A 144179-nucleotide genomic window follows, 5' to 3' on the forward strand; every position below is an offset into this window, starting at 1 on the left:
GCCCCGAGAGTTTTGCACTGCCGGGCTAACTCATGTTCGGCCCCCAGCATTTTGTCCGAATTACCATTTAAGTGTTCCTGCAAGTGTACAGAGCCAGTGGCTTTGCTTCAGGGAGCGGGTTCTGGCTGCATCTCTCTGAAAGATCTCATTTCTCCAGGTTTCCAGGTCACAGATGTCTCTCAGATCTCTGATGGGTCAAAGAAAAGTAACAGATTCACACTTTATCTAGATTCTTGTGGTCAGACATGGGGATGATGAGTTCCAGGTCAGAGATGAAGTCTGAAGGTTAGAAGATGCAACCCCAAACCTAAAGCTGCGATCCATTAACTAGTCCTGCATGGGTATAGCTAACACCCGCCTTTTTTTGGACATAAAAGTACTTATCACCTATGTTCTCAGCTTTATGGCTTCAGCCAAAAATTCAAAACATCAAGACATCAGGAAAATGGCCCACTTAACGGCTTGTAACATATATTTGCATACCTAGTACATAATACTTTGCAAACATAAAGGATATATATTTTTAAAGTAGGCTCCACGACCAATGTGGGACTGGAACTCACAACCCTGAGATCAAGAGTCGCATCCTCTACCGACTGACCCAGCCAGGCACACCAAATATAAAGGACGTATTTTTGAAAGGAAGAAAGGAATAGAGAGAAAGACAGAGAGACAGAGACAGAGAAGCTAGAAAGGAGAAAATGAGGAGGAAAGGGAGAACAAAGAACCATAAGTAGAAAGAGAGTCAAAATCCAAAGTTTATCCAAAATTATATTGACATAAATGGTCTACATAGAGTACACTGACTAATAACATAAGTAGAAACTCAAAGTAGAACATTGTATTTTCTCTTTTTTGCTATACTCTCAAAGGCAGGCAAAGGCTTTTAGATTACAAAGAATTAAAAGAACATATATCCTATACTAATCCATAGTCCTGAATAATTCCACTTCTTACAATGAAATACTAAAATACCTTTCACACACAGGTTAAAAAATGCATTTTAAAAACATTTTAAAAATTATAGTAAATAATATGTACATTAAATGTATATCATGAATATATATTATTACATATATGTATGTATAATGTACATTATACATATATGTATAATGTACATCACACATTATCCATACATGTGTATAAACAGATATACATGTAATCTCTTACATGTAAGAGATGTAATATATGTACTTCTGTAATAAATGTAATTTAAAGAGATTTCAAGTAGTACCAGACACATTGCCACAAACTCGAAGTTCAAGGTCAGAGTTTAGTTAGGGGACCTAGTTTTGATGGGTGTTTATCGAGTATTTGCCAAACCCTACGTTAGGCATTTTATAACTGCCAACTCACTTAGTCCCTACAACAGTCAAATGAGCGAGTACAGTCTTTTGCAGAATTGGAAAAGGGCTTCAGAAAGTTCAAGTCACCAGACCTAAGGTGCATCGCTAAACTGATGGGAATCCTCAGCTGTGTCTTGGGAGAGACCTGTAGCCAAGACACCCAATGCCCATTTTTGCTCACTCTTACAAACTTGTGCAGTTATTAGAGGGAGTCACAGCTACTGTAGGAAAAGCTACAGTTTCCAGTCTCACTTGCATGTGACTCATAATGTTGGAAGAGAGTGTTGGGTGGCTGCTTCTAGAAATATTCTGAGAAGGCAAAGTGGTGCCTTTGTTTCTTTTGTCTTTATCCGTTCCTATGTCTGCTGCCTGGAAAGTGGCTATGGTGGCGGCCATCTTGCTGATAATAATGGCGGCCACATTCCCGGGATGGCAGGGTGAGGGCTGTCAGTGGCACAGGCCCCTGGCACTTCCTAGAGCAGAACCAACAAAGAGGACGTGGTTCGCCTACCTCCGGACTTCCACACAACAGAGAGCACACATTTATAGTTCTTAAATCACCGTTATTGAGGATCATTGTCATAGCTGACTCTCGTTTAAAAAAAATTATTAGTTAAAGGAGCATCGGTGGGGGGGGGGGACAGCAAAGGAGAGACTGTCTCCCTGAGTCTCATTTTTAAACTAATACAGAACTCAGTACCTGGCAGAGGAGTGCTGCGCACGGCAGACACAGAAATAATATACAGTATAACCAAGTTGAAGTTCTCAGGTCGGAAGGGGCAGGTGCTCAGAATCTTACACACTAGAAATCTGGCAATATCTGTTTGGCCGTGGAAACATTTGGTTTAAATGGCCTTATTTTTACCTTAAAAACGATATCGCCCACTGCATAAGATTGTAGCACGAGGGGAAAAGGTAAGACTAATTCAGAGTGCTGCTGTGCTGTTTTAAGCAGAGTCTCATGGATTTGAACTCAAGCTGGAGAGCGCCGTGTGCAGGCAGAGGTGTAAGGGGGTCCCCTCCACCTGCAAGCTTAATGAACTGAGAGGGCGGCAATCAGAGCCTTGGGTGTTTGGAACAGCCAACACCCTCTGTGGTAGGAAGCCCTTGGAAGTGTGGGTTCAATGGCTTTAGCAGAAGTAAGACTGTGGTCCCAAATCCTTTTCCAGCCCTTTCCATTAAGGGATGTCTGCCAGACATGGGATCCAGCACATCAGCAAATATCAAAGGATGGCCGCAGCCTATCTCCTAAAATTTTACTTCAGACGGCCCAGGAAAGTCTCCCCTAAATGGAGAAAGAGGAAAAGGCAGGCATGGGAAGAGCACGGATACCAGTAACAGAGCGTCCGACTTCAGCTCAGGTCATGATCTCGTGGTTCACGAGTTTGAGTCCCAGCCCTGCGTCGGGCTCTGTGCTGACCGCTCAGAGCCTGGAGCCTGCTTCGGATTCTGTCCCTCTCTCTCTGCCCCTCTCCCTCTTATGCTCTCTCTCTCTCTCTCTCTGTCAAAAATAAATAAACATTAAAGAAAAAAAAAAGCTTTACCCAAGCAAGATTTTTGGCAATGATTCAAATGCCCAACGAGTTGGACGAGATAAAGCCATCAGAAGCCCGCTGAGTCATTGGTTGAGTGAACAGTATCATCAAAGCAAACGGGGGCTGGGCTTGAAACACTTTGTAATTCTTCACACCTCTAGTCTGAGGCTGTCTAATCTATGCAGTCGCGAGGAAGGGTAGAGTCTTCAAAGCTTCCCTCCCATGTGGTCTTGGAAAAATAAACAACAAAGAGCACTCCGGGGCCCCGCAGGGCAAAGGCAAGAGCAAGGAAACACTTCAGCGAGCAGAACCAGGCAACCTCACCTGAGAAAGAGAGTCCTGGGGAGTCTGCTCAGCCGGAACCCACGGCCGTGGACCAGCACTGTGTTTCCTCTGGCCCCCACTGTTCTTGAAGGGGAGATTCTTTCCACCCCCCTCTTTTTTTGTCTTTCATTTTGTTTCTTTTCTCTTCCTCTCTTCCTAGTCGTGGTCATCCTGCTTCTCATGCATCACTGTGCATTGGGTGTGATGAGGGTAAATGGCTTGTCCTTTACTCTCTTGGTCATCAGGCCAAGCAGGGGCATCTGTGGATTTGATTGAGAGTGCTGCCCGGCACCAGAAATTCTAGACTTGGCGTGGCATGCAGTGACTGGGCAGGGCCTTGAGGTGGGCCTGGCCTGTGGGTTCTGTCTGATAAGAAGGGTACTCGTAGATATTTGAGGAAGTAGACTATGGCAGAAACTGTAAGTCGACACCCAACTTCTGCTCTTGTCTTTTTCGAAAATAACGGAACGCCTGACCTTTGGCTGGCTCACAGCCGTGCAAAATAGAGAGCACAGCCAGCATCCTTTGCAGGTCGGTCTAGTCATATGACTAATTCTGGGTAATACGATGTGGTGTTTGTGAGGTGCGCTGCGTCCGTGGATTGTTTTTTAAAAGAGGTATGGGTGCTCTCTGCTTTCTCTGGATTCCTGCAGCTTGGAACTTGGGCATAACGGCCGAGGTTTTAGCGGTCACTGTAGACTGTGCCCATGACCGACGTTCGGGCTGCAAGCCGTGCGGAGCAGATGCGCCCAGGAGTTTGGGTCCCTGATACACGGAGCACCGTACTAACCCGAACAGCTACCTTAAATATCGGAGAGAAACACACTGCCACCTTCTTTCAGTCCTCCTGACATTGGGTTTTCGTTTACCCCAGCTGAATGCGAACCTAACGGAGTGAGCAAACCTTGATGCAGGTGGAAGTGGAAAGAGCCTGAACTAAGGTGGTAGCACCGGGGACCCAGAGGGAAAAATGTCGGTGATGGTGGAGAGGCAGAGTAGATTTGATTCCTAAAGGATGGGGGAAGCGAGAGATGCAGTCCAACAGAAGTAGAGCATTGCACCGGGATTTCTAGTCTGGATGGTGTGGAGGGAGCCCTGCAGGGGGGTGGGGGGGGGGAGGGAGGAGGAGTAATGGGCGTGGTTAGAAGTCCCCAGGGCATCTACACCATGAGGAATCCAAGGGCAGAAACTTGAAGAAACTGATCATTTAAGGAGTGGGCAGTGGAAGAGGCCAGTAGGCCGATGATAGCAAGGCCAAGGGCAGAGAGATTAATAATATCATCATGAGAAGTAAAATAAGATGAGGAAGGAAATCCCCAGGGATCCCTGTTGGATGTGGAAGCTGGATGGCTTAGGAACCAACGTGAGGAGAGGAGATGGACAAATCCCTCTGGGCTCCATTTTAAATGATGCTGCTAAAGGAGAGCAGGGCGAGTTGCTGCCCCAGTGGGATGGAGATTTTTGTAAAGTTTATTTTTATTGTTTACAATTTTTTAAAATGTTTACTTTTAAGAGAGACAAACATTTTAAAATGTTTATTTATTTTTGAGAGAGCGCAAGCAGGGGAGGGGCAGAGAGAGATGGAAACACAGAATCCGAAGGAGGCTCCAGGTTGTGAGCACAGAGCCCGACGCAGGGCTCGAACTCACGAACCATGGGCTCATGTCCTGAGCCGAAGTCAGACGCTTAACCGACTGAGCCACCCAGGCACCCCTATTTTTATTATTTTGAAGTTTTGCATGGTGTTTAGTGTGCCTACAGGATGCGGGGAGCAACTCTTGGTGGAGAGGTTGAGGGTGTGCAAGAAGGTGCCTCCAAGAAAGCCCTGGAAGTCTTTGGGTGGAGGGCACAGGCCACAGGGTCAGCCCAAGCGGGTTCACTGCCTCCTTGGAGGCTGAGGACAAGAGGGGAAGTGGAGGCAGAAAGAAATGCCCCTGAAGATATTGGTTTGGGTCGCTGAGGGAGTTTGTAGTTGTCGGATTCAACTTTCTTGGTGAGGTAGGAGCGGTTACCCTTGGGGAACAGTGAGTGATGGGGGGGGTGGAGAGTGAGCTGGGGGTGCCTGGATCAACCCCAAACAGGTCACCATCCTGGAAATGAAGGTGCCTAGGCCGCCCCAAGATCTCTTCACAGAACCATTCCGCCTGGGGCGTCTTGCGTCGCCTCGGCTGTGGTCGGCTGGCCCCAATTCTTGGTCACGTTTCTCTCGAGGGCTGACTCTCAGAGCTTGGGATTGGTCTAGTTTTGCTTTGTGTTTCAGGTACCTCCAATTCACTCTACCTCCAAGATTCGAACTGCTTTCCTTTGACAAACCACGACCCCCTCAGCGGTAGGACGCGGTGGGAGCGTAGAGATCGCTCATGACCTGGAGTTCCTTTTCTATCTTGGCATCGGCATGGACTGTTTACATCTCTCCGAATTCATACAGGGAGGCCCCAAACCCGCAGTGTGGGGGTGCTTGGAGATGGAGATTTGGGGAGGCAATCAAGGACAGATCCGATCAGGCAGGGGGGCCCTTGTGAGGGGAGTAGTGGCCTTATAGGAAGAGGAACAGCTACAGGTCTCGCTCGGTGCCCGCACATGAAGAAGGGCTGTGTGAAGACACAGTGAGAAGAGGCCGTCTGCAAGCCAGGAAGAGAGCCCTCACCAGAAACAGTGTTCTCTGGCATCTCGATTTTGGACTTCCCAGCCTCTAACACTACGAGAGAATAAGTTTCTGTGGTCGAAGCCACCCAGTCTGTGGTATTTTGCATGGCAGCCTGAGCTGACTCCTACTGCATCACCAAATGAACAAGGAAAAGGACACAGTCACCTATTTTTATCCAGCCAAGCTCAGAATACCAAGAGTTCTTCTTGGTTCTTGAGCAGCGTGGGGACTACGGGACGCTAGATGACGTCATCCTGGAGGGCAGAGTGCCCGGTCCTGAGGTACAGCTCTCGTCCTTGAACCTTTCTCAAGGGTTGCTCCCGTGTTGGGCTCTTGATCATGGCTTCGTTAGGACTCCATTTCAAACGACGACCGGTACGAAACCCGGTTCAAGTGAGAACACTTGCTCCCCGTTGTATTAGGTCACCTTGGTGCACATTACCCTCTGGAACCCTCTCATTTACATGCGCTCTCTTCTCATATGAGCTCTTCAAGTAAATCTGAATTTGTTTAGACAATTTTATGGGTACTGTAAAACCACAATTGAATTTCAGGCCTTTGTAGAGGTCCCGCCAAGATGCACTCCAATTAGAAATAATTGCTGTTAATGCTGTTACGATGTGGTGGCTGCCCGCTATACCCCAGACCTTTGTTCTCCTAAATCCCTCGAGTCTCTTCTTTATTCTTCAGCTAAATAGACAGGCCCCTAGAATATACGCTTTTGGAATCGTAATATAGGAGCGATATTGTGCCTCTCTCTTAATTAACCTTGTTAAGCAAGGATTTGGAACATTAGCCGGTTAGGCTAAGAGGGCCTTTTGAGTCGCTCAGTACACATCTGCAGTTGAGTAGGATGTCCCTCTTGTGAAATAAAATGCCTTTTATTCTTTGGCATACCCCAAATACCTTTATTATTCTTTGAGAAATGGTGTGACAGGCTTGTTTAACGAAACAATGTGTGCAAAGCGCATAGCTTCGTGCCAGGCACAATGAAACCTTAGCTATTGCTTTTATTATTATAAAACAAGGTTCCCCCCCTCCCCCCTTTTTTTTAAGGCTTTCTGAATGAAACGGAAATACAGGGGCAGAGTCAGAATCATGCAGGCGGCTCGAGATAAATCAGTCCGCAGTGGATTCCACTGATTCCACACTGCCTGAGACCACTGCCTTTCTAAGAGCATCTTACCCCACGACGTTCATGACTTGTTTATTTTGACTCTCACAGGGTCTTCCAAAGCACTTCTCATCCTTTCCTGCTCCCCGTACAAAAGAAGGTAAGAGACAAAGGCTGCTGTTTTTCTCCCGAGGCAGGCGCCCCCTCCCAGGCTGCGAAGGAGTTCCAGGGATACGGTAAGGAACACAGTTTTTCTTAACCTTGCTTTTATAGTTAATATCCAAATCATGAGAGCAGTTGGCCAGGCCATTAAGCTGCAAGAATACAACAGATTTGAGATAAAGGCAGCATCGACGAACACCAACGCGTAGAATTGCCCGTTCTGTGGAAAAATACAACACGAACCCCAACCTGAAGTGCTGAATTAAACATTTGAAATTAACCACATGGATATGTTTTCTGGACTAACAGGTAGCAGTTAAACTAGCTCAGTAGAAATGTCATTTTCAGAGTCAGAAGCAACCATTCTTTGATCTCTTCTAGGGGAAAAAATGTGCTCCTGTGTAGACTTTGGGCTAGAGTCACTGTCTCCCAAGTTCATGCAGGGAATGTGCAGGAAGGCTTCCTGACACAGTGGCTCCTGATGTACCCTCAGCAGCACTGGCACTTAGTCTGTGAGCACACAGGGCATTAAGCAGTCAGCGTTGGTGTGACTGTGTTGGGAAGAAGGACACGGGAGGCTGGCCTGTCCTACACCTGGTGGCATAGGCTCAGAAAGGCCAAGGCTGAGAGCAGGGTGATAGAGAACCCAGAGCCCTGTGTCCTCTGTAAAGAGGGCATTCTAGCAATCTACAGTAAAACCTTGGTTTGCGAGCATAATTTGTTCCGGAAGCGTGCTTGTAATCGAAAGCACTTGTACCTGAAAGCGAATTTCAAGAACCATTGGCTAAGTCGTGATCACGTGACATTCGCTGTCACGTACTACGCGTATGGCAAGGCATCGTTCCTCTATCACGTCAAAACTTATTAGGAATGTTTGCTCATCTTGTGGAACACTTGCGGAACAGGTTACTTGCAGTGCAAGGTTTTACTGTACTCATTCATGCTCCTCACCTCTCACTCCGGTTCCCTGCTTCACTTGAGCCACCTCCCCCCCGTGACCAAAGTAAAGGGCAGTTCGTGAGAGAGAGGATTATTTTTCTCTCCCACCTGTTGCAAGCAGACTTGACAAAAACGGGCTATTTTTTTTTCATTAAAAAAAGAATAACCTAGCCAAAAAGCAGATAGCAACATTATTTGCAAAGGCATCAGTTGAAAATACGAGTCTAGATAACAGAAAAAGAAGGGTACTTGTAGTTTCCAGATACATCCTGTTGGACAAAAATGCCATTCTCCATCGAAATAAGCATTATGCACCACTGGGTATCGGATGGTGTCGGCCGTGGAGCTGGTCTTTAGTGTTTCTTGTTCTTGAAAACGAAGCCATCCATTATGTTAAAGATGCCCATAAAGTCACACAGAAGCAACGCTATCTTGACAGGCAAGATACTAAAGAGAACAAGAGAAGGTTCCTCGGTTATTACCATGAAAGCACCTTTGCCAGTTCAGTTGAAGTGCAGTGTCACTGACTTGTTGTAGCTGAAGTCATTGGCATAGGCACACATTAGTGTGCATGCTTCAGGGTCACCCAGGGTTTGTGTACTACGTGGGAGGACACTTGCCCGGAGTCTCTCTACCTCTCCTTGCTTTATTTGCATTCACTTGTCTCCCTCCTCATGTCAGTGTCCAAAGCTCCACTGCACTATGTAATGATTGCTGGGAAGCAGGGAAGTCTGGTGGATTTGGACGAGCCTGCCTTGAGTCCTAGCTCGGTCACTTATTTGCCAGCTCAGGCACATGACTTAGCCCTGGAGCCTGTTTCTACAGGTGTGAAACCAGTCATCGATCTTTCTTTTTTGGGACTCCTGTGAGGATTAGATGTAATAGGTCTCCAGACCTTTGGCAATATCCAGCCGAGGACTGCTCACCTTCTCCACCCCTGCTCACCTTTCCTAGCAGAGCACAGGCCCCGTCAACCCTGACATTCACACCACAGAGCTAGGGGAGGTACACTAAATAGCACAGGCACAGTACCACTCTTGTGCTAAGTGAAGCCTGGCCAGCAAAAGGATGTAGGAATGACATCGGTGTGTTGCACAAAGTAGAGACAACTAGCTGCAAAGAAAAAGGCACTTCCTTAGGCAAGAGGGACCATGGCTACCAGCCATGATATCTACGTTCATATAATGAACAACTGTTGCCCAGAGGACTGGAATTGCTCATCGTGCCAGATGGCCAAGCTAGACCCAGGGAACGTTAAAACAACACAGATTTCAACGCCACAGTGGGGGAGTGGTTCAGTAATGGAATGTGCTTCCTTGCAAAGCAGGAAGCACATTCCCTGGGGGCGGGGCTGGGGGGGAAGGGGGGAGTGTAATTGGATGACCTGTTACAGTCCAGAAAATGAATTGAGATAGTGGGGATCGGCAGTAGCTGCAGCAATATGGCATCACAATTCCTGTAACTGGGGTCCCGTGCCCACAAAGTGCCGCTGAAGGTCTCAGCACTGAAACCCAATGGGGAGTCTCAGCACTGAAACCCAATGGGGGGCAGAGAGAACAAGCAAGGATGCTCTCTTGTGCTTCCGAGAGGTCGTTATGTTCTCAGGTTCCCCCCCCTCCCATTTTTTTTTTTTTTAACCATCTTATACTCCAAATTTATCCTCCAACTGCCAGCTTTACCCATACCACAGATTCCTGAAATGTTTGGCTTATTGTCTGGCCTTAACTTTGGGGCTCTGTCCTCGAGGAAGCATGGACACATTATCTGTTCCAACATGATTATTCTATGATGCCCACAAGAAAAATCATCTCTCCTTAAAAAAAAAAAAAAATCACTTCAGTCTGTCCACAGATCATTCAGGAAATACACTTCTTTTTGACCATAATGCAATACTAAGAGGGCGGGAAGAATCCAATTCCATTCTCTAGACTCTCACGGGAAACACTGCAACTATGGGAATTTGAGATCATGTCAGCAAAGAGACACAATGAAGGGATCAAAGTTCAGTCCTTTAACAGACAGTTTTTCAGTGGCCCCTCCTGGTAGGGGATAAGTTATTGACTGGCTTATTAGAGAAGTCATAGGAAGGTGATATTCTTACCTTTTAAGAACCATTGAGAAGTATAAAAACCTTGGCACGTATAAGTACACTTTCTCTTTCAGGATAGCATCGACTATCTTTTCAGCCACGTATTCTGGTTCCAGAATCGGTAACAGAAAAGGACGGCTAGGGAGTGAAAAAAAGCAAAAACAAAAAAGCCCAAGTTAATAAATTAATAACAATAAATCTCACAAATCAGGGATAAGAAAGATTATAAGACATTATTGCTTGCTTCCTTCCCTGCCAATTTGACCTATTTCTAGATTTACTGCTTTATTATCAACACGATAATAACAACTTTAATTTGAAATGGCGCAAGAGGATTCTAACTCATACACTCAGGTCACAATATGCAGCTAGGTGAAACCATATTAAATAGCTGCCCGTCATCTCCATGAGATGCAGATTTGGGCATCTGTGTCCCTTCAGTGATTCTCAGTCTTTCCATGGAGACAGGGAAGGGGGCAGGACAGAGTTTGGTGGCAGACAGAGAGTGAGGCCAGGAATGCTGGGGGGGGGGTACGGGGGGCAGGTCCGGTTCCAGGGGTGGTAGGAGCTGGACCCAGCCTTGAGAAAGCATCCACAGTAAACTCAATATGTTCAACACAAAGACATCTGAAGAAAGAAAAAAATTCTGAAACCAATTATAGATCAGGCTGAATCTGAAGACCTTTTTAAAGAACATTAACAAATAGAATAAAATAAAATAGGTGGTCCATCATTTTTAAAAATGTAGTTTTATTTATTTATAAAAAATTTCAGGGGCGCCTGGGTGGCTCAGTCGGTTAAGCGTCCGACTTCAGCCAGGTCACGATCTCGCGGTCCTGGAGTTCGAGCCCCGCGTCAGGCTCTGGGCGGATGGCTCGGAGCCTGGAGCCTGTTTCCGATTCTGTGTCTCCCTCTCTCTCTGCCCCTCCCCCGTTCATGCTCTGTCTCTCTCTGTCCCAAAAATAAATAAACGTTGAAAAAAAAATTTTTTTCAGTGTTTATTTTTGAGAGAGAGAGAGAGAGCGCGCGCGCGCATGAGTGGGGGAGGGGCAGAGAGAGAGGGAGACACAGAATCCGAAGCAGGCTCCGGGCTCTGAGCTGTGAGCACAGAGCCCAATGTGGGGCTTGAACCCACAAACCGTGAGATCATGACCTGAGCCCAAGTCGGACACTCAACTGACTGAGCCACCCAGGTGCCCCCCTAAAATGTAGTTTTTCTTAAAATCAAAGGATGTACTTACACAGTAGAACAACCTTCAAACATTCCAGTGTTTATAAAAAATGGGCACACGATAGTGGTCTTGATCCCTGTTAGTTTCTGGACTATTGTTTCTGTAAATACAGATTCAGCAAATCCATAGGCTGCAAATTTACTTGCACAGTAATCTGAAAAAGGCAAACGACACTAATGTTTATACTGGAATTTTCAAACGGCATTACATCGAGGTTTCCTCGTAACACTAATACCGACAAAGGATGGGACAAGTTCAGAGTTAGTTTGTATGGCCTTGGTCTGTGCCCACTGGAGGAAGCGAGGGGCGAGTGGGAAGGAACACTGTCACTTCAAGGTTGGTTGACAAGGACCAAGGGCCCTCTCAGAGAAGCAGGGCCCCGGGGGTGCCTCCCACGGGTCACAATGCTAGACTTCACTTCCACTTTCACCTTGACGGGTCATCAGACCCTCTGCTAGCTGTTACGCAGGGCACAGCATGTGCAACTGGTCCCCGTCCCAAAGAATTTCAACACAATCAGGGTGGGGAGACACACACAAGAATAAATAAAATAATACAGGAGGTACAGTCCAGGCTGAAGAGATCAACGTGGGTCACAACCCTCAGATCAAGTTTTTTCCTAACTAGGACTCTTTCTTCCGACTCTTCTGGAGAACGTCAACCTCTACCTCTTATGCATCCTGCAAACGCAGGGTGAATGGAAAGTGGCCTTCACGTCCTTGGTGGGCTTTTGGTCTACAATTGCACTCACTCCAGAGGAATGGAATTACTCATCGTGCTAGATGGCCAAGCTAGACCCAGGGAACGTTAAAACAATATAGATTTTGAACTCAAGGCATGGAAACGTTTGGAGAAGAAAAGGCATTTCGGTAGACTTTGACTTTCCTTTTCCTCACACAATCAGAAGGGGCAAACCTGTTGTTCATCCTCGTTCTGGAGGGAAAGCAGCTACCGCAACCAGCAAGACTCGGGTCCCCAGATTGGCCACGGGTTAGCCGGTGGGGGGAGGGGAGGGGAGAGGGGGAGTCCCAAGCAGCTTCCAGGGTCCTCTGAGTCATTTGGTGTAAATGCGGTTCACTGAGCCCCTTGATCTCTGAGATTCAGTTGAGCCGATATGGCCCGGGACTCGGGCAGCCTGCATCGTAAATGGCACGCCTGGGGATTCTGCTGCCGGGGAACCAAGAGAACACCGTGGGGATTACAAAAAGCTCACACGTTCCTACGGTGAACAGGGCGCCGGACGGTCTTGCATCCTTGCCAGGAAAAGGATTCAGAGAAGCTGCAAATAGCCCCGTGCGAGTCCAAAGACCCGTGAGGTGATAACAAAATGCGGTGGATTCCAAGGAGGCTGGAGGAAAGGAGGTCCTGCGTTCAGGGAGGTGTGTGTAGACGGCTGGCATCTGGGGTGGCCAGTGGTTCTGAAAACCCGGTTCGCGGAACCGATTCGAACTGTGTTAAGACCACTGTGCGCCGTCTCGAGCCGCGAGTCTTCAACCAGCGGAAAAGCAGAGAGGTCGATTTTCGGTTTCTTGGGCTGGAGAAACTTTCTCCAGACCCACAGCCGAAGGGGACCACTCGATGGAAACTTCCGAAGGCCCAGTGCTTCTCCTCACCATCCTGATAACAGTACCAGGGGGGTTTGGGGGGGGGGGGGGACTATGCTAACCACTTGTATAAAAAAATTAGCAGTCAGGTGTCTCTCTCTCTTTCTTTCTCTCTTTTAAATATTTATTTTGAGAGAGAGAGAGAGGGGGCACAAGCAGGGGAGGGGCAGAGAGACAGGGAGAGAGAGAATCTCAAGCAGGCTCCACAGAGCACACAGCCTGAGGCAGGGCTCGATCTCGTGAACTGTGAGATCATGACCTGAGTTGAAATCAAGAGTCGGACGCTTAAGTGATGGAGCCACCCAGGCGCTCCTCTTTCTCTTTTTTTTCATTCCAGGGGATTGCATGGACCCAACGATCCCAAAGTGCAGAGTTCAAGTTTGTGTAAGCATATCTGATGGGCAGTTTTGAGGCACAATGTTCTCCACCACTTACCTTGTGGAATATATCTCTTGATTTATTCCCCTTTATCATTAGTACCTGAGGTCAATGTTGATTATTCAGAGCTGAGTAAGACAAGTTATAAAAGAGTTTGTGAGTGCAAAATATTACATTTCTCTTACCTGCCAGTTTATTTACTCCAACTAATCCAGCTGAACTTGAAATGCAAACCAAATGGCCATGATCATTAGCTATCATAGCAGGTAGAAAGCATTTATACGTCTAAGAAAGGCAAAGAAGACTGTTAACCTTTTGTACTTTTTTTCAGACGTTTCTGTATGATGAAGAAAGTCTTTTAAGTTCATAAAAATACCTGAAGGCACGGGGATATAAAAATTTAAACATCTGGAAAGTAAGCTTCTTAACTTGTTTAACCTTTAAATCAATATTTTTCTGATGGCAGTTCTAATATTATTAAAAATAATTTATTCAGACTTACATTTTGCTCACATTTGACTTTCAAAAACACACTATTCAGACAGTAATTGAAGCTGTACAGGACAGCCTGAACTATGGTGGGGACAATCCATAAACCAGTAAGAGAACTCGGAGACATGATTATTCAGATTAATATTGCCTTTCTCCCCCAACTTCGGTCATGTTTGAATTTCAAATTTTTCTGAATATTGTTCATCGGACACACCGCTGTTGGCTTTGGTTTAAAAATTCCACTTTCGGGGTGCCTGGGTGGTTTAGTTGGTTAAGTGATATTGGCTCAGGTCGTGATCTCACGGTTCACGGGATCGAGCCTCGAGTCGGGGTCTGCACTGACAGCATACAGCCTGCTTGGGATTTTCTCTCTCCCTCTGTCTGCCCCTCCCCTGCTCACACACGTGTGTGTGTGTGTGTGTGTGTGTGTGTGTGTGTGTGCAAGTGTGTGCTCGCTCTCTCTCTCTCAAAATAAATAAACTTAAAAAAACTAAATAAAAACATCACTTCGTCTTGAAATTCATCTCTACTTCTTTGAATAATGGTTTCTTATTTGTATGTCATGTCATTAAAGAGAATATGCTAGAAAAAGAGGACCTATGCTGTGTCTCAGTACTACAGAACACCTTCACTTTTGATTTGGGACCTGGAAAGAAAGAAGGTAAAGGAGAGAGAAATGAGCTTTGATAGAAGATATATTCTACAACAAAAAAGTAATTCATTAAACAGGAATAACTGCATACTTACATGAATTTATGTTTCATATTTACTTTCAAATGTGAGTAATACGAATAAATATGAGAAAAGGGATTTCTTATAAAAGTCAAAGAACGTTTGCATGCATCGAATGAGTTTCAGAAAGAAACTAACATGTAGGGAGAGGTGGAAGAACAAAATGAGCCAACAGTGCAGCATAATAAAAAGCCCCCTGAGTTCCGACAGTCTGAGGTGAGTCACTTCTTCCCGGGGACGCATCCCTTGGGAGCATGGTCACCATGAGCTCTCTGACCCTCTAGCAAGTAAGTGCCTGCTCCGTGCAGAGGCTCAAAGAATGTATGCAGACTTGCCCAGACAGAGTGTCAAGAGTGAGGCTAATGTGGGGCAGGGACACGCCAGCATTGTGGGGACAACTAAAGGAAGAGGGAGAGAGAAGGAAAAGGCCAAGGACAACAGAGAGGAGGAAAAAGAACCCAACATGAGATTATGGCTTTATCTTCATTCTGGCTGAATAATCTAATTTCATTCTAAAGAAGGAGAGGCACATTTGGGACAGGGTAACATAAATCACTTGCAGTGAAGTTCCTTCCTCCTGAAGGAACGTGGCGGCCGCTTAGTTCTGAATGTTTCCCTCTTTCTCCTGGAAACGATACAGAATGCCAAAAATACCACCACGCAAGGATGCTTTTGGTGAAACTAGGGGACAGAAACCTACGAAGTCCAAATAACATTTGAAGGCCACCACATGGGAGTTGGGTGGGGAGGTCAGGTGGGAAAGCGTGAGGAGAGGGGAGCTCAGGAGTCTCCAGCAAATACTCCCTCCCAGCAGAGAGGCTGCCCAGGGCAACAGGAACAGGGAGAGGCAAGCCGGGGCATATGAGTGGGTGCGGAGGCATGGCAAGACAGGCTTCGGCAAAGACCAGGAAAACACAACTTCTGCAAGGAAGACCATCACCTCTGGAGATCAGGAGCTGTGCCCCTTAACGTCCATGGTACCTGTGCTGTGCCCTTTAATGTCACCGAGGCTACAGGAAGAAACTTTCCTTTCCTTGATTGGATACTGGGCCAGGTGACGATACATCTTGGTTTGCCCAGAATAGACCTGATTAATGCCTGCTTATTAATAATGCCCTCTTCCACTTTATTTTATTTTATTTTCTGTTATTTCTAGATTTTTTACCTCCTCCACTTCCAAAAGAGTTCCAACTTAGGCAAATGATAAGGTCAGCCTGGTCATGTACGTGGTGTCATTTCTGTGGAGCCTCGAGCAAATCTTTTGACTCCTCTGATCCCTTATTTCATCGAGCTGTATCAAGGATTACGCAGGAGGTGCCTAGGATAGCACCCGAGATAGGCTGGCGATCGATAAATGATAGTAAAGACATGGGCAAAGTTGTGTCTTTGCAAGATTCCCGAGCAGGGGCTCAGGCAAGTGCAGGCTAAGTTGGATGAGGAGTCTAAAACTGAGAAGCCTGTGCTTTATTGACACGTGAATACAATTGTAAGAGAATAAGAGGAAGTACGTCTAAATTCTGAGTAACTGTACATTTGTTATGAGACGAGAAAATAATTACCCATAAATGTGCTTTGAAATTCACATCTAAAGACTTTTCCATCAGGTCATCTGGGCAGTTGAGGAAATCGCTGCCTGTCACAACTCCGGCATTGTTGATCAGGATGGAGACATCGCCAACTTCTTTTTTAACCTGAATTGAGTAACAAGAGCCACACCACCCACAGAGTAATTCCTTACGTGATCGAAGTTTAATTTTCCCATAGTTTTTAGACGCTTCTTATCCTTGTTAACACAGACGGGGTTTACGTCCTTTGCAAACAAAGCACGTTTCATTTCCCTTGCTGAGTTTGCAGAGCATCAGAGATCCAAGTCTGATGGTTTTCTTCTCATTTCTTCCCCCCTCCGTGCCCCCCTTCTTAGGACGGTTCCAACACTGCAGGGCCGTCGGCCTTAACAGAGCGGTTAGAGCTATCCTCATACTTAGCGATCAGTCGCTTTGTGGCAGGCTCTGTGTATGTAGCAGGTGATTTCAATCACTGCGACAGGACCTAAGGCATTATAGGCGTGACGTATAAATTAAGACCCAGCCCACACTGAGAGGGGGGTGGAGCAGGAGGGTGTGGAGAAAGCGCAAAATTCCTAAACACGTTTTACACTCGAGGCACAGCGCAGAACCCGTCTGTCCTGCTTGGGCTAGTGGGCTGGTTTTCTTCTCCCTGACACAGGCTTCTGGGTACTAAGATGTGTCAAGAGAGGATCTGAGTGGGCTCCCTTTGTCGGCTGGAGTAGGCACTCAGTAACTTTTATTTCAGAAATAAAATGTCGGGGTGTGACCCTGGGGCCTTCCGCTTACGGTGAATCTTTAGCTTGTCATCTTGGCTCTACTGGCAGAAGGGAGCACGGGATTTTCCAGGATTGGCCACGGGAGAGGGTGGTGCCCCTCTGCTCCCTTCTGTGTTCTGAATTTCATCACTGTGATCTGTATCACACAGCAGGGCCTCTGTCCCCAGGTCAGGGACAGCCACCGGCTGCAGGTGCCCCATGCTCAACAGGAAGCTCACGCAGTACTCTCGCATCTCTAGCTCTGTGTGTGTGTGTGTGTGTGTGTGTGTGTGTGTGTGCATGTGTACACCTGCGTATACGGTAGCAGTCGGCACAGAGGGGGACATATTACTGACACCACCTGAGGCTGTCTGTCATGTGAGGTTGTGGGTCCTAGCAACGAGGCTGATGTGTTGGGTATTTATTTGTTACCCAACTAGATGGGTGGCCTAGGGAAAAACCTTAGGACGAAATACAGACTAAGAAAAGCTCACACTTCATGGTAGAGTTTTCAGATAAAAGCAGTCAAAACAATCTAAATTAGAGTTTTATTTGGAGAGTAGCTAAAATACGTCGCCAAATTCAAGCTGAACGGCTGTCAAGGCTAGCCACAACCAGCCCTACCTGAGGCAGAATCAGGTACGGGCTTCCGGTTACGGAATAATGAGTAAACCACAGGAACAGAAGGCACAGCGCGAGGAATGTCGCCAATGGTACTGTGGTAGTGTTGCACGGTGACACCACACCTGTGGTGAGTGGGCTGTGACACATAACAGTGTTACCACATCACCATGTTGGACACCTGAAGCCAGGGTGCCATTGTGTGTCAACTACACTCAACTGAAAAAATAAAAGAAAGAAAAAAAGAAAAGCTGGTCCGGGCTGTGGACCGGAAGACAGTACTAGCATTAGAGGCTGACACGTTAGCTCAGAGTCAGGGGTGGCAAGGCTAGAAGTGACATCCAAGGGAAATAAACAGGGGCATGTATGTCCACTGTGGCCTCTCACATAGATCAAGCGTGTTCTCAAACACTTGACCAATGAACATCAGACTTTAATTTCAAAATGGCCTCCAGGGGCGCCTGGGTGGCTGCGTCTGTTGAGCCTCCGACTTCGGCTCAGGTCACGATCTCACAGTTCGTGGGTTCGAGCCCCATGTCGGGCTCTGTGCTGACAGCTCAGAGCCTGGAGCCTGCCTCGGATTCTGTGTCTCCCTCTCTCTCTGCATCCCCCTCCCCCACCGGTGACTTATGCTCTGTCTCTCTCTGTCTCTCAAAAATAAATAAATTAAATAAAAATTAAATAAATTAATTACATTAAAATTTTTTTAAATGGCATTTAGGCTTGTATCTTTGCAGTATATGAAAATTATATCTCTATAAATCATGCTTTAAATGTACGGGGCTAAGCATCCGTGATAAGATTTTTAATGTGAATAACCTTCCTTCCTATTATCTATTTAGCATACAGGTTGATTTTCATCTATTTTTTTTTTTTCTGTTAAAGGACTCTCTTGTTCCAAAGTCTGCTTTTTCCCTTTAAATTAAACTTGGAAAGACATCATGAGTATTCAGCCCCTGCCACACTAGAGCCAAAGGGACCAGGTTTAACTGTATGTGACTTACATATTTATTACTGGCCAATGACAGCCTAATAAAATGCTCACCCGTGGGATGAGAGTAAGCTTGTCAGTATCGTGTACAAGAGACAGAGGGTAGCATCTAAGGTAAAGGCCACCGACTCTAGTTTTTAACTAGTTTCCTTCTTCTGCGATCACTACGCTCCTCACTGTAAGAATATGGCCACAGACCCCGCCTGATAGGTCTAGTGACATTCCCACACAAGCTGTGCCCGCCTGTCAGTTAAGCACTGAACTTTGGCTCAGGTCACGATCTCACAGTTTGTGGGATCGCGGGTTCGCACCCCGTGTAGGGCTCTGTGCCGACAGCGCGGGGCCTGGCGCCTGCTTCGGATCCTGTCTCTGTCGCTCTCTCAAAAATAAGTAAACATGAGGAGTGCTGAGAGGAGTTGTTTGCAGTCGGCACGAGTGAGCGTGCCAGGCCATCGGTGCTTTAAGTGCACAGGGATGAAGCTGTGAGCTCAGCAATAGCAGAGACATACTTGTGCTTCGAGGGAGGCGCGCGCTTGTCAGGTTTGGGTCCCCGGACTGTACCGGGCTGCCTGTGACGGAAGCTGCAGTTACCGATGCGGAAAACTGAAACAAAACTTCAAAGCACACCCACCAGCCGGTGACCTGCCAGGAGACAGTGAGGTGGGAAGCAGCAAAGGGGATTCGACTCAGGGCCTAGAAATTGTGCCAGAACATTCCAACGTAGCGGGTTCCTTCCTTCTCACTAAACTGGGGAATTCTGGGTGTGGCCACAAGGGCGGCCCAGGACAGTGATGTGTGGAGTACTCATGAGGACGCGAGGGGAGAGAAATCCTCATGAGGGAGAAGAGGCAGCCATCGTGCGACTATGTGCCTCCACGCACTAAGGAAACCCTTACCGTTGCCTGCTGGAGTGGTGACGTCCTGCCAGCCTTCTTTACACGGGCAGCGGTATCATCGCCAAAGGAGCAACTGTGGTTAAGGGTCTTTGGGATGAATACGATATTCTGTTTTTCTCATGACTATTTAGGCGAAATATACATTCATGTGAAAGGCACTGTGGTGTGGTGGAAATAGCTGGGTTTAAACTCAGACAGGAAATGGGGTCGAGTCCTGGCTTAGTCACGGGCTAGCTCCGGGACCCTGAGCAGATTGTTCAAGATCTCTGGGCCCCCTTTTCCCTCCAAGAAACGGGTTGCCCCCTGCCTCTTCTACTGTAACAGGGGAAAGCACAGTCCGTGTTGCCTGGTATGTAGTGGGTGTATTTTGGAGTCAACAGACTCAAGGCCAAGCTCGGTCTTTGCCACTTGCTAGCTGTTTCTTGGGTGAGCTACTTACCTCCCTCAGCCTCGGTTTCCTTATTTGTGAAATGAAGATAATATTGGACCTCACTTTATAAGATTATGATACAATATAGATGGGCTGCTTAGTGCGGTATATTGTATACAGTGACCTCTCAAAAATCCTCATTCCCACTCCCCGATACTTTTTAAATTAAAGGGATGCTGGAGACAGGCAAATCTGCACCGAGCAAGGGGTTGAGACAAAGAGGAGGATGCACGTGAGCGAATCTGTAGAGAGAGCTCACCGCCCACAGGAGATGGCGAGACGCAACACCTACCTGCTCGGCCACTCTGTATATTTCTTCCTTTTGGCTGCAGTCGCAAGTGTAGGCATAGACTCTTGTGGCTCCGGCTTCCCGAGCCATCCTGCATGTTTCCTCGTTCCCCTCCTTGTTAATATCCCAGAGAACCAGCACCGATCCGAGGTGGGCAAATCTGAGGGCCAAGAGCCTTCCCAGTCCTCTCCCAGCACCGGTGATGAGCACGATTTCACCAGCAACGTTCTTCCGCGGTCTGGGGATGAAGGTGAAAATCATGGTCTCCAGAAGAGCAATCACTGATTTTCCTAAGAAGGTGATCAATTCCTTGGCGAACTTCAGGTTGGAAGCCATGCTGTGGCTGAGACCTACAGAGAAAGAGAGACCCACATAAAGACCTCGGTGACCATTCCCTCTGAGTGTGCCATCTACGTGGAGCGCAAGCTTTCTGAGATAGTGGAAGAAACTGGCTGTGTAAATGAAGCTTCTCTCTTGGTAGCAGATTCTGAACTTAGAAAGGGCAGGGGGCCCACAGGGACTGCGTCTTGGCCAACTTTCATTCGCAGCACCAAGCTGGGCACACATCTGAGTGTCGTACAGGACAGAAATGTTCACTCCCCAGGCACTGTAACCGTGTCAACATTTGACCCGAAGAAGAAGAAAATTATTTCTCGTAGTTAACCTTTCTTAATAGTAATCACAAAAGCCCTGTTGGTTGCATCATGTGCTTGACTGCAATGCTGGCCCACAGTATGTGCTTTGGGAACGTCATCATGTTACTCAGGTTCAGGGTGCTGCTCCCCAAGAAGTCACCCGATAGGTTTGTTGAATGAATAGAAGGCCTGCCCTGTCACTCGTACAGGGCCATAGCTTACAACCTGTTATCAGTTACTCACACGTTAGTGAGAGTGAGTTTACAAGATGCTTTACGAAAGGCCCGCTGGGAAAGAAGGGTAGGTCTTATTTCCTACAGTGTGAGAAGACATGTTTAGCAGGGGGGCTACTGTGCTGGGGGTGGGAAGCTTCCCTGAATGGGGTGCCCGATTGAGAGGCACAGAAGAGGTGAGGAGGTGTCCTTCATTAAAGAACAGCAGGTGGTCACTTGTTTTGCAGTTTGGCGGAGGACAGACTAGTCACGGCTCATGACGATGGGTGGAGAGGTTCATCGACAGCAGGGCTTGGGGCATGGTGGGACCCTTAGGAAATTGTTGGGAGCTCAATTGCTGTTTCTTGTCTCATTCTACGGATGGAGCTGGAGATCACCACGAATGGGGATGTGGTTCACCCAAGGCCTTGGCTGCCGTTTAGCGCAGGGCCTGCTGAGTTCATTTATTACGTCCGCCGAGCACCGATGCCGGGCAGGTCTGATGCTGGGCACTGGGGCTGAAGGGGTGGGTAGCCTCCCATGATCTCTGCCCTCACGAGCAAAGGGTCTGGTTGAAGAAACAGACATTGAGCAAAATAAATAAAGAATGACAGGGTGCTATGGAGAGTAGACGGGAGATCTGATTTAGACCGGGTGCTGGGGAAGAAGCAACAGGAGGGATTTGCTGGAAGGTGGCATTGGAGCAAGTAGTCAACTGATGAATGGCCAGCGGTAGAGAGAGCTGGGAGCAGCTTGACCGACAGAGGGGAGAAAGAGCCTGAGGCTCGAGGAAGATTTGGCCTGTGTGTCCAACACGGCCCAAAGAATTAGAGCGCTGGCGGTAGGGGGCATGGATGTTGCGGGGTGCTGGTTTCACCAGGCTTTGGATGAAATGGCCCTCAAAGTCTCCGCCGTCTTTGTTCACATTTATTTTCACACAGTCGCCTTTGGATGACTGACTGGGCTTCTCAGGCCCTGCGCGGTTTGGAAGGAAGGTGCTCTGAAGGGCAGACAGCGGTTTGCACGCTCTTATTTTAAGCTCACTCGCGGGACGTGTGGCTTGAGAGCTACAACAATGAGGGTCAGACTTCCCCCAGTAATAGGGCACCCCGGGTACCCTGCCCCGGCTGCAGCCTGGTCACTGCTAACACTTCTTCCGGGGAAAACCCACACCAGCTTATCAATGCCCCCTCCGGGAGTACCGCTGTATAAATCCACGCCCAAAGGCCAGAGGTCCACGCCTCTCCTCGCTGGACTCCAGCACCATCTGGGTGCTTAGAAGTCTCACCACTGACCTGGGGGGAGGTTCTTAATGCCACAGGCTCTACACTCCAGCACTCTACCATCTCCACATGGGCACGACCTAAGACCCGGGGCAAGGTCCTACCACTTACTGCTGTCTCGGCAGATGCTTACTAGGTTCTTAAGAGCCTGGCATCCTGAGGTCTGCTCATCTGGGGTTTAGGGTGTCTGCTGGGGATCTGCACAGGTGGTGAGGTGTAGAGATTAAAGTGTGCACTGGGGGGCGCCCGGGGGGGCTCAGTCGGTTGTGAGCGTCCGACTTCGGCTCAGGTCACGATCTCACCAGTTTGTGAGTTCGAGCCCCACGTCGGGCTCTGTACTGACAGCTCAGCGTCTGGAGCCTGTTTCAAATTCTATGTCTTCCTCTCTCTCTGCCCCTCCGCTACTCGCACTCTGTCTGTCTCTCGCAAAAGTAAATAAACATTAAAAAAACATGACAGCGTGCGTTGGAATGCTGGATCTGCCACTGACTTCTCGGCAACCTTGGTGAAAATGATTTTATCTCTTGTGCCTCAGTTTCTTCTTCTAAATAAGGGGATTCCACAGCAGGCACCAATGGGGGCAGCTGTGGAAGTGAAAAGACTTAATACAGGTAAAGTAATAGGGTGTGTAATATGGCCACGATGATCTCTTATGAAATTTCTGAGCCAATTGGAAAGAAAAAAAGGTCCTCGTTGCTCTGCACACGGCTCCCTCCAGGGTGCATGGGGTGGGGGTGGGGCAAGAGGGATTGGGCTGGATTTCAGCACCTGCCGGCAGGTTACTCATCATCTCCGGCTCTACTCATCATGTGGGGGCCTTGTTAGAACAAAGCCAGGCACATAACAGCAGCAAAATGCCTGTGCGTGAGCTAGAGCTCCGACTGACGTTCCTGCTGGCATGTGAATTATAATCCCTGTTCATAACAACAAAGGATGGTTACAGGAAGTATCCTTACCAACAAAAGTAAATGCGGGGTTCGGTTTCAGTGTCAAGACTGTGCCTTATGTAGTTACAGAGCATATTAAATGTAATCAGGTTATAGACACCTCTTTGGTGTCTCCATCCCATGGCCTCTCACTACTTGGTTCAAAAGCGGAACTAACTGGGGGAGCCTTTAGAGCCGGCAACCCTCGATCTCAGAGTCGTAGGTTCAAGCCCCACGTTGGGTATATACAGCTTATTTTATTTTTTTTTTTTAATTTTTTTTTTTTTATTTTTGGGACAGAAAGAGACAGAGCATGAATTGGGGAGAGGCAGAGAGAGAGGGAGACACAGAATCGGAAACAGGCTCCAGGCTCCGAGCCATCTGCCCAGAGCCTGACGCGGGGCTCGAACTCACGGACCGCGAGATCGTGACCTGGCTGAAGTCGGACGCTTAACCGACTGCGCCACCCAGGCGCCCCAGCTTATTTTATTTTATATACTGTTTTAAATTTCTTAAAAAGTTTATTTATTTTTGAGAGAGAGAGAGAGAGCAAGGGAGGGACAGAGAGAGAGAGGGAGACACAGAATCCGAAGCAGGCTCCGGGCTCTGAGCACAGAGCCTGACACGGGGCTCAAACTCACGAACCCGTGAGATCGTGACCTGAGCTGAAGTCGGACGGACGCCCAACCGACGGAGCCACCCAGGCGCCCCAGAGCTTATTTTCAAAAAGAAACAAACAAACAAACACAGTAAGCTTAACTATTTGGGGGCAATGCGAGCAGGTGCCTTTCTCTTCCCAGCCCAGGAGGCGGCAAAGTGCTCCGGTAAGAGGTATGGGATGAATGGGGGGGCGGCGGGGAGGGAGAGGCAGACGCACTGAGCAGCAGAGAGCTGGGGACCGAGGCAGCGTGGACGGAAGAGGATACCAGGGACGGATCCCGCCCTCTGCTCCGGGACCGGGCGGGGACGCTAGCAGCCCTTCCTTCTGGGTCTCGCGAGTCTGAATCTCGGGGACAAAGCGGCGCTCCCTCCGGCTCACCTGCCCGCGCCCTTCCCCCACCTGACCACCCTCTCCGCCCACCCCCCCCCCCGCCCCCGCCGCCACGGTGTCACAGGGTTCCCGCCCGCGGGTGCGGGCGCTGGCGCGGCGCGGAGCCCCGTCCCCGTGGAGGAGGTCTTGCCCGGCCCTGGCCCCGGATCAGGACTCGGGTAACTCACCCGGGACACGCTGCCCTCGCTGTCCGCGGAGAAGCAGTCCCTGCTACGCGCACCGCCTCACTGGCTCGTGGCGGGCGAGGCTCAGGGGTTTATTCCCGCAGCTGGCCCGAGGCCAAGGGTAGGTCAGCCGCGCCCGCGCAGTGGGTGGAGCCGCCCGGGGCTCCCGCAGGCCACGTAGGCCCGCGCTCCTTCTTTCCTGCCTTTCTTTTCCCCCTGGCGGCCAGATGTACAGGCCGGACATTTATTTGGTCGCCGTGGCCGGACGCGCGCGCCGGGATTTCGAAGAGTCATCCCTGGGTGTCGAAACATTCCGATATCCAGGCTGCCTCCTGGATTATGAAGTCAGAATTTCTGGGTTGGAAAGGGCCCAGGTATCAGCACGGAAAAAGTTCCCCAAGTGTTTCCAAAGAGCAGTCCCGAGGGTGGGAACCGTTGTGTTAGAGAACAAAAAGGAGGCAAGGTGCAGAGTCCTTGGATGGGGGCGGGGTGGGGGGGGGGGGCGACGCGGTTTGCCCGAAGGGAGCCAGGTCAGGTCTCTGCGCCTCGCAGAACGGGGCACAGATGCGGAGTTCTCCAGCAGAATCTGACTCTTGCAGTCGAGGTCAACAGCTTCTCTGGACCTGTGGCTGTAAGGAAGGTGGGTGTGGGAGAGACGCTTGGAAGGAGTGGGGTGCTGGGCAGGAGTGGGTGCGGCGCTGGCAGGAGGCCAAGAAGTAGGCGGGGGCGAAGTTTGTTCTAAGGAGATGAGGTTGATGGCTTCTCGGCCTTTTGGCTAAGATCAAGTGGAAGGAGATGAGGTTGAGAAAAAGTCAACAATGGACTCTGGCCCAACCATTGTTTATTGAACACCTGTGTGTACAAAGATCTAGAAGATAGAGCAATGCTGCAACCTTGGAGGAAAAAAGATGTTCAGTTAACATTAGATAATCCTCTACTACCGCACACATCACTGCTGAAAGGCTTTATTATATAGGGTGGAGTTTGCTGGGTGGCCTTAGAAGCTGAAATATCAGTGAGTTATGGGGTGTTGAAGGAAAACCGGGGAGTGAGGGTAAGACCGCATTTGGAATTCACCCAGGGACACACGTCAGTGTTGTGAAGGCTCAAAGGAGAGCAGGTTAGCCAGTTGGGTGTGGAAAGAACCGCACAGTTTTCCCTACGAAGGAACCCTAGGTTGTATGAGCCTGGAAAAGCAGGTGCAGGGAAGAGCCTTGAATGTCATTTCAGCACGCAGGAGGTTACGTACTTGTGTTCTGTAGGCTGCGGTGAGCTGGGGAAAGCATTTGCTTAGCTGTGCTGTCTGAAGGTGAATGGGGCAGGCCGGGGGTGCCCTGGTTTTAGCTCTGTAATCATCGCATGAGGGTATGTGCCGTGCAAGACTCTGTAGGGCTCCGGAGAACGGCAGAACTTTTCGGAGCGATGGGGAGACTCATTCCTGAACCGCACATGTATGGATGATAGTGTCGAAAGTTCAGAAATAACAGGCATAAAAGCAGCGAATCACCGAACCAGCAATTAGCCAAAGCTTATTGCGCACACACCAGAAAGTTTGCACGCTGGAAACACACACACAGACCAAAACGTGGAATGAGTCTCATACGAAAGCAGCTTGTACAGTGAGAACGCAGTGACTTTATTCTTCGCCGCGATTGGTTGTAATGTCGGAATCTTCTTAAATGATAGGAAACTGGGTCAGTGGTTACCACATACCAACCTTGGGAAACAGTTCGAGTTTTGTCAGAGGTATAGGCAAGAAAGAAGCCAGGTCAAGGGAGTCTTACAAAATAAGCTGAAATTCGGTTTTGCTTTCATAACGACACTGGTTTTGTCTGCTCGGGGAATTTTGAAGGCTGGTCTCTGATGGTTTTTTTATTCTAATGATAGGCATATGTGCCTTGTGCCTGGCATGTGGACAGTAGGGGCCATTCTGGATGAGGAGAGGTTCCAGGCTTCGGAGACAGAATGGGCCAACGTGTGGAGGTGAGTGACACCAGGGAGTGGCAGTGGACTCTGGCCTAGACGAATTGGTCATGGCCTTCAGATCACACCTCCTGCCTGTAAGAAATCAGATGGGCAGCCAGTGGAAAACACCAGCCTACGTACTCTCCGTGTTTTCTCTGGACAAAATTCTGGGCTGTTACTTTACTTTCTGGTGAGAAGTTCAGAGTAGACCTCGGGAAAGAAATCGCGAGCATTATTAGAAATCTCATTAAAACAAATATGAATAGAAAGCACTGGGCAGCCTCACTGATGGTATCTTCATTAAAGGAAGTGGAGACCTTCGTGTTTGGAGAAGACCCCAATCCAATTTTACTTGATGTGGGGGAAACTCAGTGCGTTGACTATAAGCCTGAGAGGTGAGAAAGTATTTTTAAAAGGTTCTTTGTGGCAAAGGCTAGGAAAAGCCCATTTAACGCTGAGCGATGTAGACTAGGCTAATGAATATATGAAAACATGCTCTAACTTCATCCTTAGCAAAATGAATATTAGAATGTTTCTTGCCTTCCAAAATAACAAATATTAGGGGCACCTGGGGGCTCAGTTGGTCAAACGTCTGATGCTCGATTTCAGCTCAGGTCATGCTCTCACAGTTCATGGGTTCGAGCCCTGCATTGGGCTCCTTGCTGACGGCATGGAGCCTGCTTGGGATTCTGTCTCTCCCTCTCTCTGCTCCTTCCCTTCTTTGCCTCTCTTTCTCTCTCTCAAAATAAATAAATAAATAAACTTAAAAAAAAACCCCAAACCCCCCAAAATAACAAATATTAGAAAAAAGAGCAAGCCTTCATAAAGGGGTGATGTGATTTATACATTGCTGGAGAACCAGTATGTCTCAAGAGCTGGAAAGGTAAATAGCTTCTCACCCAATTCTGCCAATGGGACTTTATCTTTACAAAATAATCAGGTATCATTTGTTAACTCCAGGAAGGGAGTCACGGGTTGGAAAGGAGACTTTTGACTGTACTGTATTACTCTTCTGGAAATAAGTGTGTCATTAAAAAAGCAAATTGACCATTAGTTTCTGGCAAATATGCGCAAATGGAGTACTCACAGCCATTTTTGAAAAAATAAAATCATGTTTTTTTAAGGGCATAGGAAAGTACACAATGTTAGCTTTCAAAGCATAGTATCATTTTTAAATAGCGAATTTTTTTCCTTTGTGTTTTTTTTGTATTTACCAAATTTTCCATTATGTACATATTTGTATTTCCCAATACAAATGTTGTTTAGAGCCTACATACACAGACATTTCCATTCAAGATGGCAGACTGAGAGATGCACTTATATCCTATTTTCTTCCAAGATTCCGTTGAAATGAAAAGGAAGATATAAAAATGTGAATAAAAACATAATAGTGCTTAAAGAAAGAAAGGGACTACCAGTGAGGACTCACTGGAACTTAGTAAGCAGATGGATTCCATTTCCAGAAACCACAGCAAAAGACACCTTAACCTAAGACACACCTGGGGAAGGCATTGCAGAAAGGGCCCTTCTTCTCAATGGAATTCCTGAGTAACTCCCATTCAGTAAACGAACACAGACAATGGAAATAGAACATGGGGCACCCGGATGGAATTAGAGTCTTGATGTAAAAACAAAACGACGACAGTCTTGGAATCAACTATAGGACAATCAATTTGTAATTTGGGGCTAGGCAAGGAAATCCCATCAGTCGTTCCTTTGACTCCATAAAAAATGTCAACTTCTGCACAGCAAAGAAATATCACGAACAAAGTAAAATGACACACAATAGAGTAGGAGAAAATATTTTCACATAAAGAATTGATAATTAGCCATACTTGATAGCATTTCTTGAAGCCAATTGGAGTAAGGCAGTCGGAAAAATGGGTAGAGGAATGCAGAGGCAGTATATACGATGGAATATTATTCAGCCAGAAAAAAGGATGAAATCTTGCCATTTGCAATGACACGGTTAGATCTACAGAGTATGGTGTTAAGTGAAATAAGGCTGTCAGAGAAAGACAAATACCATATGATTTCACTCAAAAGTGGAATTTAAGAAACAAAACAAATGAGCAAAGTGGTTAAAGAGAGAGGGAGAGACGAACCAAGAAACAGACTCTTAACTATAGAACAAACTGAGGGCTACCAGAGGGGAGGCGGGTGGGGGCATGGGTTAAGTACGGATTGGAATGAAGGAGGGCATTGGTCGTGATGAGCAGTGGGTGATGTATGGAATTGTTGAATCACTATATCGTACACCTGAAACTAATATAACACTGTGTGTCAACTAACTAGAATTAAGTTACAAACTTAAAAAGAAATGCGCAGGCAATTCATAGGCAAATAAATACAAATGACTGAAAACCTCTGAAAACGTGCTAAATTTTCCTGATATTCAGGAAAATGCAAATTGAATAGGAATAGTGTTTTTTATTCATTCATCGATCCTGTGATATTAAAAAGTTAGCTAAAACTCCAGGAATGGTGAGCATGTGAGAACACGGACATTCTCATGGGCCGGCACACCCTTTTATGGAAGGCAACTGGGCAGTGAGTGTTGTGCCTTGTAATGCTTCTCTTTCAAGTCTAAGAATCACCGAAGCTGATTTGCAATAGCAAAAAATTAGAAACTACTTCAATGCCCATCTATTCCCTGATTCATGGTATAGTCACCTAACAGAATTCTAGGAAGTGGACAAAAGCAATGAAGTTAGGACTATCTTTACCATGAGGAAAAGATCTCCAGGGTGTGTTAAGTGAACAAAAAGTACAGAATTACTCCATTGAGGTTACATGGTGTACATTGTATACAACCGAAGTACATTGTGAGCGTGTGACTCTGTGTGTGTGTGTGTGTGTGTGTGTGTGTGTGTGTGTGTGTGTGTATAAGTATAGACAGAACCATTCCCAGTGGTTACCACAGAGGGGAACAGAATTGAGTGAGAGGCATGTAGTGAGGCTTCACATGTTATGATAGATGTTTCCGTATTAGACTTTTTATAAATGCCATGCATTATTTTATAATATCAAAAACCAAAATAATGATTAACATGTACATACTTTCAGGAAGCCTGGGTAGCTCAGTCAGCTGAGCCTCTGAGTCTTGATTTCAGCTCAAGTCATGATCCCAGGGTCATGGGATCGAGCCCCACATTGGGGTGCACCGTGAGTGTGGAGCCTGTTTAAGATCTTTCTCTCTCTCCCTCTGCCCCTCTCCCCTCACCTGCGTGCTCTCTCTCTCTCAAAAACAAAAGTACATATTTTCTTAAAAAGGACTCATTTTAAGAACACATGGTCCTTGGGGATTTCTTTGCAAAATAGTGGAAGAAATCTAGTCACCTGATGACACATTCAGAATATAGTAGTTTTACCAGAATGTATTATTTGGGGAATGCTGTCTTGATTTTGGTGGAAGGAGATTATAGCATTTTCAGAACAGCACAGACCTAGCTTAAAGGTAGATTTGGTTTGTCCCATGACAAGACAGGAGCAGTGCAAGCTGGACCAGAAGCAGGAAACAGGTACATGCGACTCACGTGAAAGAGTAGAGGAACACCACCCAGGAATAAGGCAACCCCCCCAAAAAAAACCCAAAAAACAGGAAGAATAATTAATCCAAGCGTTGAAAGAGGCGGGGAGGGGGGTGTGGCATTTGTACTGCCACCTTCTTGGGGAAGTAATCATATTTCAAGGAAACTGAGAAGTTTCAGAAAGGTCCGACTCTGGAGAGACACGACTGGATATCACTGTGAATGACATTTCTCTGGAGGGTCCGGCTCAGAGCCAAAGCCTCCCCAGTCTGCCCCTCCTGGAAAAACACAAAGAGAAGCAGTGTTATATGTTTATTTTTGTTCCCCTATTTATTCCAAGGTCGTTATCACCTCTGAAGAGCTTTCAAAAGAACCCATCACCGAGCGATCATGAATTTATGGTAATGAGTTTATGCAGATTTCACCTGGTTTGTTGTGCCTCGGTTGCTTAAACATGTTGGAAGGCGACTCAAACACAGCCGATGTCTCATGGCACACATAAATTTTCTCCTCTTTTTATCTTGCCTTTCTCTTCTTGAATTTCTTTTTCCCTTCTTTTATTAAATTTTTTTAATGTTTATTTATTTTTGAGACAGAGACAGAGCGTGAGCATCTTGAATTTCTTTTTCCCTTTTTTTATTAAAATTTTTTTTTAATGTTTATGTATTTTTGAGACAGAGACAGAGCGTGAGCAGGGGAGGGGCAGAGAGAGAGGGAGACACAGAATCCGAAGCAGGCTCCAGGCTCCGGGCTGTCAGCACAGATCCCGACACGGGGCTCGAACCCACGAACTGTGAGATCATGACCTGAGCTGAAGTCGGATGCTTAACCGACAGAGCCACCCAGGCGCCCCTCTTTTCTTCCCTTTTGATTCTGCTTTTGATCAGTGTGAATACTAGTGGCGAAGGGCATCAACTTCCTGTATTGGTTCTAGAAAAAGTTGTTGATGGTGGAATCTGTGATCGGGATGAGGAGCTAGGCAGGTGGTCCGCCCCCTCCTCCAACCTCCACCCTCGAAAGTTTTACTGAGGTGCAATTTGCACGCTAGAAAGCTCACTTATTTTAAGTGTACAGTTTAATTTTGGTAAATTTATACAGTTTTGCATGACTGGGGTGCTTCCCATCACCCCAATATATTCTGTCAGGAGCATTTTAAACCCACTGTTTGGCTTAGATTTGTTGGGCAGTGGAGGTAACACAGATGATATAAATCCTGGCCCCAACGCACGGTGTCTAGGGTGCCACCCTCCCTCTCCAGGCAGGATACACTTTCTGGGATTCTGGGCTCGTGTGGATGGTTCCCAGCCAACCCTCTTGCCTTTTACAGGCTTTGTGTTTTTGTCTATCCTCCCCAGTATATGAGCACACAGGACAGGCAGATAGATCCTCTCCCCCACCTCCTGAGAAACACCAGCACAACATAGGCTTAACCCGCAGCAATGTTACTTTCTTATTTCCTAGCTCCTTTTCCAGACTGATTATTTTAAAGGAGTTAAAAAAGGGGCATCTGGGTGTCTCAGTCCGTTAAGCGTCCGACTTCGGCTCAGGTCATGATCTCACAGTTCGTGGGTTCGAGCCCCGCGTCGGGCTCTGTGCTGACAGCTCGGAGCCTGGAGCCTGCTTCGGATTCTGTGTCTCCCTCTCTCTCTGCCCCTCCGCCGCTCACGCTCTGTCTCTCTCTCTTTCAAAAATAAATAAACATTAAAAAAATTAACAAAGAAAGATAAAAGTTGTCTTAGGGGCTTTTCAAACTGGTTTTAAGACCACTGACATATACCAAGTTTTCTTTCTTTCATGTTTTTGTATTGCTTTTTTAATTGCCTTTACAATGACCCTTTTAGCATTTTAGTGATTTTAGTAATGGATTTTATAATTAATTTGTTACTAATTTGCAAAACTCTTAAAACCTGTTTCATCTAGCCAGAAACAATGGAAAGAAGCGAACAGAATATCCAGCTATCAAATACAAATTTCTACGGTTAGAAATTAGTTTCAAGTTGGAAGGGCCCTTAGTGACTTAGGTTAACCTCATTTTTTTTTTAAATATTTTTTTTCAATGTTTTTATTTATTTTTGGGACAGAGAGAGACAGAGCATGAACGGGGGAGGGGCAGAGAGAGAGGGAGACACAGAATCGGAAACAGGCTCCAGGCTCTGAGCCATCAGCCCAGAGCCTGATGCGGGGCTCGAACTCACGGACCGCGAGATCGTGACCTGGCTGAAGTCGGACGCTTAACCGACTGCGCCACCCAGGCGCCCCAGGTTAACCTCATTTTAATGACATACCTAGGTGCTCGTTCTAGCGTTATCTGTAATGGCGCGAATATCCAGGTAACATGTGGCAGGGTCATACAGCGGAATATTCTATGACAACAACAAGGAGTAAAGTATTGCTATATGCACAATTTGGGGAAGAACCTCACGAACATAATGTCGAGCAGAGAAATGACACACATACGTAGATCCTGCGTGGAACCACTTATCCAAAGTTCAAAACCAGTGATGTTTATCAGGCCAGTGGTTATGTAGGTGGAGTAATGACAGAGAGCTCAGGCGAGGCTTGGGTGGTGCCCTGTTCAACACCATGATCTGGACAAAGTTTGCACAGGTGTGTTCCCTGCGGAGAAACTATCAAGCTGGATATACACTTGGCACTTTCCTGAATATATGTTGTCTTTCGATCAGAAGTGTACTGAAAAAAATAAACAAACAAACAAACCACGTTGTGCTTGTTTTCAGCAGATTAAAATCTTGGCAACTATTTTAAGTAGTCTTTGTTTTACCAATATTTTATCGTCGCCCATAATGGTGATGCAATCGGGGGGGGTGCTATTTTGTCACTGAGAGTATCTTTCAGCCTTCGTCAGGCTGCAGCTTGGTTGTGCCACGCGGTGTGCTTTGCCCCTTCGACCTTGTTAGGTCTCCTGTCCTTCCTTCCGCAGCCCCTTTGGCTGATGCAGTCCCCACAGAGCAGGTGTAGTCCAGTCCTATGTGACCAGCTTTCGCTTGGGCTGGGTTTCTTGCAGCATCTCTCATTCTGGCAGGGCCAAAGTGGGATTTGTTTTTTCAAATGTTCATTTATTTTTTGAGAGGGAGAGAGAGCAAACGCAGGGGGGTGGCCGAGAGAGGGAAACAGAATCCGAAGCAGGCTCCAGGCTCCAAGCTGTCAGCACAGAGCCCGGTGCCGGGGCTCGGACTCAGGCTGCGAGATCCTGACCTGAGCCGAAGCCGGATGCTTAACCGACTGAGCCCCCCAAGGCGCCCCCAAAGTGGGATTTTGAAATGCCGGGTCCGCAGGAGGGTTGAATCACGAAGCCTTGAATTGAAGCCTTGAATGGCGAAGGCTCGTGCCTGCTGGGAACAGCGCGACCCTTCCAGATGCACCTGTGGGTGCAAAGGACAGAGGCGGCAGGCGAAGGTGCAGGGGGCTCCCCGACTGAGCACGTGGTGCCTTTTCCCTGCCCACGCCCCAGTGTGCACACGCCCACTCCCAGTCCTCCATCCTTACCCCCACGCGTCCTTCCACCCAGCGCCCCCAACCCACGGTGCTCCCCGTGAGCCCCGCATGTGCAGCAGGAGCCTCCAATCTCTTTGCTTTTAGACCCTCACTGATTCCTCCAACGTGGAGCAGTCGCTCATGCTCTTTAAGGGATTAATTCACCAAGAGCTTCCACATCATCAAATTCATAATTAAGGGTTTTGCACATACTACGCCACAATCTGACCTTCACAGTGTGAAGTGTGACGGTAGTAAAACCTTCCGGACAAGAGGTGCGCCTTGCGGGGGGCGGGACCAACACCTGCCCCCTGTGGGGGTCAGCAGGCACCGCCCCTGACCTCTCTCCCACTCTGTGGGGCCTTTGTCCCCTCTCCGCTCCCAGCCAGGGGCCCCTCCGGGTTGAGGCTGGAGCCCAGCCTGGCCCGTGGAGAAACAGGGCTGTGCCCGAGGAGAGCGGTTCCAGGGGCGGGTGGGGAAGCCTGATAAAAATTGCACCGGGCCCTGGCTCAGCAGGACCGGAGGAGGTGAGCGAACGGCTGGCTTGCAGTCAGGGTTGATCCCGCCCCGGGCGTCTGTCGGTTGATCCGCTCCGTCCGTCACGGGCATTTCAGGCACGTCTGCGTATACCGTGGACGCTGCAGGTGAGTGAAGTGCAACCGTGGAAAAGTCAAAAAGCGATGTAAATCCAATTCGGACTGGGGTTCATAGGATGTTAGGGCAGGAAGGGTTTTGGAAATCAGTTACGCCCAGAAGTTTTCTGCCGTGGTCTTGCCGGATAACCCGGGCCCGTGTGGGGACCCTCATTGCCCGGGCAGGTGCCTCGGTTCTGTGAATGGCTTGTGTTCTGGGGGAGAGCAAGTGTGTGAGTCCAGGCTCTGGGGCTGGATGTGGTGGCGTAGCCTGGGTTCGAGAGCTGGTTCCACGCCTGGAGGTCCGTGTGACGCTGGATAAGCTGCTACTTGACCTCTCGGAGCTTCGGTTTCTTATCCGCAACGGGAGCGGGGCCACACACGCCTGTTCTGGTTGTTAGGAGGAATCGACGATGGTAATGAAAACTACGAATGGCCGGAAACCGAGTACTTGCAACGTGCCTGGCACTTTTCTAAGCTCTCTGCCTGTAGTAATCACTGAGTTTTGTTAGAGAGGAGAAGCCCGAAACTCAGAGAGGTTGACTCGCCCAGAGTCACAGGGGGCCATCAGCGGCACCAGGGCTGGAATCTCACCGGGGCGACCATCTCGACCACGGTGCTCTCCTGCTTCTCATCATGGGCAGCGAAATATCAGTGACTATAATTTATTGAGCATTTACTCTATGGCAGGCACTGTGCTAAGAGCTTTACACGGATTATTGTAAAGCAGGCCGCCCACCCCCGTAACCCCATCCTATGTCGGTCCGTGGCCTCGTTTCTCTGAGTTGTGGCATGTTACTGCTTTCCTTTTACAGATTAGAAAACCAGGGCCCGGCAACCTTGGTGAAGGTCTGGTCGGTGGTAAGTTGGGAATTGAATTTGAACCAGCCGTCGCGCGATCTCTCTTGCAGGAGATCTGGCGCGGCGGGGGGGGGGGGGGGGGGGGGGGGGGGGGCCGCTTCGAGAACCTTCGACATGTAAGGCAGCTCAAAGCCCTGTGCTCAGGAGGCCCTTGTACTCGGTGTAGCGTCTGCCTTTGCTGCCTAAAAATTTCTTACCATTTACCTTCGAACTTGGCTTGTGGAAGTTGAGCTCCATAGCACAATGCAGCATGTGCGTGAGTAGGGACAGTAAGCTGGGGGGCGGCGTGCACATGGGGGGCGGCGTGCACAGAGGGGCCAGTGCGCAAACAGCAGGTGGCTCTGCGTGCGTGTGCACGCCCTGGGGCAGTTAGGGGTACCACAAAGCCCGAGGAGGTGGCTAGGCCCGAACCCGCGCCCAGATTCCTGGCAGCAGCCCTGGGTGTGGAGGCGGCTGCAGGAGACAGCGAGCCCCACATGGGGGCAATGTCAAGACCAGGGGTGGAAGGCGGTCTTGCTCATCGCCCCGGCAATGAGGCATCCGCACAAATAGTAAATCTCCCATCTGAGCACCGGAAGAGACATGGCCCGTTCTCAGGCGGTGAACTTTGTCAGCAAATCATTAGGCAAAGTGCACACGCCGTTGCAACCAAGCACATCAAAGAGTTATTAGAATTCCTCAAAGATTTATTACTGCTGGCTGTGAGAGATGCTCTTGTGTTGCAGAGCCAACAGTCACAGGCTTGGAAACAGAAATTAAATTTAAAGATTGTTGCACTGGATGGAGGGGCGCCTGGGTGGCTTAGGTGGTTAAGCGTCTGACTTCAGCTCAGGTCATGATCTCGCGGTTTGTGAGTGCAAACCTTACCTTGGGCTCTCTGCTGTCAGCACGGAGCCTGCTTGGTATCCTCGGTCTCCCTCTCTCTCCACCCCTCTCCCATGCCTTCTCTCGTACTTTCTCTCTCTCTCTCAAAAATAAAATAAACATTTAAAAAAATGAAATATTTTTGCACTGGATGGAAAAAACACGTTTCAGTCGCAGTTTCATGTGAACCAATTATTAGTGAGGAAAACAACTTTATTTATTTATTTTCAGAGAGAGAGCATGAGCAGGGGAGGAGCAGAGAGAGAGGGAGAGAGAGAATCCCCCCTCTCTCTGCCAGCACAGAGCCTGACTCGGGGATCAAACTCACAAACCACGAGATCGTGACCTGAGCCGAAATCCATTTGTGAACACTTACCTGACTAAGCCACCCAGGCGCCCAGAGTTATTTTCTTAAAGGTTTTTTCTGGGACATACAATGTCTTAACCTAAAAGATTTATGCTACTTTAATTCCAGTGAAAGACACAAACTTTATTCCTATATGGCTGTATTACCTCTTCCATTTTTGTGCTATTATCATTAGTTGGCCATATATTTGTGGGTCCATTTCTGGATTCTCTGTTCTATTCCATTGGTCTGTGTGTCTGTTTTTGTGCCAATACCAGACTGTCTTGATGATTCCAGCTTTGTAATATAGGCTCAAGTCCAGGACTGTGATGCCTCCTGCTTTGGTTTTCTTTTTCAACATTACTTTGGCTATTCGGGGTCTTTTGTGGTTCCATACAAATTTTAGGATTGCTTGTTCTAGCTCTGTGAAGAGTGCTGGTGCTATTTTGATTGGGATTGCACTGAACGTATAGATTGCTTTGGGTAGTATCGACATTGTAACAATATTTGTTCTTCTTATCCATGAGCATGGGATATTTTTCCATTTCTTTGCATCTACTTCAATTTTTTTCAGAAGCTTTCTAGACTTTTCAGCATACAGGTATTTTACCTCTTTGGTTGGGTTTATTTGCAGTTATTTTTTGGTTCCTGGTGCAATTGTAAATGGGATCGATTCCTTGGTATCTCTTTCTGTTGCTTCATTATTGGTGTGTAGAAATGCAATAGATTTCTGTACATTGATTTTGTATCCTGTGACTTTGCTGAATTCATGTATCTGTTCTAGCAATTTTTTGGTGGAGTCGTTTGGGTTTTCCATGTAGAGTATCATGTCATCTGTGAAGAGTGAAAGTTTGACTTCCTAACTTTGCCAGTTTGGATGCCTTTTATTTCATTTTGTTGTCTGATTGCTGAGGCCAAGACTTCCAACACTATGTTAAACAACAGCGGTAAGAGTGGACATCCCTGTCGTGTTCCTGATCTCAGAAAGAAAGCTCTCAGTTTTTCCCCATTGAGGATGATATTAGCTCTGGGCATTTATATATGACCTTTATGATATTAAAGTATGTTTCTTCTATCCTGACTTTCTTGAGGGTTTTTATTAAGAAACGATGCTGTATTATGTCAAATGCTTTTTCTGCATCTATTGACAGGATATGGTTCTTATCCTTTCTTCTATTCATGTGATCTATCATGTTGATTGATTTGTGAATATTGAACCGGCCCTGCAGCCCAAGAATGAATCCTGCTTGATCATGGTGAATAATTCTTTTAATATACTGTTGAATTAGATTTGCTAGTATCTTGTTGAGAACTTTTGCATCCATGATCATCAGGGATATTGCCCTGTAATTCTCCCTTTTAGTGGGGTCTTTGTGTAGTTTGGGAATCAAGGTAATGCTGGCTTCATAGAATTTGTCTAGAAGCTTTATTTCTGTTTCTATTTTTTGGAGCACCTTGAGAATAGGTATTCACTTTGCTTTAAATGTCTGGTAGAATTCTCCTTGGAAGCCATCTGGCCCAGGACTCTTATTTGTTGGGAGATATTTTATAACTGATTCAATTTCTTCACTGGTTATGGGTCTGTTCAAATTTTCTATTTCTTCCCATTTGAGTTTCAGTAGTGTGTGGGTGTCTAGGAATTTGTCCATTTCTTCCAGATTGTCCAGTTTGTTGGCATATAATTTTGCATAGTACTCTCTAATAATTGTTTGTATTTCTGTGGTGTTAGTTGTGATCTGTCCTCTTTAATTTGTGATTTTATCTATTTGGGTCCTCTTCTTTTTGAGACATCTGGCTAGGGGTTTATCAATTTTGTTTATTTTTTTAAAAAAAACCCAGCTCTTAGATTCATTGATCTATTCTACTATTTTTTTTTTTTTGAGGTCTATGTTGTTTATTTCTGCTCTAATCTTTATTATTTCTTTTCTTCTTCTGGTTTTGGGCTTTCTTTGCTGCTGTCTTTCTAGTTTCTTTAGGTGTGAAGTTACATTCTGTATTTGGGACCTTTCTTGCTTCTTGAGATAGGGCTGGATTCCAAAGTATTTTCCTCTTAGGACTGCCTTTGCTGTATCCCAAAGAGTTTGGACTATTGTGTTTTCATTTTCATTTGCTTCCATATATTTTTTAATTTCTTCTTTAATGTCCCTGTTGACCCATTCATTCTTTTTTTAAAAATTATTTTTAATGTTTATTTATTTTTGAGAGAGAGAGAGAGACAGCATGAGTGGGGGAGGGGCAGGGAGAGGGAGACACAGAATCCAAAATAGGCTCCAGGCTCTGAGCTGTCAGCACAGAACCCAATGCAGGGCTTGAACTCATGACCGTGAGATCATGACCTGAGCTGAAGTCGGATGCTTAACTGGCTGAGCCATCCAGGCGCCCCTCATTCGTTCTTTAGTAGGGTGTTCTTTAACCTCCATGTATTTGGGGGCTTTCCATAGTTTTTCTTCTGGTTGATTTCAAGTTTCATAGTGTTGTGATCTGAAAATATGCATTGTATGATCTCAATTATTTTATATTTGTTGAGGACTGTCTGTGACCCAGCATATGATGTATTTTGGAGAATGTTCCATTGAGAAGAATGTGTATTGTGCTGCTTTTGGATGAAAAGTTCTGAATATACCTGTTAAATCCATCTGGTCCAATATGTCATTCAGAACCATTGTTTCCTTACTGATTTTCTGCCTACATGATCTGTTCATTGTTGTAAGTGGAGTACTAAATTCTCCTACAATTACAATGATCTCCTACAATTATAAATGATCTATACATTTGTTTATGTTTGCGATTAATTGATTTATATATTTGTGTTTCCACGTTGGGGGCATAAGCATTTATAATTGTTAGCTTTTCTTGATGGATAGACCCCTTTGTTATGATATAATGCCCTTCTTCATCTCTTGTTACCATCTTGTTTTAAAATCTAGTTTGTCTGATATAAATATGGCTACTTCTTTTTTTTTTTTTTTGATATCTATTAGCATGATAGATGGTTCTCCATCCCCTCACTTTCAATCTGCAGGTGTTCTCCCATCTAAAATGAGTCTCTTAGAGGCAGCATATTGATGGATCATTTCTTTTATCCATTGTGATACCCTATGTCTTTGGAATGGGGCATATAGTCCATTTACATTCAGAGTGATTATTGAAAGATGTGGATTTAGTGCCATTGTATTATTTGTACCTTTCCTGTTTGTGGTGATGTCTCCGGTCCTTTGTAGTCTTTACTGCTTTCCACTCACAGAGTCTCCCTTAGGATCTCCTGCAGGGCTGGTTTAGTGGTCATGAACTCCTTCAGTTTTTATTTGTCTGGGAAAGCCTTTATCTCTCCTTCTATTCTGAATGACAGCTTTGCTGTATAAAGTCTTCTTGGCTGTATATTTTTCCTATTCAGAACATTGAATATTTCCCGTCACTCCCTTCTGGCCTGCCAAGTTTCAGGGGACAGGTCTGCTACGACCCTCACGTGTCTACCTTTGTAGGTTAAAGCCTGTTTGTCCCTAGCTGCTTTCAGAATTCTCTTTTTATCTTTGTATTAGGCCGGTGATATGTCATGGTGGTGACCTGTTTTGGTTGATTTGGAAGTTCTCTGTATCTTCTGGACCTGAATATCTTTTCCTTCCCCAGATTAGGGAAGTTTTCAGCTATAATTTGTCCAAATAAACCTTTTGCCCCTTTCTTTCTCTCTTCCTCTCCTGAAACTCCTATGATCCAAATATTATTTCATTTCATTGAATCAGTTAGGTCTCTAATTCCCCCCTCATGGTCTCGTAATTTCTTTTCCCTTTTTTGTTCAGCTTCATAATTTTATCTCCTATTCACCTGTTCTCTCCTCTGCTTCTTCCATCCTCGTTGTCACCGTATCTAGTTTATTTTGCACCCCATTTACAACATTTCTTAATTCATCCTGTTTCTTAGGTCTTTGATCTCTCAAGCAATAAATTCTCTGCTGCCTTCTATGCTTTTTTTCAAATCTTAGGACTATTATTCTAAATTCTTGTTCAGATATGTTTATATCTGTTTTGAGCAATTCTCTGGCTGTCATTTCTTCCTGGAAGTCCTTTTGAGGAGAATTCTTCTGTTTCATCGTTTTGGCTAGGTTTCTGTCTTTTATGTGTTTTAATAGCTTGTTATGCGTCTCGCACCTGCGAGTACTACTATATTAAAAAGGGGTCATACGCTGTCTGGGGCCTGGCCCTTCAGGAAGTGTTTTTGGAGTGTGTTGCATGCTCTCTGGTGTTGTGACTCTGGTTGCTTTATCTCCGTACTCATAATGGTAGATTGTTTGGACCTTGTACCAGCTGTGCTTTGATTTGTTCATTGAAGTAACCCTGGAAAAAAGTAAAAAAGGGAAAGGGGAACTTATCCTATCCAAAGAGAAAAATGAAAAGGGTGAAAAAAGAAGACCAGGCAGAGACTCAAAGAAACTATAAGACTTAATCCAGGGAGAGAGAGAGAGGAAAATAAAGAAGACAGAGATATAGAAAAGGTGTAAAAAGAGGAGAGGAAAAATGCCTGATTAAACAACCAGAACAGAGAAAGAAAGAGAAAATAAAAAATATATATATGTAGTAAGAATTGACCAAAAATCAAATCTGGAACTATGAGCCTGATTCCAAAGGGAAGAAAAAAAAAAGAGGGTAGAAAGAAAAAGAAGGGAAAAGAGAAGGAAAGAAAAGAATAGAGGGGGAAAAAAAACCCCAAAATAATAAATAATTTTAAAAAATAGACTAACATACAAAACCGAAGGACAGTTGCCTGTTGGTGCCAGGGACTGGTGGCTGTGCAGGTCTGGAGGACAGGCCCATCTGGTTTGGTCAATGTCAGTCCCACTGGGGTAGATAAGCAGTTACCAGGCACAGAAGGGCGGTGCTTCGTGTAAGCAGGTCCTGCCACCGCTAGGGGCCGCTGTCTTGCTCCCTGAAGCCCCACCATGTTGGTGATGGGGGAGAAAATGGTGACACCCGGATCTCTCCTCCCGGGACCAGGTGTCTCAAACCACACTATCCCGGCAGCCCTCACAGAGTAGCACTGACGGCCAGCTTGTCCTGCTCCAGTCTCCAGCGCCTCCTAGGTACTCGCTGGGATCCAAATCCCGATGTCTTAAAGGACCCCACACTGTGTGGACCGGATTCTGGGCTAGCACAACTAGCTCAGCCGACAAAGGGCCTCAGGCTGGCCCTGCGGAGTCTTTGGTCCTTGGGAGGGCAACCTACCCTCTTCCCACGGCACTCAAGGAAGGGGACTGCTCTTCCAGTTTGTCCCTGAGATCACTACCACTCCCAGCGGCCGGCTCCCCTCATTCTACCCCCACCCCCAGGTGCACACACATGGCAGTGGCTTGGGTTGAAAGTCGCTCACCCCTGAAAACTCTTACCTTCAGCTCCAGAGGCTGTTTGCAAAGTAGAAACTCCATATTTCTCGTTCCTCCGTCCGTGGTCTTCTTGTCCAAACACAATACCACACTTGCACCGCCTCTCTTTCTCTTCCTTTTGTCTCTCCACAGAAGCCCCCCCCCCCCCATGCGTATGCTGCCCACCTCTTTATCTTTTCCAACTTGCATACATGCACTTTGATCCCACCAGGCAGCCTGTATTCCTGGGTGTTACCAGTGTTCTGACCTCAATACCACTGTGTTTGGGGGAGGAGGGAAATCTCGGTCCCCCTACTTCTCTGCCATATTAACTCCAACCCAGTATTTTTTTTTTCTTACCATCCATATGCCCCTAGTATGGGTGGCTTTCCTGGGCCAACTCTGCTTTCATTCTGAATGCACTTGAAGACCATACTTAGCATTCGATGTTAACAGCATTATCTAAGACAAGTCTGTCTCCACAGGAGGCCAAGGGAAACAGTGTGAATGGATAAGAAAGATAATCCTTCTCACATAACTTAGAAGAGAAACACAATAAAAATTCCCCACTTCAGGAGTTGGTCCTCAGCCCAAAATTTCCTCTGCTCTCTAATTAGCTTATTATAGTTTTCTTTCTCCACATCATTTCTCAAGAACCCCAATGTCCTGGATCATTCAGCCCTCAACTAAGACTTGCATACCCAAGTGACCCAAAGACCAGTAGAGAGCCTCGCTGGAAGAATCTGCTGTTCTCAGTCTTGCCTTTTTGTTCAGGTGCTCTCATTCCTTATTCCAAGAAGTTTCTAATATTCCTTCCAGAAAAAGCATGTTCCAGCCTTAGGTATAATTCTTCTTAGAAAAGATATTCTCCATTTTCTTCCTGGCTTTTCCATTTACTTTTCATTGTTCTTCTTCCAAATTCTCCCAACTCTCCTGTTTCCTTTTTCTCTTGCTGCGTTCTGTTTGTGAGTCAAAAGTGCATTCATTAATTTCAAAAATATTTATACTTTACACTTAGGTTTTCAATAAAGATTTATTGCAAGAATGAGCCCTAAGTAGATATTTTTAAGGATAGGAAGGAATCTAGATAATTTAGTCATTAACTGTTGATTTTCAGAAATGGGAAAGTCCATTTTCACGAGTCAAAGCAAGAGTCATTTGATCCTGCGCAGCTGTTGCTATTAGAAAGTTCTTTCTTATGTTAAGCCAAGATCTGTGTCTTTTCCAGTATCAAGGAAAGGAAAGACTTACTTTTGAGAATGAACTTTTGTAAGAGAATGTGCTCTCATTTCCTAAAGCCCATGGAAGATTCTAGATATCTCTTTCAGAATCATCAAAAACTTCTCATATCTCCTCAGCCTTTACATTTCTTTCAAGCATTTGGTTTAAAAATGGGTAATTCATTACTTAAATACTGTTGCCCAATATTTTTAGAATGTTTAACATTAAAAAAATGTTTTAATGTTTATTTATTATTTGGAGAGAGAGAGACAGAGTGAGAGCGAGGAAAGGGGCAGAGACAGAGGGAGACACAGAATCGGAACCAGGCTCCAGGTTCTGAGCTATCAGCACAGAGCCTGGCGCAGGGCTCAAACTCACAGACTGCGAGATCATGACCTGAGTCAAAGTCAGATGCTCAACCGACTGAGCCACCCGGGTGTACCTAATGTTTAAACTTTTTGACTATTCTTTATTTCATTAGGTTAGTAACATTTCTTTAAAAGTAACTTCCAATTATAATATTATGCTGAAAAAATCAATCTTCGCTTCCAAAGACGGATAGGTCCAAACGAATCTTTGCTTCCCCCAAATGACATACCCACGAAGTACTTTAAGTACCGTGATCGTGCGAGATGAGACCTCACGTGAAAAGTGTTGCAGTAACCAGGATTTTTTTTTTTTTTTTTTTTTTTTGGCAAACTTGGTGAAGAAAAGATTCTTTAGACATGATCAGTTCAGTTTTGTGGCTTTTGGGGGACAGATTTCATGAGTACATGTGAAGATTTGGAAGAGTTACGTAGACAGCTATTATATATTCTAAAAGTTCAAAGTTACTGAAATAGGAAGAAAAAGTGCGATGCCCACTAGGGAGTCTTTTTAGGTTCAACTCAACATTCAGACTCAGAAGACAGCCATGGGTGGGAGTCTACTCAGTGGGTATGAGAAGGAACGTCAGAAGCCAGTGGGCAGTGACAGGCATTCCTCTGGTTTGAATGGGGGGCGGGGGTGGGTAGGCCTTACAGCATTCAACATACATGTCCAGGGAACTTCTCCTCAGATGCCAGCTCAAGTGCAAGGAGACTCACACAGGGCAAGTGCGGGACCTGCCCAGGCATTAAAGCTTCATGCTCCATAGGGCCCATAACTTCATGGGCTTAGACGCCATGAACCCAGTGACCAACTCCATGAACCCAGTGACCAGAACCCCCTGGTTTAGGAAAGCCCAAAGTGTGGCGTCCTTCCCCATCAAGTACTTATAATTTATTTATAACTCCTCTCGATCTGATGCAAGTTACCAATTGGTGGTCCTTTTTATCATAAGCAATGTTGCTTGCAAACGTATTTGACATTTGACTCTTACCAGGTTACCAAGGGAACAGAGGTAGGAAGTTAACCTAAGAGAAAATTCTCTTGCAGAAAAGCAAAGGTTTTGTTAACCTTCTCCCCATGATACATAAACACAAATGAAAGGTAACAGAGGAGTGGACCATACGGCTTCTCAATATTATAAATCTAATAGATAAGTGGCTGAGTGAACTTCCAACAGCATTAACCAGGAAATAGGCAAAACCCGGCCGCACCAAAGCCTCTGTGTGGCTAACAGCTGTCAAAAGGTCCTGTATCTTATTTAGTGACTATCTTATTCGCCACTACTTTTCTACTATCATAGATGTAGATACACAGGACATATGTGTTGAATGAGTGCATAAAGGAATAGGTTCAACTTAGAAGCACAAGGATTCATTCTTGGCTGAATGAATCAAAGCTGACAGAACAGGCCTTCTGACACCTGAGTGAGGAGGTGTGGCCCAATTTACTTAGAGATAAATGGCCCTTCAAAAGCCACTGCTGGGTGTCAACCTAGTTAGACAAAAATATGTTCATGCCCCTGAGGCATTAAAGAAGGGTTAAATAATTCTTTGAATATTTGTTTTAAGAAGACAGAGAGGCAGAGGGGTGCCTGGGTGGCTCAGTCGGTTAAACATCCAACTTCGGACCAGGATTTGTTTGTCAAAATAAATAAACATTAAAAAAATTAAAAACAAGAAGGCAGAGAGGTGTCAACATTTTAAAAGATAACTAAGATAATTGTAAATTAAACAGTTGAAAGAGCATTCATTTTCTTGAAAATCTTGCATTTGGGAATTTTTATTCCTTTGTTAATTCCAAAATTTTTCTCTAGTTTGTTCATATCAAGTTAAACTCCTTTCTTTGTATAAATGTAGAAATATTATGTCTCATATAATGGGATAAATCTTCTATACTGAGTGCCCCCTCTTTGGTTAACACAATACATATTTTATTTGAAATTTCATGTTTTGGTTTTAACATGACTCACTAGCTCTTGTACCTGGTAGACTGATGGTCGGTGATCATGGTTCAAGATCCATTCCAAAGCCAGAAGGTGTTGTTAAGAGTGTTTGCCAGGGGCGCCTGGGTGGCCCAGTCGGTTGAGCGGCCGACTTCGGCTCAGGTCATGATCTCGCGGTCCGTGAGTTCGAGCCCCGCGTCGGGCTCTGTGCTGACAGCTCAGAGCCTGGAGCCCGTTTCAGATTCTGTGTCTCCCTCTCTCTCTGCCCCTCCCCTGTTCATGTTCTGTCTCTCTCTGTCTCAAAAATAAATAAACGTTAAAAAAAAAACAACTGGTAGTGTATAGATGTCTAAAGTATCCTTTTTTTTCCTTATGGAGTAAAGAACTTAGGAATTTTTCAGCACATCTAGATGCAAACAAACATGATTAGTTACGAGTTTATCGAATAAGCAGATTCAATCCCACTAAGGATGTTGGTATGATCACCCAACTCCAGTAGGGATTAATAGGCAACACAAATAAATCTTTGCTTTGTGAGGTAAATAGTATTTTTCTTCATTACAAAACTAATGTGTGTCTTTAAATCTGGTGTCGAAAAATTATCAGCCTAAAACACTGATTTACAGGGTCATTACTTTTAATCACCCCCCTTTTAAAAAGTGTCATATATTGTCTATTTAAAAATTAAATTCAGGTTGATTTGCATTAATGTTTTTGTAAATACATCATATTCACTGAATTCATTGGAATGGCTGTGACATCCTCGTGTACTGAACTAAATAATGATAGGAAAAACTGCATACGAAGTGTGAATAGCTAGAAAAATCATCAGTGTGCTAACCATGTGCCGGGAATACGGTTGGCACCGTTGAAAGCCTCAGTAACCATTGGTGAACAGGAATGCTGTAGCATGGGGAGGAGTTCTAGATAGTCTATCCTCATAACACTTTATTTTTTACCACATTTGGCGCTTCAGCTCTGGGTGTCCCATGTTTCAGGCTGAATTTCATTTGCTTTCTCTCTCCCTCTGAAAGAAGCCACACAAATATCCACCCCAACGTACTCAGCAAGGACCGTCATCATATTTGGAGATATTTTTCTGGAGAAATGAAAGCAAAAAAATATATCATAATCCTTGAAGAGGAGTCAAAAAGAGGTCTTTGCAAAGATTGCTTTTTTAAGATTTATTTATTTTTTATTTATTTTTGGGAGAGTGCAAGTGAGGGAAGGGCAGAGAGAGGGGGACAGAGGATCCGAAGCAGGCTGTGCCCTGACGGGATGACAGCACAGAGCCCGATGTGGGGCTCCAACCCACAAACCGAGAGATCATGACCTGAGCCGAAGTCGGATGCTCAACCGACTGAGCCACCCAGGCGCCGCACAAAGATTGCTTTTAAATTACCCGGTGTGAGTTGTCAGTGATTCATGCTGTGGATGTGTCGCTCAATGACAGGGATAAGTGTGGTCCGAGGAGCTTTGAAAAATCCCAACGCTCTGGCCACAATTTTCCGGTATATTACACTCACATAGTCTGTGGAAAGACTCGTGCACCCTTAGCATCTGGGACCAACAAATGGTGGCAAAAACTAGTCTGAAAACCATACTGATGAAAGCGGAACTTTTCAGGGGGGCAGGTCCCAGGCATTAGTAGTTTTAAATATGTCCCAGGTGGTTCCAACAGGCACCCTTGCTTTAGTTCCTTGAAGACAGACGAACTGTACCTCTAGCTCATGGCACACACAGGCACTTGATTGAATGTTAGGTTTTTGTCCTGTATCCTCTCTAGAGAAGAGAGGGCATCTGGGCCGAATCCATCTACAAATAAATACTCTGGAACTCATAGAGTTAGTTGCCTTGCATGAAGGTGTAGGTGTTCTTTCACTAAATGAAACGAGGAAATTGCTAAATATCCTTAATATTCTCCTGGCAATGTACTTAGTTTGTTTGTTTTTTTTTAAATCTTTCACTTTCAAAACAAAATTCCCCATGAGTTGAACTAAAAGAATTCACCAAAAAGAAAAAAAATGAGGGAAGGGGGTGTTTGTTTGTTTCTGTTGAAAGAAATCATTTGCGCTCTATAAGGAATAGTTGCTAAATTTTGTCAGCGTCTGGAGTAACAATAGTCCAATAAATTGTCCCTGTGCTATGAAAGTACTAACTCTTATCATTTAAAAATATAAAGTTGCTTTCTGGCAAAAGAGGTAGCAATGATGGGGCATTTTGTTCAAAAATAACCAAATGCACATTAAAAAATAAATGTACTTGTGTTGAGAAAGTGAGAGAGCATGAGTGAGCTGGGGAGGGGCAGAGAGAGAAGGAGAGAGAGAATCCCAAGCAGGCCCCGTGCTGTCGGTGTGGAGCCCAACGCGGGGTTCGATCTCACAAATTGTGAGATCATGACCTGAGCGGAAATCAAAAGTCAGACACTTAAACGACTGAGCCACCCAGGTGCCCCCAAAATGTACATCTTATACTTACACAAAATTGTATGTCAATTATATTTTAATAACTCTGGGAAAAAATTTATCTACTCATTCTTGTTTCTTTCACCCGCTACCATTTTAGGATTATTAATCTTTCTTTTCCTGGAGACTTTGTTTTCAACTTTTATGTACATAAGCACCCCAAGTTTACAAAAGCCATCATTTAACATCACTGCCTTCTTTGCTATCAGGCCATCTTCTCTGGGCAGGCCACATTCATTCTGTGAGTTTGACAGTGTAGCTTTAGTTCTCCCCATTCTGGGGAGGCTAACATTATATTATAGATATAACATTATATTCAGGTACCAGAAAAAGTTTCTTAGCAAATGTGAAAGTCTTATTTCGGCTTTCATCATTTGAACCTCTTCCTCCCATTCAAGGCTGTTCTCGTGGACCAGACATACTTTCTTATCTGCTTTACTTGGTTATCTACTCATCTGTCAAGAAGATAAGAGGGGAAGTGATTAAATGAATTATAGTACATTCATCCCAATAACAGGACATAGCCAACCCAAATCATGCCTTAGAACAATACTTAGCGGCATAAGAAAAGTCTCTTAATGTATAAAAATGTATCTACTTCTGTACCAGCACACATTTACCAGAAGGACTAAAATTAAAAAGACTGCCAACAACATACGTTGACAGGTTGGGGAGCAAGTGGAATATAGAATGGGAATGTACATGATATAACTTTGGAAAAGTTCTGATTGTTTCTTACCCTGTGACCCAACAATTCCCTTCTAGGTATTTGATCCAAGAGAAATAAAAACACGTGTTTACAAATATTCCTGGTAAAATGTATATACGTGTGTGTGTGTGTGTGTGTATACATATACATATACATATATATACATATATATACATATACATGTATATGTATATATATATACATGTATATGTATGTATATATATATATATATATATATAGTCTCTTTATGTATATAAAGTCTCTTTACTCATTTAGATGGAGTTTTTTAATATGTTTGTTAGCTTTCATCATGCTGGCATGAATTGCCTCTTCCTATCTTTTGTATCTCTTTATATACTAAGGCTGATAATTCTATGTTCTATATATTAAAAATATTGTCTCCCAATTTGTTATTTCATTTTAGTTTAAATATATTTCATATTTGGCACAGTATTTAAGAGTACAGACTATATATTCATTTAAATTTTTTTTATTTTTATTGTTTTAGTTTTATTTTAAAGGGAGGGAAAGAGTGAATGCAAGCAGGGAAGATGGGCAGAGGGAAGGAGAGAGAGAGAAAGAGAGAGAGAGAGAGAGAGAGAGAGAATCTTAAGCAGGTTCCATGCTCAGCATGGAGCCCACTGCAGGGCTCAATCCCATGACCCTGGGATCATGACCTGTGCCGAAATCAAGAGTCTGACGCTCAACTGACTGAACCACCCAGGTGTCCCCAGACTGTATATTTAGAATGCCTGGGTGAGAATCTGGAATCCAGCTCTTAGAGAGTATATAGCTTTGAGTGAATTACTGAATTGCTCTGTGCCTCAGTTCACTCACCCATAAAAGGGAGGTAATAATAGTATTTACTTCACATGGTTCTTAGAATTAAATGAGAGGACACATGGAAAGTGCTTGGTCCGATCTCCAGAAAGTCATGAGTACTCAATAATTATGAGAAATATATTGTCAGGGTGGCTGGGTGGCTCTGTCTGACTCTTGATTTTGGCCCAGGTCCTGATCTCACCGTTTGTGAGTTCCAGCCTCGCATTGGCCTCCGTGCTGACAGCAGAGAGCCTGCTTGGGATTCTCTCTCCCTCTCCCTGCCCCTCCCCGGCTCATGCTCTCTCTCTCTCAAAACAAATAAAGAAAACTTAAAAAAGGGGAAAAAAAAAGAAAAACAGTGTCATTCTGCTGTATTTGTGTTACTGATTAGTTGGGAGGGTGCAAAATGGGCCATAACATTCACCTTCTGACTTCCTTGGGCGCACACCGGCACAACTCAGATTTTCAAAATGTATAAACTTACACAAGTGCATATATTTGTGTATATATATAGAAATTTATTATACCTTTTGCTGATATAAAGTGTGTATAGTATGTGATTTATCAAATATTGTAAATTCCATGTAGTCAGTCGCTTCTCATAAAATACTTTTGTTGCTTTTTTGCTATATTATTGTATCACCTATAATATTCTGCTCTATCGATATGCAACATTTTGGTTACCCATTCATTAGCTTACAAATATTTGGATTGTTTTTACCTTTGTAGCTGTCATGAGTAATGCTGTATGAACATTTGCATACAGGTTTTTGTGGAGATTTATGTTTTCATTTCTCCTGGGTATACTCCTAAGAGTGAGATGACTGGGCCATGTGGTAACTCCACGTTTCACATTTTGAGGAACTGTAAAACTATTTTTCAAAGCGACCGCACCAATTTACAACCCCCCTAGCAATATGTGAGGGGTCTAATTTTTCCATATCTTCACCAACTTTGTTATTGTCTGTGTTGTTGATTATAGCCATCCTAGTTGATGTTGAAGGGTTATCTCATTAAAAAAAAATTTTTTTTAATGTTTATGTTTAATTTTGAGACACAGAGAGACAGAGCATGAGCGGGGAGAGGCAGAAAGAGAGGGAGACACAGAATCCGAAGCAGGCTCCAGGCTCCAAGCTGTCAGCACAGAGCCTGACGTGGGGCTCGAACTCGTCAACTGTGAGATCATGACCTGAGCTGAAGTCGGATGCTTAACCGACTGAGCCACCCAGGCGCCCCAGGGTTATCTCATTTTTAATGGAAGAATAATTAACATACAATGTTATATGAGTTTCAGGTGTACAATATAATAATTCAACAATTCTATACACTTCCTAGTGATCACCAGGATAAGTGTCCTCTTAACCCCTTTTATCTATTTCACCTGTACCCCCCCGCTGGCAACCATCAGTTTGTTCTCTGTATTTAAGAGCCTCATTTTTTATTTGCCTCTTTTTCCCTTTGTTCATTTGTTTTGTTTGTTAAATTCCACATGTGAGTGAAATCATATGATATTTATCTTTCACTGACTGACTTATTTCACCTAGCACTAAACGCGACTTCAAAAATATACGTGCACACCTATGTTTATTATAGCATTATTTACAATAGCCAAGATATGGAAGCGACTCAAGCGTCCATCCATTCATTATTTTTTTCCATTATTTTTCCATTATTTTTTTTTAAGTTTGTTTATTTTGAGGGAGAAAGAGAGAGAGAGCATGCATCAGCAAGCACACAAGTGGGGGAGGGGCAGAAAGAGAGGGAGAGAAAGAATCTCAAGCAGGCTCTGCCCTGACAGTGCAGAGCCCTATGCGGGGCTCGAACCCATGAACCATGAGATCATGACCTGAGCCAAAATCAAGAGTTGGACGCTTAACCAACTGAGCCACCCAGGCACCTCTAGTAACAGCTTTATTGAGATATAATTCATATATCATAAAATTCACTCTTCAAAATGTAAAATTTAGTGATTTTTAGTATATTCAGGAAGTCATTCATTGCTACCTTATTCCTGAATAAGAAATTTCTCCAAAGAAACTCTGTATATATTAGCAACCAGTCTCCATTTATCCTTCCTCCAGTCCCTGGCAACCAATGATTTACTTTCTGTCTCTCTCTATTTGCCTATTCTGGACACTTTATGTAAATGGCATAATACCATGCATGCTTTTTGTGTTTAGTGTTTACTAAGTAGCTTATGTTTTCAAGGTTCATACATATGGTAGCATGTATCAGTACTCCATTCCTTTTTATGACTGAGTAACATTTCATTGTACGGATATACCACATTTCTTTATCCATTCATCGCTTGATGGAAATTCATCAGTTGCGTTGTTTCCACTTTTTGGATATTATGAATAATGCTGCTATGAACTTTTGTATACAAGTTTTTGTGTGGATGATGTTTTCATTTCTCTTGGCTATAGATCTAGGAATAAAAATATGGTAACTCTGTATTTTTAATAAAATGTCAAACTGTCTTCCAAAGTGGTGGCACCTCATAATCCCACCAACAATTTATGAGGGTTCCAATTTCTCCACATCCTCACAAACACTTATCTGTCTATTTGAATATAGCCATCCTAGTGGGTGCAGAGTTGTTTTTCGCTGTGGCTTTGATTTGCATTTCTCTAACGCAAATATTTTTATGTGCATATTGATCATTTGTACGTCTTCTTTAAAAAAATGTCTACTCAGACCTTTTGCCAATTATTTATCTTTTTATTGTTAAGTTGTAAAGACTTCTTTATATATTCTGGATACAAGTCCCTTATCAGCCATACGGTTTGCAAAAATTTCCTGTTACTGTATGAGTTGTATTTTCACTTTCTCCCTGTACTTTGAAGTACAAAGTACAAATTTTGAACAAGTCACATTTATTTAACTTCTATTGTTGCTTGGATTTTGGAGTCACAGCTAATAAATCATTGCCTAATCCAAGGTCATGAATATTTATATCACTTCTTCTAAGAATTATATGGTTTTATCTTTTATGTTTAGGTATTTGATTCATTTTAAGTTAATTTTTGTGTATGGTGGGAGGTAGGGGTCCAGCTTTATTCTTTTACTTATGGCTGTCCAGTTGTGCCAGTACCATATGTTGAAAAGACTATCATTTCCTCATTGAATTGTCTTGGAATATCTGTTGAAAATCAACTGCACATAATTTTAAGGGTTTACTTCTCGATTCTGTTCCATTGATCTCTATGTCTAGTTCTATGCTAGTATCACACTGTCTTAATTAGTGTAGCTTTGTAGTAAGTTTAAAAAAATTTTTTTTAACATTTTTTTTTCAATATATGAAATTTATTGTCAAATTGGTTTCCATACAACACCCAGTGCTCATCCCAAAAGGTGCCCTCCTCAATACCCATCACCCACCCTCCCCTCCCTCCCACCCCCCATCAACCCTCAGTTTGTTCTCAGTTTTCAAGAGTCTCTTATGCTTTGGCTCTCTCCCACTCTAACCTCTTTTTTTTTTCCTTCCCCTCCTCCATGGGTTTCTGTTAAGTTTCTCAGGATCCGCATAAGAGTGAAAACATATGGTATCTGTCTTTCTCTGTATGGCTTATTTCACTTAGCATCACACTCTCCAGTTCCATCCACGTTGCTACAAAGGGCCATATTTCGTTCTTTCTCATTGCCATGTAGTACTCCATTGTGTATATAAACCACAATTTCTTTATCCATTCGTCAGTTGATGGACATTTAGGCTCTTTCCATAATTTGGCTATTGTTGAGAGTGCTGCTCTAAACATTGGGGTACAAGTGCCCCTATGCATCAGTACTCCTGTATCCCTTGGGTAAATTCCTAGCAGTGCGATTGCTGGGTCATAGGGTAGGCCTATTTTTAATTTTCTGAGGAACCTCCACACTGTTTTCCAGAGTGGCTGCACCAATTTGCATTCCCACCAACAGTGCAAGAGGGTTCCCGTTTCTCCACATCCTCGCCAGCATCTATAGTCTCCTGATTTGTTCATTTCGGCCACTCTGACTGGCGTGAGGTAATATCTGAGTGTGGTTTTGATTTGTATTTCCCTGATAAGGAGCGACGTTGAGCTTTTCATGTGCCTTTAACATTTATTTTTGAGCGACAGAGTAAGACAGAGCACGAGCAGGGGAGGAACAGAGAGAGGGAGACACAGAATCCGAAGCAGGCTCCAGGCTCTGAGCTGTCAGCACAGAGCCCGATGTGGGGCTTGAACTCATGGACAGCGAGACCATGACCTGAGCTGAAGTTGGATGCTTAACTGACTGAGCCACCCAAGTGCCCCAGTAAGTTTTGGTATTGGGAAGTGTGATTCATTACAACTTTATTATTTTGCAAGATTGTTTTGGCTTTCTGGATCCCTTGCATTTCCATATAAATTTTAGAATTAGCTCACCAATACATGTAAAAAAGGCAACTGGGATTCTAATAGGAATATCATTGAATCTGTAGATCAATTTGGAGGGTATTGACATCTTAACAATAGTATGTCTTCCAATCCATGAACTTGGAATGTCTTTCCATTTATTTAAAGTCTTTTAACATCTCTTTCAAACATGTTTTATAATTTTCAGGGTATGTTTTGCCCTCCTCTTGTTAAATTTATTCCTGAATTTATTGTATATTTTATTATTTTTGATGCTACTTTAAGTGGAATTGTTTAATAATTTAATTCAGGGTTAGTCATTACAACTGTATAGAAACACAACTATTTTTTTGTGTGTTAATCTTGTATTTTGATCCCATAACCTTGCTTAATTTCTCAGCTCTAATAATCTGTGCATGTGTACATATATTCTTTATGGTTTTCCATATATACAAGGTCATGTTATCTGAGATTGAAGATAGGTTTACTTCTTCCTTTCCAATCTGAATACCTTTGTTTCATATTCTTGCCTAACTGTCCTGTTGAACAGAACTTGAATCAGAGCAGTGATGCAGACATCCTTGTCTTGGTCTTGATCTTTGGGTAAAAGCATTCAATCTTTGACTCTTAAATGAAATGTTAGCTATAGGTTTTTCATAGATGCTGCTTATTAGGTTTTAGAAGAAATTGTGGTTTATATACACAATGGAGTACTACGTGGCAATGAGAAAGAATGAAATCTGGCCCTTTGTAGCAACGTGGATGGAACTGGAGAGTGTGATGCTAAGTGAAATAAGCCATACAGAGAAAGACAGATACCATATGGTTTCACTCTTATGTGGATCCTGAGAAACGTAACAGGAACCCATGGGGGAGGGGAAGGAAAAAAAAAAAAGAGGTTAGAGTGGGAGAGAGCCAAAGCATAAGAGACTCTTGAAAACTGAGAACAAACTGAGGGTTGATGGGGGGTGGGAGGGAGGGGAGGGTGGGTGATGGGCATTGAAGAGGGCATCTTTTGGGATGAGCATTGGGTGTTGTATGGAAACCAATTTGACAATAAATTTCATACATTAAAATAAAATAAAATAAAATAAAGAAAAATATTATAATAAATGACTCACGTTAGGTGTCATGGAAAAAAAAAAAAAGAAGTTCCCTGCTGTTCGTAGTTCCTTGGGTGTTTTTATGGTGAAAGGTTGTTAGATTTTGTCAACACTTCTGCTGTGTCAATTGAGATGATTATGGGGGAATTTATTTGTCCTTGCTAGTATTTTACTGAGAATTTTTGTATTTAGATTCAAAAGGGCTGTTGATCCTTGGTTTTATTTTTCTTGTGGTGTCTTTGTCTGGTTTTGGTGTCAAGGTAATCGGGGGTCATAAAGTGAATCGGCAGGTGTTCAGTTCTCTTTTATTTTTTGGAGGAGTTTTTGAAAGATGGGCATTAAGTACTCTTTAAATATTTAATAGAACTCAGGGCACCTGGGTGGCTCAGTCCGTTCAGCATCTGATTCTTGAATTTGGCTCAGGTCATGATTCCAGGGTCATGGGATCCAGCCCCACATCAGGCTCTGCACTGACTGTGAAGCCTGCTTAAGATTCTATTTCTTTCTCTCTCTCTAAAAAGAAAAAAAATATGTATTTAACAGGACTTACCAGTGAAGCCATTTGGGCCCAGGATTTTCCTTGAGGGAAGTTTTTTAGGTTACTAATTCAATATGTTATTTCAGTCTATTTAGTTATGTTATTTCCTCTTGAGTTTGTTTTGTTAGTTTATGTCTCTAGGAATTTGTCTATTTCGTCTAAGTTATCTAAATTGTTGACATGTGTTTGTTCATCGTATTTTCTTATTATCCTTTATCTTTCTGTCTGTAGTAACGTTTCTTCTTATTCCCAATTTTAGTACTTTGAGTCCCTTCTCCCTCTCTGTTTTTCTTGGTCAGTCCAGCTAAGGTTTTATTTTGTTGATCTTTTTAAAGAACCAACTTTTGATTTCATTAGTTTTTTTTTCTAATCTCTATTTCACTTATTTCTGCTACATTTTTTTAATCATTTCTGCTTGCTTTGAATTTAATGTGCTCTTATTTTTTTTTATAGTTTCTTAAGGTGAAAGATTATTCATTTAAGATCTTTCTTCTTTTTTTAAAATTTACTTATGTACAGCTATTTCTGTTAGGTCAATTTAGTTTATAGTGTTCTGGTGTGCCATGCCCTTTTAATCATAGGGGATTCCTTTAATGATTTTTAAACTGTATATATTTATATTAATATATATTAAATATACATTTAATGTTTGTTTATTTATTTTGAGAGAGAGCACAAGCATGAGTGGGGGGGAGGGGCAGATTGAGAGGGGGAGAGAGAGAATCCCAAGCAGGTTCTGTGCTCTCAGCACAGAGCCCCGATGCAGGGCTCCAACTCACTAACCATGAGATCAGGACCTGAGCTGAAATCAAGAGTCAGATGCTTAACTGACTGAGCCACCCAGGCGCCCCTGAGTTTTTTTCTTAAAGGTGTTTCTGGGACATACAATGTCCTAACCTAACAGATTTATGCTACTTTAATTCTAGTGAAATACACAAACTTTATTCCTAAATGGTTATATTATCTCTTCCATTTTTGTGCTATTATCATTATACATGTTAGATCTCTATATGTTATACACCCAAGAATACATTGTTGTAATTATTATCTTATGAATTTTATGTTTTAAAGAACCTGGAAGAAGAAAGGAGAACAAGCATATGTTTAAAGAGTTTGCCACATCAGTCTTCTCATTTTTAGTTCTCTTCATTCCATCCTGTAGGTTTGAGTTACTATCTGTGTCATTTTCTCACCCACCTCCTTTGTGCTCTTATTGTCAAAAATATCACATATTTATGTCAGATAGGCCCAACAATACTATTATGTCCATATTGTTTATACATTTAGAATCTGTTAAGGGAAGAAATGTGCATTTATGCTGTCTTTTAAAAATTGCCTATTTTATGGGTGCCCGGGTGGCTCAATTGGTTAAGCGCAGGTCATGATCTCACCATTCATGAGTTCAAGTCTCACATTGGGTGAGCTTGTGCCCTGCTTCAGGTGAGCATAAGCCCTGCTTTGGGTGAAGTCATGAGCCCCACTCTGGGTGAACCCCGCTTCTCTCTCTTTCTCTCTCTGCCTTTTGTGGGATTCTTTTTCTCTCTCTCTCCCTCTCTCTCTGCCCCTCACTCACTTGACCCTCTCTGTCTCTCTCAAGAAAAAAATTGCCTACTTTATGACCTTTACTAGCACTCTTATTTTTTTTTTTCAGGTGGATTCAAATTATACTTTGGTGTCACTTACTTTCAGCCTGAAGAGCTTTAGCATTTCTTGCAAAATGGGGAGCTAGCAACAAATTCTTTCAGTTTTTGTTTTGCCTTAATTTTGAATTCAGTTTTACTTTATTTTGCTTTCATGGTTTTTGAAAGATAGTTTTGCTTGGTATAAAATTCCTTTTTTTTGTAGGTTGTTTATATTACCTATGATCTTCTTTATTTAAAAAAAAATTTTTATTATTTATTTTTGAGAGAGAGAGACAGAGCACAAGTGGGGAAGGGGCAGAGAGAGAGAGGGAGACACAGAATCCAAAGCAGGCTCTAGGCTCTGAGCTGTCAGCGCAGCTCGAACCCACAAATCATGAGATCATGACCTGAGCTGAAGTCCAATGCTTAACCAACTGAGCCACCCAGGCACCCGTAAAATTCTTGATTGAAAATTATTTTCCTTTCAGCACTTAGAATATGTTATCCTACTGCTTCTGGCCTTCATTTTTCCTATTGAGAATATACTGTTAATTGATTTTGGTAGAGCTTATATATGTATATGTACATGATGTACATAAGTCATTTTTTTCCTCTTGTACATTATGTGCGTGATGGGTCATTCTTTTCTTTTTTGTTTTCCTCTTTCAACATTTTGAGTATATGATATATCTGGGTGTGTAACCCCTATGTTTACCCTACTTGGAGTTCATTTAGCTTCTTGCATATGTAATGTTTTTCATTAAATTTGGGAAAATTTCAGCCATTATTTCTTTGAATATTTTATCCTGGTTCTTTCTTTTATTTCTTCCTACTGTCCTCAGTCCTCATGTGTAGGCTAATGTGATTAATGGTGTCTCAGACTTCTCTGAAACTTTGTTCATTTTTCTTCATTTTATTTTCTTTCTTTTCTTCTGATTGCATAGTCTTTACCCATCTATCTTCAAGGTCACTGATTCTTTCTACTGCCAACTTAAATCTACTATTGAGCTGCTCTAGTGACTCTTTCTTTTCAGTAATTTTTCTGTTCCACTCCCAAATTTCCATTGTTTTTTTTTCCCCCTCCCAAATTTGAATTTGTTTTTTTTTTAATTTCTATTTATTTTTTGACGAAACATTGTCATCACACCTTTTTTTCTGTTTTTTTCTGTTTTTAAAATATGTATTCCTTTAGCTCTTTGAATATGTTAATAATAGCTGCTTTGAAGTTTTTCTGCTAAGTTCAACATCTGCACCCCTTCAAGGCAATTTCTATTGCCTACATTTTTTTCCCCTATGTATGGATTACACTCCGTTGTGTCTTTGCATATCTTATACTTTTGTGTTAGGTATCTTAATTTTTTTTTTCAACGTTTATTTATTTTTGGGACAGAGAGAGACAGAGCATGAACGGGGGAGGGGCAGAGAGAGAGGGAGACACAGAATCGGAAACAGGCTCCAGGCTCCGAGCCGTCCGCCCAGAGCCGGATGCGGGGCTCGAACTCCCGGACCGCGAGACCGTGACCCGGCCGAAGTCGGACGCTCAACCGACTGCGCCACCCAGGCGCCCCTGTGTTAGGTATCTTAGGCAACATATTGTAGCAGCTCTGGATAGTAGTCCTACATGGGGCTCGTTCTTATGGTTGTTTGCTTATTTATTTAGTAGCTTGGCTGGACTAGTTCAGTGAAGTCTATTTCTCCTGCGACGTGTCACTGATGCCATGTGATACCGTTGCTTCAAAGATACGTCTTTGGCATGCATATAGTCTTCCTGGATGTCAGGAATAGCTAGGATTTAGCCAGGCAACTACAACGTGTGGCCGGTTGATTTTTCTACAACTTGTTGCCGGTTGATTTTTTTTTTTTTTTTTTGACAATACTCTGATCTATCGTCTTATCCAATTGAAGTTAGGTCCCATAGCAGAACAGAGAGATGCCAATCGTTGAAGCTAAATTTGACCTTCACCTGGAAGAACCTCTGTGTTATGAAGCAAGAGTTGGGTGTGATGAGTAGTTCACTCTCCACGGGCTGCCCCACCTGAATTGTCCCTACTGAGTAGGATATGAGGGTTGGGAAGATGGCAGGAAGTAGGGCTGCCACCCAGCTGCTGCCACCACTCTGTGTGGATCTTCCACACCCTAGAGCTTGGAAGGTTGGGATCTGTAAATATTTACTCTCTGGTGAGTCTATGCAAAACAGATCTTTGTCTTAAGAAGATGGAAGAGATGGGGCCTGCCACTTAACTGCTAAAATACCGGTATGGCTCTCCAACAACAAAGAGTTGTTCTTGAAAGAATTGTTTTCTTCACCAACAGCCTCTCCCCCCCCCCCCCCCGATCTTTCCTGCCTAGTGGGATTTGGGGGCGGAGGAGCAATGTCGGGTTGAGTCCGTCCACTCGCTATAGGTCTTCCACAGAAAATGGGATGGTCTGATGTTCACTTGCTGCCAAACTACCCATAAGGGCAATTGCATCCCAGAGATCTGGGGGAGATGAGAACTGACGTTGGTTGCCAAGCCCACTGGAACTGTTATTTTATCAGACAGAGCTGTGGGTGGATGGGTGTAGTCCCCACCCCCAAGACCATGGCCTCCTTGTGTTCTTACTGAATTTCCATAGATTTTGTTGAATAAAATACATGCCCTTTGATCTAGTTCCAAAGATTTTGAATGATTGCCTTTGTAAATTTTGACCAGCTTAATACATATCTCTTTCCCCTCTACACTCTGTCAACTCTTCACCACCTATTTTGGCACTGTTATTTAATTTTATCATCTCTCTAGCCTGTATTTTTTTTTATTTTTATTAAAAAAAAATTTTAAGCATGTACTTGTTTTTGAGAGAAAGAGAGACAGTGTGTGAGCAGAGGAGGGGCAGAGAGAGAGAGGGAGATGCAGAATCCAAGGCAGGCTCCGGGCTCCAAGCTGTCAGCACAGAGCCCCACATGGGGCTCAAACTCACAAACCACAAGATCATGACCTGAGCTGAAGTCAGATGCTTAACTGACTGAGCCACCCAGGCGCTCCAGTCTCAATAGACTTTTAATAGCCTCATTGCTTTTCAGTCAGCTTTTTTGTTGGCTGTGACTCTTTCCTACAAATATGGCTGATTAATGTCATTTGGATCAAGTCAATCCTCTTTTTAGCAATTGTAATAACTGTGCTTGCCCTAAATCATATTTATACTTCCACTGTACTCTGATTAGCTCCTTTGTGTAAAAGCCCTCATATTTCATTTGTATTCTTATTTGGACCATTCTACCAAATGTAAACTTTATATCACCCCCTAACACTTCCCCATATATATTAACCGATCTTGTGAAATATTTTTAGTTTTTTTTTTTACTTTGTATTACTTTTAGGAAAGAAATTATCTTCTCAACATTACAATGCTAACCATTTTAATAACTTCTCACTACCAATTATTCTGTTATATTGTAATATTCAGATTAGTAATTTAGCTATACGTTTTCACCATACCATTAACTTGCTAACCATATTATTATCTTGAAAGTGAGTAAATTTATTAATTTAATACATATTGAACTGTTTTTACTAAATTAGGCAGTCTAATTATTTCTGGTGTTTGTCCATATTTCAAAACTTCAAAATAAAAAGATGATAATTGACATATATTAGAAGATTATCCTAAGAGCAAAGATTATTATGAAGAGTTCACATTCTTGGTTGTACAGTCATCAAACATTCCAGTTTTGATGAATTGTGAGTAAATGATGATGGTTTTAATTTTAATTTTTTTTTTAAGTATTCTTAATTCAAAGAGAACTCTGCAAAGGCAAAAGCTGTGAATTTGCTTGCACAATCATCTGAAACAAAGGGAAAAGCTGTTCATGGTAGAATTCAAGAAGTTAATTCTTGGACTTATTTTAAAAATTGAAACTCCTTTTCCTTTCTCTGGCTTATCCTTGGGGACCAAGTATCACTGTTAAAGTCATTTTTGTGGCCACTCTGCTTCTAAATCTTCACACTATTTACCCAGCAACAGGATGGAAATTATTTCAATTTCTCTTAACCCGAGACTACTCATTAGTATAAGGCACATTCTTCTTTTTGTTTTGTTTTGTCTTGTTTTTAGAGAAGGGAATATTTCCCCCTTATCACTGCCATTTTCAATAGGAATGCCTGCATTATAAAAAGAGCCACATGTACCATGGATTTTCCCTTGGAACAGGAAGAGTTCTTTGTACCTTGGAAGAGTCCTAATCTCAGGGTGCCATGAACTAGGGAATACAAAGACATATGGTGAAGTAAAGTATTCATCTGATAGTTCATTTATATCAACTATTTCTGCTGCAGTTGAAATACAGACCAAGTGACCATGGTTAGATTTAATCATGGCAGGAAAGAAGGACTTACAAGTCTGGAAGATACAAACACACTGTGTTAATATTTCATTCGCTTCTCATTTTATTTCCTCAATAAGTATTGATAAATTTACAGATTCATGTAATCAATATTCACTTAGCACGTATGGTGTAGCAGGACAAAATAGTGACTGGTACCATGTAGCTACTTCTCAAGCATCTGAAAATTTATTATGTGTTTCTAGGAGATACTATTTGACTTATTTTTTTCTTTTAAGTATGCTATGCCAATTGAATGAAATCAACATTTTACATTTATATTTTCCTAAAAACCTAAAAGCTAGTATGCTTAGTTCTTCCATGAGATTTTCAGCAATTTGTATGAAAATTTAATCACATTCACCTGCCTGGCTTTACTGTAAACCAGATGTGAAATCAACGGATTGGCAGAATTCGGAAAGACTGTTCAGGGAAAGATGGGTGTTAATGCAAGAAAAACATGCTCTGGTAAACAAAGTGCTTTGGAATTGTCTAGTATGACTTAGATATATTCCTAGCTATTTTGGTAAAACTTACTCGTTCACCCAAGTAAGGTATTAATTCAAAGTCCTCATGCCCTGAAAAATTACCAGTCCCCTTACCCAGGCATCTCTTAGGTCCTGTCAGGGAACCTTCCCAGTCTCTCTTCCCCCAACACTGTGCTCTTTTACCTGATTATTTCTGAACAGAAGTTACTATTTATTTGTTTAATGTATCTTTACGTATATTTGCTTTCGAACTGGGGCCAAAGTCGCTACCAGTTTTCTGTGCTTCCACTCGAGAAAAGTTTTCCTTCACAGAGGGGAAGTGACTAGGGACTTCAGGGATCTGTTGTGTTTGTGGCCTTGCATACAAGTGGCAGACTCAGGACATTCTAGAAGATGAATGAATTACAGACTCATCTTTTTTTTTTTTTTTTTACTATATAGATATGCACCAGTAAAAGGAAGAAAAAGGAATGTAAGGAAGTATTGAGTGAGCGATTAGCCATTAAAAATGTATTAATAAGGGGCGCCTGGGTGGCGCAGTCGGTTAAGCGTCCGACTTCAGCCAGGTCACGATCTCGCGGTCCAGGAGTTCGAGCCCCGTGTCCGGCTCTGGGCTGATGGCTCAGAGCCTGGAGCCTGTTTCCAATTCTGTGTCTCCCTTTCTCTCTGCCCCTCCCCCGTTCATGCTCTGTCTCTCTCTGTCCCAAAAATAAATACACGTTGAAAAAAAATGTATTAATAAAACCTTTATGAAGCATTTTCAATCAGGGGACTCAGTAGAGAATTATGTACGTATCCAGATTTGCACATTACTCCTAATCAAGGCAAATCTGTGAACTAATGAGACTTGTTTGATAAACAGCTTTATTTATTTTCCCTGATTTTAACATGTGTGGGAGGTAATGCGAAAAGGCATCAGAAGTGCTTGATTTTATTTTAGTGCATTTGATGTAAGACTTGTTTTTTCTCAAGGAAAATCCTAGTTAATAAACTTCCTAAATTTGTTCACACTGGTTACTGTTCAGAAAAGTTTTCAGTTTCCACAAGATATTTCAGGTTCTGAAGAGTGCAAACATGTGCTCAGTTATGTTGAATTACAACAAATGATGACTTTATTGTAAGAAAATAAAAAGGATTAGTGTTTTTGAGCTTCAAATAGCTTTGACAATTGTTTGGATTTGCCCTGCCTTTTATAATTTTTGGATATCATCTTTTTGACAACGTTTTAGTATCACCAGTGATTGTGTTACTCTGCATTGTCAATTAAGTGACTTGAAGACTTTAGGATTAATATTAGGTTGGGTACATTTATGAGAAATCTTTGGGTGCGCCTCGTGGCTTGTGAGTTCAAGCCCCGTGTTGGGCTCTGTGCTGACAGCTCAGAGCCTGGAGCCTGCTTTGGATTCTGTGTCTCCCTCTCTCTCTGCCCCTCCCCTACTCATGCTCTCTATCTCTCTCAAAAAATAAATGAACATTAAAAAAAATTTTTTTTGGTTAACCGTAAAATTTTTAAAGAAATTAAAATTCATAGAGCAAAGGTATAGAGTCACCTAATATGGTTTTGAGTTATTTTTTTTTGTAAAGCTTGAATTGAGACAGTGAGTTCAGTGTGACATATACCTAATTTTCTAAGATGATGCTAAGGTTAATTATATATATTTTTTTCAACGTTTATTTTATTTTATTTTATTTTTTTTTGGGACAGAGAGAGACAGAGCATGAACGGGGGAGGGGCAGAGAGAGAGGGAGACCCAGAATCGGAAACAGGCTCCAGGCTCTGAACCATCAGCCCAGAGCCCGACACGGGGCTCGAACTCCCGGACCGCGAGATCGTGACCTGGCTGAAGTCGGACACTTAACCGACTGCGCCACCCAGGCGCCCCAAGGTTAATTATATTTTAAAGTTAAGGTTTATAGCTAAAAATGATACTGCCATGTAGCTCTATGCATATTCTATAGGTTTAATATCATACACACATACTAATGCCGATTAAAAGTAATAAGCAACATAAATGTTTGTATATAAAGATGAGGGACCTGGCAGCTTAAACTTGGCCATAGAATATTCAGTCTGCTGGAAACAAGAACTGTTCTCTACCTTAGTGTCATCTGTCTGGAGACTGACGATTCTTACCTTGTCAGAATGCTCTGAGCCCTTTCTCTAACTTTTGTCATTCTTTTGAATCGTTCAAACGAAGAATAAAAATTTGTCATAGCTGGAAGCTTCTTAAGTCTATTATTAATCATCCCCTCATTAATTAATATTGTTGCCTTCTGTTCCATCATTTAAAAACAACTGTATTGTCACTCTAGCTATTGAGGCTTCCAGGGTAGCCATTCAGCTGTATGTTTTTGTTTGGACAAATAAAACTGAAGATGTCACTGCGCTCGGAGTCACTTCTTAGTTGACCAAACCACCCAAGGCTCGTTCTTTTAGCTGAAACCCATGACATGGCAATCAGTGGCTACCGGGATGCTGGGAACGATGGGATACATTTGGTATGCTCTCTATTTCTTCCTTAGTTTAGCCCCATTATAGGATTTGCCCCGAGGAAATGTGGGGAAAAGCTGTCAAGTCAAAAAGAGAAACTCAACATTTTCCACGAAAATTTATTACTACAAATATGTGGCATCAGAGATCTTCGCCGGGATGAAGAGAAGGGCTCTGGCGATTGTTGGTACCTTCACTATAATGATTAACCAAATCCGTGTAAAGTGGTCATGCCTTATGCCAAAATAGAAGTTTCTCCTTTCTCCAACTGATGCTTTTGGTTACCCAAATAATGGAATTAGGTGCATTCAATTTTGTCATCAGTAGGAAGTGTGTGGGCTCCTCTCATGTGCCCAAAGGCTCTGGTGCTACAAGCCAGAAATGATGTCTGGTGGAAGACACAGGGCAACATGAAACACTAAAAAGTCAGTCTGGAAAGGGATTGGCCAACAAGTGGACTCTAGGTATGGGCTTCCCATTGTGAGCTGCAGACATTCTTGCTCTCGTCAGGACACAGCAGAGGCAGAATCTGGTCCCTTGGGCCTCTTCAGTCCAGAAGCAGTTGACAGTGTGAAAGCAGACTCAGATCGGGATCAACCAGAACAGAAATAAAGCCATAGGGCTGGATGGTGAACTCAATGAAAGAAATGTAAATGTGTTCAGTGTTCTATTTTCTTTTTTCTTCTTTTTTTTATTTTTTTAAATTTACATCCAAATTAGTTAGCATATAGTGAAACAATGATTTCAGGAGTCAAAGAGTCAAAGTTTGACCTCCTCCTGACCAATTTGAATGCCTTTTATTTCTTTCTGTTGTCTGAATGCAGAGGCTAGGACTTCCAATACTATGTTGAATAACAGTGGCGAGAGTGGACATCCCTGTCTTGTTCCTGACCTTAGGGGGAAAGCTCTCCATTTTTCCCCATTGAGGATGATATAGTGTTGGGTCGTTCATATATGGCTTTTATGATCTCGAGGTATGCTCCTTCTACCCCTACTTTCTTGAGGGTTTTTATCAAGAAAGGATGCTGTATTTTGTCAAATGCTTTCTCTGGATCTATTGAGAGGATCATATGGTTCTTGTCCTTTCTTTTATTGATGTGATGAATCACGTTGTTTTGTGGATATTGAACCAGCCCTGCATCCCAGGTATAAATCTCACTTGGTCATGGTGAATAATTTTGTTTTAATGTATTGTTGGATCTGGCAACAATATCTTGTTGAGGATTTTTGCATCCATGTTCATCAGGGAAATCGGTCTATAGTTCTCCTTTTTAGTGGGGTCTCTGTCTGGTTTTGGAATCAAGATAATGTTGGCTTCATAGAAAAAGTTTGGAAGATTTCCTTCCACTTCTATTTTTTGGAACAGCTTCAAGAGAATAGGTGTTAACTCTTCCTTAAATGTTTGGTATAATTCCCCTGGAAAGCCATCTGGCCCTTGGGCTCTTGTTTTTTGGCAGATTTTTGATTACTAATTCGATTTCCTTACTGGTTGTGGGTCTGTTCAAATTTTCTGTTTCTTCCTGTTTCAGTTTTGGTAGTCTATATGTTTCTAGGAATTTGTCCATTTCTTCCAGATTGCCCAATTTATTGGCATATAATTGCTCATAATATTCTTATTATTGTTTTTATTTCTGCTGTGTTGGTTGTGATCTCTCCCCTTTCGTTCTTGATTTTATTTATTTCGGTCCTTTCCTTTTTCTTTTTGATGCAAACTGGCTAGTGGTTTATCAATTTTGTTAATTCTTTCAAAGAACCAGCTTCTGGTTTCATTGATCTGTTCTACTGTTTTCTTGGTTTTTATAGTATTAATTTCTGCTCTAATCTTTATTATTTCCTGTCTTCTGCTGGTTTGGGGTTTTATTTGCTGTTCTTTTTCCAGATCTTTAAGGCATAAGGTTAGGTTGTGTATCTGAGATCTTTCTTCCTTTTTTAGGAAGGTCTGGATTGCTATATACTTTCCTCTTATGACCGCCTTTGCTGTGTCCCAGAGGTTTTGGGTTGTGGTGTTATCATTTTCATTGGCTTCCATATACTTTTTAATTTCCTCTTTAACTGCTTGGTTAGCCCATTCGTTCTTTAGTAGGATGTTCTTCAGTCTCCAAGTATTTGTTACCTTTCCAAATTTTTTCTTGTGGTTGATTTTTAGTTTCAGAGTGTTGTGGTCTGAAAATATGCACGGTATGATCTTGATCTTTTTGTACTTGTTGAGTGCTTATTTATGTCCCAGTATATGTTCTATTCTGGAGAACGTTCCATGTGCAGTGGAGCAGAATGTATATTCTGCTGCTTTAGGGTGAAATGTTCTGAATGTATCTGTTAAGTCCATCTGGTCCAATGTGTCATTCAAAGCCATTGTTTCCTTGTTGATTTTTTGATCAGATAATCTGTCCATTGTTGTGTGTGGGGTGTTGAAGTTGCCTACTATTATGGTATTACTATCGATGAGTTTCTTTATGTTTGTGATTAATTGATTTAGTCACATTTGGCACATAAATGTTTACAACTGTTAGGTCTTCTTGGTGAATAGACCCCTTGATTCTGATATAATGCCCTTCTGAATCTCTTGATACAGTCTTTATTTTAATGTCTAGATTTTCTGATAGAAGTGTGGCTACTCCAGCTTTCTTTTGTTGACCGTTAGCATGATAGATGGTTCTCCATCCCCATATTTTCAATCTGAAGGTGTCTTTAGGTCTAAAGTGGGTCTCTTGTAAACAGCATATGGATGGATCTTGTTTGCTTATCCATTCTGTAACCCTATGTCTTTTCATTGGAGCATTGAGTCCACTGACATTTAAAGTGAGTGCTGAAATATGGATTTATTGCTATTATGATTCTTGTGGAGTTGGAGTTTCTGGTAGTGTTCTCTGGTCCTTTCTAATCTTTGTTGCTTTTTTTTTTTTCCATCTTTTCTCCCTTCAGATAGTCCCCCTTAAAATTTCTTGCAGGGCTGGCTTAGTGGTCACAAACTCCTTTAATTTTTGTTTGTCTGGGAAACTTTTTATCTCTCCTTCTATTTTGAATGACAGACTTGCTGGATAAAGAATTCTTGGCTGCGTATTTTTCTGATTCAGCACACTGAATATGTCCCTCCACTCCTTTCTGGCCTGCCAAGTTTCTGTGGATAGGTCTGTGGCAAACCTGGTCTGTCTTCCCTTGTGGGTTAGGGACTTTTTTCCCTTGCTGCTTTCATGATTCTCTCCTTGCCTGAGTATTTTGTGAATTTGACTCTGATATGCCTTGTTGATGGTTGGTTTTTGTTGAACCTAATGGGGGTCCTCTGTGCTTCCTGGATTTTGATGTCTGTGTCTTTCCCCAGGTTAGGAAAGTTTTCTGCTATGATTTGCTCACATAACCCTTCTACCCCTATTTCTCCCTCTTCCTCTTCTGGAACCCCCTATGATTCTGATGTTGTTCCTTTTTAGTGAGTCACTGATTTCTCTAATTCTTAAATCATGCTGTTTTGCCTTAATCTCCCTCTTTTTTCCTGCTTCATTATCTTCTATAAGTTTGTCCTCTATATCGCAGATTCTCTGTTCTGCCTCATCCATCCTTGCCACTGCTGCATCCATCCATGATTGCGGCTCAGTTATAGCATCTTTAATTTCATTCTGGCTATTTTTTACTGCAGAAAGGGATTCTAATCTATTTTTGACTCCAGCTAGTATTCTTATTATCGTGATTCTAAATTCTGGTTCAGACATCTTGCTTGTATCTGTGTTGGTTAAATCCCTGGCTGTCATTTCTTTGTGCTCTTTCTTTTGGGGTGAATTCCTTCATTTTGTCATTTTGAAGGGAGAAAAGGAATTAATGAGGTAGAAAAATTAAAATTAAAAAATTACAATTAAAAAAATTACAATTAAAAAATTAAACACACACACACACACACACACACACACACAAATCTAATGAATGATGCTAGATCCTAGGTGTGTTTTGGTCTGGGTGTTGAAAGTGGTTTGACAGATTAGAGAAAAAAAAAGGAAATCGTTTTAGAATTTGAAAAAATGAATACACTGAAGTAGACTAAAATGAAATGATGGGGGTAAAATAGAATTTGAAAAAATATATTTTGAAAAATATATTTTGAAAAATATTTTTCATTAATGAATTAATGAGGTAGAAAAATTGAAATAAAAAATTAAAATTAAAAAATATTAAAATTAATAATTAAAAACACGTACACACACACACACACACACACACACACAAATCGAATAGATGATGCTAGGTCCTAGGTGTGTTTTGGTTTTGGTGTTGAAAGTGGTTTGACAGATTAGAGAAAAAGAAGGGAAAAAAAAAAAGGAAGTCATTTCAGAATTGAAAAAATGAATACACTGAGGTAGACTAAAATGAAATGATGGGAGTAAAATAGAATTTGAAAAAATTTACACAAAAGTAAAGGATATAGTAGAAAAAAATTAAAGAAAAATATTTTTCATAAAAATGAAAAATAAAAATGAAGTTTTTCTCTTTCCGCATTCCAGAAAAAGAAAAGAAACGATAAAGAGAAAAAAGAAAGAAAAAAAGGAAATTGTTTTAAAATTTGAAAAGGTGAATACACTGAAGTAGACTAAAATAAAATGATGGAAGTAAGATAGAATTGAAAAAATTACACAAAATAAAAAATATAATAAAAAAATTAAAAATATTTTTAATAAAAAGGGAAAATAAAATTGAATTTTTTCTCTTTCTGTATTCAAGAAAAAGAAGTGTAAAAGAGAAAAAAAAGAAAGAAAATTGAATACAGGGACCTGTTAACAGATTGAAATCAGACTGAAATTACTTCGTTTTCCCCTAGAAGTCAGTCTATGTAGAGACTTACAGTCCATAAACTAAGCCGTCGGTGAGACTTGTGTTCTTGAAGAGCGAGGTGGGCCCAGTCGGGCGGGGCTCAGTGTAACGGCTCCGTTCTCCACTAGATGGCGCTGCTAGCCTCCTGGGGTGGATGGTGGTGGCGCTTGTAAGTATGCGCGTGCGTGGGCGCGTGAAAATGGCGTCCTCCAGCTACCCTGTCTGTTCTCCCCGATCAGCAATCGCACAGCGGTCCGCTGTCTTCAGCTTCTGTCCACTCCCCGCTCTTTTACTGTCCGTGACCAAGCCCCAGGCAGTACCTCTCTCCTGAGTTTTGTCTCAGATGCGGCTGTTTTCCCCGCCCCTTACTTCCGAAGGACTGTGGCTTTGACCCGTTCGCCCCTCTGCGGGAGGGTCTCTCCGAGCACTGGCCGAATGAGCAACGGCCGAATGTCACCTGAACCCAGGACCGCTTGTGGGACCCTGCTGCTGCCCAAGCCCCAAGACTGCGGCCAGGTGCCAGCCCGCCCCAGAAAAGGTCGTGAGAAAAAGGTAGTGTAGCAGCAGTGTCTCAGGGATTATGGAAAATCACAACACACGCCTGGCAGCGGGCTTCACCCTCGACGACCTTGTTCCAGCACCAGCGACTGTGGCCATTTTCCAGGGTCTGCCGGGACCAGGTGGCTTCAGCCGTCTCCACCAAATGTCCTTCCAGCAGTGGAGCCGCTTCTCCCCGTGTGGCCCGAGCACCTCCCAGACCCCACTCTGCTCCTGGGAATTCGCCCTTCCCACCGGAGCACTGCCAGGTAGGGAGCTGCGGAGTTGCGGTCTCTGCGCTCCCCTTTATTTACAGTCTTAGTGGAATTTAAACCCTCTCCTTTCTCCCTTCTCCCTTTTTCATTTATTCCCTGTGGCTGTTTCCAATATTCCACTTTCTCCCCGGCTGCTTTTGGGGAGGGGTGCTTTTCCCACATCCTCTCCCCCTCCCCAGTCTCTGCCCTCTCTCCTCCGACAAAAGTGGTTCCCTACCTTTCACGGCTTCTCACTCCCCAAGTTCACCTCTCCGCGCCGCCTACCTGTTGAATTCTGTGGTTCAGGTTGTGCAGATTGTTGTGTTAATCCTCAGATCAGTTTTCTAGGTGTGTAGGATGGTTTAGTGTTGGTCTGGCTGTATTTCCTGGACGTGAGACACACAAAAAACTTCCATGCTGGTCCGCCATCTTGTCTCCTCCCAGTGTTCTATTTTCTGATGGGCATGTGAAGTCCTTTTCCTTTCTTCTTGATATGTGTCTGATCCTCAGTGAAGGAAGCTATGCTTGCATAAGCTGCCATAAAACTCTTTTTGAAAGATATCTCGTTCCAACCGACACCCTCAGAATTTTGGAAAATGTCTTATGGGGAATCTTAGTGTAGATTGTAAACTAACAAGTGCTCAGAGGACGAATTCTAGTTCTGAACGTGGATTTCAGATGAACATCTTGATAATGGGTTAAGCTTAGACAAATATATGGAATGAAATTTACTGTAACCAGCATATATCCATAAATGATCAAGCCATTGTATTGGTAACATGAAAAATATTAATTTCCTTTGTCCATGAACCTATTTAGGGCAGTAGACAGATTCTAGCACAGTGACTATTACTGAGATGCTGAAATCCTTCCTCTTTTATGGCCATGGACTTATATTTATAGGTTCAATAAGAACCACTTCTTTCTCTTTGCCAGGATATAATTGAAGACATTGATAGTGTAACCACAGCACAGGTGTGTCATTTTTAAGTGTCATTAAAAAGTGTCATTTGATCATATACGATAAACTCCCGTTTTTAGGGATAGTGGTTATAGCCCATATGTGGAACCAATGCCTTCCAAGCTTATTTCCCAGGAAGCTGGACTGATACCTGTTCTGGGGCTTACAGGACTCCTCCCAGCCTTATAGGTATCAAGGAAGGTCATTTCCTGGTAGACCAGGTACCGTGGAAGAATGGGAGGACCTCAAGAAAAGGAAATCTACCATAATTAGAAATACTGCAGGCAAATCTTGGTGGAGACGTTTTTTAAAATTTAGTTTTAGTGCTTATTTATTTTTGAGAGACAGAGCACGAGCAGCGGAGGGGCAGAGAGAGAGGGAGACACAGAATCCCAAGCAGGCTCCAGGTGAGCACAGAGCCCTACGCGGAACTCGAACCCACGAACCCACAAACCACAAGATCATGACCCAAGCCAAAGTCGGACATCCAACTGACGGAGTCACCCAGGAACCACAGTGGAGACATTCCTTGGTTTCCTAATCCTGGAATACAGGAGTTAATAACAGCAGTAACAAATTAAAAAAAAAAAAAGTCTTTGGAATTTTATAGAAGCAAATGAAGATTCCTTTCCTACTCTTCACGTGGAAGTTGATCTCTGGTTTTAGATGTTCAGCATCATCTCTCCCAAGGTTTGCTGATATTTAATGAGAAGGCTGTGTGCTTAACTGGTACCTGCTACTGTAATTATGTAACTGAATCAAGCCAACCGAATAGAACGAGCCATAGGGCCAAGTTCAGAGACCACACGAGGCCTAAAGGATGGGCAGGAGCAATGTGAAAGTCAGGAGAAAGAATGTATTCTTGTCAGAGAGAACTGTTTGGGCAAAGACCCTCCTGTAGGAAAGAGCTTGATGTACTCTGGCGTCTTATCAAGATCCTTGGAGTACAGGAAGTGAGCAGAGAGTAGAGAAAATGAGAGGGGGGAGGTAGATGAAGAAGACCGCCACATCGTGGACCTGCTTCCTGGCCTTGACAGGGAACCATACATTATTCCAAGGACATTGGGAACCGTCTGAACATTTCTGGTCAAGCGAGTGTGATGGTTTGATTAATGTGTTTAAAAGATCACTTTGTTCCTGTAGGAAGGCAAGGGAGAAGGCACAGGCGTGGTGCACGTAAAGCATTTAGTGCAAGGGAATTTATCCTTGAGACTTTGATTCTCCAAAATAATGTATTTCAGCAACAACAGCTATAGTCACTGAATTCCTAGATTATGTAAGTAGTGAGTATGAAAATATTTTATGCTAACAAGAATAGTACCAATTCACAGGGTACTTTCCTACACATCATCTAATTTGACCCGCAAGGAGGTCACAGATTCATAGGACAGCTTTATAGTTAACGAAATAAGGTCTTTGAGCCTTGGCTTGCCCAATGTTATGTAACTGTTAAACCAAGGCTTTGGATTCTCAGTCCAGTCATTTTCTATTATATGAAGCCACCTGATGATCTCCTATCTAAAGGAAATTTGCTTTTCATTAGGCAGTTGTTCAATAAAATAGAAATATTATTGTAGTACAAAGAAAGCCTTGACATATGTTTACCTGATACTTAAAATATCCCTCTGAAAGTCAAGCCAGGTAGTTATTTCTACTGTATAGTGAGGACCTGGAGGGCGGTGGGGTGTGTGTGTGGGGGAGATCGAGTAGCTTTATTCAAGGTCCCAGAGCTACCTAATAAAATAGGTAACTTCAGGATTAGGACAGAGGTCTCTTGAATGGAGTCCAGGCCTTTACCATCAGAGCAGGCTTTTCTTGGAGCTAATGTGTCCTTTTCCCAGACCCGCCTTTAAAAAAAAAATAATAGAGGAATTTTTGGTTTTGGTGACACTTTCTCGAGTTTTGATAATCATATTGTGTTAGACTTGAACACTCACACAACCATTTCATGCAGATGTGCACACCTAGAAAACCCATGTTAACACAGACCACAGCTGCTTGAGGAAATAACCACTGGCATAGTAAGTAGTAGCAGCAGCAGCAATAGCAACAACACTTCTGGAATCTTCCTACATGTTATGCAGGTTCTTTTTTTTTTTAATTTTTTTTTTAACATTTATTTATTTTTGAGACAGAGAGAGACAGAGCATGAACGGGGGAGGGTCAGAGAGAGAGGGAGACACAGAATCTGAAACAGGCTCCAGGCTCTGAGTGGTCAGAACAGAGCCCGATGCGGGGCTCGAACTCACGGACCGCGAGATCATGACCTGAGCTGAAGTTGGACGCTCAACTGACTGAGCCACCCAGGCGCCCCATGTTATGCAAGTTCTGAGTGTTTTGCACGTCTCAATCCATTTAACTCTTGCAAGGTTGCCCTGTTGTTGATGCGGTCTCCCTTATTTATTTTTTATTTTGTTGCTGATACTTAAGGTGTTCTATCCAAAAACTCATCACCCAGATCCATGTCAAACAGCTTTTTTCCAGTTTTCTTCTGGGAGTTTCAGGTCTTACATTTAAATCTTTAGTCCATTTTGAGTTAATTTTTGTAAAAAAGTGGTGTAAAATATGGGTCCAGTTGCATTTTTTTTCACATAGCAAGGATGTGGAGAAAAAGGAACCCTTGTGCACGTTGGTGGGGATGTAAATTGATGAAGTCATTATGGAAAACAGTATGGAGGATCCTCAAAAAATTAAAAATAGAAATACCATGTGATCCAGCAATTCCACTTCTGGGAAGATATCCAAAGGGAACAAAAACCCTAATTCGAAAAGATACCTGCTCCCCCATGTTCACTGCAGCATTATTTACAATAGCCAAGACTTGGAATCAACCTAAGTGTTCATCAATGGATAATCGGAGAATGAAGCTGAAGTGTGTGTGTGTGTGTGTGTGTGTGTGTGTGTGTGTGTGTATTCCATTTTGTGTATGTATATATTATTCAGCCATAAAAAATGAGGAAATCCTACCATTTGTAACAGCACGGATGGATCTTTTTTTAAATGTTTACTTATTTATTTTAAGAGAGTGAGTGAGCAGGGCAGGGGCAGACAGAGGGACAGAGGAGAGAGAGAGAGAGAGAGAGAGAGAGAATCTCAAGCAGGCTCTGCACTGTCAGCAGAGTCCGACATGGGGCTCGATCTCATGAGCCCTCATGAACCTTCATGAGCACTGAGATCATGAGTTGAGCCGAAATCAAGAGCTGGACACACAACTGACTGAGCCGCCCAGGATATCTGACATGGATGGATCTTGAAGACGTTGTGGCTGTGTGAAATAACTCAGAGAAAGACAAATACTATATGATCTCATTTATATATGGAAACTAGAAAAGAAAAAAAAGTGCAAACTCATAGAAAAAAGAGGTCAGACTTGTGGTTAGCAGAGGAGGAGGGTGGCAGGAAGGGGAATTGGAGGAAGGTAGTCAAAGATACAAACTTCCGTTAGAAGATAAAAAAATCCTATGAGTTCTCATCACAAGGAGATGTTTTGTTTTGATTTTTTCAAATTGTATCTCTATGAGAAGATGAATGTTAGTTTAATATATTGTGGTAATCATTTCACAATATATGTAAATAAAACCATCATCCTATATGCCTTAAACTTATACAGTGATATGTCAATTATTTGTCAGTAAAACTGAGGGAACCTCCCCCAAACAAATCCAAGTGTGATGCAGAAAGCATTCTGGGTCACAGGATTTTTATGTGGAGAACAAGAAAAGATCGTAACTTTCTTTCTGGTTTTTCTGTAGGAGGAAGTTTGCTCTCAAAGTTGATGCTTCATGTAGCTCTCTGTAAAAACTATTAATTTTCAATAACGTATTGTTATGCCTTGGGACCATTCTGAGGACAAGAGTTCTGACATTTCTCCAGCCATTCATTGCCGAAATGTTCCCTGGGCTAAGAGACCACACCCTCAGGCATCTGAAAGTATTCAGTTTGGGGACAGAGGTAAAGCTTTATGTAAGCCTGTGTGCAGGAAGCTCTGACCAGAGGAGACACGACTCCCAGGAAGGTCCTTGGGCAGCTGTGGCAAGCAGGCAGCTAGAAAAAAAACCTTGAGAAGCATTCTGATGAGCGAACACTTACCAAGTACACACTCTGCGCTTCCCATGCCTTGTTTTATTTAATTCTCCAAACAGCCCTGTGGGGTAAGCATGGGACTCAGGCAGGTACATAACTCGCCGAGGGGTGTACCTCTCATAAGTAGAAGTGAGATTTGAGCCCAGACTGTGATTCCAAAGCTCCCGCTCCTCTAACCGCTATACACGTAGCTTCCCTAAATAACGTGCAATAAACTGTGCTTTGAATCCCAAGGCGTCCTTTCCTTTCTCTGGCCCTTCCTGAGTGCTTTGGGTTAGAGGATCGGCTGTGAGAATGCGGTAAGTATTCCTTACTTGGTTCCATCCTTGGTTCTCAAGAATGTTAAAAATATGGAAATAACAAACATAACAAAGCATTTTATAGAATGCCGTGCGTTTTTATCATTTGCACAAGAGACTCTGATAATTCACTCGGTTTGTGGACAGTCATCACAAAGGTCCCCATCTTCGAGACATGGAAAGCTTTCCTTCCCTTGTTTTGTTTCTTTTTGTAACTGTTTATTTAACTTCCAGTTAGTCAACATACAGTGAAATGTTAGTTCCCGCAGGTAATCGCAATTTAGTGATTCAGCACTTACACACAACACCCCAATGCTCATCACAAGTGCCCTCCTTAATCCCCATCACCTATTTCGCCCATCTCCCCACCCACCTCCCCTCTGGTAACCCTCAGTTTGTTCTCTCTAGTTAAGAGTCTGTTTCTTGGTTTGCTTCTTTCCTCCCCCTATGATCATTTGCTTTGTTTTTTAAACTTTTAAATTCCACATCTGAGTGAAATCATATGGTATTTGTCTTTCCCTGGCTGACTTCACTAAGCATAATACACTCTAGCCCCATCCACATCATTGCAAATGGCAAGATTTCATTCTTTTTTATAGTTGAGTAATATTCCATTATATATATATATATATACACATTATATATATATACACACACACACGTTATATATATACATTATATATATTATATATACATTATAGATATACATTATATGTATATAATGTATATATATATATACATTATATGTATATATATATATATATATATATATATATATATACACATACACACACACACACACATACACACACACACACATACCACATCTTCTTCATCCATTCATCAATCTATTAATATTTGGGCTCTTTCCGTAATTTAGCTATTGTAGATAATGCTGTTATAAACATCAGGGTGCATGCATGCCTTTGGTTTAGTATTGTTTGTATTGCAATTACAATTAGTAATTGTAGTGCAGTTGTAGGACAATTGCTGAGTCATAGGGGTAGTTCTATTTTTAACTTTTTGAGGAAGCGGGTTCCCATTTCTCCACATCCTCACCAGCATCTGTAGTTTCCTGAGTTGTTAATTTTAGCCACTTTGACAGGTACGTAAACTCATTGTGGTTTAGATTTGTATTTCTCTGATGATAAGTTGATGTTGAACATCTTTTCACATGTCTGTTAGCCATCTGTATGTCTTCCTTGGAAAAATGTCTATTCATGTCTTCTGCCCATTTTTAAATTGGGTTATTTGGGGGGTTTGTGTGTGTGTGTGTGTGTGTGTGTGTGGAGTTTTACAAGTTCTTTATATATTTTGGATTTTAACCCTTTATCGTATATGTCATTTGCAAATATCTTCTCCCATTCCATGGGCTGTCTTTTAGTTTTGTTGATTGTTTCCTTCCCTGTGCTAAAGCTTTTTAATTCCATGAAGTCCCAATAGTTTATTTTTGCTTTTGTTACCCTTGCCTCCAGAGACATATCTAGTAAGAAGTTGCTACAGCTGATTTTGAAGAGGTTACAACCTATGTTCTCTACTAGGATTTTAATGGTTTCTTGTCTCACATTTAGGTCTTGAATCCACTTTGAATTTATCTTTGTGTATGGTGTAAGAAAGTGGTTCAGTTTCATTCTTTCACATGTTGCTGTCCAGTTTTCCCAACACCATTTATTGAAGAGGTTGTCTTTTTCCCATGGGATTTTTTTTTTTCCTGCTTTGTCAAAGGTTAATTGAGCATATAGTTGTGGGTTCATTTCTGGGTTTTCTATTCTGTTCCATTGATCTATGTGTCTGTTTTTGTGCCAGTGTCCTTGACTTTTTATACTGTGCCTCTACTGTGAAGTTGCTGAGGGCTTGGGAGAGGGGTTTGCATAAGGGTTCGTGGGAGCCACATTCTTCACGTTGGCTGTTGGTGAATGTGGGGCTTTGTCGCCAGGCCAAATACATGCTCTCACAAGTGCGCACTGCCGGGCCCCCAAGCACATGTCCCTCTTTCTTCTTTGGTTCTCCTTTGAGCTTCCACCACCTCTTAAGCTTCACACTGCAGAAAGTCAGCAAAATTAGCAAAAACAGCTAGAAAAGAAGAATAAAAGAAGAATGTTGGAGATGACAGTTGAACTACCGCATGCCCCTCTTTGGGAACTGTTTTATATACTGTGTCCAGAGAAGAATGGCCTCAGCAGTGGGCACCTAGCATTTCTGCCAGAGTGGCCACAGGACCTAAATCTTACCTGCAAAAATGCTGCACTGTGGTGACACAAGTCCTTAGAGGGGCTGAGGCAAGCTAGATGCTAGAAGCTGTCTCGTAAATGATTTTGGTTTTGTGTGTCCTTTTCCACCGTTCACCATTTCTGTGGCTGTCAGATAGAGGAGTGTCAACCATAAGAATTTAGCTGTGTCTAAGCTATGTTTACATAATGACAATGTGTGGCATATACCCAGTGTTTTCAATTCCCACAGAGGCCTGGGGTAAAGGTGTGTCCTGTGAAGGCGCATGTCTAAAGTAATGTACAGGCACAACACCGCCAACTGGTCCGCCCTCCAACAGGTGCACGGAAGTCATTCCTTCTGCAGTAAGAGGACAGAACTACTTCTTAGCTCAGCTAGGGAAGTGACACTCAGTTGTTGATTTGTCGAAACAATTTGCCGATCAGGACACACGATTGTCCTCACGTTTTTATTGTGAAAAATTTCCAACACACCTCCCACTTAAAGAAATAGTGCGTGAGTGTTCCAAAAACCTACGCTTAGATCGAACAGTGGTTAAAATTTTACCCTATTTGCTTTTTATCTCCTCTCTTTTGGTGAGCCCTTTCAAAGTTTAGTTGCATTTAAGTCACAAATGCAGGTGCCCAGTGCTTATTTCTGGAGCGGGAAGCTATCACACGTAACTAGGATGAAATGATCATACCTAGTAAAGCTAACATTAAGTCTACAATACCATCTAATATTAATCCATATTCATATTTCCCCACTTGTCCTAAAGATCCAATCAGGTTTCAGGCATTGCATTTGGCTGCCTATAATAACTTTCTGCCTAGAATAGCTCTATCTTAAAAAAAAATTTTAGGGCGCCTGGGTGGCGCAGTCGGTTAAGCGTCCGACTTCAGCCAGGTCACGATCTCGCGGTCCGTCAGTTCGAGCCCCGCGTCGGGCTCTGGGCTGAGGGCTCTGAGCCTGGAGCCTGTTTCCGATTCTGTGTCTCCCTCTCTCTGCCCCTCCCCCGTTCATGCTCTGTCTCTCTCTATCCCAAAAATAAATAAACGTTGAAAAAAAAAATTAAAAAAAAAATTTTAATATGTATGTCACTGATACATTTTTTAAAAAAGCTTATTTATTTATTTTGAGAGAGGCGGGAGGTGGGAAGGGGCAGAGAGACAAAGAGAGAGAGAGAAAATTCAAAGCAGGCTCTGTACTACCAGGGCAGAGCCCCCACATGGGGCTCGTACTCATGAACTGTGAGATCATGACCTGAGCTGAAATCAAGAGTCGGAGGCTCAACTGGCTGAGCCACCGAGGCACCCCTGTCACTGACTTTTTGAAAAGAACAGACCAGGTGTCTTGTAGAATGTCTTGTATTCTCTGTTTGTCTGACTGTTCTCATGGTGTCGTTTAACCGGATCTCTATCCCCTGTATCTTCTGTGAACTTCAATTTAAGTTTTTAAGGACTTGCTTATACTCAGATGAAACATTTTTGGCAAGAAATGTCATATATACTATTGAACAGTTCATACTGCAACCTGTCATAATATCTAGGCTGTTCACTATTAGATGCTTGAATTTAATCCCCAGGAGAAGGTGGCAACTACAAGCTTTCCCCATTGTAAAAGCACAGTCATGGGCCATCTGGGTGGCTCGGTTGGTTAAGCATCGGACTCTTAATTTCAGCTAAGGTCATGATCTCACAGGTTCTTGAGTTCAAGCCTCATGTCAGGCTCCCTGCTGACAGGGCTCCTCGGCAGACAGTGCAGAGCCTGCTTGGGATTCTCTATCTCCCTCTCTCTTTGCCCCTCTTCCTCACTCATGCGTGTATGCTCCCTCTCTCTCAAAATAAATAAATAAATAAATAAACCTTAAAAAATATAAAAGCACAGTAATCATAAGTACTAGTGGTCTATGGGATGGTACTTGGGTGCCATGTGACTATATTGCTTCCAACAATCTTTTTTCCCTAATGATTTAAAAATATATGTATTATTTATCTCTATCTCTATCTCTATCTCTATCTCTCTATATCATCCATATTTATATTTTTGAGAGTAGCTTTAGGTTCACAGCAACACTGAGCATAAAGCATAGAGAGTTCCTGGATACTCCCCCATCTGCCACTTGCACAGCCCCTCCCACTATCAACATCTGCACCAGAGAGGTGCATGTGTTACACCTGATGATCCTACACTGGCGCATCATTATCACCCCAAGTGCATAGTTTACATTAGGCCTCATTCTGTTCTTGGGTTTTGGCATGTATCCACAGTTATAGCACCACAAGAGTAGTTTTATTGCCCTAAAAATCCTGTGTTCCACCTATTATTCATCCCTCCCACCCCCAATCCTTGATCTTTTCACTGTACCTATAGTTTTGCCTTTTCCAGAATGACCTATAGTTGGAATCATACGGTGATTCCATGGTGTGGCTCCAGCATGTAGCCTTTTTGGATTGGCTTTTTCCACTCAGTAATACACGTTTAAGTTTCCTCCAGGTCTTTTCATGGCTTGAAAGCTCATGTCTTGGCATAGCTAAATCATATTCCATTGGCTGGTGGTACCACATCGCATTTACCCGTTCACCTACCGAAGGCCATCTTGCTTGTTTCTTAGTTGATAATTACGAGTGAGGCTACTGAAGACACCTGTGTGCAAGTGTTTCTGTGGATGTAAGTTTTCAACTCCTTTGGGTAAGTAGCGAGGAGAGTGGTCACTAGGTTGTATGGTGAGAGTGTGTTCAGTGCTGTGAGAAACCGCCAAACTGTCTCTCAGAATGGCTGGACCAGTTGCACTGCCATCAGCTATGAATGAGAGCTCCTGTCGCAACGCATCCTGGCCAGGACCGAGTGTTGTCAATGCCGTGCATTGTAGTCCTACCAGTAGGTGTGTAGAACACTCAGTGATTTTAACATCCACCCATGATCCTTGCCTGAATTGATGATTACACTGGAGGTTGCAAAATGGTGATTTCTAATTTAGCGTTGTCTTCTTTTCTGTATTTATTAGTTGACCTTCTTCTGTCACAGGAAACATTGTGCCGTGCTTTTAAGAAAACATCTTTCGCTATGAGGAATTCTAAAGAAAAGTGACTCTCTTGGCCTTGCAGGTGTATCATGCTTTGTGCCCCTCTGGGACTCACAGAAAAGTACAAGTGTGACTGTTACTCCCTTATTTTTTGTATTTCCCCATAACCTAGCCAATGCCTTGCAAATAACAGGCACTCAGTAACTTTTTTTGATTGAATTAAATTGAACAATGATCTTCAAATGCTATTACAGATATAGTTAATAAATTCTCAATGTATTTTCAAGATCTCAGAAAATAGAAAATGGTATGAACTAAGTATGTCAGAAGAGAAATATTTTGAAGTATAAATAACTACACAGTTCAGAGTTTTCGGCCTCATCTTTCAGATTACTTATCAAACTGTGATTTTGGCTTCCATGTCTCTCTCCTCCACAAAACTATGAATTTCTTAAGGGAGAGTCTGGCCCAATTCACCTTGGTACCACGCACCCAACAAGAGGTATAACTCATAGTCTGTTCTTTGTAAGTATTTGCTGAATCCATGAAATAAAGATGTAAGATTGGTTCACTGTTGAGTTTTTTGTTTTTTGTTTTTTGTTTTTTTTGCAGGAGGCACTGCTCTTTATATTTAGATACGCATACAGTGGCTTTGTTCCTGGACTAGTGTGATAGCTCCCCAAAGTCATTAGGATTCCAGCCTCCTTCTGACCTTCTAGATTGTCCTTTTAGCTCCTGGCTTCCTTCCTCAGGTGGCACAATGTGGCTGCTTGTGCTTCAACTATCACATTTTGTTTTAAAGTTTATTTAGTTGTTTTGAGAGACTGAGACAGCACGAGTGGGAGAGAGGGAGAGAGAGAGAGAGGGAGATAGAGAATCCCAAGCAGGCAGAGCCGGAAGCGGGGCTCAAACTCACGAAACTCTGAGATCATGACCTGAGCTGAAACCAAGGGTCGGTCACGTAACCGACTGAGCCACTCGGGTTCCCCTCAACTATCACATTTGAATTCTACCGAGGGAGAAGGGGAAGCAGCAGACACGAAGGCTTTTCCATGGAAGCCTGTTTCTGCTTCTTCTGCTTACATTTCCACGGCCACTCTCTGTGCAAAAGAAGTTGGGAAACATCATCTTTTAGCCGGGCGTGTTGGCCCTCCAGTAAAATTAGCATTCTGTTACCAGGTAACAAGGGGATTGTATTCTAGCACAATCAGTTTAGCACAAATTTTTCTAATTTTTTATCTGGCAATTTTTAGTAGAGCTGTCTTGACTCTAGTTTAATTCTTCTAATTTCTCTTTTGATATGGTTTTGTGGAGACAGTACTTTGGGATACATATATACACATATGTACATGCCTGTGTATGTATATGCACACATACACGTACACAAACACGTACACGTATGCACACATATTCACTATACATGCACATAGATCTATACATGCTTAAACATTTGTGTAAAGCATACACGTCTCTATATTTATACCCATTATGTATGTACATACATAGATTTATGTATTTTTGTCCGGCTTTCTGGGAGTTCTTTGGGACCGTCTGGGATCGATGTTGAAGAGAAGGTGTGCAGGATGAGAAGCAATGAATGCAGAATCATTGGCCAGACAGCACTTTCCCCTGCAGTGTCCCGGAGCGGATCTGATTAGCGAGGCACTAGGCATTCTTACTGTGGTTTTTGTCTGTTTATTCAGTATTTACTGAATTCACACTCTGAGCACGTATTCCACATCGTCCTTTTGCTTTCTGTTGTAATTGGCATTAGCAGAGTACCATCTGTCTACCTTTCCGGGATGTGTGAGGCGAGGCAGCCCTCAGGGTGGCCCCTGCCCCGCTCCAGAGGAGGCCTGGGCCTAGTGAGGGGGTGTCCTCTGTGCCTCTGGATGGTGTTGACCAGAAGAGGGGGTTCACGGGCTGATGGGCTGTCTGCACTTCTCTTTCTCTCTCGCATACCTTTGTCTGTGGATGTGTGTCCTCAAAACCCTTCCCCTTTGCCACGGACGTCTTAACCATCAGCTAACCATGGCCCACCTACGCTCTCAATGAGCCACGAGACCCAAGTGCACAACTAGCTCCTTATTTCTCCCTGAATTGAGTTACCTTAGTTCTCAAGCCTCCATTTTTAATGACGGCAGACAATTAGTCTTACCAGCTCGAAGTGATTCCCTTCTTGGTTACAGCCTAGTCTTTGGAGCACTCAACTCAAAATACAGTGCCCCGCTCACAACTTTGTGCCGTACTAAGGTCCTTGCAGGGGACCATGGGTCCTCTCCAGGGGTTAGTTTCCCCATGGCTTTTGCCTCTAGTGTCATTCTGCTTTTTGTTCTTGTGAGCTTCTATCCCATGGTGTCTCCTGCTAGGTTCTCCACCTGGCCCTGCTCCCCGGGGCCAGGTCACACATGTCACTCTGCCTCCTGTTGCCCAACATCCTGCTGAACAGTCCATATTTGAATTTCTCCAGCTGGTTTTTTCAGCTGTTTATCCAGACTGGCATCCAACCCAGAAGGTTATAGTACATCTGTCACTTTGTGTTTGAGTCTTTTTAAATTCAACACAGGCCCTATGTCGATGAAGAATATTTAATGCTAGATATTGAGCTGACAAAGCCTGCCACGTAACTTGCTTAATTTAACGAAGGTCGGGTGGCCCTCACACACCTTGCATTTGGCCATCTGCATCTGGACGGTGGTGTCCAACAAAGGAATGGTGAAGGGCCACTGGCTCTTAACTGTCTTGGCCCAGAATTGCCACCCCTCACAGTCCTTGACCTACAACTGGCCGCATGGCCCCAACCCAAGGGCAAGGGAAGTGGGAAATGTAGGGAAGTACTTGGAATTGTAATGAGCATATCCCTGCGATAAGCTTCTCCTCTTTGAATGGCCCTGACACCACGATGTTGTAGTGGCACAGGTGCTACCCTGTGAATTTGTGTCTTTGAATTTTTCTGCTTGCTTCCTTATGATGCAATTTAGGTTGCTCTACCTCCCACATTTCCCATAAACTAGAGTCAGATATAAAAACTTAAGGATATATGTTCAACATTTTTATTTAGACAAATGACCGGTAATGCATAATTGGCATTGCATCACATCAGGAAATTTAAATATCTGATTAATTTAGATTATAATGCTTTGATTATCTGATGGATTAGAGCATCTGGTTACTTTATTGAACAGTCACCTCTTCCCTTTCATGAGTAGTAAATCATACATGTAATACATTTAATAATGACATATTCCTTGTATGAGTCAATAATCTCATTAGGTGTTACAGAATGGTGGTTTTCTAATTCGATCATTCCTTCTACATTGGTAGCTAGCTTTCTTCTGTAAAGATCTATCTTTATTTGGTTTCCTTGAAATACAGTCTACTGGGAATGCTCAGAATTAGTCACATGGTCTTGTCTGCCTCTGGGAGGCTAGGATGTCAAGTTTCCTGGACGCCATGGAAAGAGGTGAGCAACAGTTGCAGGTATTTTCTTAGTTGCATTTTCTAACTAGTTGTTTACATGTATATTGTGGTATTAACTTATTTGTCAATTTTATATCTTATCATCTCGTCCATTTTCTGACTGTAGCTTTTCAGTTGATATTCTTGATTTTATACAATCTATAAATAGGCGTAGTTTTCTCTCTTCCTTTTCAATCTTTATACTTGTAACTTTGCTTGTCAAAAGCATTGACTGATGCCTCCAGGACAAATGGGAAATAATACTGGTAACAGTGGGCATTCTTGCCTTCGTCCTGCCTTCTGTGCTTCCCCTGGATCGAATGACTTACCAACCATCCTTACCGTTAAGGCATGCCTTTGGTCTAAATCAGGGATCAGTTGTGGCCATTCTCCATCCCACACTCATGATAGATATTGCCATCCAGTATGAACTTTGATGGGGCCTAGATCCTTTACTGGATATCAATCTCATTTGACAACTGGGATGAAGTGTATGTGCCATCCATACTGGAACCAAAAGTATGCTTTTAACAATTGCATTCAGCGAGTCATATGATGGAATCTGGCAGACCTACCGACGTATAATTTTGACAGTGACACAATCACTGGATTTATTTGAAAAATATTAATTCATGGTGTTGTTCAGGTGATGAGCTGAGATCGAGTCAGACACTTAACCGACTGAGCCACCCAGGGACCCCTGAATAATTTTCTGACTCCATAATTTTCTCCTTCTATTGATAATTAACTCGAAATTAAAAAATACAAATTGTTGGGGCACCTGGGTGGCTCAGTCGGTTGCGCGTCCGACTTCGGCTCAGGTCATGATCTCACAGTCTGTGGGTTCGAGTCCCGCATCGGGCTCTGTGCTGATGACTCAGAGCCTGGAGCCTGCTTCGGATTCTGCGTCTCCTTCTCTCTCTGCCCCTTCCCTGCTCATGCTCTGTCTCTGTCTCAAAAATAAAATAAAAAACATTAAGAAAAAAAATTAAAAATACGAATTGCACTCCCAACCAGTTTGGAAGCCATTCATTTACTCAACGAATATTTGTCAAATACCTGTCTTCTTGAGAACCGTGTGCTAATCTCCTGGGATCCAGCTATGAAATAGCACCAAAGACAATTTTTTTTTTCTTAGAAGTTTAGTGGAAGATAAATAGAAAACAACTAATGGGACAAAACTATTTAATTTCAATTGTAGGTGACAGAGGAAAGTTGCAGTGTTTCAGGGAATCTAAAATAGATCTTACCTAGTAAGATTTATGTATTTTGTTACCCCGTAGCAGTTTTTTACATGACAGGTGTACAATAGCTATTTCTTAACTATTAATGAACAAATCAGAATGTATGTCATCCATAAAGCACATAAAACCTAACTGTTGTCAAATGGAGGAAAAATGACAATAGAGGTAAAGATGAGCACTTTGAGTTACTTAAAGAAAAGTTTAGGGTGTGTAGATGTGTGGTTTCCTTTTAGCTTTTAGAATTTAATGAAATATGTCTCATGATTCTGAAGGGGGATTGTAGGACAGTGACAGATCCTTTGAAGTTATATGGTCATTTGCTATAACTAATCAAATCAGATTAAAGTTTAATAGATAAAACCACACGCAAAGAACCGCATTTGCTAATACATTGGCATAGAAGCCTTGATAGAATGATGAACATTTTGGGCTGTTGTGAAACTTCTGTAGTTGCACAAGTCATTTTTGAAATTCTTACAGCGCAACAGGTACGAGGTTAATTGTAGCAAATGTATTTTGCCGGAACTAGTTAGACTAAGACAACAGTGGTTGTGGAGAATTAAATAAGACTCATTTTCAAGAAATATTTTTAGCTGACAAAAGAAATGTATATCTGACTTGCTTTAATAAAATTTACAAAGCAGTCTTTCCCTTGTCAGAATATTAGCTTTCGTATTTACATAGTACCCCATTTAATGCAGAGCAGAAAGAGCTTGTGAAACTAAAATAAAGACGATGATTTCAAGAATGCTCAAAATGAGGTCGATTGCTACCACCCCTCCTGGACTGACCAAAAAGGCCCTTGGAGCTTGGAGATGTCACGCATAGGTCACACAGGTGACCCAGTCCTGGACCCACTGCTCTCACTCACAGCTGGGCACTCTTTCCACAACAATGCATCTGGAAAACTTACACAATTAAATATCTATAACATTTAAAAAATACCTAGAGGTTAAAACAACTGTGGTAGAACAAAATCCATTTAAGCGAAATGAGTGGCAGGATGTAATGTTCTATAACGATTCAGATTTGGTAAAATCCAAAGGCTTAAGGGGCACTAGAGAGTTATGTTTCATTAAAATAATCCACTAAAATTACTGCATTTGTGTGTATTTATTTATTTATTTATTTATTTTGTGTGTGTGTGTGTGTGTGTGTGTGTGTGAGAGAGAGAGAGAGAGAGAGACTATCCCAAGCAGGCTCCAGGCTCCATGCATTATGGGGCTTGATCCCATGACCCTGGGATCATAACCTGAGCTGAAATCAAGAGTCGGAAGCTCCAACATCTGAGCCACGCAGGTGCCCCTGCATGTGTGTTTTTAATTCAGAAAATATAATCTCTTTCCTGGAGTTAAGTATTCTTGTCTGTGAGCAGATTCAAATGGTTTTTATAACGTATTTTGCTCCACTCTAGAACTGAAAGATACACTCAGTGGATTTCTGATGAGTGGCCTTACTCACTCTAATCACAGTGTATTTTGAAATGGTCATAATTCTGGGCAACTGAAGAATTTCAAATCCCCTCGGACCCCACAGTGATCTCACCGGTTACATTTTTCCAGATTCCTGATCAGAATGGCTATGTAAATGATCAACCTTACAGAATAATCTAATCTGACCGCAGGTGCCAGCCCCACCATGGCTACTGGTTCCCTACTGTCTTTTCTCCTCCGATCTCAGAGATTTCTTTTCTTTTCCTTTCTTTTCTGTTTCTCTCAATATATTACCTCACTTTCATTTTAATTTAATTTAATTTAACAATTTAATTAAATTTATTCTTGTGTATTGGAGATTTCTATTTTCTCATTGCATGCTGGGTCTCAGCTACTGTATGGTTATGGCCCCAGAGGGAAACACTCATATTAGAATAATTCAAGTGGAGTTGAATAACTAGAGTATTTACAGAGGTGTGGGCAGATCTTGAGGGAGTCACCCAGGGAGAGTACAGGATTGCCACCTTAGGTCTAAAGAACAAAGGAGAGCATTACCAGAACTGAAGTCAGAGGAACTGCATGGAGATGGCTGTCCTCTGAAATCTGAGACCTTTGGTCCAGGGGCCCAGTTAGCCTGTGGCAACCCTGCAGGGAGGAAGCTGGAGGTATGAATCATCCACTACCTACCCTTTGATTCCTTAGTGCTTCTACTCAGTGAAACCCAATGGAAAGCCACAGAGCAACGCAACCCATTGATGTAATCCATTTAGGTGGCCTCCTGGGGTCACCGAGCAACATGGAGAAGATGCGGGGGAAATGGGAAATACGAAGCAGAGAGGATGTTTATTAGACAGTCACTCATAAGCCTAACATAACAAAAGCTGGCCACTCTAAGACATCCACATTGTGGCCATCAGTTCAGGTGAAGCTTGAGTGTTTCAACACAATGGCTTCTGAACTCTGGTACAGTTTGTTTTGCCTTGGTTCCCAACTTCTGGCCCTCCCCTAGCCAATGCTCTCCTGCCATATCTGCTGAGCAAGTCTGCTTTTGGTTTTATGACTTGCTATTGCCACTTTTAAGACCCTTTCAATTAGCTGCAACCTAGAACAATGCCTGAGAAATCTTTATCAAAGAAATGAATAGGCATTACAACCTTAGTCCTCTCTTGACTAACCTGTTCAACCTGTTACTCTGGTTTGGTCAGTACTGTTGGCTCCCATATTCCACATTCTTCCTTGGTTGATGGCCCTAATTGCTTTCCTTGGGTTACATGTTTTTCAGTTTGTATCCTGACTGGATTAAAAGAGATAGCTTCCGGGCAAGATGCACCTGAGAAGACCAAAGTCCAGACAACATTGACTTCTCTGCCCCTTTTCCTGTTCTTTTAAGAATTTTTACCTCCTATCCCAGATTCCCGCTTTTGGAAGCAAATTTTCAGTGCAGTATTATGCTAATGAATGTTTATGTGGCAGATGTCATGGCTGATATTTCACTCTCTCCTGTACATTTTGAGAGCATTTTAGTACTTATTATTTCCTTATTTGGGACAGGAACTCCTTTCTGAGTTTTTAAAGTTGGGCACATGTCAAAACATCTCTTAAGAAATGAGAGGGTGTGACATGGATCGTAATGTATAAGCCTCACATCTTTTAATACCGACCTTCTAGTTTTCATGAACTAGATGAAAGGTCTGGAGTTGACCTCGATTGGTTATTGGACTGAGTCAAGTCCCAGTTGTTTTTCAGCTCTTCCTGGGACCTGGGTTAACACCTGAGGATGGGGACTTAGGGAAGGCTGGGAGCTCCAAGCCTGATGTCATCTAGCATCAGACACCTTGAATGCTTTAGGAAGAGCAGTGTCAGCATGGAAAAGCCTTGGAAAGTATGCTTATGAATGGTGGCCACACTTCACTTCTTTAAATTTTTTTAAAATTAAAAACAAAATTTTGTAACGTTTATTCATTTTTGAGAGAGAGAGAGACAGACAGAGCACAAGCAGGGATGGGACAGAGAGAGAGAGAGGGAGACACAGAATCCGAAGCAGGCTCCAGGCTCTGAGCTGTCAGCACAGAGCCCGACGCGGGGCTCGAACCCACGAACTGTGAGACGATGACCTGAGCCAAAGTTGGACGCTTAACAGAGAGCCCCCCAGGTGCCCCCAGATTTCACTCCTAAGATGTGCTGAGTGATATGTCCCTGAGCAAACAAGAGAAGGAGGCAGTTGGCTTCCACAGGTATGTCCACTTGTGTTCTTCTGCTATGGACAGGAGTAATCACAAGCCCCGGGTAGGTTAGAATGCTGATGGTCTAATGACTAACCCTGCAATCTTGGGCAAGTTACCTAACTTTTAGTGCTTTAAATGGGTGACAATTTTACCCAACTTACATGTTTGCTGTGAGGGAAAATGAGGTAATATAGGTAGAGTGCTTCACGATGTCTAGCACAAGAGATGAAGTCCTGAAAAAAATTAGCAAAACATCATGAGCTGTGGAATAACTTCAAGAAGGCAAATGTATGTATATTTGGAGTCTCCAAAGGAAGAGGGTAGGAACAAAATAAAATATTTGAAGATATATTGTCCAAAAATTGTCCAAATCTTGTGAAAACTATAAACCCACAGGCTCAATGAATGCAACAAACCCCAATCACAAAAAATCAATAAAAATATACCAAGTACATCATAATCAAATTACTGAAAACCAGTTATAGAGAGAAAGTCTTAAAAGCAGCCAGAGGGGGAAAAATACATCTTACATACAAAGGAACAAAGATAAGGATGACAGAATACTGGCTGTAAGAAGCATGTGCTCTTGGGGCACCTGGCTGGGTCAGTGGGTTAAGTGTCCGACTTCAGCTCAGCTCATGATCTCACAGCTCATGAGGTCGAGCCCCGCGTTGGGCTCTGTGCTGACAGCTCAGAGCCTGGAGTCTGCTTCAGATTCTGTGTCTCCCCTTCTCTCTGTCCCTCCCCCGCTCATGCTCTGTCTCTCTTTTTCTCTCAATAATAAACAAATCTTAAAAAAATTTTAAAAAGGAAGCATGAGCTCTTAAAGATAGTGATGTCATATCCATGAAACACAGAAAGAAAAACAAAACATCACTTTAGAATTCTACACCCAGTGAAAATATCTTTGAAAAACAAAGGCAAAACACTTTCCCTGACATACAAAAGGTAAAAGAATTCATCGTTACCAGACAAGTACTAGAAGAAATGTAAACGGTTAGAGAAAGTCCTGCACACACAAAGAAAATGATACCAAGTGGAAGTCTGACTTTACACAAAGGAGTGAAGCCTATGGAAATAAACACTTTCCTTTCTCATTTTCTTTAAGAGGTAATTGATCATGTAAATGTAAAATAGTAACAATGTTTTATGGAGTTTATATCACATGTAGAAGTAAAATGTATGAAATCAATGACATTAAAGCTAGGAGAGAGGGAAGTATATTGTTTTAAAGTATACATTCTATACATGAAATGGTATAGTATTACTTGAAAATAGAACCTAAAGCAACCACTAAAAATAAAATAAAGATTAGCCAATAAAACAACAAAGGAAATAAAATAGGATAATTAAAAATACTTAATCTAAAAGTAAGCAGTGAGGGGGAAAAGGGGAATAAAGAAGATATGAATTAACTATTCAACAACTAGCAATGCGGCAAATATAAATTCATTCATAGAAATAATCACATGAAATGAAATTGCCTAAACTTCCTAATTAAAAAGCAGTATTATCACATTAAATAAAGAAAAGCAAGACCTACCTGTCTGTTGAGTCTATAAGAAAAGCACTTTAAATATGAAGACACAAATAGGATAAAAATATAAGGATGGGAAAAGATATAAAATTTTAATACTGGTTTTTTAAAAGCTATATTTCTATATTAAAAATCAGACAAAGTATATGTCAATCAAGGAATAAAGAGAGTTATTTCATGATGATAAAGAGATCAGTTAATCAAGAGGATATAACAGCCCTCAATGCTTATATACCTATTAATAGAACTTCAAAAATACACGATATAAAACCCACTAGGACTGCAAGGAGAAACAGACAAGTCCGTGATTATATTCAGAAATTCAATGCCCTATACTCATTAACTGATAGAACAGGGAAACAGAAAGTATGGATGTGAAGTTGACAACACAATCAACTTGATCTACATTTAGAGACATTTTACTGAACGAATGCACAATATACAAAATATTTACCAAGAAAGACCTTGTTTTTGCTGTTAGACAAGCCTTGGGTAATATTAAAGTTTCAAATCATATAAAGTATGTTGTCTGATCACAATAGAATTAAATTAGCAGTCAGTAACAAAATGGTACCTGAAAAATCCCCAAGTATCTAGAAACTAAATAACACACCTCTAAAAAAAGTGAGTCAAAGAAAAAGCCAAAAAAGGAAATTAGAAAGAATTTTGAACTGAGTAAAAAGAAAATAGGACATCAAAATTACAGATAAAACAGTATTTTGAAGAGAATGTAAATTATTTTGACAAAATAAAACATCTATCCCTCTTAGAAACTCTCAGCAAATTAGGACTACAAGGAAACCTCAATATGATAAAATACAACTATGAAAAACCTAATAGCTAACATTGTATTTAATGCTGAATGACTAAATCCTTTCCCTCTAAGATATAAGTCAAAATAAGGATGTCTGCTATTACCATTTCTTGTAGGTTCTGGCTAATGCAATAAAGCAGGAAAATGAAATAACATGCATACAGATTTGAAAGGAAGAGCCCAAAATATCGTTATTTACAGATGTTCTCACTGTTCATGTAGAAAATCCAAAGAAATCTGCAAAAAAAAAAAAGCTAGTAGAACGAAAAGATGGAAAATGATACCAGCACTTTGGAAGAGAGCTTGCAGAAATGTTTTATCTTTGCTAAAACGTTAAAACACATCTTCCATGCCACCCAGTCATTCTTCTTCTAGGTATTTATCTAAGAGAAATGAAAGCAAATGTCCATACGAAGACTTATACATGAATGTCCATGATAGCTTAATTTACAATAGCCTCAAATTGGTAAGAGCAAAAAAATCAACAGGTGAATGGAGAAGCAAATTGTGGCCTATCCATAAAAGGAATAAAAAAGAATGAACTGTTGATGTATGTGACACCATGGATGAATCTCAGAGCAACTACGCTGAGTGAAAGGAGCTACCCCAAATACACTATATGAGATATATTCTATATTACCCTACTTACATAAAATTCTAAAAAATGCAAACTAATGTCCAGAAACAGATAGTGGGTAGGCAGAGACACTTGGAAAGGAAAGGATGAATTGTGAAGTGGCACTTGAAAGCCTTTTCAAGGGCAAGATTAAGTTTACTATTTTGATTGTGATGATAGTTTTGCATTTGTATACATATTTCAAACTCATAAGAATTTCTACTTTAAATAGGTACAGTTTACAGTATATTAATTACACAACAAGAATGCTGTTATAACTTTTACTAGCCCTATAAAAAAACTGACTAGCTTATTTTCCTCTCTTGCTATTTTTGAAAACAGTTTTGATTCTATCCCTATTTACCCACTGAATTTTCTGCCTCTTTTCTTCCTCATTATTTTTATCTGGAATTTTCATTTTGCTTTAAACACACAAAATTTATTTTTTGAAATAGTCAATGCTAACTAATATTACATTTTAAGAGCAATAAAGAGATAAGTTCTAAGAGTCTTAATATTATTTCTTTTTACCTTTTCTTTCTCTATTTGTTATTCTTCTTGCTGAAGTATATCCTTTAGTATATCTTTCAGAAAGAATTATAAATGTTCCTAATATTTGTACTATTCCAAATGTCTTAATGTTACAGTCTTAAATACTAATGTAATGAAATATAGGATCTTGGCTTGAATATCTCCAACTCTCTCCTTAGTTTTTAAAAGAGACAGTAAAACCTTGGATTGCGAGTAACCTGTTCTGCGAGTGTTTGCAAGATGAAGAAACATTTCTAATCAATTTTAACTTGACAAACAAGTGATGTCTTGCCATACGAGTAGTACGTGATGCCGGATGTCACATGATCACAACTGAGCCAATGGCTCTTGAAATTCGCTTTGATGCACAAGTGCTTTGGACTACAAGCATGTAATTTCTGGAATGAATTATGCTCACAAACCAAGATTTTACTGTATTTTAAAATGTATTCTAGTGTGTGTTATGTCAGTTTAAAACCTTCGATCTGTCTGTTACTCCTTTGTAAGTAACTTGTCTTTTATCTTTGGTGGTTTCTTAGATTTCTCTTTACTGGTGATGTTTTAAATTTCACTGTCATGTAGCTAAATGTGGATTTACTTTTATGTATCCTGCTTGGCACCCTCTTCATGTTTTTTATCTTTGGCTCAAAGCCTTTCTTCAATCCCAGGAAATTTGCAACCTTTTTATTTTTAAAGAACACCTTTATTGAGATATAACTGACACACTATAAAATTCACTTTTTAAAAGTGTACAATTCAGTTGTTCTTAATATATGGTCAAATTGTGGGGCGCCTGGGTGGCGCAGTTGGTTAAGCGTCCGACTTCAGCCAGGTCACGATCTCGAGGTCCGTGAGTTCGAGCCCTGCGTCAGGCTCTGGGCTGATGGCTCAGAGCCTGGAGCCTGTTTCCGATTCTGTGTCTCCCTCTCTCTCTGCCCCTCCCCCGTTCATGCTCTGTCTCTCTCTGTCCCAAAAATAAATAAAAACGTTGAAAAAAAAATTTAAAAAAAATATATGGTCAAATTGTGCAACCATCACCTCTGTATAATTCCAGAATACTTTTATTACCTCTGGAAAAAACCTCAGAACCATTAGCAGTCAGTCCCCATTCACCTGGTGTCTCCCCCAGCCCCTAGCAAACACTAATGTACTTTCTACCTCTATGGATTCTGGATATTTAATACAAATGGAATTATACAATATGTGACCTTCAGTGTCTTGCTTCTTTCACTTTGCCTAATGTTTGCAAGGTCATCCATATTGCAACATGGATCTGTATTTCATCCCTTTTTGTGGTTGAATAATATTCTATTGTATGGATGTGCCACATTTTATTTATCCTTTTATCAGCTGATGAGTGTTTGGGTTGTTTCTACTTTTTCACTATTACGAATAGTGTCGCTATGAACATTTGTGTACAAGTTTTTGTACAGACATGTTTTCCATTCTTTTGTATATATACTTAGCGGTGGAAATGCTGGGCCACGTGGCAGCTATATGTTCAACTTTTAAACTGTTTTCCCCCAATGTACAAGGGTCCCAGCTTTTCCATATCCTTGAGAACACTTGGTATTGGCCATCTTTTTTTATGGTAGCCAATCTAGTAGATGTGAAGGGCTACTAGTTTTTTCTCTGTCATTCTTCATAGTCTAAGTTTTTGGAACTTCTAAAATATATTTATTGAAGCTCTTTATTCTTGTCACTTAAATACTGTTTCAGTTAAAAAACATCTTTGTTGGGGCACCTGGGTGGCTCAGTTGGTTAAGCGGCCGACTTTGGCTCAGGTCATGATCTCGTGGTTCATGAGTTCGAGCCCTGTGTCAGGCTCTGTGTTGACAGCTCAGACCCTGGAGCCTGCTTCAGAGTCTGTGTCTCTCTCACTCTCTGCCCCTCCCCCACTCACACTGTGTGTCTCTCTCTCTTTCTCTCAAAAAATAAATAAATGTTAAAAAATTTTTAAAAACATCTTTGTTTTATTGTGGCTGATTTCCTCATTATTAACTTTCTATTGGCTGATACAGTCGTGAACTGTGTCTAATCTAGAATTTGTCCTGTATAATTAGTTTTTTTTCCCCAATATGCTCATTTATTGCTAACACATTTTAATTTCATAATTTCTTGATCTCCTTTTTATGGATGGCCTTCCTGCTTTTATTTCTTTGAAAATCTCAAAATACCTGTTTTAAACTTTCTTTTCAGATGGTCTTAATACTTGCATTTCATCACGAGTGAAGTTGTTGTATTTGTTGGCTTTCTTAAAGTTATTTTCTTTACATATTTTAGAATCTTATTGTGCTACTCATAGCAAGTGGGATTGTTTCTCTCTCTCTCTCTTTCCCCATTCTTACTTATTTACCAGTTTGGGTTCAGAAATAGAATTTACATGAGAGGTTTGGGGACATTTCCCCATAATGAAGTTAATCATATTGCCAACTTAGTAGCTAAGCTGGCAGAGGGCTTTGCCCAGATACTGGTTCTTTAACTGTATCTACTTCTGTCACCCCAGGAAGTCAGAGTCCTGGTTAGCACTTTTGACTTTTTTTAGCCTTTTTCAATCAACGGGCAAGACCTGCCCTCATCTGAGGTCCTTGGCAATCGACCTGGCTCTCATACATTGCCATTTGGTCCCAGTTATTATGAAAAAGTCAAATAGGAGGCTGCCCCCACCACACTCAAGGCTCAGAACCTGGGAACCTACCATTTTCACTCCCGCTTAGCATAGTTTGTTTATATTTTGCCTAAACTACCTGTAGGTTCATCTTTTTCTGAGCATAGCTATGTCTTTTAAACTAAAACAATTTACACATATTTGCTGTGAGTTTAGACAGGAGTATGGACTCACAGTGCTGTTTTATTGAATGCCAATGGCAAACAAAACAGAGACAGTTTTCACTTTCCCACTTGTTGAGACAGAATTCAGTCACACAAATTAATAGTTATAAAATGAAACATGTGCCGTGAAGGGAAAAATAAACCAAGCAATCAAACAATCAAAAAGAGTGTTTTGTGAGAGCTATAAGGAAAGACCCTGACTAGCCTGGGGACCCTGAGCAGGGAGAAGTGAAGAAGGGGACTCTTGGAAGTCATTGGTAACAGGATAAATCAGCCATCGATTTTCTAGTGCAATTGATTCATAATGCTTGATTGACCTAAAGTGAAATGTTTTGTTTTAGTGGCTTTTAAATTCTGATACAATTCTATAAAAGTTATTTTTTTTCTAGCATATCTTCTTAGACCCTGTGTAGCAAGGATCCAGTCATATAAAATTTAGTTTTGATTTCATTTGAAGATTTTCAGGTACAGAAGGTGCTCAGCCAGGCCAATCTCCTTAAGCTGCTTCAAGGTGAATGTCAGGCTGTAGAGACTCCATCATATCAACCCATTTCCTCCTTCAGCTCATTTTGTGAGATTATTGTGCTCAAAGGAGTTTCCGTGTGATGTATCCCAACTCTCAAATGCTTCCACATTGTTTCGTGCCTTATTTTACAAAGTGATTTCACATTAAAGTCTACCATCAGGAGACAGACTTGATTCTTCCTTGGAGTTATGTCTCATGGAGAACACAATTGTGTGATTCCTAGAGTTGTGAGAAAGTTAAATTCCAAAGCTTTTCCAAGAGACTTGTACTTCGAGGCATTACATTTACAACTTACGATACACATGATGAAAAGCTTGCACTTCTTAGTTACATAATTCCATATGTATAGAAAAAGGATTATTTAATATAATCTGCCAAAAAATTACCTATAAATCAGTTAAGAAAAAGACAAACAACCAAACAGATAAAGGGGCACATGTATATTGTAAATGGGGATACCAATTGGTATGGTATTTTTGGAAGTTATGTGTCAATAACCATAAACTATGAAATATACATGTCGTTTGAGTAATTCCGGAATAGTCGGAATGCACTGGATTGGCGGGAAAGGCAGACTCATGAGTGGTCTGCGTAAGAAAGAGCCTTGAGCCTGAAGCCACACCGCCCGTTGGAGGTTTATCACCTCGTGTGGGACTATCTCCCCTTATTTCCTGCTCCTCTATCTCAAAGTTGGTGTGTGTGACATGACACCTGGCCAACCCCACGGCCACATCTGTCCTCTGCAGGGAGGGGACAGGGTTCCATCCACTGCCACAGGAGAGGAAAGCAGGTAGGCCAATTGCCCTATGTTGGCCATGGATGAGACCTGCTGGTCATCGGGGGACCGACGCCCACTATTGAAGCTCATCTGGCCCTGTCTCTTCTCTATGTGAGTAAAACATCTGTCACCCCAATGCTTAATTGCATCGTGTTTTCCTTGGTGACTCTGATACCAAGATGCCATGCGCAGAAGTGTTTAGTCTTCCGCTCGGGTTGCGCGGTACTTTGCTTGACAACTACTACTCCTCTTACTGCTACTGCTACACGCACACGCACACACGCTTTTTATATAGGATAGGGTATGTTGTACATATATATTTATGAGGATGCTTACTGCAGCATTGTTGGTAATATAAAAAAAATGGCCAGTGGAGTTGGTTTAAAAAAAAAAAAAAGCAAAGCAGGGGGGCACCTGGGTGGCTCAGTTGGTTGAGCGTCTGACTTTGGCTCATGATCTCGCGGTTTGTGAGTTCAAGGCCCAATCGGGCTCGCTGCAGTCCCTCCCTCGCTTATGCTCTCTCAAGAATAAATTAAAACATTAAAAAAAAAAAAGCAAAGCCTCCATGTTACATAGTAACCATGCAGTAGTTGAAGAGTATCAGGCAGACTTACATGCTGATGTCGAGATATTGCCAAGATACATTCGTGAAAAAAAAAAAGGTGGCAGCATAAAATGTACAGAATTATTTTATTCATGTTGACAACAATAAAACCGTACGTGTCCACGTAAGCGTGTATGTCATCATTATGAAAAATATATATATATTTAGGATAAACACCAAACTTTTAGTGGTGGTTACTTCTGTGGAAGTCATGGGAGATGACAGACAAATTTAACTTTAACACTGTATAGTTTGGCATTTGTTTGAATTTTCTTAGGAAGGACAAGTATGGCACTTAAAACTCTCTGGAATTACCTTCTTTGGTGTTTAGTGTTTCACTCTACACATTAGACCATAAGTTTGAGGATGCACAGAATTGGGTGGAATTTTGTTTTCTGTAGCCCCAGGACCTAGAATCACGCATGGCCTGTAGCACATGCTCCATAAATATTTGTGCAGTGAATAACATAAGCATTGAAAAGGGAAGAAGGGGCTGGCCATGTAAGGTCTGCCCACTCCCAATTCACCTAAGCTCCTGCCCTGCCAGCCAAGTCTTTAACAAGAGCTCAATGTCCCATCACCTCAGTGTTGATTTCAAGCTGTGTGACCTCCTCATGGCCCCTCCTCTTTTCTTAGCCCCACTTTACTATCCCTAGAAGATCTAGCCTTCTACTCAACTGACAACTTGAAGGAAGAATTCTAGAAGGTTGGTTCTTCCAGTTCATGTCTGCAACTCCCCAGCTTTCCCATTTCTTTTCTAGATTGGCTTTAAAATGAGGGCAGGCATGGTGGCGGCAGGCAGAGGCCCATGGAACGGAGAGAGAGAGAGAGAGAGAGAGAGAGAGAGAAGAAGAAGCAGATGCCCGGTGGCCAAGGGAAGACGGTGCCTGTCTGCAAGGTCTGGGATGAAGTGGTGCCTTGAAACAACCCCATCAGTAAAGCCTGTGAATCCCACTAAAAATGGTCTGTCCCTCTTCTCTTGCTGAGGATGGTCTTGTCCCCTGCCAGTTATACTGATCCCAGGGAGCCTACAGGGAGACCCAGCACACTAAAAGACAACCAGTTGGGGTAAGGCTGCTTGACCGAACATCCTACCTGAATGTTCTAAATGTAAAACAACATGGCGGGAACAACATAAAGCATATCCAGTATTTGCTAGCAATGCCATTGAGTCAGCCGGCCACCAGGGTCATAGACAGGCTTATACATGTTATAAAAGGGAGATAAAAATGACTCTTGAGACTATTTTATCATTTAAAAAACTCATTCATTTATTTCATGGTTTTTAGACCATTCAGCACAGAGCAGAAAATAGTTCAGATGTGTAACTTGAAAAATACATTTGAGAAGCAAAAGAGTAACTAAGGATACCCAAATGGTCAATAAGCCTATAAAATGATGCTTGAACTATCAACAATAGCCAAAGTATGGAAACAGCCCAAATGCCCATCGGCGGATGAATGGATAAAGAAGATGTGGTGTATATATACAATGGAGTATTACTGGACAATTGAAAAGAATGAAATTTTGCCATTTGCAACGACGTGGATGGAACTGGAGGGTATTATGTTAAGCGAAATTAGTCAGAGAAAGACAAATATCATATGACTTCACTCATAGGAGGACTTTAAGAGACAAAACAGATGAACGTAAGGGAAGGAAAGCTAAAATAATATAAAAACAGGGAGGGGACAAAACAGAAGAGTCTCATAAGTATGGAGAACAAACTGAGGGTTACGGGAGGGGTTGTGGGAGGGGGGATGGGCTAAATGGGGAAGGGGCACTAAGGAATCTACTCCTGAAATCATCGATGCATTATATGCTAACTAATTTGGGTGTAAATTAAAAAAAAAATAAAATAAAACAAGTTAAAAAAATGATGCTTGATCTCACCAGCAACTAAAGAATGTAAATTAAAACAGAATGGCAAAAATTAAATAAGGCTCATGATACGAAGTATTGGTAGAATATAAACTGTGGCCAGGAGCCCAAATTAGCACAAACTCTTTAAAAGTTGCCTGGCATTATAAGGCGCCTGGGTGCCTCAGTTGGTTAATCATCCGACTCTTGAATTTGGCTCAGGTCATGATCTCATAGTTCATGAGATGGAACCCCGCATAGGAGCCTGCTTGGGATTCTTTCTCTCTCTCTTTGTCCCTTCCTCGCTTGCACTCTTTCTCTCTCAAAATAAATTTTTAAAAAACTTAAAAAAATACATTTAAAAAATCTGCTTGGCACAAACTGTAATTGAACATATCATACCCTACCATCCGGCAAATCTACCCCTAGTGATATGCCCAAGACAATGTGTTACAATGTTACACATGTGTTACAAGTTATGAGAGACACAGAATGCTTATAGCCACAGTATCCCCAAAAGCCCCAAACTGGAAACAGCCCAAGCTTCCATCAGTAGTAGAATGGACCTTGCAGCATTTCCATACAATGGAATACTATATGGCAATAAAAATAATAGACCACAGCTGTCTGCAACAGCATGGAAAATTCTCATAAACCTAATGTTGAACCACATTGTTACAGAGAACAAAACCTGTTTTCTTTTTATAGAAAAATCTAAAAATAAGCAAGTTACTTTATGGTTATAGAAGTCATGAGGATAGTTACGTTTGAGGAAAAGGAAAGAGCTATTTATTTGGAGGGCAAGGGAGTGGGTGCTGAGGATGTTCTATTTCTTGACCTGGGTGCTGGTTCATGGGTATGTTTCCTTTCCAGCAATTCAGTGAGATGTGCACTTGTGACCTGCGGACTTCTCTGCAGACATGTTATACTTGATTAAAAAAAAAAAACGCGAACAGAAAAAGTATCAGCACGTGACATGGATGGGTATAGTTACATGATTGCCAAGCTCCCTTCTCTGCTGAGACAGGCATTCCTGGTCAATAATAGCACGGTTTGTTTTTGTTTTTGTTTTTGTTTTTGTTTTCCACTTTCGAAGCAATGGGTGAGTTGCAAGTTCAGGTGTTTGGTGTAGGAAGTGATTAAGAATATCTCTTCGTTGCATGTTTATCACCAAACCTGAAAGTTTATATAACTTTTTCTCCCCACCCCCAGCTAAACCGGGATACTTTGAAGGCTGCAAAATGACGACAGATACGGGTGACAGATATGACTGAGGTAACTGGCACATTTTTCCCTCAGGAGGGAGGAAACTTGAGGCCAACAGGGAGGTTGAAACACGTCAGCTTACCTTGCCGCTCACCTGCTCTCAACCTTGAATTATTTCTGGTCGTGTCAACACCCCAAGCCTGAACACCTCCTAAGTCTTGTTCCTCCTCCCAGTTGGGGGCACTGCAGCCACTTTTGGTGCAGTCTGGAATGCCCTTCCATCACATTCATATAGCTGGCTTTATTATTAGTTGAATGGATGAATTGGTTCCCGTGGGGGTGCTTAAGCACCCCTCCAGAAACAAAGCCCACAGATATTCACCGTGGTCGAGTCTCAAGGCATTCAAAGCTGTATGCCCCTTTCCATCTTCTAAGAAGAAACCTTCATGGCTGGAGGCTCAGATTCGTCATGCCTTTTATTTTTGGAGAACTTCCTCGTTACACGGGTTTTACACGTTTGCAGTGGAACACTGAGAAAGCCAAGAAGATGATTAAGGGCTCTGCAATCCTTCCTGCCTCAGGAGACACGAAGCCCGGGAGAGAAAACACTCTGGTTGGGTGTTCTTAGGCTCTGGCCAGACTTCCAGAAGCTCAAGGACAGTATCTCAACCCTGGGAGGCCCGGGAGCCAGAGCACGTAGGCCTGGAGAAGCCTGGTCCCTGAGAGGCCCCGGGGTGAGAGAGCACCTAGGCCTGGAGAGGCCTGGTCCCTGAGAGGCCCAGGGTGACGGGGCACCTCATTCCCGACCGTCCCAGGACGAGGCGTTGCGTGCGGGTCAGGCGAAGCCCAACAGCCCCTTGCGAGCACCGGAAGTTACGACAACCACCTAATGAGGACAGTGTGGCCGCAAGAGCTTCAGGTCCCACGGCTAGCTGGGATTTGCCCCCCGGGCAGCCTGGCCGGGGTTTCTACACAGAGTCCGCAGAGCTATCGACTCTCACTCTCGGAAGGAACCCAGGCCAGGACTAGGCCTGAGGTGGAACTGGGGTGGCCTGAGCGCCAGGACGGAGGTGAGGGGGCCCAGAGACAGCGCTCGGGAAGGTACAGGTGGAGCCGCGGCGCCCTCTGCAGGGAGTGCGCGCCTCTGCACCCAGGGCGCGCGGGTTTTCCCCAGGCCCCCAGCTCAGCAGCCCCTTGGGGCTCCGGGCGCATCCAGCCCCCCTGCCCCGAAGCCCGCGCCCTAGGCTGGTTGTGACCCTCGTCCCTCCCGTGTTTATGGATCCCCGAATGCCTGTGCTGAGGGCTTCAGTCACAGCCCGGTTGTCGGCGTTTGAAACGGCACCCCAGGCTGACTCAGGGAAAAAGGCTCCTTGGAAGTAGGACATTCTTGGAAATCAAAGCCTTTCAGAGTTCAAGGTGCAAAATTCTAATGATGGATTTCGGACCGCAGGCCAGGCACGCGGGAGCTCTGTGGGGACCCAGGAAGAACCCGTACGGCACCCCTCGAGCCCCATTTCCCGGACGACCGCGATACTGGCTGCGAAGCTGGACTTCAGCTGACCTTTTACGCAGTTATACAAGGCAGCCGGACGGAAGGAGCCCTCGTGGCTGGCCATCTTTTCCGCTTTCTTCTTTTCCCGTTTCCCGGTCCCTCTTCCCTGTTCTCTCCCTCCCTGCACATTTGGGGCGCATCTTCTGGGTTCCACATTTTCCCCCAGGCGTGAGGCGGGGGAGGACATATAGGAATGAGTGACATTGTCCCACCCCAGACATTGCTGGACCTATAGCAAGGTGATAGGTGGCAAAAGAGGTGACAGGTCTGTTGACTACCCCGAGGGTTTTGGCCTGGTCTATCTACACGGCTACCCTAAAATAGAAAAGAAAGGGCTACTACATAAAGAACTGTGCTTGATTTGAAAAAAAAAAAAAATAGTGTATTGCTTTGATAATGAAAATTGTGTTATTTCTCAAACCCTATTGGATGAGATGTGTATTACACATATTGTATTCTTATAAGGTAATGATTATGTTACGATCTTATCATGGTAGGCGGGGGTGGGGGGGAGGGCATTTTACTCTTGCCATTTCTAGGGTGTAGGCTGACTTTCTCTTTCCAGGGTTTGGGAATCCTTTGCTCTTGGGGAGAGAATTAAAAACTTGGGTTATTACCACGACAATCTGGGTTTCAGGTTTCTTTGGAAAAGTCTGGCAACGTGGGGTTGGCATTTCCCAGGGAAACAATTGTCTAAAGCTGAACGGAGACCTGATATCTCTGATGTGTTATAACCTCATCACTCCTTTTTGCTCATGTCACTGGTTTCCAAGGGCCAGCTTCTGTCTATCCCCTTCTTCCTGATCTGCTCCAAACACTTACGTTACTTTCATTTCTAGTTCGAAAGGGAGAGGGCTCCCACCTGGAAGCAAAAGTTAGTTTGCCAGGGATTGGGAATATAGGCGGCGGTGTGGCTCTGAGAGTGGTGTTGACCTGGGACCCCTTGCACTGATCAGAAGTCTTCTCATAGTGTATGGCCGAGGGGATGTCCCAGGGACCCCAGCAGCGCTGGACTCCGGGACAGAACTCCCAGGACAGCGGGGCTGCCTCTCCAGAAGGGAGCACACAGGCTTGCAAGGTGGTGGACTGCAGGGTAAAGACTCTTTCTCTCCTTTTCTGAGTTGCTAAACTCTGAATTTGGGGGGAGGAACACAAAGGAGAGAGTGGGTGAGGGTCCTGGAGAAAGGACTTAGTGGATGGGAGTTTAGCTACAGGTAGTTTCAACTAGAAAGAAGGAAGGAATGTTACGTATGTTCTCACGTTTGTTGTTGCATGTTGTCCCCAATGGTTTAATTGATATGAAATGGCCATAAGCTTCTTGTGGGATAATCTGCCTTCTCAAACGTCTGTAATACCTTTTAAAATGATCTGGTCCCCAAATCCCTTCAGTCATCCCTTTACTCATTCGTATGTCCATTTGTCAGATATTGGAGAACGCAGTCTGGGTTGTGGTGTCAGAGTATACAATAGTGAGAAAGATACAGTCCCAAGTTCTTCCAGTTGTTGGTAGTGACCTGAGTGAGGGACAGGGAGCTGGAAGGCAAAGGCTATTGCCTGGGAGCAAGAAGTTTGGGATCTTAATTCTACTTGTGTCCTTCAACTGCTGGGTGACCTTCGTTCAACTATTTAGCCAGAGGGCTTCATCTGCATTTGTGAAATGGGACCAAATTATCTTTCATTTCTTATTAACTTCTAAAATACTTTGCTGAAGAAAACGGACATACACATGTGGATATCAGTGCAGATTTCCTTATATATGAGGGCATAGCTAGTTTCTTTATTAGGTTTTGGTTTTTCTTCCTGTATCTGATTTCCAGAAACGAAGAGTGGAAATACATTGTATTTTGCCCCGTGTGTTTACTCATCTAAGATTTTCCATGTAAGGAACGAAACGAAAAATGGCTTGGCTGCGTCAGCGGTTGGATAGAGGAGGCCAGTGGTGAGTCTGTCAAAAGCAGATGGCCTCAGTGTGTTCAACTTTAGGATTTACCGTGGAGACCGGAAGGCGAATGAGAACCTTGGGGAAGAAGAAACTTACAAGAATGTCATGCAGTCGGGGTAATGGGTTTATTGTACCTATTTACAAGTAAGCATTTACTGGTATTTTTGTCAAGAGTGAAGGACAAAGGAACACCAACCATTTTAGCATGAGCACGACACAGCTGCAATAGACCAATACTGAGCATCAACACGGTCGAGAGAACACGGCGCCCGAAGCGAGCGCTTGCAGGTTGTGTAGTTAGTTACCCAGACAATAAAGGCCACTGTACCATGCAAGCAGTGCGCGATAATAACACACGATTGACCGGGGGACAGAGGGAGGCCTGCTGGGGCCTGGGGTCATCGGCCGGGAAGGGGGTCAGAATCTCGTAAATCCTCTGGATCTCTTCTCCACGTCGGGAACTTCTTTGGAGTAGCTTTCGCCTTCTTCGTCGGAGGGCAGAGAGTCGGCAAAGCGCTTGAGGAAGCCCCCGTACCTTTTCTGGTAGTCCATCCACCACTCGGGCCGACCGACTCTTCTCATGAAGCCCCCGTACCGCTTCTGCAGCATCTTGGCTTCTTGCTCCAGTTGGGGGCTGCCCTTCCAGGCTCTCACGAAGCCCCCGGAGCTCTTGCTCACGTCTTCATCATCACCGCCCTCGCGGTGGCGGCCGCCGTCTCGGGTCTCCCCAGGCCCCAGCAGCTCTTTCAGCAGGTCCGAGGAACTGGCCAGGGCGTCCTCCTCCTCCTCGGCGTCCTTCTTCATGAAGCCCCCGTATCTCTTGGCCAGGATCTCCCCCGCGGGGGCCTCTTCTTCCGGCTCCTGCGGATACAGCTCATCCATTTTCTTCATGAAGCCTCCATACCTTTTCATGAAGCCCCCGTACTTTTTGGCTAGCGCGTGGCTCTCCTCGGGGCTGCTCTCTCTGAGGGCGCTGGTGCCATCTTGAGGAATCTCCAGCTGGGTCAGCTTCAGGAGCTCCTTGCAGGTTTCCCAGGTCTTGAGAGAAGGCAGTTTCCCTTCACATTCCAGGGTGCAAGCCTGGGAAAGGAATCCCATTTAGTGATACAAAGAGGCTTTTCTGGTTTCATTAGGTAAACGGTTTTTCTGTGTGTGTGTGTGTGTGTGTGTGTGTGTGTGTGTGTGTGTGTCTGTGTGGAGTGTGCTTTCCTATGGAAACTCTTCTATGACAACGTGATTTCCAATTTCTCATTACAGCTTTTCAATATTCTGAACAGGCACATCAAAGGGAAATGGAATCATTGTGGGTAATTAACTGAGTCAAATTAGAATTTGTCTTTGAATTTGGACAGACTGTAGCTACCACGCCATTTCACTATTGTAAAAGACTTTTTTCCACCCAATTTTAACCTCGACTGGCTGCCTGCACAATCTAATTTCACTGAGTAACCTTCCACTGTTGATTGCATTTTGTTCGAGCTTTTTCTAACCAAAAGGGAGAAACTTCTCTTTACCTAATTAGGGATATCATCCCCAGATTCCTTTTATCTTCTTGTCTTACAGATAAGGTCAATATTAATAATATTAGGTTGTTTACTTTCTTGTGTTACTATTCTACCTGGAATGGCATTTAGTATTCCTGCAAACATTTTCATTCTTGAAAGAAAAACAGCAATTTCAGAATAAGTTGCAGAAGAAAGACATTCTAAAACTCAGTGTAAGTCTATGAATTACTTGGATGATGACATATTGAGTTGCTGCATGTTTTGTTTTTTGCCCCCTTGGTTGATTAAAACAGATTTAATCATCTTGAACAGAATCTTTCTTATGATGAGGTCTGATATGCAACTATGCATATGCAAATATTCACACATTATTCATGTTTCTTAACAGTTACAAATGTACAGAAAAGTTTCCCCTCCCAATGGAAATCATATTACTCGATAAAATGGGAATGAGAAGTGATCTGTATATAATTCCTTCTTTTTATTATGTAATAATTAAATTTTAATCAGCATAAGATTTAGACTATGTGTTCTAACAATCTTAAGATTCTCTTCTATCCAGTAGACCACTTGGGCATAATAAAAAGAGAAGTAATATTGCATGACCATTTATAAAGTCTATATAATAGTTCTGGGCGTTTCAGGGCTTTTGATAGCTGCCTCAAGTCTACTAATGGAACCCAGGTTACAGACCCTTGATTTAGTAAAACCAGGCCCAGTCTTGGTATTTAAAATATATTGGTATATTAATTTGTATAAAACACACACATGTTACTTTCACAATGCAAGAAAGTATTTTCTTAGTGCAACAAAATTCCTTAGGGTTCTTTAACCAGCTCCTAATAATTAAACTTTGTGTCTAAGAAAAGTAAAGGGATGCTTTATAAACCCCTCCAGATGATGCAATTAAAATGATCCTGTGTTACTCTGGACATCTGAGCAAGAAACAAAAACACCACTAAAAACATAAGCTGTTCAGGGGTCAATACCATTTCCATTCGAAAATGAAATATCAACGATCTCTTTGCCAAAAATTACCATTGAACATTTTGTATACTGTCACCAAAAGGCTTTTTAATGTTGAGATTCTTTCAACAAGAAATGATGACAACCAGAAAACAAACAAAACAAAAACAAAAACAAAACACACACACTCATGCTAAAAGAAGTGATGTTAATTTATAAGTTCCTATATATGTCTATGCATCTGGACAACAACCCTGGCATGCCTGCTTAGCTTTGCACCCATCACCGAACAAAACACAAGTGACTTTCATGTGGTAGAGGCTCCACATTTGTTACGTTGATTCTACATAGTTTTGGTCAGGCAACCTCATTTCTCATAGGTCTTCTGCATCTGAGCTAAAATTCCAGAACTGCCCTAATACCAACAACACAGTCATTAACAGAGTCTTTTGTCGCAGAGAAACTAACAACCCTACGTGTTGTTGGCAAACCAATCAGCCAAGGCAAGACCCATCAGCCAAACAAATCAGAACGACAAAGGCTAGATGAAGGGGATTGTGGCCCCTATTCAAGATGCAACATTTTATCAGAGTTTAAATATAAAGCCCTACTATGTGTCTTCTCTTTCAGCCATGCAAGTACCTGTGCATATTGAATGAAGGGGACCAGGTACTTCAATTGAAACAAGCCAACGTTTAACCTGAAACGTACACTTTGGGTTTTCTGGAATCCTTTCCTTAATTTTCATCCCTATTTTATACGTCTACATCACAACATTTCTTCAAAGGCTGAGATGGGGAAGTTAACTCTTTGGATTAATACATTATTTTCTACTGAGCCTTTTAAGTCATCACGGAATTTCAACAAATTGAGAAGACAGTGCAAAGGGATCCCTGGAGAAGCCAGTTAAAATGAAGCTTCCTGGGTCCCCAATTCAGAGATTCTGATTCAGTAGAGCACCAAGGCTGATTTACCAGCACAGGGACTATGATTAGAATGAGTGGGGGTTCTTTGTTCTCAGCTTCTCTCCTCCCCTTCCCCCCAGCTTCTGTCCTGTAGTTATCTTTGCATTGTTGTCACCTCTTTGGACACCTTTCCTGTGCCTTTTTCATAGCAAATTAAATTGTTGTCTTAGTGGGTATGACAAAAGTACATTCAAGGGAAGACAAGTTGAATTCCGGGGTCACTTGCCTGTAAGATGTGCTGATCTGTTTCTCCCCCTTCCACTGCACCCCCCTTCCTCTCCCTTCCTCCCGATCCCAACCCTTTCCTCTCTCCTATCCACAGGTGAGGGTAAGGGCTTGAGGGACCTGAAGTTGAAAGGGCTGGAGAAATGAAATCCAAAGAAAGACAACGAAATGTCACTAATGAAAAATGACATTATTTGCAGGAAGGATGGGAGGATGGGTTGTGTGCAAGGGGACCTTCGTGGGATATGTTGGGAACTGGGGTGACCCAACATCGTCTTTGGGACAGGTGGGGTGACCACCAAATGCTCTCCAAGATGCTGAAGGGCGCGTATCCCGGGGCTCCTGCATCCCCAGGGGTAAAACGAACTTGGTTTGTGGGGAGACGCTGCCTCTTTTATCGGTCCCTAGAGGGTCGCGGGTCCCGAAGCTGAAGGCTAGAGCGGGACTTTGGTAGGCGTTCAGGGAACGGTCGGACACCTGCGTCATCGCGGAGATCGGCGCCGCGGCGGCGGGACCGAGTGTGACCGGGGGATGCGCCCTGTCTGCGGACCGGCTCGGCTCCCAGACCTCCCGCCCGCCCGCCTCGGTAACTCACCAAGGGGTTGATGTCGGTGGGGCGCGCCAGGCGGTAGCTGCACGTCGCGCAGTCCTGGCTGCATTCCGCCCTCACGGTCGCCAGGAGCCCGGGGCCGAGCGCCAGCAGCCAAGTGCAGAGTCTCAGGAACCGCGCCATGGGCTGCAGGGAGAAAGGGACGCGAACTCGGAGCGCGCCCGGAGCAGAGCGCGACCTTCGGAGGGACCCGTCGCCGGGACAGTCCCAGCCGGCGGCTGTCGAGCCGGAGCTCCCAGGGATGCGCCTTCCTGGGCCCCCCTCCCGCCTGGCCGACGCCGCTTTTGGAGGCCCAGGGGGCAGATGGCCCCGCGGTCTCCAGGTGGGCACTGCCACCGGCCCCCCGAGCCCGCGGGTGCCCGGGGCTCTCTTTCTGGGCTCCCACAGCCTAAGGGGGATTCTGGAGAGAACACCACCTGCGAAGACCAAATACAAGAGAACGGGAGCCTTGGGGCGGGGTGGGGCGTGGAGGGGGGGGAGACGACATTCACCCGGGTCACAAACAGGCACCCGAAGAAAGTTGGGGCGCCCCATGCAATGAAGGAAAACGCCGATTCGAACCGAGCGGGCGGACGGTCGCAAACGCACGCAGCGAAGGCGCGGTTTGGACAAGTTCACTCACGTTGACGCCGTTCGGATGGCGCAGGCTGGTCGGCGACATCGGGTCCCAAGCGCTGCTCTAGATGGGAGAGAACAAGGCAGGTGTGAGGCGGGCGGGGATCGGGGCCGAGCGGCCGGGGGCGCGGGCAGACGCGGGTCTCACCGTCGCGGTCCTCGGCGTCGCCGCGGGGCCGCGGGCTGGACTGCAGGGCTCGGCGCGGCTGCCTCGCCTGGCCTGACTGTCCCGGGGCTGGTGGCGGCTGGAGTCACTTTATAATTAGCCCCCAAGCCAAGGAGGCGAGCGCGCCCCAATCGCCGGCGGGCTGCAGCTGACGCAGGCCCTACGCCAGTCCCGCGCCGACGCCCTCGTGGGAGGGGTCCGTCCCGGCCCCAGCACGCGGGCCCGGGGGCGGGGGCGGGGGGCGCAGGCTGGCTCAGCTCGCGGCTGGGTGACACATCGAGGCAGTCAGGGCTTGTGGAGAGAGAGTGGGATGACATCAAGTCCCCCCCGGGTGAGGTCACTGAAATCGCACTCCCTGGGGGTGCGGGCTCCACGGAGAGAGCCGAGGGGGAGGCGTCAGGAGGGGCAGGTGGGCAGACTTAGATTTCTGGAACGTGCTGGAGACCCTCCGAGCGAGTGAACCTGCCCTTTCTCCGCCTCCCCCTGGGGCGCTGGGTGGTCGCGGTGGGTGCCCGGCACGGCCGTCCCGGATGTCATTTATGCACACAGGTCCCTGCCTCAGCGTCTAACCGCGTCCGGCGCATCGTCGGAGGCGCTCAGGGAAGGGTTAAAGTACAGAAAGATGGAAACTTATCGGGAATCTTAAAAATCCCCGGACAGCTTTCCCCTTTCGCGTTAGTGGGACCCTTGCCCAAACGTGGACTGGAACAGCGTTCCTTTGGGGACAACACGCCGCGCGGCAGCGGCGGGAGGGGACCCGCCTTTACCCAGCTCCCTAGCCAGGCTTCCCAGTCGGGGACACGCTGCCTCTAGCGCTGTGCCCAGGGTGTCCTGGGGGTTTTGATGAGTGACGGGGGGGTGCAGGGCGGGTGTGATGCTAGCGTGCCAGGACTGGCGAGGGAGAGACGAGCGACGCGGTACCCCGGGCGCCTGGGGCTTGGGGGCGCACCTCCGCTGCTCAGGGAGAGGGCCAGGAGCCGGCGGCGGGGTCTGGGGCTGCGGGTTGAGGCTCTCACTCCGCCACTTTCTAGTTCTGCGGAACATTGCCAAGAAGCAAGTTATGTGTCTTATGTAAGGCCTCACTTTCCTCGTTTGGCGAATAGGAACCAGAGGGAATGTGCCGTTCGTAAGGTTCCGGAGAGGCGCAAATGAAATAATGGGCGAAAGCATTGATTTAGCCTTGTGTCCGGCCTATAGCAAGCCCTAGAAATGCGCATCTGATCTGACACCTGTCATCATCCTCCCTTTGGTTTGTCCGTCACCCACCCATCATACATCTATTGTTTATTGATCCAGCCACGTATCCATCTGGCCTGGCCCTAGAGGGAGGCCACAAACTGTTCCAGAGCCCAGAGGGAGGCCACAGACTGTCCCAGAGCCCCCCTCACACACAGAGAGAGCCTCTGGTCTTTCCCAGCCACACGGACCCGCCACGACCTCAGCCTTCGCAGGTGCCCCAGCCTCAGGGCTCCGCGAGGCTCGGGCCGCGCCGCATCTCCCAGTTTTGTCGCTAGAGGGCAGCGCTCTCCTGCGTAGCTTTGCGGGCGCAGGGAAGGGGGCTCCGCGGGCCCGCTCGGGACCCTCACCCCGGGTAGCCGCAGCGCCGCAGCAGTGCATGGCCTGCCCTCCGGGCAGGGGCAGCTCTGCGGCGGGGGACCTGGAAATGCTAGCGCCCGGGGTGCGGCCGCAGAACGCCGGCATTGACATCTTGCCGGAAAAGCATCACATGCCTCTGGGGCCCTTCAGCCTCTTCGCCATCAGGGGGCTGATAGAATCGTCTCCAGCTACTTTCTCTCTCTCTCTCCCCGACCGAGAGGAGAGCTGACATCTGTACCTGAGGTCTCCCCCAGTGGCCTGGGCTTTGTAGTCCGTGCAAAAGGAGCGCACGAACAAATCCTGCCCGACAGGAGAGAAACCCCGCCGAATCGGAGCCCGGGGAACACCTGGCATCGCCTAAGAAGTGTAAAAACACAATTGGGGGCAAGAGGCTGAGACGTCTGTGTGTGGGACGACGGCACCACGTGTGGCTTCCTTAGGATACACGGGGCTAGACACGGAAAAGCTCCTTAGAATCTGGGAAAAGTATAGAAACTGAAGGGTGAAAGGAGTTTGGGGGAGGGTTTATTCCAACCCTCACTTTACAGATGGGGGAAACAAAAACCCGGCGCGGCCAAGTGACATCCAAGGGACTGGCCCAGACAGTGGCAAAACCAGGTTCTGCCATACCTTTCTGGGGAGGCCTCAGGTTTGGTTTGTTTCTGTTGGAACAATCAATGTCTACTCTGAGTTAGTTTCTCTCGGTGAGTCTGCATCTTTCCTTGCAGGTTTTTAAATGTCAGGAAAGAGAGGGGCACCTGGGTGGCTCAGTCGGTTAAGCATCCCACTCTTGATGTGTGTGTGTGGGGGGGTTAATCTCACAGTTGGTGGGTTCGAGCCCCACATAGGGCTCTGTGCTAACAGTGTGGAGCCTACTTAGGGTTCTCTTTCTCCCTCTCTGTCTGCCCCTACTCTGCTTGTTCTCTCTCTCTCTCTCTCAAAACAAATAAACTTAAAAAAAGAAATAAATGTCCCTTCCCCCCATCTGCCCTTGGAGGCTGAAGGGCATGCATTTTGTATTTATTTCTTTATATTTGACTCACGGCAGTGGGTTGCAAGGAATTCATCTTTTCACGATCCAGTAAATATTTTTAAGAACTAATAGATATTGCAGTTACCTTCTGAGAAAAGACTGTTCTAGAAACCAGACTCAACAAAGGGAAAGGAATCTTCTCTTAAGGCATTTAATCCAGAGAATTCTGATTTCCATGTCAGGATCAAGATGTCTCCTTCTTCTGATCCTAGGGTCCCAAACTGTAGATAAAGGGATTTACTCCAGAGACCAAAAAAAAGTGATTTGGAAAACCTTGACGATGAGTGGTGTTCTGGTTGCTGTAGGAGGGATTTTAAAAGTCCTTGCAATATTCTCTTTCATCATCTCCAGGATGGAAAATGCCTAAATTGAATGCTGTCTTTCAAGTGTCCGTGCTCCCACTGCCACCTAGATACAGATACTTTATTATGGAACCTGCTACCTCTTTGCCCCTCAGTCCCTAACATATCAGTAGTGGTGGGAACACGGCAGTTTCGCTCTCCAGGGATTGTGTAACGTTTCAGCATAAAAGCACCATGTTCTACCATTTCAGATGTTTGGAGTCCTGCCAGAGGCACGGTAAACTTGCCTTTTTCCGTTACAATCTAGAGCATAGGCTTTGCAAGCTACGATTCTGCGAGCTAGGCGCATTACCGCAAAGGACCCCTGTTAAGGGATTCTTCTTCAGACTGGCTCAGAACACAGGTCCCAGACAGATTCTAAGTGGGATTGGTTGCAAGGGGATGCTTTTGTGGTGTGATAGATCCCCACTTCAAGGAAAATGAGTCTGGTACCTTCTCACTCTGAAAAATTCAGGAAACAAACCCCTTAGAAGGAAAAGTAACCTGGTGCAAAGTCACCTAAGAGTAAGTTTAAATAATAGATAACGTGTCAGCGCATCAGAAAGGGGGGGAAGGGTGAACAACAATAAAAACAGCAGGGAAGGGAAACTAATGTGTACACATGTGTAAACTTAGAATTGAAATAGAGTTCCTAAATTAGGCCTTCAGCTCTCAGACATGAAAAACTAAATTTTAGGGCTAAGCATAGGTAATTAGACCGTGAATAAAGCAAGTCACATGATGACTGATTAGATTAAATGAAGATATAGCTGAGGATCTAACCAATATACGGATTCTTTTTTTTCTTCTTCTTCTTCCAGGCATCTGAATCTTAATTTTATTTCTTACTCCAATAAGGAACAGAAAATCTAATTTTAAACAAGGTATGTTTTATAATATTAATAAAGAATAGAAATTTTTAAAGAATAAATCTTACAAAAGAGGTACAGAGCCTTAATAGAGAGCATCAAAAAATGATCACAAAAAAACACGACCTAACAAATGGACAACATAATCCCTAATTTAATTACTTCCTGTGGTGTCATTTATCTTGTTTCTCTGTCTCCTGCATTTCCTAGAAACTGAAATTTACATCTTAAGTCTTGCTAGATTCAGATGAAGCGTTTTTGACTAGACTGCATCATAGGTGATGTTGTCTACTTTATATTTCATGACATAAATATATCTGGTCATCCCATCATGACTGAAGCTAAGAATAGCCACTGAATTAGGGTGATTGGCCACTTGACTGGAATGATCTCTGGTTCTTTTAGTTATCATTGGCAAGAAATTATTTTCATGGTCATTATAAAATTTATAACAAAAGTAAAGAATCCAACAACATTTGCCTGTCTCCATTGACAAATGTAATCCGTTTCTTTCGCTAATCCAAAGATACTACGAACTCAGACTTTTTCCTATCACAGATTTAAAAAATGACCGTGAAACTCGACCTGGCAGATGGCACAACCAATCCCACGCAGCCAGTTTGTAAGTACTAAAACCACATCCTCCGCATAGAAATACACTTCCCATGTTTTCAAGGTCGAGATTTGGGGCTGTAGTCCGAAGCTTGGCCTCTAGGCACCTGCCCGGCTTCGCTTCGGGTTGTGGCAGCATGCTTCCCGGGCACAGGTGAACAAACCCGTCTAGACCTCCACGCCCCTGGTCCGGCGGAGGGTAGGACGTACCCGATATTGGCTGTTCAGTAATGTCCAGGTGCTGTCGTGCTGTCTTGCTTTCCACACCACGTTGCAGGGTTGCTGTGCATTCAGGACGTCCCTCGTCCGGCTCTCTGGTTCTGGGATGGGCGTGGCACTCAGTCAGACTCTGCTCAGATCAGGTGGCCTTCAGAGGAGCCCCAGATGAAGCCGTTCTCTCTCTGAAGTGACTGGCCCCAGGACTCCAATGACCTCGTGTCCAGCCCGGCTGCCTCGTGGACGGAGAGTAGTACCTCCTGGCCTACTGGCCACTCATGGCACCCTGTCTGGTAAGCTCTACCAGGATGCAAAAGCTGGGGGCGAGCTGGAAAAGTTCAGATGTCTGAAGGATTCCAGAACAGCTTAACTTTCAGAGACTGAGTTTTGGAATTGCCCTGAAGAAATTTGATAGCCGCCTCAGAGCCATGTTAGGAAATTGCCTTGCCTCTTTGGAACTAAACCTTATTTAACAACTCGAGTTTAATTTGCTCTGCGTTGTTTCCAAAATCAAATGGCTGATCCTGCCTGTAGAACCTGAAGAGAAGGCAAAAAATATTAATTGAATGAATGGATGAATGAATGAGTGAAAACATGCACCAAGGAAGCAATTTCCACAATTGAGGCGGTGCTGGAGGAGAGGTTCGAAATAGGTTTTGAGCACCAATAAATCCCTGGAATAAATGCCCGGGGTCCAGTTTACCTGAAATTCTGGCGGGATATTCCTTTGCATATGACCCGCAGCACAGAGCTTTACACATAATGGAGACTCGGTAAAGTTGTTTTTAAAAACTACCTTGCTACTTGTAGTCACCTCTTCCATGGTTCCCATGTTCGTGCGATGGATTCGACAGGTTAAAATATTGTCATAAAATTATATAAGCCAAAATCCTGCAGACATTCACTTCTAACTCTATCATTATTCTCTTGATATTTCCTTTGTTTTGTATAGATATTAGAACTTAGAATAAAATTTTTTTAATGTCTATTTATTTATTTTTGAGAGGCAGAGTGAAAGAGAGAGATAGAGAGACAGAGAGAGAGAGACAGGTAGAGAGAGAGGGAGATAGAAATCCCAAGCAGGGTCTGCACTGTCAGCACAGAGCCTGACGTGGGGCTCGAACTCACGGACTGTGAGATGGTGACCTGAGCCAAAAATCAAGAGTTTGGATGCTTAGCCCACTGAGCCACCCAGATACCCCTAGAAAAAAAGTTTTTTTTAATATGCTTATGAAAATCAGTCCAGAGAAAGTCTTGTGCGTGTGGCACAAAACGAGGTGAGAGAAAGTAAGGTTGGAATATATGCATTTTTTCCAACTCTGAAGCTCTTATCTGATAATCCATTTGGTGGAGGAACAAACCCGGTGAATATCTTAGCAGATATCCTAGAAGATATCCTAGATATCCTAGATAAAATCCTGCAAGATTTTATGAAGAGAAACAATTATTTTTCTATTAAGAGCTTAGGATCAGAAAATGCTAATTTGAATTTCTATTCTGCTTTCAATGGAATGTATACACTTGGGAATGTGAATTTCTAAACCTCACTTTTCTCATCTGTGCAATGAGGATAATAAAAAACTACCTGCATTCATTTGTTGCCTGGATTAAATGAAAAACGAATATATGGACAGTGTTAGGTATTGCATTTATATTAGCGACCCTTTTTATCGTGCTAAAGAATTTCTGAGGCAAAATGTTTTTTCCTTGGTTTCTGGATTGTCATGGTAGAAGCCTCTCATTTTTGAAGCTGTGCCTTGTTTGCTTTAGTGGAGTGTTCAGATAATGAAAGCAACTGAGTATTTTGATAATGGTTGAAGGACACAGGTTTTTTATCTACCTGGATCCAGTGCTCCAAATTAAAAATTACAACCACAGAAGCGCCTGGGGGGCTCAGTCAGTTAAGCGTTCGACTTCGGCTCAGGTCATGATCTCACGGTCCGTGGGTTCGAGCCCCATGTCGGGCTCTGTGCTGACAACTCAGAGCCTGGAGCCTGCTTCGGATTCTGTGTCTCGCTCTCTCTCTGCCCCTCCCCTGCTCGCGCTCTGTGTCTCTCTGTCTCAAAAGTAAATAAGCATTAAAAAAAAATTGGAAAAGAATTACAACCAGAGAGCAACTTATAATAACTGTAGGTAGCAAGCTGCTTCATAAAACTGGAATAAGATATGCTGAAAAAACTGACTTGTGGATAGCACAATCTCGTCGATTGTTATTGTACTTGGGAATATATTATAGAGCATTAATCTCCAACATTTCTGTGTACAGCAGAGCAAATTAGGGGAGGAAGATGTAAAAGACGTGCTTGGCCCAGGGCACTTGGGGCCTCCATAGGAGGGCAGAGTTGGAACAACAGGAGAGAGAGAGTCCTAAAACAAGGTAGAGACAGGAAGGAGCCCATCGATGAAGACAGCTGTGGGAGGCCGTGGGCGTGGTAGTCTGGGGGAAAGCACCTGGTCACTCAGGGCAGTGTGACACAGGGAACATTGACTCCTCTACACCCCCTTTTCTCTGCAGTGTCCACTCCCCCAGGGAGCTAGCTGCCTCCAAGAAGAGTTGTGCAGAGATGTGAGGAGAAGAGATGTTTTTGTTCCTCATGTATAATGTGTTGGTGTGGGGTTTTTAAAATTTTATTTATTTATTTTGAGAGAGAGAGAGTGTGTGTGCATGCGAGTGGGGGAGGGGAAGAGAAAGAGCACATGCATGAGAGAGAGAGAGAGAGCGAGCTCTGTTAACGCAGAGCCTAATGTGGGGCTCAGTCGCACAAACCACGAGATCATGACCTGAGATGAAATCAAGAATCAGATGCTTAACTGACTGAGCCACCCAGGTGCCCAACTGTGTTCGTGTATTTGACCTGACATCCTCCAGAGACGATGTGGGAATCAGACAGAGAGTGGGCATGTTGGGATCATCTCTATCACTTGCCCAGTCCTTCCTTCTCCCCCAGAGGATGAGACACACTCACTCAATAATGAATGGACATACACTTGGGAGAAGTTCCTGGCCTCCTTGCTGTAGGACCTCCTTCCTGATGGATTTGCTTCTTTTACTTCCCCTGTGTCCGATTTTGCACACACTATCTCCCAAGCCCTTAGGGAAGTTTGAGTCATTGACTACCCCTCTCTCCCATGTATTGCTAGTCTTTGCGTCTCTACTGTTTCTTTGTCCTCATGTTCCACTCCTAAGCACAAAAACTTGCTTGTTTTTTCTCTTATGTTTAAAAGAACACTTTCTTGGGGCGCCTGGGTGGCTCAGTTGGTTGAATGTCTGACTTCAGCTCAGGTCACGATCTCACAGTTTGGTTCATGATTCAAGCCCCACGTCAGGCTCACTGCTGTCGGCACAGAGCCTGCTTTGGATCCTCTGTCCCCCTCTTTACCCTTCCCCTGCTCATTCTCTCTCTCTCTCTCTGTCTCGCAAAAACAAACAAACATTTAAAAAATAAAGGAACACTTTCTTATATCTGTAATAATTCTCCCAGCCCACCTTCTATCCTACCATTATCATCTCTTTGCAGTTAGGGTGTTGAAGAATGGTCTAACTTTTTCATTGGCCCTTTTCCATCTCCCATGACTTTCTTATGTCATTTAGATTCTGTGCTTACCACTCTAGCAATATCATACTTGCTAACGTCAGCAATAACCTATGAGATGAGGAGCCAAGAAACTATTTTCCATCCTTATATTACTCGTCAGATCTGCCGTACTGGACACCGTTGACTGTGTCCTCTTTCTAGGTATTGTCCTTGAAACTTTTTTCTCGTATCTTCTCAGTTGTTCCTTCTTTTTTTTTTATTAAAAAAAAATTTTTTTTTTTAGCGTTTATTTATTTTTGAGACAGAGAGAGACAGAGCATGAACGGGGGAGGGTCAGAGAGAGGGAGACACAGAATCTGAAACAGGCTCCAGGCTCTGAGCTGTCAGCACAGACCCTGACGTGGGGCTCGAACTCATGGACCGTGAGATCATGACCTGAGTCGAAGTCGGACGCTTAACTGACCGAGCCACCCAGGCGCCCCTCAGTTGTTCCTTCTTACTCTACCTCCTAGACTTTTTCTTCTCCATCTGTCCCTTAAATGGTGATGTTCTCTATGGTTTTGTCTGGTGCCTTATCTCATCTCAAGTTATTTATACGTTCTTCTCGGGAAAAGCTATCCACTTTAGGGCTTTACCTTTACTCATATATTCATTCTTCCCAAGTCTTTATTTTTAGTTCAATTTAGTTTTCTGTCTGCATGAGTTTGTCCCAATTTGTACGTTCTCCAGGCACCTCAAACTTAGTCTGTGTTCAACTACTTTAGTCATTTCTTCTTCACGTCTGCTCTCGCTTCTGTCTTCTCTCTCAGTGAATGACAGACATCTGGAAATCATTCTTTTCAAATCTTGCACTTAGTCCTTCTAATGGATGTGTACTGACACCTTCTAATTTAATTTATACTTCCCCGATGACTAACGATGTTAAGCTTCTTTTCAGGTGCTTTTTGGCCAGCCATATTTTTTGTGATATGTCAATTTACATATTTTGCCCATTTTTATTTGACTGTTTACCTTTTTATGATTGGGTTGTCAGAGCTCTTTGTATATTCTGGTTATAAATACTCTGTCATAAAGGCACACCATGAATATTTTCTTCCAGTGTCAAGCTTGTCTTTTTATTTTCTTAACTATGTTTTTGAAGCACCAAAGATTTGTGCCTTATCTACGAAATCTTTACCTACCCCAAGGTTGTAAAAGAGACTCTCCTCTTTTCTTCTGGAAGTTTTACAGTTTTAGTTGTTATGTTTAGGCCTTTGATATATACCAAGTTAAGATTTGTGTCTGTGATAAGGGTCAAAGTTAATTTTTTTTTTTTTCAAAATGAATACCCAGTGTTTCAGCACTATTTCTTGACAAGACTATTCTTTTCTCATGGAATTATCTCGGAAACTTGATCAAAAATCACTTGACCGTAATGTGAGGATCTATTTCAAATTCTCTATTTGATTCTCTATCAAATTCTCACTGATTAAATGTCTATCTTTAACATTCCACACTCTCTTGATTACTATAGCTTTATATATGTATAAAATATATACATTGTCTATCTTTAACATATATATCTCTATCATATCTATCTCTAACATATCTATCTAACATATCTATCTCTATCATATCTATCTCTAACATATATAAAATATATAATGTCTACCTTTAACATTCCACACTCTCTTGATTACTACAGCTTTATATTAAGTCTTGAAATCAAACCGTAAACCTTCCAACTTTGATCTTCTTTTTTGTAATTGTTTTAGCCATTATGAGTTCTTTACATTTCCGTATAAACCTCAGAATTAGTTCATCAATTTCTACAGAAAAGCCTGCTGGGATTTTGATTGAACTGAATTAAATCTTAGATCAGTTTTGGAATAATTGACATCTTAACATCTGTGTCTCCCAATCCATGTATGTGGTACATCTTTCCATTTTTCTCAGGTCTTCTTTAATTTTTTCTCAGCAATGTTTTATGGTTTTAAGTGTGTAGGTATTGCATACTTTTTTATTAAAAATTTAAAAAAAATTTATTCCTGAGCATTTCACACATTTTGATCTCTTTCAAATCATATTATTTTAAAGCTTATTTCCCAGTTGTTTGTTACTGGTTCTATTTTGTTTTTAATAGAGGGACACATTTTGCTAAGTACTAATGTTATTCTGTGTTAGTTTATAAATGACCGTGCATTTCTCCTCTCCTAGCCTGTAGGTGACTTTCCATAATCATGTTTTTATTCTCCTTATGTAGGCACTCGATAAAACCTGCACAATAAAAGTTTTCTGAATGAAGAGATCACTTTCAAGATCAAGTTCGTTTTGGTTTCGTTTTCAAAAGACCGTTAAAAAAGGCTCAGAATTTAAAACTCTGGGAATTCTCATAGCTTGAGCTAGATCTGAAAAGCAGGGTGAAGTGATTTGACAATTACATGACTGATGTGAAAAATGTGGACATTTCTCTACCTGAGTGGCATCGAAATGATCTATTGTTCATCTTAACAAGATAAGTGTCAAATCACATCTGACTTGTGCTATCTCAGGAGAGAAGCCTAAAAAAAGAGGAAAAGGAATGTTAACAATCGATTCGAAAGCCACAGCCTTGCACACAGATGTAAGGAGTAGGAGTTGATGTAGCTCAGGACCATTATAGAAATTATAGAGTAATAGAATCTCAGGGTTGCAAGAAATCCTAGAGGCAGAAGGAATTGAAGAATTAGAGGTATATAGCTGGGTCAGATGAAAGTGTGTTCCATTCCAATCTTGAGTTTCCATGGTTGTTGAACGAGATTACAGATGTATCTTAATTTTAAAAAAGTCCCATCATCTAGAGAGAGAAGGAATTTCTCATCTTGGTGAGTAGTGCTGCCATCTATTTTGGGGGCTGGAAACCGGAAGCTTCAGCTCTGTCTAGGTGCCCCTCACCTCAATCCTCTTTGGGTGTTCTGGTTGAGACGGTGTTTCTGAATAAAAACAGTCCATATTTTAAAACGAAAATCGATAACTAAAAATTAATTATCTTGATATTAGATTCAGACTTTTTGCAGGAAAAGCAAGATTTCTGGCTTCTCCTGGAGAGAGGGATATGTGGAAAGCTTTGGCCTTGGTTCTGTAATGATTGGAGCTGCAACTGATTGGAGTAAGGAGGGGCTGCTCTCTTTATGTGCTCTCTCTAATTTTCCATAGTCTCCACCATCCCGACCCCCAATACTCTTTACTAATCTGATCTGCTTGGCCCCTAGAGTCGTGTGACCTTCCCAGCCCTGATGTCTGGGAATTCAAATGTGATGTGAGCATCATGCCCTGGTGACTCTACCTTTTCAGCATCTCCCGAATCCCTCACCTCCTCTTTCACCCCTTCCTCACTGCTTTTCCCCGGGCCCTCGCTGCTTCTCAGGTGGATCACTGCCACCCAGTTCACTAAGTGCCACGTCGTGGTACTGTTCATCCAAAGACAGAAGCAATGCAAGATGGCAGACTTCTTTCTGGGCAAAAGGCAAGAATGATATTTCGGGAGCAAAACGGGAGCAGGTACATTTCCCTGAGGACCATGCTTGCGTCCCTGGCACTTGCACCTCACCTGGGGAAGTGTTTCCTTACTAGAAGGAAAAGGAAAACAAAGGTCCTGAATGAGGCTTGCACTTTATTTTTCTTCTCTTCGTGGGTTTCAATTTTGATTCTCTTTCACCAGTTTGTTCCTATCAGTCCGCAAGCCGTTTGCCCCAGGGCAAGTTTACAATTTTGATAGTATAGCTTTTGAAATCTTTTAAGTAGATGTATTTGGGAGAAGGAGGCCAGACCTTTTAGTTTGACATCTTTAACTACCTCCTGCCAGAGGAAGTGCTTGGTCAAAATCATCCGCGTTTGCAAAGTCTTCATTTGCAACATCAGTGATAATTATCTGCAGAATTCCAGAGCCAAGATGGCCTGCCAGTCAAGCAGAGACACCTCAAATATATCAACTCTTTCAAATACTTTAAAAGAGAGACACTTTTTCTTTGACTCTCGAGAAGAAAAGTCTTAGCTGTTAGGGCATATACAGAATGGGGAACGTCGGAAGCGATGCTACGTGATTATAAACCTCAACGAAAGAATCAAAACCTCCTTCAGGGAAAGCTTCATGTGCTTGTCAAAAGGAAAACAAATTTAAAAAAAATTTTTTTTAACGTTTATTTATTTTTGAGACAGAGAGAGACAGAGCATGAACGGGGGAGGGGCAGAGAGAGAGGGAGACACAGAATCTGAAACAGGCTCCAGGCTCTGAGCTGTCAGCACAGAGCCCGACGTGGGGCTTGAACTCACGGACCGTGAGATCATGACCTGAGCTGAAGTCGGCGGCTTAACCGACTGAGCCACCCAGGCGCCCCAAAAGGAAAACAAATTTAGAAGCTGAGAACATAAAAGTGCTTTACCTGTATGTAAACACATAGATGGATGTGGCCCGGGCTCCTGGTCTAACCTCTGGACTTTAGAGCATGTGACTGCATCGATTGCCCTGAGGGGGTACCTTGAAATTCACACACACAAACCCCATACTCACACACAGCAAACACATATCACATACAGATACACACACACTCCCCACACATACATATACACACCACACACACACACCGCAAATACTTCACTTGTCACACACACACACTTTTATTGGGCGCGCGCGCACACACACACACACACACGCGCGCGCACGCATTTTGCTTTATCATTTAAAAAACAAGGAAAACACCTCTCCTCATCAAACATTAGTATGTTAGAGAACAATGGTCTTTTTGCAAGTCTCTTCAATTCCTTAAAAAGAAAGTGCAAATCAAGGAGATGAGCTCATCTCTGTGTCCTTCCCGGAAACTCATTTTTATTAGGAGGAAGGACAGGCTCTATTTTTATTATAATGAAGAGAAGGCAAATTCTAAAGCTCCCTTTACAATGTTAATATATGCCCTGCAGATGCAAGGTCTTGCTAGACATTTACTCTGTTTTGGGTTGGGGAAACCAGTTGGTACTCTGTAGTGGGCAAATAAAAGCAAACAGGATGAACTCCTGCGGTGAGGAGGTTGAAACGAGGGTGGTTTCAAAGCGCGGCTCTGGGGCTGGCATCATCTGGAATCTCCTGGCTCTGCTTCGCGTGGCCTTGACTGAAGTCCTAACGTCTCCAAGCTTCATCTGCGGAGGCGCACCATTGTAGGACTTCATTCATAGGATTGCTGTAAAGATCCAAATGGAAACTGTTTACAGCAGGGCTGGAAACATAGTCAAGAGTAGACAGGTCTTTGTTAATAAGCAGAATGATGCCTGGAGCTGCGGAAGCTCCCCTGGGTCTGTCGGCACCCCCCGCACCTGTCAGTTTTCTGTTCTAATTACAAGGCAGTGACCAGAAGAAGGGGGAAAAGAGCTGAAAAAATATGACTATAGACAGGATAAGGCAGAGAGACTAGGGTGCATCAGGATCACTGGGTATGACCCCGTGACCCCTCACCCCTTCCCACCATACCACCTGCAAGTAGAGCCTGCCAATCATGGTCTTAATGGGGGGGCCAGGTGGCCAATTTTATCCGTTACAATCTTCAAAGGTACAAATCGATCGGTTCTACCGTTTCTGCTTTTCATCAAAATAGCAGGCAACATTTAACTTCACGTGGCTCGAGTATCAGAAGCAGCTTTGAACACCACGTCTTTTCTTCCCCCGAATTCAAGGGGCCATAAAAACTGGCCAGGAGGAGGCCTCAGATCTGGTGCTTTATAGTAGACGTTCCAAAATTGTGACCAGCAGTTGGAAATTGGCCCAGAGAGATGTTTCGTTCGGCCTATTTGATCCGTTTTAAAATTTTGAACTGGTGTCCAGTATTTAAGGATAAGAAATCTTGCATAAAAGTATGACTTTCCAGCTTATTTTGGAAATCAGATCTGGCTCTTGCCCGGGCTCCCATTCTTGTTTGGACCTACAGGTAGGAGCCAAGTTGTGGCTGTCCTGGGAGGGAGGTGGGTCCTTCAGGTAGGAGCCAAGTTGTGGCTGTCCTGGGAGGGAGGTGGGTCCTTCAGGTTGTTGGGCCCTGCTGGGCCTGCTGTATACATTCTAATCTTCCTGAAAGGTCTGAATTCCATTGCTGGTTTTACAAGTTTTTTTTTTTTTTTCCCAATTGAGATATAATTGACTTATTATGTTAGTTTCAGGTGGACAGCAAATATTCTCATTTAGTATTTGTATATATTGGGAAGTGGTCACCACAATGAGTATGGTTAACATCTGTTACCTTAAATAGTTACAAAAATTTTTTTTTCGTGTGATGAGAACTTTTAGGGTCTATATTATAGTCTTATCCACTTTCAAAAAAAATTTTTTTTTAATGATTATTTTTGAGAGACAGAGAGACAGGGTATGAGCAGGGAAGGGGTAGAGAGAGAGGGAGACACAGAATCTGAAGCAGGCTCCAGGCTCCGAGCTGTCAGCACAGAGCCCAACGCGGAGCTTGAACTCACAAGCAGTGAGATCATGACCTGAGCTGAGGTAGGACACTTAACCAACTGAGCCACCCAGGTGCCCCAGTCTTAGCCACTTTCAAATACGAGAATGTGATTAACTGTAGTCACCATGCTAAACGTTACATCCCCATGATTTCTGTATTTTGTAACTGGAAGTTTGTACCTTTTGACTGCCTTTACCCATTTCACCCTTCTACCCATCCCCCCTTTTTAGCAACTACCAATCTGTTCTCTGTATCTATGAACTTGGTGGTTTTTGTTTTTGTTTTTGGATTCCACATATAAGTGAGATCATACAGTATTTGCCTTTCTTATTTCACTTAGCATAAAGCCCTCACAGTCCATCCATGTTGTCTCAAATGGCAACATTTTGTTCCTTTTCATGGCTAAATAATGTTCCATTGTATTTTATATATATATATATATATATATATATATATATACACACATACATTTTTATATATACATATATACATATATATACATATCTATGTATATATACATATGCCACATTTCTTGATTCATCTATTGATAAATACCTAAGTTGTTTCCATATCCTGGCTGTTGTAAATAATGCTGCAATGAACATGAGAGTGCAGACACCTCTTTGAATTAGTATTTTTTGGATAAAGTTTCTTTGGATGAATACCTAGAAGCAGAGTTGCTGGATCATATGGAAATTGTATTTTTAATTTTTTGGAGGAACCTCCATACTGTTTTCCACAGTAGCTGTACCAATATACGGTTGTACCACAGTGTACAAGGGTTCCCCTTTCTCCACATCCTCACCAACACTTGCTATTCCTCTCTCCTTTTCTTTTTTTTTGACAGAGAGAGATAGAGAGAGAGAGCATGAGTTGAAGCAGAAGGAGAGAGATTCTTAAGCAGGCTCTACACGCAGGATGGAGCCTGACCCGGGGCTTGATCCCATGACCCTACAATCATGACATGAGCTAAAATCAAGGGTGTGATACTCAACTGACAGAGCCACCTAGGCGCCCCTGTCTTTTTCATAATAGCCATTTTAACAGGCGTAAGGAGATATCTTATTGTGGTTTTGATTTGCATTTCCCTGGTGATGAGTGATGTTGAGCATCTTTTCATCTGTCTCCCATCTGTATATCTTCTTTGGAAAAATGTCTGTTCAGATCCACTGGCATTTTTTAATCAGATATGTGATTCACAATTTTTTTTTTTGCTATTGAGTTATAGAAATTCTTTATATATTTTGGATATTAACCCTTTAATCAGATATATGACTTGCAAATATTTCCTCTCATTCATGAGGCTGTCATAGTTAATTTCATTGATGTTTTCTTTGCTGTACAGAAGCATTGTAGTATGATGTAGTCCCATTTATTTAATTTTGCTTTTGTTGCCTTTGCTTTTGGTGTCAGATTTAAAAAATCACCTTCAACACCTACGTGAAGGAGCTTACTTACCATTTATGTTTTCTTCTAGAGGTTTTATGGTTTCAGGTCTTACATTCAAATCTTTAATACATTTTGAGTTAATTTTTGTGTATGATGTAAGACAGTGGTCCAATTTCATTCTTTTGAATGTGTTTTCTGGTTTCCTCAGCACTATTTGTTGACAAGATGGTCTTCTCTCTATTGTATGTTCTTGGCTCCTTTGCCATGAATTAATTGATCATATACACATAGTTTTATTTCTGGGCTTTTTTTTAAGCTTTAACTTGTTTTATTTTTTTTTTAAATTTACATCCAAATTAGTTAGCATATAGTGCAACAATGATTTCAGGAGTAGATTCCTTAGTGCCCCTTCCCCATTTAGCCCATCCCCCCTCCCACAACCCCTCCGGTAACCCTCTGTTTGTTCTCCATACTTATGAGTCTCATCTGTTTTGTCCCCCTCTCTGTTTTTATATTATTTTTCTTTCCCTTCCCTTATGTTCATCTGTTTTGTCTCTTAAAGTCCTCATATGAATGAAGTCATATGATTTCTGTCTTTCTCTCACTAATGTCACTTTGCATAATACACTCCAGTTCCATCCACGTAGTTGCAAATGATAAGATTTCATTCTTTTGATTGCCAAGTAATACTCCATTTTGTGTGTGTGTGTGTGTGTGTGTGTGTGTGTGTGTGTATATATATATATATATATATATACACCACTTTTTCTTTATCCATTCATCCATCGATGGACATCTGGGCTCTTTCCATCCTTTGGCTATTGTCGATAGTGCTGCTATAAACATGGGGGTGCATGTGTCCCTTTGAAACAGCACACCTGTATCCCTTGGATAAATGCCTAGTAGTGCAATTCCTAGGTCATAGGGTAGTTCTCTTTTTAGTTATTTGAGGAAACTCCATACTGTTTTCCAGAGTGTCTACACCAGCTTGCATTCCCATCAACAATGCAAAAGAGACCCTCTTTCTCCGCGTCTTCGCCAACATCTGTTGTTGCCTGAGTTGTTAATGTTAGTCATTCTGATGGGTGTCAGGTGGTATCTCATTGTGGTTTTGATTTGTATTTCCCTGATTATGAGTGATGTTGAGCATTTTTTCATGTGTCGGTTGGCCATCTGGATGTCTTCTTTGGAGAAGTGTCTATTCATGTCTTTTGCCCATTTCTTCACTGGATTATTTGTTGAGTTTGATAAGTTCTTTATAGATTTTGGATACTAATCCTTTCTCTGATATGTCATTTGCAAATATCTTCTCCCATTCTGTCAGTTGCCTTTTAGTTTTGTTTGTGCCAGTACCGTTCCGTCTTGATGATTACAGGTTTGTAGTATAGCTTGAAGTCTGAGATTGTGATGCCTCCTGCTTTGGATTTCTTTTTCAAGATCGCTTTGGGTATTTGGGGTCTTTTCTGCTTCCATACAAATTTTAGGATTATTTATTCTAGCTCTGTGAAGAATGCTGGTGTGACTTTGATAGGGATTGCATTGAATATGTAGATTGCTTTGGGTACTATCGACATTGGAACAATATTTGTTCTTCCTATCCAGGAGCATGGTATCTTTTTCCATTTTGTGTGTGTGTGTGTGTGTGTGTGTGTGTGTGTGTGTGTCTTCAATTTCTTTCATAAGCTTTCTATAGTTTTCAGTGTATAGATTTTTCACCTCTTTGGTTAGATTTATTCCTAGGTATTTTATGTTTCTTTGTGCCACTGTAAATGGGATCGATTCCTGATTTCTCTTTCTGTTGCTTCATTGTTGGTGTATAGGAATGCAACCGATTTCTGTGCATTGATTTTATATCCTGCAACTTTGCTGAATTCATGAATCAATTCTAGCAGTTTTTTGGTGGAATCTTTTGGGTTTTCCATATAGAGTATCATGTCATCTGCGAAGAGTCAAAGCTTGACCTCCTCCTGGCCAATTTGGATGCCTTTTATTTCTTTCTGTTGTCTGATTGCTGAGGCTAAGACTTCCAATGCTATGTTGAATAACAGTGGCGAGAGTGGACATCCCTGTCTTGTTCCTGGCCTTAGGGGGAAAGCTCTCCGTTTTTCCCCATTGAGGATGATATTAGCGTTGGGTCGTTCATATATGGCTTTTTTGATCTCAAGGTATGCTCCTTCTCTCCCTACTTTCTTGAGTCTTTTTATCAAGAAAGGATGCTGTATTTTGTCAAATGCTTTCTCTGGATCTATTGAGAGGATCATATGGTTCTTGTCCTTTCTTTTATTGATGTGATGAATCACATTAATTGTTTTGCGGATATTGAACCAGTCCTGCATCCCAGATATAAATCCCGCTTTGTCATGGTGAATAATTTTTTTAATGTATTGTTGGATCTGGCTGGCAAATATCTTGTTGAGGATTTTTGCATCCATGTTCATCAGGGAAATCAGTCTATAGTTCTCCTTCTTAGTGGGGTCTCTGTCTGGTTTTGGAATCAAGGTAATGTTGGCTTCCTAGAAAGAGTTTGGAAGATTTCCTTCCATTTCTATTTTTTGGAACAGCTTCAGGAGAATAAGTGTTAGCTCTTCCTTAAATGTTTGGTAGGATTTCCCTGGAAAGCCATCTGGCTCTGGACTCTTGTTTTTTGGCAGATTTTTGATTACTAATTCGATTTCCTTACTGGTTGTGGATCTGTTCAAATTTTCTATTTCTTCCTGTTTCAGTTTGGTCATGTATGTGTTTCTAGGAATTTGTCCATTTCTTCCAGATTACCCATTTTATTGGCATATAATTGCTCATAATATTCTCTTATTATTGTTTTTATTTCTGCTGTGTTGGTTGTGATCTCTCCTCTTTCATTCTTGATTTTATTTATTTAGGTCCTTTCCTTTTTCTTTTTGATCAAACTGGCTAATGGTTTATCAATTTTGTTAATTCTTTCAAAGAACCAGCTTCTAGTTTCATTGATCTGTTCTACTGTTTCTGTTTGTTTGTTTGTTTTGATAGCATTAATCTCTGCTCTAATTGTTATTATTTCCTGTCTTCTGCTGGTTTGGGGTTTTATTTGCTGTTTTTTTCCAGCTTCTTAAGGTGTAAGGTTAGGTTGTGTCTCTGACATCTTTCTTCCTTCTTAGGAAGGCCTGGATTGCTATATACTTTCCTCTTACGACCGCCTTTGCTGTGTCCCAGAGGTTTTGGGTTGTGGTGTTATCATTTTCATTGGCTTCCATATACTTTTTAATTTCCTCTTTAACTGCTTGGTTAGCCCATTCATTCTTTAGTAGGATGTTCTTCAGTCTCCAAGTATTTGTTACCTTTCCAAATTTTTTCTTGTGGTTGATTTTGAGTTTCATAGTGTTGTGGTCTGAAAGTATGCACGATATGATCTCAATCTTTTTGTACTTGTTGAGTGCTTATTTGTGTCCCAGTATATGTTCCATTCTGGAGGACGTTCCATGTGCAGTGGAGCAGAATATATATTCTGCTGCTTTAGGGTGAAATGTTCTGAATGTATCTGTTAAGTCCATCTGGTCCAGTGTGTCATTCAAAGCCATTGTTTCCTTGTTGATTTTTGATTAGATGATCTGTCCATTGCTGTGCATGGGATGTTGAAGTCTCCTACTATTATGGTATTACTATCAATGAGTATCTTTATGTTTGTGATCAATTGATTTGTATATTTGGGTGCCACCACATTTGGCGCATAAATGTTTACAATTGTTAGGTCTTCTTGGTGGATAGACCCTTTGATTATGATATAATGCCCTTCTGAATCTCTTGATACAGTCTTTACTTTAAAGTCAAGATTGTCTGATATAAGTGGCTACTTCGGCTTTCTTTCGTTCACCATTAGCATGATAGATGGTTCTCCATCCCCTTATTTTCAATCTGAAGGTGTCTTTAGGTCTAAAGTGTGTCTCTTGTAAACAGCATATAGATGGATCTTGTTTTCTTATCCATTCTGTTACCCTATGTCTTTTGATTGGAGCATTGAGTCCATTGACATTTAGAGTAAGTATTGAAAGATATGAATTTATTGCCATTATGACGCTTGTGGAGTTGGAGTTTCTGGTGGTGTTCTCTGGTCCTTTGTAATCTTTGTTGCTTTTGGTATTTATATATATATTTTTTCACCTTTTCTCTCCTCAGAGAATCCCCCTTAAAATTTCTTGCAGGGCTGGTTTAGTGGTCATAAACTCCTTTAATTTTTGTTGGGAAACTTTTTATCTCTCTTTCTATTTTGAATGACAGACTTGCTGGGTAAAGAACTCTTGGCTGCATATTTTCTGATTCAGCACACTGAGTATATCCTGCCACTCCTTTCTGGCCTGCCAAGTTTCTGTGGATAGGACTGCTCTAAAACTGATCTGTCTTCCCTTGTGGGTTAGGGACTTTTTTCCCTTGCTGCTTTCATGATTCTCTCCTTGCCTGAGTATTTTGTGAATTTGACTCTGATATGCCTTGTTGATGGTTGGTTTTTGTTGAACCTAATGGGGGTCCTCTGTGCTTCCTGGATTTTGAATGTCTGTGTCTTTCCCCAGGTTAGGAAAGTCTTCTGCTATGATTTACTCACATAAGCCTTCTACCCCTATTCCTCTCTCTTCCTCTTCTGGCACTCCTATGATTCTGATGTTTCTTTTTAGTGACTCACTGATTTCTCTAATGCTTAAATCGTGCTCTTTTGCCTTAATCTCCCTCTTTTTTTATGCTTCATTATCTTCTATAAGTTTGTCCTCTAGATCACGGATTCTCTGTTCTGCCTCATCCATCCTTGCCACTGCTGCATCCATCCATGATTGCAGCATTTTTAATTAGCATTTAGTTATTAGCAAATTAGTTATAGCATTTTTAATTTCATTCTATTTTTTATTTCTTTGATCTCTGCAGAAAGGGATCCTAATCTATTTTTGACTGCAGCTAGTATTCTTATTATCATGATTCTAAGTTCTGGTTCAGACATCTCGCTTGTATCTGTGTTGGTTAAATCCATGGCTTTCGTCTCTTCATGCTGTTTCTTTTGGGGTGAATTCCTTCGTTTTGTCATTTTGAAGGGAGAAAAGGAATTAATGAGGTAGAAAAATTGAAATAAAAAATTAAAATAAAAAATATTAAAATTAATAATTTAGCGCACACACACACACACACATATCGAATAGATGATGCTAGGTCCTAGGTGCGTTTTGGTCTTGGTGTTGAAAGTGGTTTGACAGATTAGAGAAAAAGAAGGGGGGAAGAAAAAGGAAGTTTGGGAATTGAAAAAATGAATACACTGAGGTAGACTAAAATGAAATGATGGGAGTAAAATAGAATTTGAAAAAATTTACACAAAAGTAAAGGATATAGTAGGAAAAAATTAAAGAAAAATATTTTTCATAAAAATGAAAAATAAAAATGAAGTTTTTCTCTTTCCGCATTCCAGAAAAAGAAAAGAAACGATAAAGAGAAAAAAGAAAGAAAAAAAAAGAAATTGTTTGAAAATTTGAAAAGGTGACTGCACTGAAGTAGACTAAAATAAAATGATGGAAGTAAGATAGAATTGGAAAAAATTTACACAAAATAAAAAATATAATAAAAAAATTAAAGGAAAATATTTTTAATAAAAAGGGGAAATAAAAATGAATTTTTTCTTTCTGTATTCAAGAAAAAGAAAAGTAGTGTAAAAGAGAAAAAAAAAAGAAAGAAAATTGAATAGATGGACCTGCTAACAGATTGAAATCAGACTGAAATTACTTTGTTTTCCCCTAGAAGTCAGTCTATGTAGAGACTTATAGTCCATAAACTAAGCCCTTGGTGAGACTTGTGTTCTTGAAGAGCGAGGTGGGCCCAGTCAGGCGGGGCTCGGTGTGACGGCTCCGTTCTCCACTAGATGGCGCTGCTAGCCTCCTGGGGTGGATGGTTGGGGCGCTCGTAAGTATGCGCGTGCGCGGGAGCGTGAAAATGGCGTCCTCCAGCTACCCTGTCTGTTCTCCCCGATCAGCAATCGCGCACCTGTCCTCTGTCTTCAGCTTCTGTCCACTCCCTGCTTCACTCTCCATGACCAAGCACCAGGCAGTACCTCTCTCCTGAGTTTTGTCTCAGATGCGGCTGTTTTCCCCGCCCCTTACTTCTGAAGGACTGTGGCTTTGACCCGTTCGCCCCTCTGCGGGAGGGTCTCTGAGCACTGGCCGAATGAGCAACAGTCGAATGTCAGCTGAACCCAGGAACACTTGTGGGACCCTGCTGCTGCCGGAGTCCCGAGACTGCGGCCAGGTGCCAGCCCGCCCCAGGAAAAGGTCGCGAGATGGTGTAGCAGCAGCGTTTCGGGGATTATGGAAAATCACAACACACGCCTGGCAGCGGGCTTCACCCTCGACGACATTGTTCCAGCACCAGCGAGTGTGACCGTTTTCCGGGGTCTGCCGGGACCAGGTGGCTTCAACCGTCTCTACCAAAAGTCCTTCCAGCAGTGGAACTGCTTCTCCCCATGTGGCCCGAGCACCGCCCGGACCCCACTCTGCTCCTGGAGATTCGCCCTTCCCACCAGAGCACCGCCAGGTAGGGAGCTGCGGAGTTGCGGTCTCTGTGCCCCCCTTGTTTACAGTCTTAATGGCACTTAAACCCTCTCCTTTCTCCTTTCTCCCTTTTTAGTTCAGTCCCTGCGGCTGTTTCCAATTTTCCACTTTCTCTCCAGCTGCTTTTGGGGATGGGGTGCTTTTCCCGTATTCTCCCCCCTCCATCCTCTGTCCACCTGCAAAAGTGGCTCCCTGCCCACCGCCGGCTTCTCTCTTCCCAGGTTCACCTCTCCGCGCCAGGTACATGCTGAGTTCTGTGGTTCAGGTTGTGCAGATCATTGTGTTAATCCTCCAATCAGTTTTCTAGGTGTGTAGGATGGTTTAGCGTTGGTCCGGCTGTATTTCATGGACGCAAGACGCACAAAAAACCTATTTCTGGGCTTTCTATCATGTTCCATTGTTCTTTGTGTCTGTTTTAATGCCAGTACCGTGCTGTTTTCATTACCGTAGCTTTTGTAATATAGTTTGAGGTCAGGGAGCGTGATGTCTCCAGCTTTGTTCTTTCTCAAGTTTGCTTTGGTTATCTGGGTCTTTTGGGGTCTCATGCAAATTTTAGAAATATTTGTTCTACTTCTGTGAAAAAAGATACTGGAATTTTGACAGGGATTTCAGTGAAAGTGCATATTGCTTTGGGGAATATGAACATTTGAAAAATATTTATTTATTTGTTTATTTATTTATTTATCTTGAGAGATAGAGAGCGGGTGTGCACAAGGGTGAGAGGGAGAATCCCAAGCTGGCTCTGTGCTGTCAGCCCCAGAGCCTGCTGCAGGGTTCAATGTTGGTTAACCCAAACTTAATTTTAAGCAGTAAGTTAGTTACATTAAAATATATAGGATTGTGGAGGCGGGGATATATGACTAATGTGTTTTTTCTCAACCTCCAGACAGATACATTTTCAGGTTAAGAACTACGTTTTTATAGTTTGAGATACATCACATGTATATATTCTCCAGTCTCATAACTACTCTTTTATAGTTTTTTATCACTTTATCTCTTTGTGGTAGATCTTGGACCATTTCCTCAGAGGCTTCTTCCAACTTGCCAACTCTCTTTAGCCCTTTTTGATCTGTTGTATTTCATTTGCTGGATTTTTTCAGGTTAAAGGTTACACTTTGTTTTTCATTTGGAGAAGTTTTTTAAGCTTTCCCCATTCATAGTTTCAAAGTGTCCTGCTTGTTTGTTTTTTTTTTAAGGATTTTATTTTATCTTTATCTTTAATTACTTATAACATTATTGTTTTGGATTCTCTTTCAGGTTTTTCAATGACTTTGAGTTCTTTGGGGGAAAACTTGGGTTTCGTCAAATGTCCCCCACTTTCCGCTTTTGTGACTGCTTTTTCATATCTGTAGCGTTTTATTGTGAGTTGATTTTTTTTTTAACGTTTATTTATTTTTGAGAGACAGAGAGACCGAGCATGAGCATGGGAGGGGCTGAGAGAGGGGAAGACACAGAACCCGAAGCAGGCTCCAGGCTCTGAGCTGTCAGCACAGAGCCCGATGTGGCAATCGAACTCACAAACCGTGAGATCATGACCTGATCGTGAGCCGAGGTCGGAGGCTCAACCAACTGAGCCACCCAGGCACCCCTGTTGCGAGTTGATTTTTACGGAGGCATTTATTTGTTGATGTTTCTTCTGTGGAAGTGCTCTAGGCTGGGAAAGTGACATTAAGCAGCATTTTTGTGCTAGCTTGCTAATGGGTCCTGGTGGTATTACTCATCCTGGAGTGGAGTTTATATGAACTGATTGGCTTATGTTTTAAAGTTTCTGTGAAAGCAAGCTGCTCGCTGAAGGCTTCTCTTCACCTAAATAGACTTAAGTCAACACTTGTTCCTGTGTGGGTGTCAGAATTCCCATACCTGATTGAAAACCATCCCTGTGCCCGCTGGAAATACTGGGTTCGCCTCAGTGTTTAGACTTTGATTTCATTCTTCGTATCTGACAAGTGAAGACTTTCCTGTGTTTTAAACTTGCTTATATATTTGAAAATACCCTTTAAATACTTATCTAGGATTTTATGTGTTTTCAGCAGGAACTGGTTTACAGAGCTGGCCGGCCACATTTGCGAGGAATCCACTCTTCTTAAAGATTCTGTTTTCTGATTAAAAGCACCCTTAGACTTTGGTGTCTTGATTTCCCTGTTTGTTTATTTGTTTGTTTTTTGCCTCCAATGTTTTCAATCAAGTGCTGAGTTGTTTTCCAGAAGAGCGAAAGATGAATCCTCCTATTGGAAACATGCCATTTTCATGAAATCCAAAGAAATTCTTTTAAAAATTCCCCTTCCAGCCACTTGCCTCCCCAACCATCGAAATCTCTGTACCTCAATTTAGATCTCTTTTCCCAGCTAAATACTTTATATGATTTAGGTTTACTCATGAACTCTACCTTTTTCTTCTTGTGGAAACATTCCCCTGAATTATCAGAATCACTAACCCCTTCTTTCCCTTGCATTGCACATGGTTTCTTCTTCTTCCCTTATCAAATAATTAGTGCGGAGCTATCATACTAATCCACATGTTTGTTCCATCATGCACTTGGAGATTTGTGGAGAACAGAGCATTTTTATTTGAGTGCTTTTGCATATCTGGTTCCATTTTACTGGCGTGTGGAGTATGTAACAGACTCTCAGCCATATACTGGAGGTGTGTAATATGCCTCCACCCACAAGGATCTTACCACCTGGTTGACGAGGATAGACTTTTGTTTATTTGTTTGTTTGTTTCTTTGTTTATTTTATTGAGAGAGAGAGAGAGAGCGCGCGTGTGAGCATGAGCAGGGGAGAATCAGAAAGAGAGTGGGACAGAGGATCTAAAGAGGGCTCTGTGCTGACAGCAGAGAACCCAGTGCGGGTTTGAACTCATGAACTGTGATCATGACCTGAGCCAAAGTCGAATGCTTAACCGACTGAGCCATGGAGGCGCCCCAAGGATAGACTCTTACAGCAAAGAATTTTACAACAGTATGAGACAACACATGTTATCAATGGCTACAACATTGATGAGTAAGAACACAGAGAAGGGGGTGGCCCTGCAGGGGAGAAGAGGTTGAGGAAGGCTCTCCAGAAGCCAAGTTAGACTTGAAGACATGGAAGGATTTGGGCGAGGCTTGTTCTCACGGGGAGAACGCCTCATCAAATCCAGCGTGTCTACGGAAGGCTCTGTAGAGGGACCCAAACGTTCCCCACTTCAGCCACAGAAAGTAAACAATACCCAAAGAAGCCACTTCTGCAAGCAAAATAACTCAGCGATGCTTGAGTAAGTCCATGAGGAGTACTTTTACAGATGGTTTAACTGGCAGCTGCATTTTGTCTGGTAAAACAGAAACCGATAGGCAATCATTCTGTTTACTGATAGTAACTCAGAAACGTCTCTAACCACAACAGTTTCATTTCGTCTCACACATTCTGAGACATGCTAACGTGGATTATTTCTTTACAAAGAACTTTAGAATGTACACTTATAAATCCTTTCCCTCGCGGGGTAAAATCGAGCACCTGTTTGGGCAACAAAATGTGAGACACAGGCAGGTTGCTGAAAGGGAAGAAAGGGCAGTGCATGTCAGAATGTTCCAGCTTCCCAGACCTCCCTTCCTCTGAGCTCCTCTTCCAAGGATGATTTCTCTTTTACGAGTCCTTGGAAATTAATTTTTCTCTCAAATAAACATAGTTCCCTTTGTATTCTTTACACAGTCTTCGTATTGGTGGGCAAAGAGTTGCATTTACCAGAGACCAGCGTGCTTCCCCACAAAGGGTTATTCTCAGGATTTTCCTGTCCGTTTTTCTTCCCACCATTCACATCTCTGTGTTTCATAGTGAAGCCAATGCCAGTTCCACATTCTTCCCTGGATTCTGTAGGGGTCTCATCATTCAAGGGCAAGAACAAATTGCTGGCAATCTCTTCCGCACATGTTTATAATCACTGACATTTGCATCGCTGCGACTAAAAGATGCATTCTTGCTACACACGTATATGGAGGATGGTTGGAAACAATCTGTTTGGAGTTAGGCTTCCTCCCTTTGATATGTGTTTCCAATTGCTAACCAAATGCTGCCTTAGTTTTGTTCGTAGGAAGCTGAACTGACACCAACAAAAAACAGCCCATTGTTTGGACTGTCTACGACATTTGGGTTTCCCGGAGGTTGGCCTCACCAACTTCCAGGGATCCAGGAAGAAGTCACCTGTGGGATTTAGGAAAACCCAGCCAGATGCTGCTGCCATGCTTTTCCTGTGTGCCTGCAGGTAGACGTAATTGGTGGATGGAATGTATTTTTGCACAGGAATTAAAGAAATGTGTTGCAGATTTGAGCAACAGCTGTATAGGTACTGTATGGCCAGCCCGATGGCAGTTTTTTGCTATGGATGGTCAGTTTTAAGCAAGCTTCCACAGATTTCTCAGTTTTCCCCTCTTACAGTGTGTCCTTCTTGCTCCCAAGTACCTCACCCTTACTAACTTTCCCGCTCATGTCTCTGGGCTTTTATCCCGCTTCTTCGCTCACCTTCCTCCCCTGCATGCATGCACTTCCCTTCCGGCTTTCCCGTCTCGACCTCACTCCTACCACCACCTCTCAGAGATGGTTCTCCTCTCAGCTGGCCAACCCACCGGCCACGGTTGACCTGGCTCTGTGTGCACGCAATCGCTTACTAACGCCTTCCTTATCCTAGCAGAGACATCAGGATATTCTGAACTTGGCTTCCTAGTTTCGGCTCTTCCATTTCCCCTCATCATTATCCTTTGAATTCCACTCTTGAGGTTTCTCTGGTGGCTCATTCCTTACTGCCTCCTGTAAAGAGTGGAGAGATTAACACAGGCATTGCTTTACTGGCATTTTTCCTCGTCCCTTTCTTCAGGGACTTCTTCAGCCTGGAAACATCTTAGTCTTTCCAGCATTTAGGCCTTCCTGCCATCCAAAAACAGAAGGGAAAGAAGAAAAAGAAAAATGGCCATGCTAATTCCTGGGAGTTGTAGGGACTGAGAGAATTAAGGCCTCACATAGAATCATTGATCTTGATCCCTGATTGGGATAGCACGTCTCCAGAATGGTTTCTCTGGAGTCATTTGGGTTTTAATGAGGTCAAAAATAACTAGGACATGGAAATTGATACCATTGTCATAAATAAGGAATAGAAAGCCTTTTTGGCTCTCATCATTAGTAAGTAGACAGATGGACCGTTCTTTGCCATAAAACTGAGAACCTTCCTTAAATCTTTTCCTTAATTGTATTTTGCCCGAACTGTTTTGTAGCTATATTTTTCTATAATCTGTATTAGGAACTAAATACATCTACTTCAATATCTTTACTAAGATTTATAGTAAAATAAATTTATTTCTTATTAGTCTGTTCTTGGATTCATAGCACAGTATTAGAAAGATGACCCACATGGTGAGTCATTCTCCAAACGCTCATTTGGGCAGCGGTGTGGAAGAACACTGAGCCATTATCAAAAAGGGGCCACAGTTTCTCTTTTTCCAACCTGACAATCCAATCTCAACTCCAAGGCAAGAGAAAAAAGTAAGGCGCCAGCCGCTCACTGTCTCTATCCCTCCCCTCCGGTCCATAGGTTGAGCTAGGAGAGGATAGAAACCAGATGTTGATTTCCAATTTTTCCCATTCATTCATTTATTCATTTATTGTATGTCGACTGATTATTGTTTGCAGAGTCTTGTGTTTCCTCTGTTCAACCCAGTTCGGACTCAAGTGTTCGGTCATCAGGAGGTCTGGATGGCAAGTTCACTGGAAGGATGCTTTGGTGTGTTCCACGCGCTTGGAATAGACTCGTAAATAACTGATGCTCATGAAATATTTTGTGTCATTGAGGCCGCTGAGGTTCCTGGCATGCTTGTTACTAAAGCCCGCTTGTTGCTTACCACACCTCTGCTGCCACATCTGCCAAGTCCCAGGCTCAGACCTGCGGGTTGGACTACAACAGCCTGTTGGGTTGGGGCTGCCATGTGTCTCCATGTGGCTTTGACCCAGGAGAGCAGGCAGCAAGCGGTGGTCAGAGCATCAGCATTGAAAGCTCAGAGGCGTGAGTGATGACCGGAGCGAACTCAGATCCTTGCCGGGCATGGGGTGTTCTTGCCAAGCCTGAGCCCTGCCCTCTGCCTGCTCTTCTTTTTCCTAACTGGCTTTCTTGCACAAGGCTCCTTGGTTCCTGTCTCAGGTGTCTTTCGGCCTCCTCTTGACTCTGCGATTCAGGCCCTGAAGCTTCCTTGTTAGCCTTTTCTAGTTGCTGCCTGATTCTAAAAATTAAACATCTTGTTACCTTATTATTATTGTTTTTAAATGCAGCCTGGCCCATTTGGAAGAAAAAAGCTAAGAAATCTAACTTATACTCTTGCTTCTTGTATTATATGGGTACCATTAGGAAAATCATGTTACCGTGGACTTTTTCTAGTCCCGGAATTCATATTTAAAAAATGACTTGGCTGGTGTTAAATGGTTGATGAGCATGTACAACATGCTGGATACAGTATGAGGCATTTTCATGAAGGGTCTCCTATCCTAAACATCTGGAACATCTGCAGCAGGATGAGAACCCGAATTCAGGGCAGGCTGAACCCTGAGAACCATGCCGTACATGGTCTATTATAACTTTAGGACACTCTGAGGACAGCATGGCTAGAAGTTAATTTTTAGTTAAATCTTTATTATATAGATGACGATATTGAGATACAGAAAAGTAAGACGACTTGCTCAAGGTTATATGGATGTTTAGTGGGAGATTAGGGATGGGAACTCTGTATTCCAGCTTCCAGCTCAGTATTTTTTCCACTATGCATCCTCCCTATGGTTCTGAATCATCTTGGAGTAGTACAGCCCTATCAATGGATGTATTATGTAATACATCCCTTTACTCAGGTGCCACATAATCTATGCTTGCTTTAAAATGTTTTAATGTACATGTGTTCAATCATATGCAAAAGTAGAGAACAGAAAAATAAACCTTTGTGTGCAGAATGCCAGCTTGATTCATTACCAACGTTTCGCCTCTTTTTGGTTTCATCTGTTTCCCTTTTTTAATTGTTAAGTATTTTTTTTTCCCACTGAGGCATTTTAATTGCACGTATATATGACATCCCTAGAAAAAGAATCCCAGGATTTTCCCTCCTGTGTGTTTTTGTCCTGCTTCTTCATGGTCCATGATGCCAGCTGACGCTGCCAGTACAATGACACCAAACTGGAGGGACAGGAGCCAAGGATTCTGCTATTTGCCTAGATCTTTGAGTTGCACATCAAATCTGGGGATGACCACTCCACACTTGTTTAACCTGCCTGTGAGGTCCAAACAATTTTCCCAGCTCTGTGATCATCAATGATTTCAAACTTGCCAATGTAAACACACGGTTTACATCATCACGGTTAGAAACTGGATGATGACGGGGCACCTGGTTGGCTCAGTCGGTTGGGTGACCAACTTCGGCTCAGGTCATGATCTCATGGTTCGTGAGTTCGAGCCCCGAGTCGGGCTCTGTGCTGACAGCCCGGAGCCTGGAGCCTGCTTCTGATTCTGTGTCTCCCTCTCTCTCTGCCCCTCCCCTGCTCACGCTCTGTGTCTCTCCATCTCTCAATAATGAATAAACGTTGAAAAAAATTAATAAAAAAAAAAAAGGAACTGGATGATGACTTTGGAGCATGGCCTAATAAGAACCTGGCGTTTACCTCTCTTTTCAGTGTTATTAATGCTCTTGAGATCATCTGTCAGGACATTCATGTGCACCAATATGGTTGCACGGAAAGATGGTGGAAAGAGCTAATTGTTTAGTATTTTAAAGCGAATCCCAGGCCATATCATTTCTCCTACAAGTACTTCTGTATGTATTTCTAACAGTTATGAAATACCATCATCATACCTAATAAAATTCATGGTATTTTCTCAATATTACCCAATACTCATTCTACATTCCATTTTTCTCAATTTTTCTCTAAGAAGTTACTTGTAAGAGTTGTTTTTCTTTTTCAAATTGAAATCAAAGTAAGGAGCCTATATTTTATTTGCTGGTCTATGTCTTGTAAAGATTTTTTTTTTTAACATTTGATAATTCCCCAGCCTTATTTTTTTCTGCTATATATGGGTTAAAGAAATCAAGTAATTTTTCTATGGAATTTCTTATACTGTGGTTCCAGCTAATTACAGCCTTGAGGTATTGTTTAATGTATATTCCATATATGTTCTATAAGCTGGCAGATGTATCTAGAGGCTCAATTTGATACAAGTTTATTTTGGGGACAAGAACATGTCATGGATAGTGTTAGGTACTTCCAAATTGCATCACATCAAGTGACAGTAACACCTGGTTTTTCCACCTCTAGTGATGTTAAAATTGACTGACAAGTTTAGGTATTGTGAGTCTGATTCAACCATTATAAAATTCCTCATCAGCTTCTCACCTAAGGGTTTTAACTACCATTGCCCAAATCAATGCTGTCACTAAGGACTATAAAGTTTTGGTTTTTGATTCTGCCACTTTTTTCTGCACTTAGTGGTTGGAACTCTTATGTAAAGAACTTTTCCTTATCAACTATTTGTTGACTCTAAAATACAATGCATACAAGAAAGGTAAGTTAAATGCATTTATTTTAAATTTTCATAATAATAAATCAGCACCTTAGCAATAGTGTCCAACGAGGCATTATCATTTTGGAATTTTAAGAACTCAGGGATTTTCACATATTTGGTGTGTTTTAAATTGTGCATTAATGTTTTTGGTGTTAAGATTGCCAATAGATAGCAGCAGCTTTTTGAAGTTAGTCTTGTGTTTGACACAATCACCTATAGCTTCCTTGCCTTCTGGCGTAATAAGATGTGTCAGCCTCTTGTTGTCCATAACCTGCCTTAAACCTGAAATTGAGCATTCCTCCAAGGAGTCCTAATTCATTTTAGTGATAAATATTATTCAGAAAGCATTGTTTGGTTGCTAAGGTCATTATTACCTCTAGACTTTTCAATAAGCATGAGTCACAATGATATTACTAATTTTTATGATAGATTACATGGTTTTTACTTAGCTTTTATGAATTTGTATTTGTATCTCTCTCTTTTTATACATGAGAATCTTGGCCTCTGATGGTTGCATAGCTCATTCTCAATCACATCTGGCACTCAGCATAGTGGAGACCTGGAACTTTCTGAGAGTCCTTGGGAACTCTCCTCACGCCTCTCCCCTTCGGGGTGCTTAACACTACATTGCACCCAGAACACTCAAATATTTGTTGGATTGAACTGAAGTCCAAGTATTTTTTGAAAGGCACTTTTTGCGGAAGCCCAGGGAAGTAGAGGGCAGGGATCCTAGCTATTTTCTGGTTCAGCTTCTCATTCAGCACTGAAAAACCCTGAGGCCAACTTGTTGAAGCAATGTGAACAGGACTAACAGAAAGGAAACCGTATCAACAAAATGTAAACCACACCCACAGAGTAATTGACTCTTTAGAGCTGTGCTGATATGAATGCTAAGGTAGCTGGATTCAAAAGTCTCATCAACTCTCTTAAGAGCTGCCTCTTCCACATCAGAAGGGGAAGAAAATGAAAGGAAGGAGAGATGAGGAGGAATTGAACGTTTTCTCCCAGGAAGGGAGGACGGGGGTTTGGTGGAGGGAGAAAAGTGGGTGCTCAGCTTTTGACCTGCAAAACACCTGCAGATCGTTTTTGCCTCAGAGGCAGCCTTGTTCTTCACTTCTCCAAGTGGGAGCAGCAGGCCACTTGAGTTTGAGGAGAGAGTGGGCGCATGGTGGAGCAAAAGCGTTTGTCTTCTGCCCCCCCAGATGTCTCTGGCAAACGGCTGCACAGGTAAACATTCGATTGAGTGGATGTATATTCCTCATATGGTCACATTTCCAAAAGCCCAAGGTCCCTTATTTCTAGTAACTGGTCCTCCTTATTGACCCGAAACTACAATGTTTAGGAAAATACTTAAAAAAAAATTTTTTTTACATTTGTTTATTTTTGAGAGAGAGAGAGAGAGAGACAGAGTACAAGTGGGGGGAGGGGCAGAGAGAGAGGGAGACACAGAGTCTGAAGCAGGCTCCAGGCTCTGAGTAGTCAGCACAGAGCCCGACGTGGGGCTTGAACCCACGAACGTTGAGATCATGACCTGAGCCATAGTCGGACACTTAACCGACTGAGCCACCCAGTCGCCCCTTGGAAGATACTTTGTAGAAGACTGGACCATGCATTTCTTTGCTTTTATTCTTTAGAAAGAAATACGCAATTTTGTGAAACGTTACCGGTGGCATCCAAAAACTTCTTGGGTTTCAACTCATTCAGCTTAATATAACCCAACAAATACTTACTGAATATTTATTTGTAATACGTTTACATCAGAATAAATATCCTGTGATAAATAGTAAGAATTTTCACCTGCAAATAAACAAATATGTTTAGGAGTATATTTTCAGTGTTACTAGGATCATTTTACTACCCGTGACTAGGAAGCAGCCTGATAAAAACGCATCTCGATACACTTTCTATCTTTTGGACAAGCACAGGCGTTGCTACTTTGGTCTTGAATCAGCTTCTGAGGGGCCGAAGCGTGTCCAGGCGAGCGGCTGTCTGTAAAACATCCATTTGGATTTCAGCTTTGTCTTTGAAATAATAGCCTGACCGTGTTTCCAAAGAACAAGTTTGCAGTCAGTGCCAATTTCCCTCCGTAGTGTGTATCCTTAATAAAAAGATAAAGCACTAACATTTTTTTTTAATTTTTTTTTCAATGTTTATTTATTTTTGACAGAGAGAGACAGAGCATGAACGGGGGAGGGGCAGAGAGAGAGGGAGACACAGAATGGGAAACAGGCTCCAGGCTCTGAGCCATCAGCCCAGAGCCCGACGCCGGGCTCGAACTCACGGACCGCGAGATCGTGACCTGGCTGAAGTCGGACGCTTAACCGACTGCGCCACCCAGGCGCCCCACATTTTTTTTTATATAAGAAAACACATCTACAAGGAAACTTACTAAAATGTCTCTACTGTCTACAGAGGAATAGGTGAGGCATCTCCAGACAAGCCCCAGGCAGATCACTAAAAATCAAATTGGAATGGATGTTGAGACTTTACCGTGGCGATTACTTTGCAATGTACACAGGTACCAGATCATCATGTTGCACACCTGAAACTAATATCATGTTATATGTCAGTTCTATCTCAGTTACAAAAATCACATTGGAGATAAAGCTAGAAATATGGCCAAAACCAGTTGGAATTTTCTTCCATCTAAAGTTGCTTCTCACATTCTTTTTTATTGTTGTTGCTGTATTTTTAAAATTTAAATCCAATTTAGTTAACATATTGTGTAATAATGATTTCAGGAATAGAATTTAGTGATTCATCACTTACATATAACACCCAGTGCTCATCCCAACAGGTGCCCTCCTCAATGCCCATCACCCCCACCCAACACCCCCACCCAACACCCCCCCAACCCAACACCCCACTCACATTCTTGAATGGGATGGGATTTCCACCCTGTTGGTGACTTCTCCATCTTGTATCAGAAACAAGGAGCCAAAGCCCAAGTCCAGGCACATCTTTATAAACTGTTAAATTGCATAAATATGTACTCTGTATTCAGACCGAAACTACCATATTCACTTGTGCTCAGCAGTGCCCTCAAACACACCCTAATTAAACTTAGAATACTAAGTAGATAAGAACAAGAAATAAAAATCAGATACTGATGGAAAAAATGTTACATCAACTGAAAAAAAAAAAGTCCATTCCACCTTCATAACAACTGCCTAGCTCCTTAGAGGCAAGGTAATCACACAGAGTTGTTCTAGGTGTGTGATTACAGCTAATGAAGGAAGGGCTGCCTCACACGGATGCTGGTCTCGGTAGCAAAGGAGGAAGTGTGATTGTACCTTTCATCGGTGGAAGTAATAAGGAATTGAGAAATTATATGGTAGATGGTACCAAGTGGCTTTGTGAGATCCTCTGCTACATCTTTCCCCCGAGTGTGACGATGTTTGTAACGTAACTCTGTTTTACCTCTTGCTACACTAAAGCCCTGGAAATGAATTTTTGATGGTTCAGGATGAGCCCTATGAGGCAAAGTTATCAAATATGATACGAACACTTCTTACAATACGTCTTTTAAAGAGTAGAAAGTGTTTTGGAAGAGAGGTTTGCTTGGGCTTAAAAAACAATTTTTTTAATTCTTTTTAATGTTTATTTATGTTTGAGAAACAGAGGGAAAGAGAGCGTGAGCAGGGGAGGGGCAGAGAGAGAGGGAGACACAGAATCTGAAGCAGGCTCCAGGCCCGCTTGAACTCATGAACCGCGAGATCATGACCTGAGCCGAAGTTGGTTGCTCAACCAACTGAGTGATGCGGGTGCCCCTTGCTTAGGCTTTTCTCGCCACAGATCTGTGTAGGTTTTTATTCCCTAGGGGGAAAGCCATGCTGCTTCCTTATGGCCATTCCTTTGGTTCTGCTGGAACCATCCATCCACGTCTGCAATATGCTCACAGTTTCCAATCCTAGATTTCTTTGTTTCTGCCGCTATAAGGTTAAGGCTTGTGATGGTGTTTAGAAGGAAATAAACATGCCTTGTAATAGGCCAACATGACGAGCTCCAGCTAGTGGGACCTTTCAAAAGTAAACTTGGAGAATGATCAGTGGAGAAAATAAAGCCTTTATTCCTGGCTACTGAGAGTGATGCCATCCAGCAAGCTGTTCTTTGATTTTACTGTTATGGTGAATCAAAGTACATCTGACACCCTGAGGGGATAGCACAGTTGAAAGACTCCATACTTGAAAACAGAAGAAATTCTAAAGTTACAAACAGGTCTAGCTGGGAGCCATCAGAGTATTCCATATTTTAGAAGGTTTAATTTTCAAGTTCTCCTTCAGTTCACATAAAAGCCCTACTTCCTCTTTCTCTTTCTTGGCCAAAGGACAGGGACCTGGACAGGAGTTCTGGAAAGGGCAATAGGGACCCTGGTGGCAGCTGCTGGGTGCCTTTGATTCTGTGCCTTTCGGTTTAATGTCACCATGTTGTCCAGTGGTGCTTTCCCTGGAACTGCTTTAATGACTACGAATATTATTTTGAAAGACCTAACACCTGATCTTCCATTAACAGACCTAGCTATTTTGCTTTTAAATGTCCACAAGAGCTGGGGTGCCTGGCTGGCTCAGTCGGTTGAGCATCCCGGCTTCCGCTTGGGTCATGATCTCACGGTTTGTGAGTTCGAGCCCCGCATCGGGCTCTGTGCTGACAGCTCAGAACCTGGAATCTCCTTTGGACTCTGTATCTCCCTCTCTCTCTGCCCCTCCC

General features: G+C 43.0%; 2 protein-coding genes, 1 long non-coding RNA gene and 1 pseudogene across 4 annotated transcripts; 1 reads left to right on the forward strand and 3 right to left on the reverse strand.

Moving 5' to 3' along the window:
• Positions 1-6736: 6736 nt before the first annotated feature.
• Positions 6737-24605, reverse strand: SDR16C5 (short chain dehydrogenase/reductase family 16C member 5). Of its 2 annotated transcripts, XM_047073947.1 has the most exons (7): positions 24419-24604; positions 20148-20494; positions 16154-16285; positions 13556-13655; positions 11398-11542; positions 10169-10294; positions 6737-8514 (listed from the first exon to the last, which is right to left on the reverse strand). In XM_047073947.1, the coding sequence occupies exons 2-7, from the start codon at positions 20478-20480 to the stop codon at positions 8421-8423; spliced, it is 930 nt and encodes a 309-aa protein (XP_046929903.1). In that variant the 5' UTR covers positions 20481-20494; positions 24419-24604; the 3' UTR covers positions 6737-8420. The 2 variants fall into 2 exon arrangements, with proteins under 2 accessions (XP_046929903.1, XP_046929905.1); XM_047073949.1 differs by lacking the exon at positions 16154-16285 and having other exon boundaries at positions 24419-24605.
• A 1638-nt stretch (positions 24606-26243) lies between these two features.
• LOC124507659 (uncharacterized) lies at positions 26244-100380 on the forward strand. The gene is made up of 3 exons (XR_006961077.1): positions 26244-26398; positions 97468-97774; positions 99779-100380. It is a non-coding gene; the product is annotated as an uncharacterized LOC124507659 (long non-coding RNA).
• Positions 100381-103334: 2954 nt separating this feature from the next.
• Positions 103335-104399, reverse strand: PENK (proenkephalin). The gene has a single exon (XM_047073730.1). The coding sequence runs from the start codon at positions 104362-104364 to the stop codon at positions 103684-103686; it is 681 nt and encodes a 226-aa protein (XP_046929686.1). The 5' UTR covers positions 104365-104399; the 3' UTR covers positions 103335-103683.
• A 33594-nt stretch (positions 104400-137993) lies between these two features.
• On the reverse strand, positions 137994-138635 carry LOC124507398 (40S ribosomal protein S15a-like; annotated as a pseudogene).
• Between the last annotated feature and the right edge of the window lie 5544 nt (positions 138636-144179).

Source organism: Lynx rufus, unplaced genomic scaffold (genome assembly GCF_022079265.1).
Source record: "Lynx rufus isolate CCGP_SWC_20201006 ecotype Redwood Valley unplaced genomic scaffold, mLynRuf1.p SCAF_12, whole genome shotgun sequence".
In the NCBI taxonomy this organism is placed as follows: domain Eukaryota; kingdom Metazoa; phylum Chordata; class Mammalia; order Carnivora; family Felidae; genus Lynx; species Lynx rufus.

Bases quoted from the DNA above. Each gene is read 5' to 3' on its own strand.
- SDR16C5 (XM_047073947.1), bottom strand. From the start codon at position 20,480: ATGGCTTCCAACCTGAAGTTCGCCAAGGAATTGATCACCTTCTTAGGA. The intron at 16,286-20,147 runs GTAGGTGTTGCG...TACTCAATTCAG, and splicing joins TATACAGAGTGGCCGAGCAG to GTTAAAAAAGAAGTTGGCGA. The intron at 10,295-11,397 runs GTAAGTACATCC...TTCACTCCCTAG, and splicing joins TTTGAAGGTTGTTCTACTGT to CCGTCCTTTTCTGTTACCGA.
- PENK (XM_047073730.1), bottom strand. From the start codon at position 104,364: ATGGGATTCCTTTCCCAGGCTTGCACCCTGGAATGTGAAGGGAAACTG.